Genomic DNA, 144,179 nt, shown 5'->3' on the forward strand with positions numbered 1-144,179 from the left:
AGTGGGAGTGGGCGTTTCCAACATAAATTGGTGTTCAGTGGTGGGATAGAGCTGTGCCTACATATACTCAACAATAACTGTGGGTAGTCCATAGGCCTACACCGGGAGTTTTCTCACAGCGGCCTTCCTAATTGTGGGTTTTTGTTTTTTCCAAATTTACTCTGGTGGTGGGAGGAGGTATTACTAAAGGTACCCCCCTGCATTGTTACTGCACAAAACCTGTCCTCTAACCTGAGTGGGCAAGATGGAGTTTGTACTAGAGAATCTAGAAACGTACACTGTGGCCCAACTCAGGGAGTTTTGCCAGCGGGAGGGGGTGTACTGTCCCCCAGGAGCAAAGAAGGGTGCACTCCAAACCAGCTTAAGGGCTTGGGGGGAGGCACGCCGAGAAAGCAAGGCTGAGGAGGAAGACAGGGATGGAGAGCCTGACCCCGAGGGGGCTGAGATGTACCAACCTGAGGTGGGGAACCTGTCAGCAGGGCCCAGGACACTTTCTAGGAAGGGCAGCACTGTCTCTAGCGGGGGCTTATCCAGCGTGGAGTTAGCAGATCGGAGAGAGAAAAGACAGCTCACATGGGATTTAGCAAAGCTGGAGAAGGAGAAGGAGGAACAGAGGTTGGCTCATGAGACGGAGAAAGAGAGGATGGCTCATGAGATAAGACTGAAAGAGATAGAGCTTCAGATCTTAAGAATTGGGGCACCAACTGTTCCTAATGGTGGCAGCAAAGACCAAGAAATCACCAGGGAATCCAAACCTTACCTGCCAAAGGACATAGTAGCTAGCTATGGGGCGGGTGACGACATCGCCAAGTGGCTAGCAGCCTATGAGGTCTCGTTGAGGGCCCATGGGGTTCCAGTGAAGTATTGGGGAGGAGGATTGTATAGGTACATGCCTCCAGCTGGTAGGGATGCTTTATTGGGCCTCGAAGAGGATGAGCAGACCCACTACCCCACCATGAAACTGGCGCTCATCAGAAAGTTTGGACTAACACCTGAAAAGTACAGACAGAAGTTCAGGGGTAGTCACAAACTGGGCACACAGAATTGGGTGGACTTCCTGGACTATGCAAAGAAGGCACTGGAAGGTTGGATTCAGGGCAGTGAAGTAAGGAACTACGAGGAGCTGTTTGACCTAGTACTGAAGGAACACCTACTCGAGAAATGTTTCCCTGAACTGCGGCAACACCTGGTGGATAGCAAGCTGACCAGTCCCCGGAAGCTTGCTGAGGAGGCGGACATTTGGGCTAGTACCCGGGTGTCCACAAGGGGGACTGGAGGGGATACTCAAAAGGCCGGACAGGGCGCCCCCCAGAAGAAAGAGGGAGGGGAAAAGAAAAAGGAGTTCTCCAAAGGCCCCCAAAATAACTTCCAAGGGAAGGGAACAGGATTCACCTCTAAGGCTAACCCACCCAGAAACCCTAATCCTGGCCAGAGTCAGCAGCCAAGGGTTGTCCATTGCTACGAGTGCGGTGGCGTTGGACACTATAAAGGAGACCCGAAGTGTCAGAAACGATCACCCCCTCCCACTGGAGGAAAGCCCCCCGGAGTAGCTAGTGTAGTGCTCGGGGAGGAGATGCCCTTAACTAAGGGAAGGGAGTGGGCGGGTGTCACTTTAGTGTCCCTGGGAGAACGGGAGATGGTTCCTAAGATCCAGGTGCCCGCAAATACCGCAAAGTATGGGCAGTGGATCACCATCAACGGCCAAAGAGGGGAGGCTCTGAGAGACACAGGAGCCAGTATGACTATGGTGCGTAGCCAACTGGTGTCTCCAGAGCAGGTAATTCCCGATGTACTCCACCCAGCCGCGATGGCTGACGGCAGAACAGGTCACTATCCAGTGGCCGAGGTTCCCTTTGAATGGGGGGGGGTTGCAGGTTCACTTCGAGTTGCCGTAAGCCCTGCCGTGCCAGTCGATTGTCTGCTGGGGAATGACATGGAGCACAACGCTTGGAAGGAGGTGGAATACCGGACTCACACCGAGATGCTGGGTACACCTGACTGGGCCTGTGTTAGCACAAGGTCCGCGACTACCCGAAGAGGGAGTTCATTCCGGCTGGAGCCTGGAACAAAGGCCCAGCCAGCTGCCAGTCAAGGGAAGAACCGAGGACAGGAGGAGCCTGCCTCGGCGTCTCCACCCCGTAGGACGGATAGGCCACCGGAGGTGGTGGACCAGGAGTCTGCGGAGGGGGACGTTACCAACCTGGAGGACCTACCCATCCCGGCCGAGTGGCACGTGGAGGGAGGCCCGTCCAGGGAGGAATTCTGCCAGGGCCAGAGGGAGTGCCCTACCCTTGAGGGGCTGAGGCGACAGGCCGAAGCCCAGGCAGCAGGGAACGTTGAAGGGAACTACAGTGTTTACTGGGAGGATGGCCTCCTCTACAGTGAACCCAAGGCACCCCTACATGGATCGTCACGAGCCTTGGTAGTTCCTCAACGTTATCGAGCCTTCCTTTTGGAGTTGGCTCACGAGATACCATTGGCAGGACACCTGGGGCAAGACAAGACCTTCGCCCGTCTTGTCCCACACTTTTATTGGCCTCAGATGAAAGTGTCGTCCGATACCTACTGCCGGACATGTGTGTCTTGCCAAGCCAGTGGGAAAACAGGGGTGAAGCTGAAAGCTCCCCTGGAACCACTTCCTGTCGTTAGCACCCCCTTTGAAAGGGTGGGCATCGACATTGTGGGTCCGTTAGATCCGCCAACATCAGCTGGTCACAGGTTTATCCTGGTCCTGGTGGATCATGCCACACGGTACCCAGAGGCAATACCTCTGAGGACCATAACAGCACCTGTTGTGGCTAGGGCCCTGATGGGAATCTTTACCCGAGTGGGTTTTCCCAAGGAAGTTGTGTCCGACAGGGGGACCAACTTCATGTCAGCGTATATGCGGGCAATGTGGAAGGAGTGTGGAGTGACCTACCGGTTCACCACTCCTTACCACCCCCAGACCAATGGTCTGGTGGAGAGGTTTAACAAAACCTTGAAGGGCATGATCAGAAGTCTGCCTGAAAGCCTGCGGAGGAAATGGGACGTCCTCCTACCCTGTTTACTTTTTTCATACAGGGAAGTGCCACAGAAGGGAGTGGGCTTCAGCCCCTTCGAGCTTCTGTATGGGCACCCTGTACGTGGACCTCTTAACCTGGTGAGAGACGGATGGGAAAGAACTCCCAGAAAGCTCCCCCAGGATGTGGTGAGCTACATGCTGGCCTTCCGGAGCCAAATGGCTAAGTTGTGGAAGCAAGCTTCTGACAACTTGGAAGCCAGCCAAGCAGTGATGAAGGCGTGGTATGACCACAACGCTCACCCGGTGGAGTTGGAGCCTGGCCAGAAGGTGTGGGTGATCGAACCAGGAGAGCTTAGTGCCCTTCAGGATCGCTGGTCAGGACCCTTTGAGGTGTTGGAGAAGAAGGGTAAGGCTACCTACTTGGTGGACCTGAAGACCCCTCGTCAGCCCCTGCGGGTGCTGCATGCCAACCGCCTCAAACCCCACCACGAGAGGCCCGAAGTCATCTTGATGATGGTGACTGACGGAGGAGAGGACGTGGAAAGCGAGCCTCTCCCTGATCTGTTTGCGTCTCAAGAAAAGGATGGGTCGGTGGAGGGAGTGATACTCTCCCCATCTCTAACTCCTGAACAGCAGGAGGACTGTCGCCAGGTCCTGGGGCAGTACTCTTCGTTGTTCTCCCTTGTCCCGGGTAGGACTCACCTGTGCGTCCATGACGTGGACACAGGAGACAGCCCACCTGTGAAGTCCAAGATCTACCGGATGTCAGACAAGGTGAAGGCCAGCATTCATAGTGAGGTCACTAAGATGCTGGAGCTAGGAGTGATTGAACCTTCTAGCAGCCCCTGGTCCAGTCCGGTGGTGTTAGTACCAAAAGCTGCACCACCGGGTGCCCAACCAGAACTGAGGTTCTGTGTGGACTACCGGGGACTGAATTCAGTGACAAAAACTGATGCTCATCCGATCCCTAGGGCGGATGAATTGATTGACCGGCTGGGAGCTGCCCAATATCTAAGTACCTTTGACCTTACTTCGGGGTACTGGCAGATCTCTTTGACTGATGGAGCAAGGGAAAGGTCAGCCTTCTCCACGCCCAATGGCCACTACCAGTTCTGTGTGATGCCCTTTGGGCTCAAGAACGCACCTGCCACGTTTCAGCGCCTGGTAAACCAGATCCTCACCGGAATGGAGAGTTTCTCTGCTGCTTATCTGGATGACATAGCCGTCTTCAGTAACAGCTGGGAGGATCACTTGCGTCACCTGCAAGCTGTTCTCCAGGCCCTGAGACAAGCTGGATTGACGATCAAGGCCAGCAAGTGCCAGATCGGGCAGGGGTCGGTAGTGTACCTTGGACACTTGGTGGGTAGGGGAACGGTGCAACCCCTCCAGGCGAAGATCGAGGCCATCATGGCCTGGGAACCCCCCAAGACACAGACTGAGGTCCGAGCATTTTTGGGCCTCACGGGATACTATCGCCGCTTCGTGAAGGGGTACGGTACCATCGTAGCCCCTCTCACGGAGCTCACGTCCAAGAAACAACCTCGACGGGTAGTCTGGACGGAGGCTTGTCAGCAAGCCTTTGAGAAATTGAAGAAAGCCATGTGCGAGGCCCCGGTCTTAAGGGCCCCAGACTTTTCCAAGAAGTTCATTGTCCAGACAGATGCATCAGAACATGGCATTGGGGCAGTGTTATCGCAACTCAACGAAGAGGGTCTGGATCAACCCGTGGTCTTCCTATCCCGGAGACTACTTCCCAGGGAACAGAAGTGGAGTGCAATAGAGCGTGAAGCCTTTGCAGTGGTATGGGCTCTGAAGAAGTTGCGGCCATACCTGTTTGGCTCGCACTTCCTAGTTCAGACCGACCACAGACCCCTTCGTTGGCTGATGCAAATGAAGGGGGAGAATCCCAAGTTGTTGAGGTGGTCTATTTCCCTACAGGGGATGGACTTTCAGGTGGAACATCGGCCTGGAGTGGACCACGCCAATGCAGACGGTCTCTCAAGGTATTTCCGCCTTAGTGATGAGAACTCCCAAGGGGTTGGGTAGCTCTCCCCACTTTCAGCTGGGGGGGACGCGTGTTAGACCTGTCAGCCCTTTGGGTGGTCCCTCCTCATCATTATTTATTTTGTCCCACTTTTGCCTCAAACCCTGTTTGAATTTTTCCTTTTTGGGAACCACCAGACTTTTTCGTGTTGCTACAGATTCAGGGAACCATTTTAGCTACCCCTGAAACTTCTGTCTGAGGGCCTGGAGCACAAAATGGTGGCCACCTGTGACATCACCAGCATCCACTGGAACCTACCAGCACCTTCCAGAACATTCCAGGAGATTCCAGAACTCTGTGACAGTTGGAGACCGTTTAGAATGTTGGGAGGATAAGAGAGGCAGTTGGCAGTTGGAGCTGGCAGTTGGCACCTGACTGGTGAAGAGAGAGGAGCACAACAGTGAAGGAGGAAGGAGTGAAGCAGCAGGGGTGGAAACTTGTGCCTGGAGTGGGGTCCATAAACCCACCCTTGATACTTGTCCCTACTGATGGATCCCAGCCTATAGCCCTGTGTGGGAAGAAGACAGAAAAACTCATCCTAAGGACCTGAACAGCAGGAACAGGCCTTAGAAGCAGAAAGCAGCAAGATCCTGACCTGAGAACTGGTTTCCCTGGAGTCCGGCGTCGAGTAGCCTGAAGACCTGGAGCCCGAGGTGGAGAAGCGGCGCTGACTGAAGTAGCAGACGTCGTACCCGGAGCCGCCTGAGGTCGTGAGAGGGCGCCGACGGAGGTCGTGAGGAATACCAGAGGTCGAGGAGGAAGTGAACCGAGGTCGAGCGAGCGGCGTCATCGGAGGAGTGAAGTCCGCCCTCCGGAGTCGTCGGAGACCGAGGTAGAGGAGCACCGGAGGTCGGGAGTGAGGATCGCACTCCGGAGTCGCCCGGAGCCTGTGAGGAGGAGCACCGGAGGTCGGGGGTGAGGATCGCACCCCGGAGTCGCCGGAAGTCGACATCGAGGCCAGGCCGGCCGACGTCATCGGAGCCGAGAGCGCCATCGGACCGGAGCCGCCCGAAGTCGACATCGTGAAGAGACTGCCCGACGCCGTCGAATCGGAGGTCGAGATCGAACCGAGGCCACCGACATCGGACCGGAACCGCCTGCCGGCGTCGTCAAAGAACTGACATTGTGCCGAGGCCGCCGAGACCGAACCGGAACCGCCTCACGGCGTCGACACGACTCCAGCGGCGTCGGAACATCAGAAAAAGGGCAGTAAGTGGAGTAGAGGGCGCCTAAGGCCCTGTGGAGACCTGAGAGACTGCTCTAAGGGGCTAGGGAGGTGCTGAAACCCACCTGACTGTGCCTGGGGTGAACTGGGACTAACCTAGAGAGGTTGTGTGGAGAGAGAAAGCCAGGGCACTGGTATTCCCCCCTTTGATCTACCTCAGCTTAGGCCTCAGCCTTGTCCCAGCCAGGGAGTAGCCCCCCTCAAGCCTTCCACAACCCTACAAGCTGTGCCTGGGCCAAATCAGCCCTTAAGAATTGAAGTGTCATCTGATTACATGAGGGTTGCTGTATACTTTTAATTATTTATTGGGGGTACTGTATTTATTGAATTTTGACCTATTTATTGCTGCACTATATTTATAGGTCCACAGGACCTGATGGTGTACAATATTTATTGGTACAGTATTTATTGCCTCAAAGTATTTAATTGTCTGTATATATTGCACTTGTATTTATGCCCTGTTATTTATGATCACCCCTATTTATTTCATCAAACAGCCAATATTTATTTGACCTGCTCTATTTAAGAATCTGTATATTGTGATTGACCTATTTATTTTTCCAATCAGCAACTAAGAGAAAAAGATAAAGAAAGAATATTTTCATAATTTTTACGGTGTAGAGTCGTTTTTGGAACGGATGCACGCATGGTTCTTGTATGGGTATATTGTATGCTTAGCACTGCGCCTGTTTCCTGACCACTCGAGCCAAGCTACCACAGTGTGTTCGGGGAGTCCACCACCACCCTGCGGAGTGGGAGTGGGCGTTTCCAACATAAATTGGTGTTCAGTGGTGGGATAGAGCTGTGCCTACATATACTCAACAATAACTGTGGGTAGTCCATAGGCCTACACCGGGAGTTTTCTCACAGCGGCCTTCCTAATTGTGGGTTTTTGTTTTTTCCAAATTTACTCTGGTGGTGGGAGGAGGTATTACTAAAGGTACCCCCCTGCATTGTTACTGCACAAAACCTGTCCTCTAACCTGAGTGGGCAAGATGGAGTTTGTACTAGAGAATCTAGAAACGTACACTGTGGCCCAACTCAGGGAGTTTTGCCAGCGGGAGGGGGTGTACTGTCCCCCAGGAGCAAAGAAGGGTGCACTCCAAACCAGCTTAAGGGCTTGGGGGGAGGCACGCCGAGAAAGCAAGGCTGAGGAGGAAGACAGGGATGGAGAGCCTGACCCCGAGGGGGCTGAGATGTACCAACCTGAGGTGGGGAACCTGTCAGCAGGGCCCAGGACACTTTCTAGGAAGGGCAGCACTGTCTCTAGCGGGGGCTTATCCAGCGTGGAGTTAGCAGATCGGAGAGAGAAAAGACAGCTCACATGGGATTTAGCAAAGCTGGAGAAGGAGAAGGAGGAACAGAGGTTGGCTCATGAGACGGAGAAAGAGAGGATGGCTCATGAGATAAGACTGAAAGAGATAGAGCTTCAGATCTTAAGAATTGGGGCACCAACTGTTCCTAATGGTGGCAGCAAAGACCAAGAAATCACCAGGGAATCCAAACCTTACCTGCCAAAGGACATAGTAGCTAGCTATGGGGCGGGTGACGACATCGCCAAGTGGCTAGCAGCCTATGAGGTCTCGTTGAGGGCCCATGGGGTTCCAGTGAAGTATTGGGGAGGAGGATTGTATAGGTACATGCCTCCAGCTGGTAGGGATGCTTTATTGGGCCTCGAAGAGGATGAGCAGACCCACTACCCCACCATGAAACTGGCGCTCATCAGAAAGTTTGGACTAACACCTGAAAAGTACAGACAGAAGTTCAGGGGTAGTCACAAACTGGGCACACAGAATTGGGTGGACTTCCTGGACTATGCAAAGAAGGCACTGGAAGGTTGGATTCAGGGCAGTGAAGTAAGGAACTACGAGGAGCTGTTTGACCTAGTACTGAAGGAACACCTACTCGAGAAATGTTTCCCTGAACTGCGGCAACACCTGGTGGATAGCAAGCTGACCAGTCCCCGGAAGCTTGCTGAGGAGGCGGACATTTGGGCTAGTACCCGGGTGTCCACAAGGGGGACTGGAGGGGATACTCAAAAGGCCGGACAGGGCGCCCCCCAGAAGAAAGAGGGAGGGGAAAAGAAAAAGGAGTTCTCCAAAGGCCCCCAAAATAACTTCCAAGGGAAGGGAACAGGATTCACCTCTAAGGCTAACCCACCCAGAAACCCTAATCCTGGCCAGAGTCAGCAGCCAAGGGTTGTCCATTGCTACGAGTGCGGTGGCGTTGGACACTATAAAGGAGACCCGAAGTGTCAGAAACGATCACCCCCTCCCACTGGAGGAAAGCCCCCCGGAGTAGCTAGTGTAGTGCTCGGGGAGGAGATGCCCTTAACTAAGGGAAGGGAGTGGGCGGGTGTCACTTTAGTGTCCCTGGGAGAACGGGAGATGGTTCCTAAGATCCAGGTGCCCGCAAATACCGCAAAGTATGGGCAGTGGATCACCATCAACGGCCAAAGAGGGGAGGCTCTGAGAGACACAGGAGCCAGTATGACTATGGTGCGTAGCCAACTGGTGTCTCCAGAGCAGGTAATTCCCGATGTACTCCACCCAGCCGCGATGGCTGACGGCAGAACAGGTCACTATCCAGTGGCCGAGGTTCCCTTTGAATGGGGGGGGGTTGCAGGTTCACTTCGAGTTGCCGTAAGCCCTGCCGTGCCAGTCGATTGTCTGCTGGGGAATGACATGGAGCACAACGCTTGGAAGGAGGTGGAATACCGGACTCACACCGAGATGCTGGGTACACCTGACTGGGCCTGTGTTAGCACAAGGTCCGCGACTACCCGAAGAGGGAGTTCATTCCGGCTGGAGCCTGGAACAAAGGCCCAGCCAGCTGCCAGTCAAGGGAAGAACCGAGGACAGGAGGAGCCTGCCTCGGCGTCTCCACCCCGTAGGACGGATAGGCCACCGGAGGTGGTGGACCAGGAGTCTGCGGAGGGGGACGTTACCAACCTGGAGGACCTACCCATCCCGGCCGAGTGGCACGTGGAGGGAGGCCCGTCCAGGGAGGAATTCTGCCAGGGCCAGAGGGAGTGCCCTACCCTTGAGGGGCTGAGGCGACAGGCCGAAGCCCAGGCAGCAGGGAACGTTGAAGGGAACTACAGTGTTTACTGGGAGGATGGCCTCCTCTACAGTGAACCCAAGGCACCCCTACATGGATCGTCACGAGCCTTGGTAGTTCCTCAACGTTATCGAGCCTTCCTTTTGGAGTTGGCTCACGAGATACCATTGGCAGGACACCTGGGGCAAGACAAGACCTTCGCCCGTCTTGTCCCACACTTTTATTGGCCTCAGATGAAAGTGTCGTCCGATACCTACTGCCGGACATGTGTGTCTTGCCAAGCCAGTGGGAAAACAGGGGTGAAGCTGAAAGCTCCCCTGGAACCACTTCCTGTCGTTAGCACCCCCTTTGAAAGGGTGGGCATCGACATTGTGGGTCCGTTAGATCCGCCAACATCAGCTGGTCACAGGTTTATCCTGGTCCTGGTGGATCATGCCACACGGTACCCAGAGGCAATACCTCTGAGGACCATAACAGCACCTGTTGTGGCTAGGGCCCTGATGGGAATCTTTACCCGAGTGGGTTTTCCCAAGGAAGTTGTGTCCGACAGGGGGACCAACTTCATGTCAGCGTATATGCGGGCAATGTGGAAGGAGTGTGGAGTGACCTACCGGTTCACCACTCCTTACCACCCCCAGACCAATGGTCTGGTGGAGAGGTTTAACAAAACCTTGAAGGGCATGATCAGAAGTCTGCCTGAAAGCCTGCGGAGGAAATGGGACGTCCTCCTACCCTGTTTACTTTTTTCATACAGGGAAGTGCCACAGAAGGGAGTGGGCTTCAGCCCCTTCGAGCTTCTGTATGGGCACCCTGTACGTGGACCTCTTAACCTGGTGAGAGACGGATGGGAAAGAACTCCCAGAAAGCTCCCCCAGGATGTGGTGAGCTACATGCTGGCCTTCCGGAGCCAAATGGCTAAGTTGTGGAAGCAAGCTTCTGACAACTTGGAAGCCAGCCAAGCAGTGATGAAGGCGTGGTATGACCACAACGCTCACCCGGTGGAGTTGGAGCCTGGCCAGAAGGTGTGGGTGATCGAACCAGGAGAGCTTAGTGCCCTTCAGGATCGCTGGTCAGGACCCTTTGAGGTGTTGGAGAAGAAGGGTAAGGCTACCTACTTGGTGGACCTGAAGACCCCTCGTCAGCCCCTGCGGGTGCTGCATGCCAACCGCCTCAAACCCCACCACGAGAGGCCCGAAGTCATCTTGATGATGGTGACTGACGGAGGAGAGGACGTGGAAAGCGAGCCTCTCCCTGATCTGTTTGCGTCTCAAGAAAAGGATGGGTCGGTGGAGGGAGTGATACTCTCCCCATCTCTAACTCCTGAACAGCAGGAGGACTGTCGCCAGGTCCTGGGGCAGTACTCTTCGTTGTTCTCCCTTGTCCCGGGTAGGACTCACCTGTGCGTCCATGACGTGGACACAGGAGACAGCCCACCTGTGAAGTCCAAGATCTACCGGATGTCAGACAAGGTGAAGGCCAGCATTCATAGTGAGGTCACTAAGATGCTGGAGCTAGGAGTGATTGAACCTTCTAGCAGCCCCTGGTCCAGTCCGGTGGTGTTAGTACCAAAAGCTGCACCACCGGGTGCCCAACCAGAACTGAGGTTCTGTGTGGACTACCGGGGACTGAATTCAGTGACAAAAACTGATGCTCATCCGATCCCTAGGGCGGATGAATTGATTGACCGGCTGGGAGCTGCCCAATATCTAAGTACCTTTGACCTTACTTCGGGGTACTGGCAGATCTCTTTGACTGATGGAGCAAGGGAAAGGTCAGCCTTCTCCACGCCCAATGGCCACTACCAGTTCTGTGTGATGCCCTTTGGGCTCAAGAACGCACCTGCCACGTTTCAGCGCCTGGTAAACCAGATCCTCACCGGAATGGAGAGTTTCTCTGCTGCTTATCTGGATGACATAGCCGTCTTCAGTAACAGCTGGGAGGATCACTTGCGTCACCTGCAAGCTGTTCTCCAGGCCCTGAGACAAGCTGGATTGACGATCAAGGCCAGCAAGTGCCAGATCGGGCAGGGGTCGGTAGTGTACCTTGGACACTTGGTGGGTAGGGGAACGGTGCAACCCCTCCAGGCGAAGATCGAGGCCATCATGGCCTGGGAACCCCCCAAGACACAGACTGAGGTCCGAGCATTTTTGGGCCTCACGGGATACTATCGCCGCTTCGTGAAGGGGTACGGTACCATCGTAGCCCCTCTCACGGAGCTCACGTCCAAGAAACAACCTCGACGGGTAGTCTGGACGGAGGCTTGTCAGCAAGCCTTTGAGAAATTGAAGAAAGCCATGTGCGAGGCCCCGGTCTTAAGGGCCCCAGACTTTTCCAAGAAGTTCATTGTCCAGACAGATGCATCAGAACATGGCATTGGGGCAGTGTTATCGCAACTCAACGAAGAGGGTCTGGATCAACCCGTGGTCTTCCTATCCCGGAGACTACTTCCCAGGGAACAGAAGTGGAGTGCAATAGAGCGTGAAGCCTTTGCAGTGGTATGGGCTCTGAAGAAGTTGCGGCCATACCTGTTTGGCTCGCACTTCCTAGTTCAGACCGACCACAGACCCCTTCGTTGGCTGATGCAAATGAAGGGGGAGAATCCCAAGTTGTTGAGGTGGTCTATTTCCCTACAGGGGATGGACTTTCAGGTGGAACATCGGCCTGGAGTGGACCACGCCAATGCAGACGGTCTCTCAAGGTATTTCCGCCTTAGTGATGAGAACTCCCAAGGGGTTGGGTAGCTCTCCCCACTTTCAGCTGGGGGGGACGCGTGTTAGACCTGTCAGCCCTTTGGGTGGTCCCTCCTCATCATTATTTATTTTGTCCCACTTTTGCCTCAAACCCTGTTTGAATTTTTCCTTTTTGGGAACCACCAGACTTTTTCGTGTTGCTACAGATTCAGGGAACCATTTTAGCTACCCCTGAAACTTCTGTCTGAGGGCCTGGAGCACAAAATGGTGGCCACCTGTGACATCACCAGCATCCACTGGAACCTACCAGCACCTTCCAGAACATTCCAGGAGATTCCAGAACTCTGTGACAGTTGGAGACCGTTTAGAATGTTGGGAGGATAAGAGAGGCAGTTGGCAGTTGGAGCTGGCAGTTGGCACCTGACTGGTGAAGAGAGAGGAGCACAACAGTGAAGGAGGAAGGAGTGAAGCAGCAGGGGTGGAAACTTGTGCCTGGAGTGGGGTCCATAAACCCACCCTTGATACTTGTCCCTACTGATGGATCCCAGCCTATAGCCCTGTGTGGGAAGAAGACAGAAAAACTCATCCTAAGGACCTGAACAGCAGGAACAGGCCTTAGAAGCAGAAAGCAGCAAGATCCTGACCTGAGAACTGGTTTCCCTGGAGTCCGGCGTCGAGTAGCCTGAAGACCTGGAGCCCGAGGTGGAGAAGCGGCGCTGACTGAAGTAGCAGACGTCGTACCCGGAGCCGCCTGAGGTCGTGAGAGGGCGCCGACGGAGGTCGTGAGGAATACCAGAGGTCGAGGAGGAAGTGAACCGAGGTCGAGCGAGCGGCGTCATCGGAGGAGTGAAGTCCGCCCTCCGGAGTCGTCGGAGACCGAGGTAGAGGAGCACCGGAGGTCGGGAGTGAGGATCGCACTCCGGAGTCGCCCGGAGCCTGTGAGGAGGAGCACCGGAGGTCGGGGGTGAGGATCGCACCCCGGAGTCGCCGGAAGTCGACATCGAGGCCAGGCCGGCCGACGTCATCGGAGCCGAGAGCGCCATCGGACCGGAGCCGCCCGAAGTCGACATCGTGAAGAGACTGCCCGACGCCGTCGAATCGGAGGTCGAGATCGAACCGAGGCCACCGACATCGGACCGGAACCGCCTGCCGGCGTCGTCAAAGAACTGACATTGTGCCGAGGCCGCCGAGACCGAACCGGAACCGCCTCACGGCGTCGACACGACTCCAGCGGCGTCGGAACATCAGAAAAAGGGCAGTAAGTGGAGTAGAGGGCGCCTAAGGCCCTGTGGAGACCTGAGAGACTGCTCTAAGGGGCTAGGGAGGTGCTGAAACCCACCTGACTGTGCCTGGGGTGAACTGGGACTAACCTAGAGAGGTTGTGTGGAGAGAGAAAGCCAGGGCACTGGTATTCCCCCCTTTGATCTACCTCAGCTTAGGCCTCAGCCTTGTCCCAGCCAGGGAGTAGCCCCCCTCAAGCCTTCCACAACCCTACAAGCTGTGCCTGGGCCAAATCAGCCCTTAAGAATTGAAGTGTCATCTGATTACATGAGGGTTGCTGTATACTTTTAATTATTTATTGGGGGTACTGTATTTATTGAATTTTGACCTATTTATTGCTGCACTATATTTATAGGTCCACAGGACCTGATGGTGTACAATATTTATTGGTACAGTATTTATTGCCTCAAAGTATTTAATTGTCTGTATATATTGCACTTGTATTTATGCCCTGTTATTTATGATCACCCCTATTTATTTCATCAAACAGCCAATATTTATTTGACCTGCTCTATTTAAGAATCTGTATATTGTGATTGACCTATTTATTTTTCCAATCAGCAACTAAGAGAAAAAGATAAAGAAAGAATATTTTCATAATTTTTACGGTGTAGAGTCGTTTTTGGAACGGATGCACGCATGGTTCTTGTATGGGTATATTGTATGCTTAGCACTGCGCCTGTTTCCTGACCACTCGAGCCAAGCTACCACAGTGTGTTCGGGGAGTCCACCACCACCCTGCGGAGTGGGAGTGGGCGTTTCCAACATAAATTGGTGTTCAGTGGTGGGATAGAGCTGTGCCTACATATACTCAACAATAACTGTGGGTAGTCCATAGGCCTACACCGGGAGTTTTCTCACAGCGGCCTTCCTAATTGTGGGTTTTTGTTTTTTCCAAATTTACTCTGGTGGTGGGAGGAGGTATTACTAAAGGTACCCCCCTGCATTGTTACTGCACAAAACCTGTCCTCTAACCTGAGTGGGCAAGATGGAGTTTGTACTAGAGAATCTAGAAACGTACACTGTGGCCCAACTCAGGGAGTTTTGCCAGCGGGAGGGGGTGTACTGTCCCCCAGGAGCAAAGAAGGGTGCACTCCAAACCAGCTTAAGGGCTTGGGGGGAGGCACGCCGAGAAAGCAAGGCTGAGGAGGAAGACAGGGATGGAGAGCCTGACCCCGAGGGGGCTGAGATGTACCAACCTGAGGTGGGGAACCTGTCAGCAGGGCCCAGGACACTTTCTAGGAAGGGCAGCACTGTCTCTAGCGGGGGCTTATCCAGCGTGGAGTTAGCAGATCGGAGAGAGAAAAGACAGCTCACATGGGATTTAGCAAAGCTGGAGAAGGAGAAGGAGGAACAGAGGTTGGCTCATGAGACGGAGAAAGAGAGGATGGCTCATGAGATAAGACTGAAAGAGATAGAGCTTCAGATCTTAAGAATTGGGGCACCAACTGTTCCTAATGGTGGCAGCAAAGACCAAGAAATCACCAGGGAATCCAAACCTTACCTGCCAAAGGACATAGTAGCTAGCTATGGGGCGGGTGACGACATCGCCAAGTGGCTAGCAGCCTATGAGGTCTCGTTGAGGGCCCTTGGGGTTCCAGTGAAGTATTGGGGAGGAGGATTGTATAGGTACATGCCTCCAGCTGGTAGGGATGCTTTATTGGGCCTCGAAGAGGATGAGCAGACCCACTACCCCACCATGAAACTGGCGCTCATCAGAAAGTTTGGACTAACACCTGAAAAGTACAGACAGAAGTTCAGGGGTAGTCACAAACTGGGCACACAGAATTGGGTGGACTTCCTGGACTATGCAAAGAAGGCACTGGAAGGTTGGATTCAGGGCAGTGAAGTAAGGAACTACGAGGAGCTGTTTGACCTAGTACTGAAGGAACACCTACTCGAGAAATGTTTCCCTGAACTGCGGCAACACCTGGTGGATAGCAAGCTGACCAGTCCCCGGAAGCTTGCTGAGGAGGCGGACATTTGGGCTAGTACCCGGGTGTCCACAAGGGGGACTGGAGGGGATACTCAAAAGGCCGGACAGGGCGCCCCCCAGAAGAAAGAGGGAGGGGAAAAGAAAAAGGAGTTCTCCAAAGGCCCCCAAAATAACTTCCAAGGGAAGGGAACAGGATTCACCTCTAAGGCTAACCCACCCAGAAACCCTAATCCTGGCCAGAGTCAGCAGCCAAGGGTTGTCCATTGCTACGAGTGCGGTGGCGTTGGACACTATAAAGGAGACCCGAAGTGTCAGAAACGATCACCCCCTCCCACTGGAGGAAAGCCCCCCGGAGTAGCTAGTGTAGTGCTCGGGGAGGAGATGCCCTTAACTAAGGGAAGGGAGTGGGCGGGTGTCACTTTAGTGTCCCTGGGAGAACGGGAGATGGTTCCTAAGATCCAGGTGCCCGCAAATACCGCAAAGTATGGGCAGTGGATCACCATCAACGGCCAAAGAGGGGAGGCTCTGAGAGACACAGGAGCCAGTATGACTATGGTGCGTAGCCAACTGGTGTCTCCAGAGCAGGTAATTCCCGATGTACTCCACCCAGCCGCGATGGCTGACGGCAGAACAGGTCACTATCCAGTGGCCGAGGTTCCCTTTGAATGGGGGGGGGTTGCAGGTTCACTTCGAGTTGCCGTAAGCCCTGCCGTGCCAGTCGATTGTCTGCTGGGGAATGACATGGAGCACAACGCTTGGAAGGAGGTGGAATACCGGACTCACACCGAGATGCTGGGTACACCTGACTGGGCCTGTGTTAGCACAAGGTCCGCGACTACCCGAAGAGGGAGTTCATTCCGGCTGGAGCCTGGAACAAAGGCCCAGCCAGCTGCCAGTCAAGGGAAGAACCGAGGACAGGAGGAGCCTGCCTCGGCGTCTCCACCCCGTAGGACGGATAGGCCACCGGAGGTGGTGGACCAGGAGTCTGCGGAGGGGGACGTTACCAACCTGGAGGACCTACCCATCCCGGCCGAGTGGCACGTGGAGGGAGGCCCGTCCAGGGAGGAATTCTGCCAGGGCCAGAGGGAGTGCCCTACCCTTGAGGGGCTGAGGCGACAGGCCGAAGCCCAGGCAGCAGGGAACGTTGAAGGGAACTACAGTGTTTACTGGGAGGATGGCCTCCTCTACAGTGAACCCAAGGCACCCCTACATGGATCGTCACGAGCCTTGGTAGTTCCTCAACGTTATCGAGCCTTCCTTTTGGAGTTGGCTCACGAGATACCATTGGCAGGACACCTGGGGCAAGACAAGACCTTCGCCCGTCTTGTCCCACACTTTTATTGGCCTCAGATGAAAGTGTCGTCCGATACCTACTGCCGGACATGTGTGTCTTGCCAAGCCAGTGGGAAAACAGGGGTGAAGCTGAAAGCTCCCCTGGAACCACTTCCTGTCGTTAGCACCCCCTTTGAAAGGGTGGGCATCGACATTGTGGGTCCGTTAGATCCGCCAACATCAGCTGGTCACAGGTTTATCCTGGTCCTGGTGGATCATGCCACACGGTACCCAGAGGCAATACCTCTGAGGACCATAACAGCACCTGTTGTGGCTAGGGCCCTGATGGGAATCTTTACCCGAGTGGGTTTTCCCAAGGAAGTTGTGTCCGACAGGGGGACCAACTTCATGTCAGCGTATATGCGGGCAATGTGGAAGGAGTGTGGAGTGACCTACCGGTTCACCACTCCTTACCACCCCCAGACCAATGGTCTGGTGGAGAGGTTTAACAAAACCTTGAAGGGCATGATCAGAAGTCTGCCTGAAAGCCTGCGGAGGAAATGGGACGTCCTCCTACCCTGTTTACTTTTTTCATACAGGGAAGTGCCACAGAAGGGAGTGGGCTTCAGCCCCTTCGAGCTTCTGTATGGGCACCCTGTACGTGGACCTCTTAACCTGGTGAGAGACGGATGGGAAAGAACTCCCAGAAAGCTCCCCCAGGATGTGGTGAGCTACATGCTGGCCTTCCGGAGCCAAATGGCTAAGTTGTGGAAGCAAGCTTCTGACAACTTGGAAGCCAGCCAAGCAGTGATGAAGGCGTGGTATGACCACAACGCTCACCCGGTGGAGTTGGAGCCTGGCCAGAAGGTGTGGGTGATCGAACCAGGAGAGCTTAGTGCCCTTCAGGATCGCTGGTCAGGACCCTTTGAGGTGTTGGAGAAGAAGGGTAAGGCTACCTACTTGGTGGACCTGAAGACCCCTCGTCAGCCCCTGCGGGTGCTGCATGCCAACCGCCTCAAACCCCACCACGAGAGGCCCGAAGTCATCTTGATGATGGTGACTGACGGAGGAGAGGACGTGGAAAGCGAGCCTCTCCCTGATCTGTTTGCGTCTCAAGAAAAGGATGGGTCGGTGGAGGGAGTGATACTCTCCCCATCTCTAACTCCTGAACAGCAGGAGGACTGTCGCCAGGTCCTGGGGCAGTACTCTTCGTTGTTCTCCCTTGTCCCGGGTAGGACTCACCTGTGCGTCCATGACGTGGACACAGGAGACAGCCCACCTGTGAAGTCCAAGATCTACCGGATGTCAGACAAGGTGAAGGCCAGCATTCATAGTGAGGTCACTAAGATGCTGGAGCTAGGAGTGATTGAACCTTCTAGCAGCCCCTGGTCCAGTCCGGTGGTGTTAGTACCAAAAGCTGCACCACCGGGTGCCCAACCAGAACTGAGGTTCTGTGTGGACTACCGGGGACTGAATTCAGTGACAAAAACTGATGCTCATCCGATCCCTAGGGCGGATGAATTGATTGACCGGCTGGGAGCTGCCCAATATCTAAGTACCTTTGACCTTACTTCGGGGTACTGGCAGATCTCTTTGACTGATGGAGCAAGGGAAAGGTCAGCCTTCTCCACGCCCAATGGCCACTACCAGTTCTGTGTGATGCCCTTTGGGCTCAAGAACGCACCTGCCACGTTTCAGCGCCTGGTAAACCAGATCCTCACCGGAATGGAGAGTTTCTCTGCTGCTTATCTGGATGACATAGCCGTCTTCAGTAACAGCTGGGAGGATCACTTGCGTCACCTGCAAGCTGTTCTCCAGGCCCTGAGACAAGCTGGATTGACGATCAAGGCCAGCAAGTGCCAGATCGGGCAGGGGTCGGTAGTGTACCTTGGACACTTGGTGGGTAGGGGAACGGTGCAACCCCTCCAGGCGAAGATCGAGGCCATCATGGCCTGGGAACCCCCCAAGACACAGACTGAGGTCCGAGCATTTTTGGGCCTCACGGGATACTATCGCCGCTTCGTGAAGGGGTACGGTACCATCGTAGCCCCTCTCACGGAGCTCACGTCCAAGAAACAACCTCGACGGGTAGTCTGGACGGAGGCTTGTCAGCAAGCCTTTGAGAAATTGAAGAAAGCCATGTGCGAGGCCCCGGTCTTAAGGGCCCCAGACTTTTCCAAGAAGTTCATTGTCCAGACAGATGCATCAGAACATGGCATTGGGGCAGTGTTATCGCAACTCAACGAAGAGGGTCTGGATCAACCCGTGGTCTTCCTATCCCGGAGACTACTTCCCAGGGAACAGAAGTGGAGTGCAATAGAGCGTGAAGCCTTTGCAGTGGTATGGGCTCTGAAGAAGTTGCGGCCATACCTGTTTGGCTCGCACTTCCTAGTTCAGACCGACCACAGACCCCTTCGTTGGCTGATGCAAATGAAGGGGGAGAATCCCAAGTTGTTGAGGTGGTCTATTTCCCTACAGGGGATGGACTTTCAGGTGGAACATCGGCCTGGAGTGGACCACGCCAATGCAGACGGTCTCTCAAGGTATTTCCGCCTTAGTGATGAGAACTCCCAAGGGGTTGGGTAGCTCTCCCCACTTTCAGCTGGGGGGGACGCGTGTTAGACCTGTCAGCCCTTTGGGTGGTCCCTCCTCATCATTATTTATTTTGTCCCACTTTTGCCTCAAACCCTGTTTGAATTTTTCCTTTTTGGGAACCACCAGACTTTTTCGTGTTGCTACAGATTCAGGGAACCATTTTAGCTACCCCTGAAACTTCTGTCTGAGGGCCTGGAGCACAAAATGGTGGCCACCTGTGACATCACCAGCATCCACTGGAACCTACCAGCACCTTCCAGAACATTCCAGGAGATTCCAGAACTCTGTGACAGTTGGAGACCGTTTAGAATGTTGGGAGGATAAGAGAGGCAGTTGGCAGTTGGAGCTGGCAGTTGGCACCTGACTGGTGAAGAGAGAGGAGCACAACAGTGAAGGAGGAAGGAGTGAAGCAGCAGGGGTGGAAACTTGTGCCTGGAGTGGGGTCCATAAACCCACCCTTGATACTTGTCCCTACTGATGGATCCCAGCCTATAGCCCTGTGTGGGAAGAAGACAGAAAAACTCATCCTAAGGACCTGAACAGCAGGAACAGGCCTTAGAAGCAGAAAGCAGCAAGATCCTGACCTGAGAACTGGTTTCCCTGGAGTCCGGCGTCGAGTAGCCTGAAGACCTGGAGCCCGAGGTGGAGAAGCGGCGCTGACTGAAGTAGCAGACGTCGTACCCGGAGCCGCCTGAGGTCGTGAGAGGGCGCCGACGGAGGTCGTGAGGAATACCAGAGGTCGAGGAGGAAGTGAACCGAGGTCGAGCGAGCGGCGTCATCGGAGGAGTGAAGTCCGCCCTCCGGAGTCGTCGGAGACTGAGGTAGAGGAGCACCGGAGGTCGGGAGTGAGGATCGCACTCCGGAGTCGCCCGGAGCCTGTGAGGAGGAGCACCGGAGGTCGGGGGTGAGGATCGCACCCCGGAGTCGCCGGAAGTCGACATCGAGGCCAGGCCGGCCGACGTCATCGGAGCCGAGAGCGCCATCGGACCGGAGCCGCCCGAAGTCGACATCGTGAAGAGACTGCCCGACGCCGTCGAATCGGAGGTCGAGATCGAACCGAGGCCACCGACATCGGACCGGAACCGCCTGCCGGCGTCGTCAAAGAACTGACATTGTGCCGAGGCCGCCGAGACCGAACCGGAACCGCCTCACGGCGTCGACACGACTCCAGCGGCGTCGGAACATCAGAAAAAGGGCAGTAAGTGGAGTAGAGGGCGCCTAAGGCCCTGTGGAGACCTGAGAGACTGCTCTAAGGGGCTAGGGAGGTGCTGAAACCCACCTGACTGTGCCTGGGGTGAACTGGGACTAACCTAGAGAGGTTGTGTGGAGAGAGAAAGCCAGGGCACTGGTATTCCCCCCTTTGATCTACCTCAGCTTAGGCCTCAGCCTTGTCCCAGCCAGGGAGTAGCCCCCCTCAAGCCTTCCACAACCCTACAAGCTGTGCCTGGGCCAAATCAGCCCTTAAGAATTGAAGTGTCATCTGATTACATGAGGGTTGCTGTATACTTTTAATTATTTATTGGGGGTACTGTATTTATTGAATTTTGACCTATTTATTGCTGCACTATATTTATAGGTCCACAGGACCTGATGGTGTACAATATTTATTGGTACAGTATTTATTGCCTCAAAGTATTTAATTGTCTGTATATATTGCACTTGTATTTATGCCCTGTTATTTATGATCACCCCTATTTATTTCATCAAACAGCCAATATTTATTTGACCTGCTCTATTTAAGAATCTGTATATTGTGATTGACCTATTTATTTTTCCAATCAGCAACTAAGAGAAAAAGATAAAGAAAGAATATTTTCATAATTTTTACGGTGTAGAGTCGTTTTTGGAACGGATGCACGCATGGTTCTTGTATGGGTATATTGTATGCTTAGCACTGCGCCTGTTTCCTGACCACTCGAGCCAAGCTACCACAGTGTGTTCGGGGAGTCCACCACCACCCTGCGGAGTGGGAGTGGGCGTTTCCAACACATTGCTTGTGAATTTCTATGTGGGAAGATTGCAGAATGCTTGAGCGCATTGTGGAGTGTGACTGAGCTTGGCTCCCGCTCCGGCCAGGGTCGGTGTTTGTCACGAGTTTGCTACGCGTGGGAAATAAACAGTGTGCAGCAGGGAGGGAGACATGACGGGTACAGGCCACGAGCTTAGGGGTCGCCGCGCGCATGAGTAACACTCACACACAAGGGAGGTCCTCAATGAAGAGGAAAGGGGGAAGCGAGAGGGTGAAAGAAGGGGTGACAGGTTTAGAGGCGGGGATGAAAAAACAGAACTAGGGGATGGAGATGTGAAAGCGGTAAAGGAACAAAGAAGATGAATGGTAGTGAGGAGAGGAGAAGTGGTAGGGCGGTGAGAAAACCAGCGCTCGCCATTGCGAGAAGGCAGGGGGCCATCTGTTTTTACTCAGCCGCTGTTTATATTTGCATCGTGTTTTCAATTTTACTTTGAGTGAAAGAGCGATGCAAAAACAAACACACGGCTGAGTGAAAACAGATGGCCCCCTATTAAAGATAAGAAATTGCTTTGCGACAGCCGCAAAGCAGACGAGCCAGTCCAAATGGGCCGGATGAAAAGGCGAAAGGGCGGCAACAAAAATACCCCATTTCCAATGGCAGGCCACTATTTAGCATAAATGGTGACGCAAGCCAATGAAAATGAGTGGCGGGGCTTCGAGTTCGCTTCTGAAAACCCCTCATAAACAATATCTTTCGGCCAGCGAGCAGCGCTTTGCACTGCAACGCTAGACGAGTCCTCAAAACGGTTGGAGAATTACAGCAAGTCTCTAGTCTACCTCTGGCTAATAGATTTCATGTCCTAGAGGTGGAGGTCCCACCCATGGAGACTTTACTTGGTAATAAGAAGGAAAATCTACCTTTACCATCTGTACCACCTACATCATTGGTGTCATCTGAGTCCTTAATGGTAGAGGAAGCAACTGCACTACCTCCAAGGCAGGAAAACATTGAGGCATTATTGCAGACATTATCAGAGGAAATTAAAAACAGATTTGCTATGTCAGAAGCGAACCAAGTAAAGATTTGCAATGCCTGTGAGAATCTCGAGAAGAAACTCACAGACTTGACTGATAGGATTAAAAATTTGGAAACGTCCTCAGAAGGTATGAGAAGGGAAGTTACAGACAACCGTAAGGAGATTTAGCATTGCAAGGAAAAGGAAAAAGCCCTCCAAGAAATTTTTTTTACTTTAGAGAATAATTCGAGACTAAATAATTTAAGGCTGCTGAATGTCCCAGAGGGGAAAGAGGGTGAGGATTTGAAGTTTTTTTTTTATAAATCTGATCCAAGAAATAATACCAGAAGCCGGGGAATTAGATCTACTCCATGATATCCAGCAAATCCATAGAGATCCCTTTAGGTGGAATCTTAATAGAGACAAACCCAGAAAAATACAAATTAACTTTAATACTTACTCTATTAAGGAAAAGATACTTTCAGATGCATTAAAAGCAGGGTCATACACTTGAGACGGATGGTCATTTCGTATTCGCTCGGTTCTATCAAAGGAAACCCAATCGCTTCGGTGGGAATTGGGCCGGTATATACAGGAGCTCAAATCTCATGGGGCCACTGCGCAAATTAAGTTTCCTGCCACATTAAAAATAATGTGGAATAATAAAATGCACATTTTTAGAGATCCAGAGGAAGTGGAAATCTTTATCAAGCAGATAAAAATCTAAACACTTAAAACAGGTTGAGTGCACACACACACACATATAGTATAAGGCTGGAGAGATGAAGGCTGCTGGGCAGCTTTTATGCTCATGTTGGTCAAAGGGAGGGTGGGTGGGGCTCTATGAGAACGGGGTAAGAATGCACTGTACATATTTTACAACTTGCACACGGGGTTGGGGGCATTGGGAAAAATGTTTTTTTTTAAATAAAAAGTCCTCATATGCGAAAACCCTTTAGATAACAGGAAATTTCGCCAGAACATGGTTAACACAGATAACAAGCACACTTTGAGGATACTTAGTTGGAACATAAATGGGTGTAGAGTAGCAGATAGAAGACGAATTTTACAATTTCTTAGACAATCCAAGAGTGACATTATAATACTGCAAGAAACTCATCTGCAACAAAAAGAATGGGAGCCAATACTTAAAGGGCATAAGTGGATACACCAGTTAGCATGTACTAATCAGAACTGCAGTGTTAAAAGGGTCGCTATCCTGTTGAAAAATTCAGCTCATGCTAAAATAATTCAAGTAGTTTCAGACCCTGAAGGAAGATGGGTTATTGCGACAGTGAGGATATACAGTCAGAACTACTCTATGATAAGCTTCTATGGCCCGAATATAGACGACCCATCACCACATGACCTATTTCAACAGATATTGAATGATGATCATCCTATCATATTGGCGGGGGATTTTAATACTCTGTTGGATCCTGAATTGGCTAAATCAATCACTAGGCCAACAGTTAATGCTCCAAAAATGCAAGACTTTATACAAAACATTATGAAGAATTTAGGACTAATAGACCCGTGGAGGCTAGGAGCTGGTAGAAAGAAGGAATCTTCACATCAAAATAAAAAATATGGTCATGCTTCCCGTATAGATTACTATCTCATTGACTCAAGATTATGTAATAAGGTTAAAGCAGTTTTTCATCACCCTGCCCATTTATCTGACCATTCAGCATTTAGTTTAGAGATGTCTATGGAACAAAAGGGGCCTGAAATTAGATGGACAATGGACAGGTCCTTATTAAGAGAATTGGAAATACAAAAAAAATGAAACAAGATATGCTAGACTACGTTGAACTGAATGCTGGTACCACTTCATTACAGGTTATATGGGATGCATACAAAGCCTATATCAGAGGGAAAATAATTAGTTATGCCACGCATAGGAAGAAAGAAATCAACAAAAAAACTGAAATGATAGAGAAGAAAATAATCTCTTGGCAAAAAGATCTCCATGTAGCGCGAGACTCAGCAGCAGGGAATGAGATTCAGGCACAAATTGATGAGGGGAAGAAAGAACTTGAGGAACATCTGGAAGGTATAGTTAAGAAAAAGTGGTTCGCTAGTAAGTTGGCGCATTACGAGTATTGTGATGGATGTGGGAGGTTATTGGCATGGAAAACTAGGGGAGACCTAGATAGGAACTCAATAAAAGATAATTTCGGAGGGGTCAGATACAAGCTGCACTGATGATAATGACATTGGGGCCGCTTTCACCGATTTCTTCCAGAATGTATACAAGGAAGAGATTTCATTGTCGAATGAACAGTTAACTACTTGGCTTTCAGGTGACCCTCTTCCAAAACTTTCATCAGATAAGGAATCTCTACTCAATAACCCCATTACATCTGAAGAGGTATCCTTAGCAATAAGAAACTTGAAGAATGAGAAAGCACCTGGACCTGATGGGATTCCCAGCGAACTCTATAAGGTCTTAGCGGAGGAAATTACTCATTAATTAACCTAATTATTTAACTCTGTCTACATAAATAAGGAAGACATTCCAGAATCCTGGAATGCGGCCACAATAACCCCTATATTAAAACCACACAAGAATCCTGAAAATTGTGAGTCCTATCGCCCAATATCTTCACTTAACAATGACTATAAAATATTCACGAGTATATTGGCAAAAAGGCTAGATAAAGTATTGGAAGATCTAATAGCAATTTCGCAAAAAGGGTTTATGAAAAACAGACAGTTAATTGATCTTACACACGACCTGGTATGTGCTATAGATTTGGCCACAGACAGAAATCTTCCCTTACCTATCCTTACTGTTGATGCCGCTAAGGCATTTGACAGGGTTAGCTGGCCCTTTCTTCACACTGTCTTATCCCATAATGGGCTGAGGAGCAACTTTGTTAATGCTATAAAACATTTACACATGCCCTTTCGCAAGAATCTTAATAAACGGCTCACTTACTCAGCAATTAAGAATAGGTAGAGGTACACGGCAGGGTTGTCCCCTATCCCCCTTGCTGTTTAACCTATACATCGAGCCCTTAGCAAGGAGGATTAGGCAGGAACAGCTGATCCAGCCTTTCCAACATCAAGGTTGGGTTAAGAAAGAGGCTCTTTACACTGATGACCTAATAATAAACACGCAAAACCCCACATAATCATTTTCAATTATAATGGGTTTATTAAAAGACTTTGGTAAGATAGCTGGGTACCAGGTAAACAATGGAAAACTGAGATAATGACCTGGAATGCACAACTTGATTCTACTCTTATGATAAACGTGAAGAAAGAGATAAGATATCTAGGAGTGCAGGTAGTTAAACCCCTGGAAGAAATGGGACAGATAAACTTTCTAAAACATATGAAAGAAACTGAAAGGCTGTTGCAAACCTGGTCTACCTTACCATTATCGATCATCGGCAGGGTGAGCCTGATAAAAATGATGATTTTGCCAAAGTACACTTTTGTATTTAATGCCTTACCATTATATTTCGTGTTACAATGGTTTAAGAAATTGCAAGGCGATTTGACAAGCTTTATATGGGCTAATAAAAACCCAAGTATTGCCTAGAAAAAACTCCGCAAAAAAAAGAGACGGGGGCTTGCTTTACCCGACTTTTAGCTATACTGCTGGACTTTCCAGTTAAAAAACAGAGCACTTTTAACTAAACGCGTCCAGCTACTCCGACCTTGCTTTGAAGCATTAGTCAATGATCTAGCAGAAAAAGGTAACTATTTTTTGTTTAAATATGGGCTTCCCAAATTCTTCAAGAAAATTCATTTGAAGGTCCTGAACGCGCCATGTAGACTTTGGATTCAGGTTAGGAGAATATTGAAGTTACCCTACTATCGTGAAATGGCCCCTATTTGGAAATATGTTTACAAGACTCCTTATCTATACCACTAATGGATGCTGAAATGGAAAAATGGGGCCAACTAATGAACAAGCAGAATCAAATCTCGTGGGACTATTTATCAGAAGAAACAAACAATTTATTATCTAGATTTAAATACTTGCAACTAACAAGTTGGGCCCAAAGTCAATCATCTGTAGGTGCCTTGAATGAGTAGGAAACAGTTTTATACGGCAATCCTGTACAGAAAAAAGAAACTGCTAAATGGTACTGGATGTTAGTCCAAGAGGAAGACTCCTATACGATGCCACTGGAGGAAAAGTGGAAAGGGGCCCTTCCGGATACCGACTTAACAACTCTGTGCAAGTGTCTATGAACACACTTTGCTTGTTTGTCAAATACGCACGTTTAAGGAAGAACCATTTATTTACCTTGCACAGGCTCTATTGGTCCCCAAAGAAGCTGTCTAGAATAGGAGGAGAAATAAGATACTGTCCGAAATCTGGACTCCAAAAAGCAGATGATGTGCATATGTTCTGGCAATGTCCTGGCCTGAATGCATATTGGCTAGAAGTGGGTAAGATATTAACAGATATATTGAAAAAGAAAATAGAGGTAAGCTTATCTTTGATTATTTTTGGGATTCTAGACAACTATAGTTTTACTGGGAAGAACAAGAAATCGTTTGAGCAGTTGTTATTAATTCTAATTATAATTGCTCGCAGGGAAATCTGTATTAATTGGATTCTTAGCAGTCCACCATCTTGTGTGGCTTGGTTAAAGACCACTAGACGATTTGGTAGGTTAGACTGTCTAAATGCTTCTGAGAAGAGAGCCAGTATTTCGGAACCTCTTGTTAGTCATGATTCAAATTCAGATAGGCAATAGAGGAATTAAAACGGTCCAAGGATTAAGACATTCTAATCCAATGGGAGGTATGCAGGGGAATCTATGACACCTCGAGATAAAGGTTGAATGTAGGTGTATCAGGGCAAAGGAACATCCGACAGGTATCGTGTGTATATTCTGTTCTCTAAAACCCAGTATGCACCATAACAAACCCCTTTTTGGATTGTCGCATATGAGGACCAAAAAAATATATATCTATATTCTTTTAGGGGCATGGCCAAGATGGCGGCGAGGTAGGACGCTCCTCGCTGTCTCTCCCACCTGCCGCCGAAATATAGCACTTGCCTCAGCATTCTGCAACCCCTGAAACACCGGGAAAGGCTGACAAGCTCTGGTGCACATATGCCTGAGACTGGAGCACCTGGAGATGGCGGCCAGCGGTGCTGCGATCGTTAGCAGCGGGCCGTGGGCTGCGAGGCCGCAGGAATAGCCCCATTGGCGGCCGTGCCCAACCCCGGCGAATTCAGCAGCCGCTGGGGTGCTTCATGGAGGAGCCTACGATCGGGCGAGAGAGTTGGGCGACCCCACACGGTGAGCTACGCCTAGAGAGCCCGAAGGGCAGGGAGGCCTGCAGGAAACGCCACCTCTGGCAGACAGAGTGGGTCCCAGCCACAGGTCTGAGAGGCCGCCCGGCCGGCGCTGGACTCGAGAGAGGCAATTAAGGCCCCAGAGGGAGAAAAACAGCGTTGGACCGCAACAGAGGTAAGCAGAGGTTTGGGGGGCCTCTGGACGGCTGTAGTGGCCTATTACGGTGCAGTAAGTGGTGCTAAGGGGCAGAGGAAGCAGAAGTTGAGTACGGCCTAGAGCACTGGGAATCCTTTGGGAGTCCAAGGGATTTAGGCCCCACCCAGTGTGAAGCAACCGGGGGTGAACCGAAGATGGGGCAGCGCGAGCCCAAACACCACCTTGTGGAGAGATCGGGAGGCGCCCTGCTAAGTTCAGAAACTATGCCATAACCGGGCACACCTAGCCCTCGATTGCGGGTGAGACTTGGGCTCACCGGGTGGAACCGGGGCGGCCCAGTAGAGAGGAACAGGACCTCAGGAAGCTGCAGTGAATCCATGCAGGAGACTGGGAGTCACAGCAAAGGCGGACCGGTGTTGGGAGGAGAGCGACTGACGCACATGGCAGGGCTAATAGAGTGGGCTCGAACATAAGATAAAAGGCCTAGCTGACTCACCTCGCCAGTTCTTTATCACCAATGTGAAAACTGAGGCCGGAACAGGAGTCCTCGTCGAGATTCAGTCGCTGGAGGTGTCAGAGACAGCACAACTGCGGCACAGGAGGTGAAGGACAAGACCCTGACTCGATCTAAAGCGGGTGAAATTGCATAACAATGTCTACCAGCAGGGTAAAGAAAGACCACTCCCTGAAGGATATGTTGACGCGGCCCACTGGAGGTGCAATGGAAGAACAGCAGCCCACAGGAGAAGCACCACACACCTCAGTGTCAAACACGATGGAAGAGCCGGTGACGAGGGTGTTTCTGGAATCCCTCTTTCTGACGCTAAAGAAGGGTCTCCAGACGGTTAAGAAGGATCTATCATCAGAAATTAAGGATCTCAGACAAGACACGGACGTACTCGGAGACAGGGTGGCAGAACTGGAAGATAAAGGAGACAACCGGGAGGAAGAGGCAGAGGCCATGAGACAAGAGATCATCCGTCTCCAAGAACAACACATTGATCTACAAACCCATCTGAAGGATCTTGAGAACCGTTCCCGGAGGTACAACATTCGGATCCGAGGAGTAGCATTGAAAGCAGAGGGAAATTACCTCTTTGGCTTTGTGAGAGACCTCTTCAATCACATACTTGGTAATCCCCAGGACACTATTCTCAAAATGGACAGAGCACATAGAGTTGGAGCCCCCCGATCGGACGAAGCTCCTCCTGCAGACATCCTAGTCTGCATGCATGATTTTCAAACTAAGGAAGAAATATTACATAAAGCGAGGTCGATGCACCCCATTTCCTTCCGAGACCAAACCCCTACACTATTTCAGGACTTGGCCTTGCTCACACTGCAAAAGCGAAGAGATTTTCGCCCAGTGACTACCTGTTTGCAGAACCAGAACAGTGAGTATTCTTGGCGCCACCCCTTTAGAATTATCTTCCATTGGGAGGGTAGGCTCACCAGCTGCGTTCACTGACGGAGGCATGCAGGCTGTTGGGGCTGGAACCACCTGGAGAACATGGAGATAGAGATCTGAGTTCCCCAACCCATGAGGGGCAGCAACTGCGCTGGCTGAGACGGGGACGCCGTCGGAGCCAGAATAAACCAGATCCGGCTGAAATCGCGAAGGGGCAGCAGGAGGCCCTAGAATCTATACTATCCGCACTGGCAAAGGCCGAGAATAACTTAACGCATCCATTGGAGTTTTCCCTCATGGAGTCTTTCTTAGCGGGTGGGGGAGGAGCGGCGAGAACTTGGCCACAACATGGACCCCAAACTCTCTTCCGAGTGGCTCTGCAAGGTCATTGGACTGACATCGAACTTCGAGCTGGGTAAATCAGTTCATGTTTTTGGGGATTTATTATGTTTTGTCTTCCTGTTATTTCTTCTTTCTGGGGACAATGTCGGGGTCCTCCATTCACCCTACAATCTAACTATAAGGCATATTGTACATACATTCGAGACCATTAGAGTCACAGTGGTAGCCTAGTTGAACCCTGGGGGAGGAGAAGGCGCAGGTCAGGAGAAAGCCTGAACGCGAAGTATGCAATTCTCTAAACTGAAGATACTCTCACTTAATGGGAGATGTCTCAACAACCCGATTAAGCGTCGCGCAGTGCTTTCATATTTGGAACAGATTAAGGCAGACATTTGCCTGTTACAGGAAACCCACCTGCTAGCCAGGGACTGTTATAGGCTTAAAGCACGGGCATTCCCCACCCAGCTGTTCTCCTCTAGCCTACCTAAAACGGCGGGAGTTGCTATATTGGTGGCGCAGGCTTTTAAGGGTAGGGTGGTTCAGAAAGAAGCTGAGATTAAAGGCAGACTACTTTCTTACTGCTTTATAGTTGGAGGCCAGGGACTAAAAGTAGGCTCGATCTACACTCCTAATGAGGGTCAAGAGGGTTTTTTTCCACACTGCACTCTAAGAGGTTTTTGCCACGGACGAATGTAATATAATGCTAGGCGGGGACCTTGACTTAGTATTTAATAACACAGCTGATAGGACAGCAAAAAGACAGGGACAAGTTGGCACACTGTCTAAGGAGGGGCACGCTCATTTTCAGGAATTGGGGCTACTTGATCTCTGGAGGGAGGCTCACCCCCCAAGTAAGGGAATACTCCAACGCCCAAAAAACATACGCCTGGTTGGATTATTTACTGGGTACCAGAGAAATACACACTTTAGCAGTTCACACTGTAATCCATTCCGCCACTCTTTCAGATCATGCGGTGGTGGTGACGGAGGTGACACTTCCACCCCAGACTCATACACGTAGACAGTGGCAACTGAGAGACACCTTACCACAGCACAAAGAGGTAGTGGATCAAATTAAGCACACAATAGAGGACTATTTTGCCCATAATGACACGCCAGACATCAACACATCTATCCTATTGGGGGCACTCAAAACAGTGGTGCAAGGCGAATTTATAGCGATTTCGACAGCAGACAATAAGGTGAGGAGGGAGAAAAGAGAGAGCCTATCCCAACAGGTCAGGGAACTGGAATGTATACATCAGAGAGCTGGGGCCCCCAGGGTGTCGCGACAACTCACAGCGGCACTCGCTCAACTAGCAGCATTAGATTTAGACAGAATGAAGTTCGCAGCCCTTCAACTGCGCCACTTCTTTTATGTGTGGGGGGGACAAATGCGGAAGGAGACTGGCAAACAGGCTCCGGGAAAGCCAGCAGCAGCAGGGTATCCATGCGATTGGCAATAAGAAGGGAGACCTGGTGACATACGACACTGCAATAGCGGAGATATTCAGAGCATTTTTTGAGCAGCTCTATGAGGCACCAACGCTTGACAACACAGAATGCACCAGATACCTCCAAGATGTACAAACACCCAAACTGACCTCTGATCAAGCCGCAATATTGGAGGAGGACATCCACATCGAGGAAGTGATTGCGGCAATATTCCGGTTAAAGCTGGCCAAATCCCCAGGCTCGGATGGCTTCTCAGTGGCCTTTTACAAAACTTTTTGCCTAGAAATTGCTCCTCTATTGACTAGGTTTTTTTATTCTTTCTCCACACCAGGTGCAATCCCGGCCTCCATGCTAGAGGCTGTTATAATGGTTATTCTCAAACCACGTAATGATGGAATGCACTGTGGCTCGTACTGACCCATCTCATTCCTCAATATAGATGTAAAGCTATACACAAGTATACTGGCCCATAGACTGAGTCGATATATGCCAGCCCTAGTCAACCCCGATCAGGCCGGCTTTATCTCCCAGAGACAGACCAGTGATAACACCAGGAGGGTTCTACATATAGTGGACAAGGCTTCTAGATTCCCAGGCAGTTATATGATGATGACAATAGATGCTGAAAAAGCATTCGACAGAATACATTGGCCCTATCTGGAGCACGTTCTGTCTCATTTTGTCCTCTGGGAACGATTACTTCACTCAGATCTTAAATTGTTACCGCTTTCCTACAGCAACTGTGAGAGTCAATGGTCACAGCTCAGCCCAATGACGGATTGCCCAAGGCAAGGATGCCCTCTGTCACCCCTGATATTTTCACTACATATGGAGCTGTTTGTGCATAGAGTGAGGACACATCCACAGATACTTGGGAGTCCCATTTGGGTGAGACACACACACTATCAACTTATACGCAGACGATGTTTTAGTGACTCTTAACGAACCAGACACATCCCTAGAGGCATTCCTCACAGAGTTGGAAACGTTCGTTAGAGCAGCTGGTTTCAAAGTAAATGTGGGGAAATCTGTGACCCTCAACCTCTCTCTCCCACCTCAGACGGTGGAACAACTTAAAGGAAAACACCCATTTCAGTGGTCCCTCGACAATTCCTTATCTTGGAATTCAAATAGCTGCGTCCACCCACACTACGGCCACCGCCAACTACTCTATTCTGCTCAGACTAGTCTATGCCGATATATGTAGATGGAAGCACTGCCTGACCTCTTGGTTGGGCAGAATAGTGGCTATTAAGATGATGACCTTACCCAAAATATTATACTTGTTTCAGACACTACCACTGCATCCACTGCTGGGCATGATTCCCAAACTGTAAACAGAAATCATGCAATTCATATGGCAGGGTCGTAAACCCAGGATGATAAAGAGCCTCAGCTTTCTACCACCTAGTGAGGGCGCACTGGGAATTCCCGAACTACAGCTGTATTATCAAGCAGCTCAGTTAAGGCATTTAGTGGAATGGAATTGAACAGAGTTAGAAAAGCACTGGCTATTCCAGGATAGGGCGGTAGCGGGCACATCAGTGATGAAAATTCCCTTTTTAAAGAAGACCCACAGACCGCTGAGACTTTACGTGTCCGAATCACACAGACAACAATGACAACATGGGACCAGAGCAATGTTAAACATAATCTCACAACATTCCCATCGCCCTGACCCCACTATTTGACAACCCGGACTTTGAGCCAAGAGTGGGGGAGACAACGTTTATGTGATGGCATCACTCTGAGTGTCGTGCCATGGGTCATTTATTTATTGTTGAGGGGGTACTATCATTCCAACTAATCAAAGCAGATTACAGCATCCCAGAAACAGAGGGCCCGATTCACAGAACTAACTTAAGACAAAATCCTAAACTTACTACCATTTTGGTATTCACAGAAGGCACTTACTCATTTTGGTATTCACAGAAGACACTTACTCACTTCGGTATTCACAGAAGTTAGGAGTCCTAACTTTAGGACTCCTAAACGTCTTCTGTGAATACCGAAAGTCTTAAAATTAGGATTTTTCTCAGTTTAGGAGTCCTAAGGTTAGGACTCCTAACTTTACAACTACTAAACTGAGAAAAAACCTAATTTTAAGGCTTTCGGTATTCACAGAAGGCATTTAGGAGTCCTAAAGTTAGGAGTCCTAAACTTAGGACAACTAAATTGAGAAAAATCCTAATTTTAAGACTTTCGGTATTCACAGAAGGCATTTAGGAGTCCTAAAGTTAGGAGTCCTAACTATACTACTACTAAACTGAGAAAAATTCTAATTTTAAGACTTTCGGTATTCACAGAAGGCATTTAGGAGTCCTAAAGTTAGGAGTCCTAAACTTAGGACTACTAAATTGAGAAAAATCCTAATTTTAAGACTTTCGGTATTCACAGAAGGCATTTAGGAGCCCTAAAGTTAGGACTCCTAACTTCTGTGAATACCAAAATGAGTAAGTGCCTTCTGTGAATACCAAAATGAGTAAGTGCCTTCTGTGAATACCAAAATGGTAGTAAGTTTAGGATTTTGTCTTAAGTTAGTTCTGTGAATCGGGCCCAGAGCATTTAAGGTACCTACAACTTGTACATTGGCTTATGCAGCCACAAAATAGAGAGGCTGCACAGCGACACCTCACTCACTATGAGAGATGGCTATTGTCAAAGTCCTCGGACAAGGGAATGATCTCCGATCTATACAAGCTACTAAATACACGAAACACATCTACATACAATGCAGGGAGAGGTAGATGGGAAAAAAGATATAGGGAGACCCCCTAAGGAATAAGGAGTGGAAAGGTATCTGTTACAGAGCACAACACACTGCTAGTAAAATGGCCCTGACTGACACGCTTACGAAAGTGGCAACTTATTGGTACTACACACCGGAGAGAGTACACAAGATCAACCCATCAGCTAGCGCAGATTGTTGGAGGAACTGTGGGAGGGATGGTACACTGCTGCATCTACTATGGGATTGTCCCCAAATTCAAGACTACTGTACCCAGGTCTTGGATGAAATTGACAAACACCTTAAGACTCCACTACTTCGTTTTCATGCACGCATTCTGTTGGAAGTTCCAGATCCGTTGGCCTACCCACTGAAGTCAAGGAGGGGGCGTTTGATAGGTATAGCTTTGGTTTCTGCTATGCACCATATCCTTTCAAATTGGGGTACCCATCAAATACCCATACACACGGGCTGGCTAACTCAGTTATGGCGCATTCTGGGAATGGAAAATATAACTCTTACACATGCTGGGAAAGGCGCAGACTTCATTAAGGTCTGGCTCCCCTTTCTGTCCCTACTGACGCACGAGTTTCATAAGCTCACGTGCCCCAAATATTTGCGCTTGCTACAGTTACCAGAAGACAGGGTGCCACCGGCTCCGGAGGAGCAATGATAAACAGCAATTCAAACTATCTAAGATTGAACAGATTGACTGGAGGAAGGGGGGGTAGGGTTGGTTTAGGGCGGGCAAGGGGTTTGTTTCTTTTCTGCCACAGGCTGCATGCTTTGATGTTACAGTAGGGCTCTGCGTAACCCGGATTTGTCCCAGATGGTCTGTTGGCAGTCCTTTTGTTCTTCCCTTTTTTTGTTTTGGTTGAAAACTGCAATAAGAAGAAATAAACCATAGCTATCCTTTTACAGTTTCCAACACCCAGGAATCCCCTGTTATCGCCTTCCATTTTTCCAGAATTTTTTTTAATCTCCCTCATGTGCTTTTCTGGGTAAAACCAATTAGACTCTTCATACTCCCCTTGACCTGATAGATTTCCTACCTGGAAACCAGCTCTCCTGTGCCCTGGTCTGCTCCTGCCTCCTCTACCTCACTGTGGATACAGACTTCCTGAATATGAGGTTTCTCTATATCCACCTCTATCTTGAAATTTCCTCCTCCTTGATAAAATGGGCCTCAGCCATATGGACTGCCGAAAGTCTGACCCCCACCTTGTGGCCCTGCCATATAAACCTCGATTACCAAAAAACTTTCCTCATGGAAACATGCGCTTTATAAATGTAAAAGTTTGTACATGCTTGCCCAAATAGAAGCCCTTTATACTACTCACTCGACTCTTTTTTAGCAAAATCAACCAATTTAGGACTTATTCTGAATAATGCTTTAAGTATCAACATTGCATTGGCATTACCAATAAAGCAAAGAGCACTCTGTTTCCAACCAATAAGTAAATTAATATCCAGTTCAGTTCCATTCAGGTAGGATTCCTCTACCATATCAAACATTCTAGCAACTGGCCCGAGTACATAAAGAAGCGTGTCCTCACATTGCTTCAATGGTGTTTCTAACCTTTTCCTTGGGTCACGCCCTAACTTAAACAAATAAGTTATTAGGTCAGGATCCAGAGTCATAGACTTATTGACATCTATCACTGGGCGTGAGCACTCTGCTTTCATAAGGTTACGCTCATTTCTTTCCAGTGGGTGTCTAATCCAAAACGGAATACAATCCACAACATTACTCAAAGGCCACCACTCAGAACTTCTTGGGTGCCTTATTTGTGCTGGATTAAACAAAGATTGCCCCAAAGGATCTTTTACCTCTCTTTTATAAACCTTATTTGAGCTCCCCAAATCTGAAAATTCATCTGTAACATCATTATAATCAAGATCCAATATATATTCATCTATTTCTTCATTCTCCCTATGCTCTGATCAGGTAGGCTGTTCACCTCTTTCTTTTCCAGGGTCAACCTGCATCTCCTTCCTGGCGCTGTGGATACCAGTCAGAGAGCTCCCGCTTGTGGAAACACCTGCTTTCTTATTCAAAGAGACAGAGTACCATTCTTGGCAATTTTCTGTTTTTGTTTCTTAAAACATTTTCCCCTTGGTCCTCTATTCTGTGATTCCTCTTCCTCAGAAAGAATCCAAAATTCTGATTCTTCCACATTATCAACACCTCTCTTTCCTTCCTTTACCAACCTCTCTATAGTTTGCTTCCTATTTACTTCTCTATTAATCTTCTAATAATCTTTTCTTGCGCCTCTTTGGAGCTCATCTCTTCTCCTTCACTCAATATAGTATTCAAGTATGTATCGTACTAAACTTGCTCCAAATTAAGTTGTTCAAAAACTGTCCCCCGTTTCTGCGTGGCTCAGTAATGCAAAAAAAACAAAAAACTCCCGATCGTCAATGGTAATTAGTTAATGAACCTGATGCCGGTTGGAGACGCGTTGCCTAGCTACCTTTTTACACGGCAACCCATATCTTGCAGTGAATCAAAGAAGCACCATCACCCTTCAAAAGATTCGCGTCGGAATTGACATATTCAGAACGTGCTCAATTTCTTTTTTTAAAAAGAATTTGCAATGCAATAGGTCTCGCATTACTAAAAGTTTGAGCCAATAGCTCTACCTTTCAGTAATGCAAGACTTATTGCATTGCAAATGCTTTACCTTTGGTATAATCGCGGCACCTGCGCTTTACTTTTAACATCAAAAGTAAGGCGCAGGTGCCGCGCTTATACCAAAAGTAAAGAAACACAAGTGGCGCGCGCGTCACGCCTGTGTCTGGGCACGATCATAGCTCCTCCCATGGCCTATTGGTGTCTATTACGCGCTTGGTGCGCGTAATAGACACCAATAGGCCATGGGAGGAGCTATGCGCACGCCTCGGGCCAATTGCGTGCAGTCTTTTAGAATAAGACGCACGCAAAGGCCAATGGGGGAGCTGAAAAGGAAACGCACACGCACGAGTAGGTGCGATTGCTAGGTCAGCTTGATTTCACCATTTTTCACCTACTAAAGGTCTCGCGACCTGCGCGAGCACTGCTGTGCAGTGCAACGCAGGTCGCGAGACCTAAAATCCAACAATACCGCAATTTGCAACCTCCCTGAAATTGGAGCCTCGCCAAGACTCAAGCTCCAGTTTAAATGCTGGCTTGCCGCGCTTTGCTTTTCAAAAACTAACATTCTCCGGTTATCGATTAAAAGTATTGTCGGTCCGATATAGCCAAAAAATAAATGTTGTTGCTATGATCACGACCTATGCTCCTGAGAAACTATATTTAATTAATAATTAACTCCCTCGTTTAAAACTAACAAAATACCCGAAACTTTCACAGACTATACCCAAGCAAATCATTTTTTAGATCTACTAGTATACCAGCATACATTACTTAATCACTATAAATAGAACATCAATCGTGCCAACACAGCCAACCATGTCCCAAAAGTATACTTATCTGCTCAGAAGCAGCAAATAAAAGAGGATGAGACTGGAATGTTAGGGACTTTTGATATGTTAATTTTTCTAACGTTTTGTGACTTCATATTATTCTATTGGAAGCTTTTAGATGCTGCTCAGAAATTGTGAATATAAGGTCATGCATAATGCCAGCCTTCTATCTTGACATCAAATCAAGGGTTTCTTCAGATGTTGTGACATAATGACCAGATTTACCCCAGTACATATAAACTTTGCACACATCTTTTTTCCTTTTCGTCCTTTGACAGAGGACCCTTCACCATACCTAAATGCATGGGTTCAGGACTGTCTAAGCTTTTACGATCTTTTACGTTTGGTCAATCTATTTAAACCTTGGTCATGATATTTTTTGCTGAGTGTCTCACAGCTAAATGATGATCAAACTGTACCACTAAATCCTTGAACACCACATATTTAATGGGGGGGTTCACAACCTGTGTTTACATTTGGTAACCCTTGATAAAAGAGAGTACAACTGCTGGACAGGTAGAGGACTTGATGCTGCTTATTAAATCTTAATTACCTTGTTTTAAATGAAGGGATTGTCTATTTAAAGAAAGAGCATGCATTTTTCTATTCAATAACATTTGCATTTGCTCACAGAAAGTCAAACGTGTATACAGCAGTGGATCATTGTGAACAGTTTGTTCGGTACTCCAGTTGGCAGCATTCCCACTCAAACAAGAGAACAAAAGTTAATGTAGTTTGATTTTCAATGAAATGCCATGGGTTTTTATAGGAAATGTAACTGACAATGATTGGGAAATAAAGCAACCTTTTTAGGATCACCAGAAATACTCCATTGGAGTGCTAACAGTATTACAGGTTGTACTTGTGGGCATCAAGATATACAAGACTTAGAGTCCCTCACAGGAACTAGTCATTTCCAAGATCTGCAGGGATTTGTTTCAGTAGAAAATTAAATCTGACTTGTGGCTTTACTCTCTGGCTTCAGTAGGGGACCTAATTATTTTATTTGAAGTAACTCAAAATGTAAAATCTTATTCTCTGATTTCATTACACTAACTTACTGTTGTGACTTGGTAATCAAGTTAAGGGTTTGAGGCAGAGTAACTTTTGGATCCATCGCTCAGGTGTGGGCTAGACAATCTGTCACGGTTGCACTAACCTGAAAATCCAGATCCAATAAGTGCTATGCTAGCATCCAGACTTCCATGAACCTATTGAGGGCAATGCAAAGAATATATGTTCCAGTTGGCAGTGATCGAGGCAAAGTGGAATGGGAAAAGATAGAGCAAAACGGACACACGGAATATCTTCACCTGGTCTTTTCTTACTGCTAGGCTCAATCTCCACTGCAGAGGAATGGATATGAATGACAAGAAATAGTTATTTTTGTGTCTGGACAATGATATTACGATTCACTATTTCTACTATGGCATGGCATGTGATACTATGGCTTATGACTCTGAGTGGTAGCTGATAACTATGACTTCCGGTAGCTGAAAAATAAATAACCTTTGTAAATGTTGCATGGAATATCATTCGTATATCTATAATTACCTTCAGCAAGTTAGAAATAAAGTCAGTCATCTAAATGATCCCAATGCAATTAGTTCATCATCTATAGAATAATGAATACTCATTCATACTGCGTCTTTACTTCTGGCTATATACATTTACTTCCCAGCGTCTGGTAGTACCTTAATACCATGCATGATTCAAGTGATACAAAGTGTGGACAACTTAAAGGGTTCTCTAGATCTTCCTTTGAGCAGATGCAATAGAGTTTGTAATCCTTTAAATGATGACTCCAATCAATGTCTAAATCCTTGGTCTCTAACGTTTATTCAGAATACTTCTCTGAGAACAAGGTACAACTTTCAATGAAAACGTGTAAATTCCAAATTCCTGCAGGAATTAGGTATCATGATTGCCTACAAAGGAACGTTTTGAAGCATGAGGTACTCATACTTAATGGTTCTAAGATGCTCACCACCTTTGTAAGTTTTGAATTTCACTTGGCACTCTGAGAGATGTAGTTTATCTTGATGCTACTTGCATTGTTTTCTGAGTGATGGTTACAGGTGCAAAGCCTCACACCAAGTTGTGCATATACTGTGATTGTAACAGTGACCTCTTCAGCGGAAGACTTGAGCCCCACTGAAATTCGGAGGATCCCATCCCTGTATCTGCTCGGCATACACCGGCATAGGCAATGGACCATGATAGTGTAAAAGCTTGTGATCAATTTAGCTAAGTTTAAAATAGTGAAGGTGTGACAGAAGGCATTAACCTATGTTGAAAGGTTTGCCCAATTATGATGGTGAGGACTTTGGATTTCTATGCATATGACAGTTGTGGCACCACCAGATCACAGAAAGCATGCCATCTTGGAACAGTCCACAAGGAGTAGACATAGTTTTATCTAGCAGTTTGGGGAATTTGCAGTCAAATTCTGGAATCTTATCATTGGCTGGATTTGCCAGCTGAGTGTATTGGACCAAACTCTGGGGGATACTGAAAAATCAGTCTTTTACTCACTGCCAAAACCTTTCCCCTGTAAACGGTTAGGATTTTTGCCTGCGTGCCATATCGGAGAGACTGGTTAAGAGTGTTTAATACCAGGTCAAAGTGTAGCTAACCCCATGCAATGAAACACAGGGTTTGATGTAGTTTCCAATATGAGGTTACATTTAATCCTCAAACGTTATTCAGAGAGCAAGTTGATTTGGGTTTTGAAAATTGTCTTTCGATTATGCAGCCACCTACTCACAGTCAAATCCTACCCAAATCCTGCACGAGTCCACTCTCATTGGAGGCAAAAGTGACCAACCACTCCATAGGCACTTCTTAAGGCTTAATAAGTTTGGCACAAAGCATTCTAGGGTAACCTTCAAATCAATAACCTTTCATCCCCTTGTCCGCAAAAAAAAAAAAGTTGATTCCAGGTGTCCCTATTTTCTTTACAATTTATTTGAAACCCCTACCGTGAATAATGTCAATGGTGTGTGTTGGAAAAGTTATGCTCTTTGGCAAAACCTACCCTGCTTCAATACAGGTTATATCACTGCTTTTTCATGCGCTTGTGTGGACAAGTATCCCTGAAAATTGAGGTGTGCCTAGCCAGCACACACAAAAAAACAAAAAAAAAAAAAAATAAATATCACGATTTCTTCCTCAAAGAGGTGGATATGTATAGCCCTAGCCATTGTGGGAAGATTGGTTTCTGCACTGGAAGGTCCTCTACTATCGTAGAACCCTGAGCCTGCAACCATTTTCACTGTTAATAGGGAAATAGAAAGTGTGAGTCAACCAGGAAAGGCCAGCATGGCCCCCAGCAGCCTCTACAGTGAGAGAAACCAGCTAAGTGAGAGAGAGTTCAGCCATATTACTTGGATTGGCGTGCACCCAGAGCATGACCTCAGCATGACAGGACTATGCAATGAATGGAAGTCTGGGTTTTATAAATCGCCTCATTTGAACATCCATAATACACAGTGTCAAGAACTAACTTTTGTGCAAGCCCACTCTGTGCATTTTCTTTTCCTCTCCTTCAGGTTTCCTCCTTGATGTATTTTTTTACCAGTTCTGACAGCCTTTTTTCTTCGGTCTCCACTAGTCCGGCCGCATTACGGAAGACTCAAGGGACAGACTTTTCTCTTACTCCACCCATGGACTGACCATTCCTTGAAGTGACACTCAATTTCTAGGTGCTATTTAGTGGTAATACTTAGCTTTAGCTTTTTCAAAACCATCGGAGGTCCTTTTATATATTTTATTTATTAAGGTTTTGGTTTGTGCATCAAACTATTGTTTACTTTTCTTATTTCTTAATATACTTCCTCGATTGTTGACCTACACTATGGTGTACATGGATTATATGGCATAACGATGTGCACATAACCAGTGCTTAACTTGCAAAAAAAAGGTCAGGGCTTCAAGCTTTTCTTATGACCCTGCCATGGTGCTGCCGAATTACTGGGCCTACCCTTGATTTCCACCTCCTTTCCCTTTCCTACAGCACGCTACACATCCTGTCTCTTTAGCTCAACTTTTTAGGGTTTTTTGTCCCTTCTTTTTCCTCTGGTCACTGTTTTCCTATTTTTCTCATCATCCTTCTTTCTCCATTTTCTGCCTTTCTCTCTCTTGCTCTGTGTCAAAGTCCAACGATATATGGACTGATCCCCTAAAAATGTGTGCAGTGCCCACCACTTGAAACCACAACACAAATCGAATACGGCATCTAAGGGAGAGCTCTTCAGCTCAAAAAGAGTGCAGACCATTGAAGAGTTACCCTGAGCCCGCTCCGGTAGTGTATGTTACACCACTGTGGTAGGGCGCCTCACAACAGACATTTGCGGCACCATTAGTTCAGCCTAACAAGCATGTGTGTCTCAAATGCAAGTCTGAAACACCTTTGAGAGATCTAGTCTGTGGAGCCAGTCTTCCTGTGTATGAGCAATTAGACCAACAGCACAAAGCCACAAACTGCAGAGGTTAGAAAAATAATAAATATCTTTATTTGTAAAAAAAAATAACGTTTGAACAAATTCAGCAGCAGTGTCACACAAAGTGTACATTCACTGTGACAGCTTTGGAAAGGCAACTGTTTTTTAAAAAGTCAATCGTCATAAAAACACATTGGAATAAAATAACATTCAAGTAACATTTTTGGTCGAGGTTCCTAAAAAATAAATACGAGTGCATTTTAGTAAAAAATGTCAATAAGTACAAGAAAATAAATATAATCTTCAAAATATTTACACCTTTTAAAAATAACAGTTTAAAGCACATGTAAACTGCTTCCTTCATAAATTAGACACTTATTAAATATGTTATTCGCATGTACAGGACACATGTTTAAGTGAGTGATTTGTGGTGTGATTGGGTAATATGCAGTGCCCACTGTTTACCGGTGTTACAGGAAAAAACAGCATTTCCCTTGAATTCAGATTTGCTTCCTGTGTATCCGAGTTTGGTTGTAGGAAACAGAAAGGGCACGGTCTATTAAACATGTTCCTTTTCACACTCTGGAATGGATCTTGTGAGGGAGATACAGGGGTGGATGGATGAGCAGGGACACTAATGTCCCTGTTACCTGCTACAGAGGACACAAAAAACAAATGTACATAGAATCGAGGATGAAGCCAGTGAACAGTGGCAATAGGTTTGTGAAGAAGAAAATAGAAAAGGTCCTTCATAACTGAACAACTTCATCTAACCTCACATTCCTCTAGGGATGTGATCTTCATATCAAGCATAATAATATTAATTTCCTAATATACTTTTAAGACATGTATTGCTTACTTGAATTTGGATAACTAGCAAACACACATTGTATAGAGGTGGTAAAACAATAACTGTCTCAAGGACTGTGGCGGCAAAGCTCCTTCACACTGTGGGGGACGTGTCATGCCTTGAACTGGAGACATGTCGTGATACTGATATCTGCTTCTACATGGGATATGTAAGAAGGCCACAAGGCTACAAATAACTGAAATAAAAATAATGGGTATCCTAACACAAAGCTATTACTTTTTAAAGTACGGCACTAGATAGTTTGTTGATTTTGTTTAAATAATTTGCAAAGTTCAACTAATCCGGGGGAGCCTCCGAGTCACTAATTCATTACTGTGGACAATATTGGCATGAAAGATCTAAAATTGTGAATTATAGAAAGTATCAATGAATAAACAGTCTATTACATAACAGTTGGATTCTATTAAGGCGCAGTTTATAATTTTCATCCATTAATATGGATTTTAGCATTGTGCTGAGATACGATTCTTGAGTCTGGACAGTGGGTTGTGCAAGAAAGTTATAACATTTAAAGTTACAGAAAAATAATGCTAATTAACAAAAAACTTAGTTACAAAAAAAACCAAAGATTTTTATATCTTAGTTATTTTCCCAAGTTTAAACGTTGAGGATTTTAAAGTGATTAAGAAAGACTGCTGGGCAAAGGCTGAAACCGGTTTTACAAAGTCTGTAATTTCAGACTGCCTTACATTAGACTATGCTCTTGAGATTCCATGGTTGCCGTATATAAATGACTCTTATTTATTGTTTGATCTACCTGTGCCGAGAGACCCCGAAAGCAGCCTCTCCATTGAGAATAGTGTAATCCAGGCCTCCTTATGAATTATAGCTCGGAGTGAAGGATGCAGGAAGAACGAGGAAGGAAACAGTTATGATATTTATCGAGCGATTTGCCAGTTCTGTGCCAATCATATCTTATCTGGGTAACCAAAGCAACGCTGTTTTGTCCTAACTAGATTGCGGTTGGGCACCGCTCATCACCTGGCTGCCTTTCCTGATATGAATAAATACCTTACAAGTGTGACCCTCTGACCCTGTGATTGTGTATCGACACAGAGCACACAGCACTTTAGCTTATTCTATGGTTTTTATGTAGGTTTGAGAAAACGTTAATTAAAACCAATTTATCTCGATCAAAATATCAGCGATTTTAAAACTGCGGCACCTCATATATTTGCACTTAAGAATCCTTTTTTATGTTTTAGTACTGCACTTTCTATTAGGAGCGCTATACATCTTAGGAAACGCATTGTATATTGTAACGCATACTTTTAGAAATGATTTGACTGTTTTAATCTTTATTGCTTTTAGATGTTACATTTGAGATATATTTTATTATCTTTTATGGTACCAGTATTCGTGCTGAGTAAAGAATTTGATTGACTGCTGGGGGCTAATTTCAGATTCTGGGTAATGTATTAAATAAAGTCACAGTATTTGAAATCTGTGAAAATTAATATTGATTTAATTATATTTAGGGTTATGTACAGTGCTCGAGACCACATTTAAGCTGGTGCAGATTTTTTCAAATCCAAGGACGAGCAAGGAGGCCTCTACACGTGCAAAAGGATGTGATGGTCTATGCTTGTCCAGCATCACTGAGGAGGAGGGAGAATCCATGTTTGATTTGCAGTGCTTCTGTCTGGGTATCCTTAAAAGGTTAAATATACATTTGCATTTATCATATTTGTTAATTTTATATCATTAAAGGCTCCAAAGGTTTGAGGGGCGACTGAAATACTAATTGCTGGACAGTGTGTGCAAGAAAGCCATATTTTGACAAATTCTAAACGGTTATTTTTAAACTGTAAATAATTTCTCAGTCCATTATATAATTTACAGTGGTTGAAATATGAGCAAATGTTCTGCATTTAGGCACATTGTAAACATTATAGGAAAATCAATCATTAAAAAACCTTTTGGGTGAGGAAATGAAGGTTTGTAACAAGTGAAATACAAAATAAATACATTGCTAACTTAAATACCTTACTAATAAATTACTAGAGGCACAGTGGCTTTCTTGAACAATATCTATTAGAGTGAACAGGTATCCTTCATATCTTGACACGGCTACCATTTACGGTACCCATCTGGTGACTGGCTCCTTGCGAATTCTGTGGGTCTTATATTTTTATTCCTTTGGTACCTTTCATGTAATGCCTTGAGAAACCTCATGATCTCAAACTAAAACGGCCAGTCAAGTTACAATATGACTGCAAGACTGGAATGCCAGCCAATCGTTGGTTTCTCATCTAAATCCCTGCATCCCGTGGTGAATAAGGTGTTTTTCTTAACCAAACTTGGTGATTTGTCAACGTTCTTCAGATGCACCTCCACATCCTGCTTCGGAACCGACTAGCATGAGCTTCCAGCCCATTTGGAATAGCTGTGTCTGCACCCACCTTGGCTTCTTGTTGCTTCATCTGCACCCCGAAAGAGGGCTGGGCAAAAAGATAATGCCACAATATCTTAATGCATAAATCCACTGGGCAACAATATAAAGCTCCTTCCAGAAGGGCAGGCGATGAGCCCACAGGCCCTCCTTTCACTGCATGATGATTCATTATGGAGTGTTTGACCCTGCTGAAGATAGCAGAGCCTTACTCCGATCAGTGATCCCGTTCTGTGAACTGGATCCTAAGCTGGATACTTGTCCTTGAGGAACGAGAAGTCCCGCACAGACCGGTCGATCCAGTTCTTGTACTCTCGGCAGGCCACATAGCCCCTCACCTTTTTCTGGAACGTGGAGATGCTGAGGGAGGCTGCCATAAGGGGGTCGGTTACGGGAGGCTCAGCGATGCCCATTCGTTTCATGATAGTGACCAGGTTGCTGAGGATCCCATCAATGTTGGCCTGAGCCGTCGTCAGGAGGGCCAGCAGGGAGGGCTTGTCGGGGTTCAAGCTACGCTGGTCATCCTGGACAAGCTGCAGAAACTCAGAGAGGGTGGTGTAGGCACTGAGGCTCTTCGTCAGCCGGTCCGCGTCGCTCAGGGTACGCCATGCCTTGTAGGGGATTGCAGCAATGGGCAGGCCGTTGATCTGTAACTCAGGGGCGCTGAATCCTGGGTCACTGAAAGGGCTTCCTTGGAAGGTCAGCTGCAGAAAGACAAATGCAGAAATGTGTTAAATTGTATTCTCATCAAAGTAGAATTCAAGTGGCCTGTGGCCTAGCTGTGAGTGAGGCTAGAAAGAGTTGGTTACGCTGGACACTGACTGAGGCGGATAGCAAAGGGTGAGGCTGAAAACATTGGCCGTAAGTGAGGCTGGAGGCTGTGTGTAAGTCTGGAGCATATGAATTAAGCAGACGGCTGGAGGGCTGTGACTGAGACCGGTCACCGCCAGGCAGACCATAGGTTGTGAGTCAGAGGCCGTATGCCAATGCTGGAGAGTATTCGTAAGGTGAAGAAGGTTGGGGTGAAGCTGCCAGCTGTGTGTTAGATTGAGGGAGTGAAAACCCTGGATACTTTCTCAAACACTCAGACCTGGAAGCAGTCGACACCCCGTGAGGGAGTGACACTCGGGCTCCTGGAGAGCCTTGCACCCAGGAGCTGGGGTATGCAGAAGTTCTTGGTGATGCAAGTTACGCCAAAAAAACAGAAAATAGAGAAGGGGCGATAGGCGTTTGTTGGTTTGATGGCAGAGAAGCGGGAGTGGAGGGTGCGAGTGTGGATGTGGGAAGAATGAAGGCTAAGAGGGTGCAAGAGGTTGAAAGTAGGGACAGAGTCTTTGAGGGAGGCGGTGGATAACGTTTATTGCTGTGAGATTGGAGGCTATGAGAGTGGTGTGAAGGGACAGGTAAAGGGCGACAAAAAGCGTGCCAGGCAGAGGCATGGGGGGTTGAGAGGAAGGGGGCAAAATGCGCGCAAACCAGTGCGCAAAGTGGTGTGCTCACAATTGGCACAAATGGGTGACCGTCACACTATCCAATCCCTGGGGAAGGGGGGGGGGGCATATAAAAGAACGTTGCCGTGAGGGGCGGTGAAAAAGCCGCCCCCAACACCCACAAACAACTCCTGTGTCGGTGTTGTGATGGAGTCTTTTAAACCCACCCTAAAAGGCAGAGACCTACGGCAGGTCTTAAGTCACAGGGATCTGACGGCCAGGAGGAGAGGGTTAGGGCAGTGAGCAAGAGACAAAGAGGGAAAGAGGACAGCAAAAGGCAGGACCCCGGGGCCCAGGAGCCGCGAAGGGGGACGGGTAATACTCTGCAGGAAAGGTAGGGCATAGGGGGGTGTTTGGGTACCAAGTAACACAGACTTGGCACTCGAAATCCTGGCCAAGGGGACAGACACATGAAGCAAACGGACCAATGGTAGTTGAAGCCAGGACTCTGCAAGGTACCATAAACAGTTTAAAAAACACCCCAACTGGTAAAGTGGAGAATGCAAAGAGACTATGCTAAGTTTGAAATTATGTCAGCGCCTGTGAGCGGCTACCTGATATGGTGTGCTGTATGACTAAAACTGAGCCAAAGTCACCCCACGATATGTCGCCCTTCCAGTGCAGTTCCGAGACCAAGAACGTTAAGATGCGCAAAAGGTTGCGATGTCGAGGTGGGTGCGCCTCCTGGGGTAAGAGGGAGGCCTCTGATTGTTGCTAGTGGTTGTATATGTCACCCGGTGACCACAAGGCTGTGAACAGACGGGGGTCAGGAGGGGAGCCGAAGGCATAGTGCCAATATCGGCCACACTCACCAGCCCTCCCGCAGCAGCATATAGGTAAGCATAAATAAGCAGACAAGACAACTTTTGGTGGAGAAAATTGCTGCAGGTTTATTATGCCATCCTGTGGCACTAAAGGGGCCGCCCACTTAGGAGGGTCCCCTGCGGTGACGTCGTCGGTCAGCCCGCAGAGATGGAGGCCGAAGGCTAGGGCGCGTTTGGGGCAATGAATGAGAGGCAGCGACCGGTGCGAGGCTGGGTGGGTCCTAATGGTCCGATCGCAGACTGAGAGCCAGGTGGCGGTGGCTGACAGTAATGGATGGAGCTCCTCCGTCAGTCATGGGCATGAGCATGATTTGTTTTGTTCTCACACGGGTTGAGACGGCGAGTGAGAAACGACATTGTAGATCAAGTAGGGGGCGGAGATGGAAGGCTTGGGTAAACCAATCCTTCTAATCAACCGGGGCCGAGAGTGGGTTCGGAGTCTGCGAGTCATGCTACAGGCCGTGACTGAAGTCAAAGGATGAAAATGCTGAGATGGACCCGGGTTGGGGTCAGTCTGAAGGCTCGGAGGCTGTGACTGACTGGAGGCTAAGGGTGCGCTTGGAGGCGGGCAGTGAGTGAATGAGTCTAGGCGGCGAATAATGCTGGGGGGTGGGGCTCGAGGCTGTAGGTGTGAGTCCAGGACCGCGACTGGGGAATATGGTGCCTGTGAGGAAGGTTTGATGTGAGTCAGTCTGGATGTTGTGAAACCGGAGGCTGTGAGCTAAGAAAAAGGGAGACCGCCCTGCTGGCTTTCACAATCACCCACTGAGAGGTGGATCCAGGCCAGACTCCCTGGGTGCGAGCGGGCTGGGAGGGGGCGTCTCCGAGGAGCCTCCTGTCCGGGAGTCAGCAGACACCTTGCCACATCAGACAGGCCCCCGGTCAACTATGCTTAGGGGGAGGGCCCTCTGGGCGAGACGTTTATGAGGTTGGCGTGCTCACGGCCGCTGTGTGAAGGTGAGATGTCCATGCCCGCAGTGGGTGGGCGAAGTTCTCAGGGTCTCTCCAGGGTGAGACGCTGCTCCCTGTGTTAGGCTGCTCTGCTCAGCCCTGCTATGTAGGAGTGAAGCGCCGCATTTGCGGTTTTGGCACTAATCGCTCACATGACAACACTGGAAAGATGTCATAGGGAGTTTCTGCAGCAGAAAAAAGCGAAACCTAGTTGCTCGAGGGCTTCCCTACATCACCCCACGTACGAAGGCTGAGGAAGCCTTCACTCGCATCAAATTGAGTAATGGTAACACCAGGGCTTTAAGTAGGATGAAAAAACGGGGAGGGCTCGGTCCAAAGGGGCGGGCAGATGTATTCAAGGCCGTGGCTTAAAACACATAAGCTAAAAACCTTTGCTTAGCATAGTGTGCCTCCAGAGTGGTATTTGGCGGTTTCTGTCACTGCATCCAGAAATGAGATACAACAACTACAAAAAGACAGGACTATTGCCTTTGCCAATGGTTGCTACTTGCATAAAATAAATAAGCTAAAACTATGGCTTTGTTGTATATGATATTGAAAATGCTTCAGTTCTGAAATGATGAGATTGTGAAAGAAGTAAAACGAGCCTCTTTGAAGTTACATCAAAGGCTTTAAGCAGTCGTTCCCTGCAAAGTTAAGATTTTTTTTCACCCTGAGTGTAAGGGCAAAAACTGAGAGCCCGTCTCAACACCTGCTTTTAAGAAGTGCCGGTGATTAGCATCGGCAGGACCCGGCACACTTAAAGCCCTGGTTACCACATTATTTACAGAATTTACGAAGAGATGGCAAAACCTTTGGCACAAAGAGCTATTTAGAAATAGTTACTTGTTACTGTCCTGTTAGCATCATATAGCTATTTCTTATTCTACCTCTCTCCTAAATGCCCCTCACTAGAATGATAGCCCCGGGGCAAGTGAAGTTAGCATCAGCTGTCTTCTGTCGTATTCGCAAATACCTGGCGCGAAGCGACCCTGGAGTTGCCCGGAGCACCCCAAAGATGCTGCAGACATCCTCGTATTTGGTCAGTCTTTGTGAAACCTTTATAATACTGTTTGCAAATACAGGTGATAGTATTTCCTAAGCTAGTGGTTCCATTGCATGGACCATGAAAGGATAAAAAGCTGAGTTTGCCCTGTTGGGATCCTAATAAGTGACCTACAGGACATACACATTGGCCATCAGCAGCTGTTCAGCTGGATTACATTGCCAACAAACAGCAGAAATACTCCCTTGCATCGCCTCATCAGACAGGACACTTCTGATTGGGTCCTTGGCTCCGGGTGGGATACCCGGATGTCAAGGCGATGTCACTCAACTTGTTCGTGATCTGTATCTAGGACCTTTTGTGCTCAACCCTCATTGGTGAAGATGCTGACCACTACCTCAGCCATGCCAGGTCTACGGGCATGGGCGGGTTGTAAAGGGGAGCGTCTTCAAACCGGGCTGGAGCTCTAGGCATGTTATCGGGATGTCAATGCCTTAGTCATGGTGCCAAAAGGATTTGAAGGTCCTAGATGGGGTGTTAATGGATTTCTAGGAGCCCTAGACAGGGTGTTTACAGGGTCTGGAGACTGTGCATTGTGGTATGAGATGCTTAGGCCCTGGATGTGATTCAAAGACCCTCAAGACAGAGTACTGGATGCAGAGACACTGGAAAGAATGCTAACAGGATTTGAAGACTCCCAAGTACTGAACTATAGGATATGAAGCCCCTAGATCTGGGATTAATGGTTATGAAGGCCTCAGTTTGGTAAGAGTTTTACAACCCTAGTCACATTGCTAATAAGCTACAAAGGCCCTACGTGTGGTGTTTGCAAAATTGCAACGTTTGAAGGCACTTGACATACTGTTAAAGTTATTCACAGACCCTAGGCAATGTGCTACGTGAAACAGAGGCCCTAGACATGGAGTTAAATGCATTGAAAGGACTTGATTTTTGGTGCTGACCGGATTGGAATACTGTGGATGTGATGTTAAGAGTTCCCTAGATCCCAGCTACAGTATAAATGGAATGTGAAGGCTGAGGGGGCGGATTTAAAGGGATGCGAAGATCCCACCCATTCTCTTAAGATTTGTAGGCCGGTGATGTAGCGTAAATAGCATGAGAAGGCCCTGGTCATGGTGTGAAGACCCAGACGTGACTAGGACTTAGGCGTGTTTTTAATGGGAAGTAGTGATCGTGCAACTGGTGTTAAAAGGTTTAAACTATCATAGATATTAGCTAAAGAGATTTAAGGACCCTAGAAATGATTTAAAAGGTTTTGAAGGCTTTAGATGTGGTGGTATCAATGGAACGTGAAGGCCCCAGATGAGGTGTTAATAACATTTTTAAAACTCTGAAAGTGGTATGAATTGGATATGAAAACCCTTGGCATGGGACTATCAGGGTCTCAAGGCCCTAGATATGGTGTGAGCAGGATTTAAAGACCACAGTTGTAGTGTTTACAGGATGGACCCATGATTTTAAAAGGCCAAATAAGTGCTGATAAATTAACGCAGCGCACCATCCCTCCCACTGGTGCACCCTTTCTTTCTTTTTTATACTTACATAGGTGCTTAGGAGAAGTGGCGTGCCCCCCTGCAGTCGCGACACCTGGTTGAAAGTCTGAGCAATGACCGCGGCCGCCCCTTCAGGTACTGGTGCTGTCTGGGCCATGGAAAGGAAGCTTCCAGACACAAGAATGCAGAAGGCTGTGGAGTGAAAAAAGACAGGCATATAAATAAGAAAACTATTTTTGACTGAAATTCTTTTTTATCTTATACTTTTTATTGAAGATATTCGTCGAGAAATAATGCAATCCGGTGTAAATTACAATTTATTCGAAAAGTAATTCACAGAAAAGCTCTCGGCTTGGTGTTTGGTTTTTAAGACCCATTATTTCACTACCAATCACGGATGTCCTTTTATATTTTTTCCATTCTTCTGAACTGTAGAGATAGGGCATCATTCTTCCTCCATTTGAAACTAAAACCCTACTTAGCACAATAAAGTCAATGGACGTGCACGCTTTACTTTTTAAAAGAGTCCTTTTTCCCATCTGAATGTTCTTTTTAGCCGCGGGGGTCTACGGCGCTCCCCACCTGTGCTGTTTGCACCTTCCTTCGCCTTTGGAGCCTGGCCAGTACTAGAAAATGTTACTCCCAAAGTGTCTATGACCCGCGGCCCACTTTCATTCACAACTCTCTCTTCTGTACCTCTTCCCTTTCACTTCTTCAAAAAGACTTTCACTTGAGTTATCTCTGAGGCACTCCAAAGCCGGAGGCTGGTAGCATGCGTCATCAGAGGAGATCCCTAGTCTGTAACAGCATGCCAGGGCAGAGCACACCGCCGGATGGACACACAACATTATGTCACGCCATCCTCGAGGTGCATTTTGAACACTGGGAGCGGCAATCTTTATAAACCCCAGCACATGACATAGTATACCATATACAGCACATACTAGTGACAAAATAACATTACAAATATAACTAAACATAACAGACTATAACTGGAGCCAACACAAATGGAATGGAATATTACATACTTAACCAAAACACAAAAATCCGGCAAAAAGTCATAGCACTTCTCCCTCCTATACTCGCATTTTATCAGCCACCACAGAGGTTGTCTGCTCGAACACATGAATATGCACACAGCCCAGAAGTTCCCTGGCCCAGCCTCTGGGCTGCCCTCTCTCCAGACATCAGAACGCAGACTACTGCCTGACGACCCAAACATAAAGAAACTTATAAAAACCAAGGCAGCTTGTGAGCAACGACTGAGCGCCTTACAGAAAGCGACTGAGAAACCCGGACTCTGCTTGCGGGCCACAACGTGTTTTATCTGTATCCAGCAGGTGTTTACTGCTACAAGCGCCTTGAATATCAAGCCATTCTTAGTGTGCGCTGGACTACCTACCCCACGAGGCATTGTAATCACCGAACTGTCTAAAGACTCGTGCAATATTTATCTGTACAGAGAAGTGTTCTGGTATGGGCAGTAAGGAGAATTCCTCTAATAATTGATGTCCTGCAAAGCACATACACCAACCAACTAAATCACTAGTAAGAATATCTTGTTTTCTATGACACTTAGAGTAACACTTGTTGAAGTCTGTTGGAGCTTTCAAGAACAGGTGTTAGTAGTATATGCATTAACCACGCCAGCTTGTCTGAACTCTGTATGGTGTATACCTATGTACACAGTTCGGTATATACTTATAGCCCTATATGCATAACGTATGTCACAGCATACCATAAAGCATAATCTACACTAGTTTTAACATGCCACAGGGCAGAAAGGAGGCGTAGAAAAAAATGTAGCGCACAGGTGGTGAAAAAGTCTTAACGGTTATTATTTAAGTGCTACTTAGTTGCCAGACTGACTGCGGTTGCTCCGTAAAACTAAGACACTCTAACTGAACCGCACACCTCTCACTCGTCCTCACTGCCCCACAGCAGCGCATACTCACTGAGAGGTGCACCCAGGACAGCGCTAGCGTGCTGCCGCATGTCCGCCTCAGGGCGCTGGCTGGGCTGTCAGGGGACTGGCAAGAGGCTGAGATGGGGAGCGCTGGCCGGGCTTGGACTGTCTGATTGTCTCCCCATGCTTCTTGGGGGCCCTTTATACCCCTGCCATCCGTGACCCACTCCATGTTTCCGAATTCCCCTGAACACGCCTTCACCACCCTGCACCGCGCCGTGTCCGGGCACACACCTGAGGGGGGGCACCCGCCGTCTTTTAAGTTCCTGCTTCCTCGAGGAGGGCGGCCGGTGACCTCACACTCCCCAGGGGCCGCCTTTAGGGGTGGAAAGAGGAATTAAAATAACAAAAGGAGAACAGCATCAATGGCTGCGACTCACCCTGCACGCGCGTGCGAGTGAGTGCGTGTCTGAGTGTGCGCGCGTGGGCAGCGCTCGCGGCCCGGCTTGATCATTGCGGATTCCTGAGCGATGAAGCAGGCCGCCTGGGCGGGGCCGGGGACATTCCCGAAGTCCTCGTGCGCCACTCGGAGCCGGCCCACCAGCGCCACCGCGTGGCACGGGCGCGCCACGGCACTCCACGCGGACCCTGCTCTGTGCGTTCGCTCTGGGGCTGTAAAGCGCGGTGGCCCGCTGGGTGGTGAACGCCTGTAAGCATGAGTACAGCGGCTCTGGCCCGCGCCAGAACAACCTGTCTCCCAGCCCGCAGCACCAACTGGTCCAGCAAAACGTTACAAAACACTAATAACAAAGGGCAACATAACTTACTGTAAGATGGCATAGCATTACACATCACCCAGAGCGGCCCGACTAAACTCACATAATAGCATTCTAAATCACCACACGGTATTACATTTTAACATATATGCATATGTTTCAAATTCTTTTCGTCAGTAATACGTGGAACAATAACAAAACTGATCTGTATTCCATCTACACCGTTGAGTGTGTAAAGACGTATTTTCGACGCTTTAAAAATGCCCCCTCACTATGCGCTATATAAAAAATATAGCAAGAGACACTTAAACCAAGTTGACCCATATCCCGGTGCCTGTCGTTGGCACTGCCGACCCTACCTGGGCTCCAGCTCTATCGTTGCGCTGTCTGTAGTTCTGTCCTGTGCAGGCCGGGGCACACTGCCGCCGCGAGGGAGCGGTGGGAGGCACAGGTGAGGAGAAGAGGGAAAGGAACTGAGTAAAGAGGGAGTGAAGTACGAAATGGGGAGACGGCGACAGAAAAGAGGCGCGGGAAGGGGGCTTTGAAAAACCGGAGCGTGGCGTGGACGTCTGTGCTGTGATACGGGTCCTGCCACTGCGGGTTGAAGCTCATAGCTGTTGGGAGAAGGCAGCAAGAGAGTGAAGTAAACATCACTGTGTACTCAGAATAAGAAGGAATGGGAGGGATATATTTATCTACATGAGTCTGCTGGTGAAGAGGGAGGGGGCAGGCTGACAAGGATGCATTGGAAGAGAGGGAACCAGGGGGAAATGCGAGAGAAAGAAAAGGAAAGCAGAAACACGAAATGACAGATAGATACAAGAAAGCACGAGAGACAGGAAGAAAGATATGACTCAAGAAAAATGAGAGAGGAAAGGATAGGGAGGAAAAATACATGATTGAAAACGTAGGTGTGATACTAGGGGATAAAGCAAAAAAGAAAAAAAAACAGAGCAGAGAAAACGTATGAGTGAGTGATATAGAAATGAAGAAAATGATCAATAAGATGGAAGAAACATGATTCACGGGAATAAAGCGAGGAAATTAACAGAGATCAAAAAGATGAAAAGATTGTGAAAGAATGAGCGTCGGAACAAGGAAGAGAAACAGTGGAGAGAACTGAAGAAAGGAGGGCACTAAAATACAAAGACATTAAGGAAGAAGGAAGAAAAATCATAAAAGTCAATAAATAATGAAGAGAATAAATAGGGTCAAAAACAAGGGAAAGAGTAAGATAGTCAATGAGGAAGAATGAACAAAAAATCGATAAAAACAATTAAGTAACAGATACAGAAATAGATTAAGAGCAATCCCAAACATACAAAAAAGATAGAAAAGGAAAAATTAAAGGGACAAAGGTTGAACAGATGTCTTATAGACTAAAAGTTCACCAAACCTGGTTCCATGATCAACGTAATACGATTTATTTTAAGTGGACTCATAAATTGTCAATTCATTACATGTGCTTGCTGTGATTTTTATACTGATGGTCAATCTTTTATTATGATTTAAATTAATCTTATAAAATTAAAGTTTACTTCCTTACCTTACTTAAAAGTTCATCAAAGGAAGAGAATAAATGAATAAGCTTTACTGTGCCACAAAAAGAGAACAAGCATTGGCAAAGCCAGTAGGTCTTGGCAGTGAAATCTATTGGATTTTGTTAGATAACAAGGGCAGTTCTCAGAATGGAAAATAAATGCACAGGGTATCTTAAATGAGGGTCAAGCTGTTGTAGCAGATATGGGATGGAGTCACACAGGGTGGAGTGATGCACAGCATTTTCTGACAGTCAACTTAACATATTTATTTTTAAGAACTCTTCTCAAAAGACATTGACAATAAGGCCATATTTAATAGTTAATCATTTGTGGCTTGCTTGATTGGCCACAGACTGCATTTTAAAATGATTATGGGTTAAGTCCCCTGCTGCTGAGATCCCTGTTCAATCCGTTGCTTCTAGGGTATAATAACAATAAAATAACTCTGAAAGTTTATGCAATCACCATCAAAAATACTTTATTTGGCCCAAAGCAGACCATAAAAGTCACAGCAAAGATAAAATACCATGAAAAAAGTTTTTGCAAAGGAGATGGCATAAAATCTTTCTGTCAAGAGGACATTCTCATACAGAAGAACACACTAGTGCAACGATACATTGGGTACAGCTTTGCGTTAACTGCCCATGTCCACCCTTATATTAAGAAACGGGGCTACAAAAATACATCCAGAATCTAAGGTGTAAAAAATCACACAAAAAATGTAAAGGGGGTATGACTGACCTCTCTCAATTATCTTTCAGATATGAAAATTATTCTGGATAAAGTGCAAACAGTGCTAAGATACATATCTTACAGGTAACTATTCATAATCACAGGGAATTGGAAAGATTATATCTAGTTTTTCCCTAAAGGCTCTTCCTTAGAAACTCTACTTCACAAAAGTGCAAATCATGCTAAAGTGTTTTTTTTTAAAGGAATTTCACGAGGGCGTGGCAAGCGCACGGAGAAGATGGCGGCAGGTTCCTGACACTGCGGGGACAGCGGTGTCTATCGGCGGACCCAATGCGGTATTCAGCTCCCAGGTGAACTTCTAACTTGGGCATTATCTGCATAAAGAAACGCGGCATATATTGAAGCGACTTGCATTCTCCTGAATTCCCTGTAAGCTGCATTTTTCCTCGTTGTGCGATGCGAGGTGGCTCCGTCATTCCTGCGGCCGCCATTTTGTTTTATTCGCGCTGAAGAAAGTCTCTGCATGATGCCTCAAGAAACGCGCATCTGCAGTTTTTTTATTGCCGTTTTTCACTCCGCTTTGCATTATGAATTATTAAAGGCTCCATTCTCTAGCCACTTTCTGCTGGTTTATAAAGACATCATGGTTGGTGTCTTTTTGCATTGACTTTATTCTCTTTTTGCTTCTTCAACTAAGAAAGTCATTTTAGCTGCCAACTTTAAGCCGCTCCTTTTTATGAATGCTTTGAACTTTCCTATTTTAACATTGGAGCATAAATATGAAACCAATTCCTATTTCTGTACCATATAATTGACGACAACATACTTTACACTTTCTCTATGAGATGATTCTTATTAACTCCATGGTAGTTTATCCTGGTTTGTCGTCTCATGCTATGTATTACTGAAGGACTCTTTTGGACTTTTACCACTTGCAACTACCGCTATCTAGCTTACTGATAAGATTGATTGCTAATGAGATTTACGGTTGTCATATAAAGCTCACAAGTGTTTTCAGGACATTCACTGAGTTTGACCACGCCTTTTATGGAGAAGTTAAGGAATCTTAAACTTACGGCGTCCTCTAGGGTTTCTAAGATTTCTGCGTGTTCAGACTCAAACTCAAATCCTAACAGCACTGAAATGGAAGACCTTCCTTCTCAAAAACCTGATAATTCATCAGGCGCCATTTAAAAAATGCAGTTCTCTAGTAAACTACCTGCAATCTCTACCAAAAGACCCAAAAAAGATCCTCCTTCCACTGAAAAATCTTTTACATCAGACATGGCAGTTATTCTTGAAGAGATCTGAGCTCTAACACCCATCATAGAGGAAACCAATAAAACTTTGCAAATCTTAAACGATAAATGGTCCGCTTTGGAGTCACAAGTCCTCATTGTGGAACAACGTACAGAATCTTTCAACTCTTCATGCTCACGCATCTCATCTCTGGAATCTGAGGTGTCCCTTCTTAAAAAACAGGCAGAAGATTTGGAAAACAGGAATCGTAGAAACAACCTCAGGCTCTATGGACTTCCTGAAAATATTGAAGGCTCCAATCCCACCACCTTTTTTCAAGCCTTCTTGCCCAAACTCCTGGATTTACCTGCTACCACTTCGCTCAATATTCAAAGGGCTCACAGACTTGGTCCGAAAATCTCAGCGAAACCTTGTGGTGTCATTATGCTTTTTCTACAATATACTGATCTTCTTCAAGTCCTTTCAACGGTCAAGACTAAGAAACAGGTTTTTGGGGAAAACCACCGTATCTTCTTTTCCCAGGATGTAGCCAAGATCACAGCAGACTGACGGAAAGCATTTCTTGATCTACGTCTTCAACTACGTTCACTCAACGCAAAAAATGGCCTCCTACATCCTTGTCTCTTCAAAGTTACGTATAAAGACAAGACTACAACATTTGAGGACCCCACAGCACTACAAAAGTTTCTTACTCTTCACGAAGCCGATACTATGGACACTTTGAGACCTACTTGAATATTATATATGTTTCTCGTTACTCTGATGTTCTCTTTTTACTTGTTCTCAAATTGTTTCAGTGTCTGTTAGTTCTGTTTATACATTTGTAATGCAGCTATAAAGTTATGATGTTATTTCTCTTCATTTTTGTTTCTTCATAATTTTCTTACATTCCTTGCTTTGTTTATATTTCTTTCCATAAATTCTTTTTCTCTCTCACATGTGTTTTTTCTTCAACAATTTGTTCCCTCCTGGTCTTCCTGTAATGTTGACATCTTTGGTTGTGGTCCTTTCTGGATTCAATGGATCTTCAAAGCTGTCGTTGTTTTCTCCTGGTGTAGTCTACCCCCAGTCATGCTGTTTTGTAGGTATGATGTTCAGTCGTCTTTGTAAGACATGTACTGTCTCTTTGTTCCCTATTCTATTCTTTTTTGTCTTTCCCTTTTCACCTGCTCCGACTTTCCTTCTTTCATTTCCTCTCTATCTTTTTTACTTAGATCTTCACCCTCCTCTGCTCTTCTCTTCAATTTCAATACCCTATATATTTTTTACACTTTACATATTTCTAAATTCTCTTTCACCTTGCAATTACGTTTTCGCCTTCCATTTATTCTCCTCTACGCTCATAAAGCTAATTTAATTGTTTTTCTTGTAAGCATAATGTTTTTTCATACTTCTCTCAGTAAATTACATTTCAAGTTACGACCTCGAACATTAAAGGATTGAATAATCCTATTAAAAGGCAACGGGTGCTATCTCACCTCGCTAAACTGAAAACTGACATTGCTGGGTAGGTCATCTGTTCAATTCCCCAGCCCTGGGTAAGAAAAATGGTGTTTTAATTTTATGTCACAAGAAGTTGAATGTTTCTGTAGTTCATCAAGAAGTTGATGCCGAAGGTCGTTGGGTTATTGTTAAGTTGCTTATAGATAAGATTCCTATCATTATATTTAATGTATATGGCCCTACTTCGATTGAAAAACTTTTTTGGTCTAACCTATCAGACAAATTACTTACATTTGATGATGATTATGTTATACTTGGTGGAGATTGCAACCAAATTCTAGACACCATTTTAGACCAACACTCTACTGTTAAGTTTACTCCTTCTAAATTGTACGCTCAATTTGTTTCCTCAATTCGACGTAAAGTATTAGTTGATATTTGGAGATTATGCCATCCTGACCTTAGAGAATACAGTTTTTATTCGGCTGCTCACCACTCACAATCCTGTATTGACTACCTTTTCTTAAGTAAATCCCTGTCCCAACATGCCATTCATTCAGAGATTGGTTCAATCCTAATATCTGACCATGCCCCAGTTTATGGTGATATTGACTTGGTCCCCTTTTCCCCTCACCCCGGTAGATGGCGTTTTAATAATTCCCTCTTACTCGACCCTCATTTTTGTCAAAAGTTTAATTCCTTTGCCTTGGAGTTCTTTGCCATCAACAACACTCCGGAATCTCCCTTTGTGATGGTATGGGATTCCTTTAAAGCAGCTGCCAGTTGTTTTATTATGAGTTTTGTATCACAAAAGAAGAAATCTTTTGAAACTCAGTCTTCTCAATTACTTAGTAAATTTAAACGATTGGAATACTTGTATTATCATTCTAACAATGAGTCTGATCTGAAAAACCTTCTCAACGCTAAAATTACTTTAAATAAAATGTCTACTGATGCAGCTTCCAATTACCTCCTGAAAAGTAGGTCTCGCTATTATGGTGGCCAAAACAAGATGGGTAAACTATTGGCTAATTATCTAAAGGTAAGGAAAGATAGAACTAAAGTAGAATCCTTACAAGGCCCTGCTGGTACTCCTATTTATAAAGATAAGGACATCTTAAATTAATTTGTTTCTTTTTATAAAACTCTTTACACTCCTGAATCTTCACCAGATAATTTTGATCTTCTTTCCTACTTTCGGTCCATTCCTTCTCCACCATCTAACCACATTGATTTTGATTTGTTAGGAGCTGACATTTCCCTAGCAGATATAACTCAGGCTGTATCAATACTTCGTCGTAGGAAAGCACCTGGACCTGATGGTTTTACCATCAAATTCTATTCTCATTTTGCTAATATTCTTTTACCTAAGATTTATGTCTCTTTCAATCCTTTGGGATAACTGGTACCTCCAGTGGTACGTTTCAGGAAGCATTGATCTGTTTAATTCCCAAAGAGGATAAAGACCACTCTTTTTGTAAAAATTACCGACCTATTTCATTAGATAACACTGATTACAACATTTTTGCGAAGATTCTGGCTTTACGTATTGATCCTATTTTACCTGACCTCATTGGTCCTGAGCAAGCAAGCTTTGTCAAAGGGCGACTTGCTTCTGATAATTCTTGCGTCTTTTTTAATATTCTAAGCAGAGCCTCTTTCTTGGATCATCCGATTGCGGCAATTTCTCTAGATGCTAAGAAAGCTTTTGACAGGATTGGTTGGAACTTTATGTTTCAAGCTTTAACGTGGGCCGGTTTTCCTCCTTAACTAATAACTTTAATTTCTTTATTATACTCTGACCCCCGTGCTTCCATATTCGCTAATGGCAATACTTCTGATTTCTTCTCACTTCAGAGGGGGGTGAGATAAGGTTGCCCCCTGTCTCCTTTATTATTTGTCATGGCCCTAGAACCTTTCCTAACTAAAATTAGACAGGATGATCATATTACAGGTTTACAATCTGGTTCTCATCAAGGCAAGTTGTCAGTTTATGCTGATGCTATTTTTCTCCATTGTTCCAATCCTGATACATCCTTAATCCCTTTCTTCAACAGGTATCCTCTTTTTCTAAACTCTCAAGTTATCGTCTAAATGTTGATAAATGCGAAATTTTACCTTTAAATTTTCTTTGTCAAAAACATCTCTTTGATTCTTCTGGTTTTTCCTGGCAGCCCATTAAAATAAAATACCTTGGATTATGGTTCACACCTTCATTGGCCAATATGCTTAAAGTAAATTTTGATTACATTGTTAAAAAATTAAATGATAATATTAACAGATGGCATCCTCTATTTCTTTCTTGGTGGGGTCGGCTAGACTTTATTAAGATGATGCTTTCCCCTCTGGTATTATGTACTATTTCAATGATTCCTATTCATATCCCTCAATATTACTTCAAAATAATTGATTCCATTTTGATAAAGTTTTTATGGAAGGGTAAATCTTCGCGTATAGCTTTATCTTCTCTTAAAAAGGATCGACCTAGTGGCGGCCTTAAGTTCCCTGACTTTAAGACTTATTCTGCTTTCTCACTAAAACAAGCTGTCTGATGGATTTCTACGGATGTCCCCTTATATCCTCCTCTTTGGCTACAGTTAGAAAAAGATCTTATTACTCCTTTTGGATTTCAAGAAATGTTAACTTTTACTGCCAAAACTGCCTCTTTACGCTTCCCGGTCATCTCTCACTCTTGTACACTTTTATCTCTTCTGTTATCTTCGTCAAATCCCTCGATTACCTCCCTCCATAATCAACCTATTTGGCATAATAAATCTTTTCGGATTCGTAATCGCTCTATGTATTGGAAAACATGGCATTTTAAAGGCTCATGCTGGATTTCACAACTTTTATCTGACAATAAGTCCCTTTTCTTTTCTGATCTTCAATCTAAATTTTCTTTACCATCATCCTTTAGATCACAATATAATGCTCTACGTCTTTCCCTCATCCATTTCCTCCAAAATCTACCTGCTCCTCCTAACTCTCTTACATCTTCTGAATCTCTTCTCTCAACTCTAGAAGGTTATCCTTCAGCATCTACAATTTACACATTTTTACTATTCTCCTCAGGAACGCCTAAATCAAAAACTGAAAAAGTGTGGGAAAAGGGCTTCTCTCAAGAATGGGCAATTGCTACTTGGGATAAAATTTGGTTTAAACTCCATAAAACCTCTCGTGCTGCAAACATCACACAAACCCTTTTTTCATTTATCACAGATTGTTATTCTCTCCTATGTCCTTAGCTTCTTTTTCATCAGACTCATCCTCTGTATGCTGGTCCTGTCCTTACCCCATTGCAGATTTAAAACATATGTTATTTGAGTGTCCTTCAATCCATCAGTTTTGGCAATTAGTTTGGTACCAAATGTTGAACATTTTTAAGTTCCAAATCCCATTTTCCTTTACTAATATATTTCTAGGTACTCTATCTCCCCATTGGCCTCAAACACCACTAAGTTTTAAACTTTTGGATTTATTAATAGCTATTGCCTTTTATTTAATTACTTCCAACTGGAATCAGGCCGATAAGGTCACTTTTAGAGCATGGTGGAATGCTGTTTGTTTTCATCATAGATTAGATATGTCTCCTCCATTTCTCTTGCAATTAAAAGAGATCTTTCATGGCTCCCCTTAACAACGTATTTATCTCATTCTGCCTCCTCTTTTGCTGCCCTTAAAAACGTCTCTGCTGAAGTACGGAAACCACCTTAATTTTGCTCGTTTTGCCTTTTTATACTTATCTGTTTGAATGATTCCTATCAATTATTGAAAGTTTATTACAGTATTCTTTTCACTTTTTCATTCACTGTTATGCTTACAATGTTATATTATCTGTATAATTATATAATGCTCTGACTATTTTATATTGATTCTTACGTTTCCCTCCCCCTTTGTCCCCTCTCCCCCCCCCTTTTTTGCTCTCAACAAAATATTTTACTCTTCCTTATATTTAGGTATGCAGCTAATTCCTATTTTGTCCTCCTATAATTTACTTAATTATTTTATTGTTCAATAGGATGGATTTTGTTACTTTTATTGAAGTTTGTTTCTTTTGTTATCCTTTAATAAATCAAACTTAAAGGAATTTCACAGTGAGATCATATCCTAATCAAGCCAACACGTTGTATTCTCCCCTTAAAGACATAGAAGTGTCTGGGAATCTTTGGCCATTTACAGGTCACAATGCATACTTTTTTCTCAACTTTAACGCTTGTGTGATGAAATTCAAGTCAGACCAACATATTGAGGGGGGCTCGAGACACTGTAGGAACGGCATTCCCTCCTGGTGGTTCACAAAAATCTTCCCATGAGTATTGGGAGGAGAAACCGTTTTCTGAAGGCAGTATACAGGGTTCAAAATAACATGAAATGTTTGGTTAACTGATGTGACCTCCTATCACATGGAAAGAAACCAGGTGACTGTGACCAGAAAGGCCACTAAATGATGCGTACTGTTTAATCTCAGCAGGGTAAGGTAAAATCTATGCTCCGCTGTCTTTACCCAGGTTAAATAAGGCTCTATACCATGAACGGTTGAGAGTGGAACATAAGCTTGAACTTTTAGTCAAGCACTTTCGTAAGCCTGGCCTCCTCTTTCTTTACAGAATACTTTTCCTTTACCTGGCCATTAGAATATGACTTTATCTTTCTTGACTGATCAAAAAGATCTCGCTTTTCTAGGCATTCAGTGCGAGTGCCACCACAGCCACGGCTCCTTATCCTTAAGTTGGCTTGTTAAGTACGGTTACCACTCCAGCCTGCTTGGAGCTACAAGGATAACAGCGCACTCCTGTTGAAAACCGGTTTCGCCTCTTTGTTTCATTGAGAAATTCTTATTCAGGAGACAGAGCCATGTGCAGTGCAGTTGGGGTCGTGGGTGCACTGATGACTGAGGACAAGAGACTCACAGCATCCCCCCCTCCTCACGGCTTTACAGTGCCACTGTGCCCGCTGCCTGGTATATATGGACCAACACCCCAGCCCCTGAGTGTCCCTAGATACTCTCTGCCCCCAGATACTCTCTGCCCCCTGGTGGCAGAATGCAATAGTTACTTTTTATACAGAACTTGCTACCAGGCTTCCTGCTCCAGAGCACAGTAATAGCATCGGAGAGTGGAGACAGGAGCAGAGACCAGGGAGGAACTTATCAGATTTCAGCAGGCGGCAGCTTTCCCCCGTCAGCCGCCCTCCAGCCTTTGGGTTCACACCGGCGAGCTGTGAATCGTGCCTCAGCGCATTTTCCAGTAAGTGCATTCCCAGCTGTGGCGAGTGCGGCCGCAGTCAGACGGCAGCCGCTGAGAGCGTGCCTCAGGTGAGTGCGGAGGCGGCCCAGTCAGTTCCAGGTGCAGCCTGTATCCACCTGTAGTGCCTCACTCGGCCTCACTCTGCTTTTTCTCCCTGCAATCTCTCCTAGGCCTCAGGCCAGAACTACCCCTCGCTAGTCTTTGCCACCCCATTTGCCGCCTCTGTCCCTCTTGTCACCAGAGTGACAGAGTGTCATTAGATCCTCACCGCCAAGCAGTCAGCCAAGCCCAGCAGCCAGCTTTGAAGGCCACCCTCAGGCTGACCCCACAGACTTCAGGAGCAATAAAGCCACAAAGCAACAAAGAGCTACAAACAAACAAACAACAAAGGGCTCATTACTAAGCGTGAGGAATAAAGACCAAGCATGGTCAAAAAGAGGCCTGGGCAAAAGCATCCCCAAAAAAAGTCAACTAGAGTACATGTGTGAAAGTTTGGACGCGGCAATGGGGCCGGCAGATGGGGGGCAGGAAAGCCCACTACCAAAATCTTCAGTCACCAGTCATACCCAGCTACATTGCTGCCCCACAATGGAACCGATAACAGGAACTGACAATCTACAGTACCAGAGCCCACGTAAGGAAACACCACCAAACACTCCAGGCTTACCATCAGGTTCCCTCCTACGGGGGAAATCCAAAGTTACTTCCAAAGAATCATACCCCCGATGACCCCAATCCCAAACCTACTTCACTTGGAACCCATGCGAAGAGTAAAAAGTTCAAGTCTAGGCGCTCCTGATCTTGAAGTGGGTCAGTTTCACTGAGCCGAAAGCCGTTCCAAATCATGGAGGGAGCCCTTAGGCGTCTAAATTCCCACCAAACTCTCAATCAAACCTGCGACCCACACAGATCAGTAGGTAGTACTAATTGCATTATCGTAACAGTGCAAGTCCACACAAACCTCCAAGCACAGGGTTCCGACAGTCAAGTAAGCCCGGCAGTGTCTCCCTGGGCACATTCCTCAAAAGAGGAGATACGTTTCTGGAACACACTAAATATTGCCCAGGGACACCATCACAGGGATTCTTAACCACACTAGAAGCCCAAATAGATGCACAATTGGAAGCGCCCCTTGCTCAAACGCCATTGTCATCAAGCACACGAGCCATAAACAGCGAGCGCTATCGGATACCCCAACAGCACGACGAGAGCTACAAACAAGCTTCCCAATCTAGTGAATCAGCCGATTTACAGGGGGGTCTCTCCTCTTTTCACAAACAAGACATAATAGCCAAAGCCCTACTGTGGCAGTCGCAAAAAATGGAGTTTCTGATTGACCTCATACAATCGACAGCAACAAGCATAGTGGACATACGGAATAGGCTAATCACACTAGAATCCAAATTTGACCAGACAGAAGTAGGCCTATCTTGCTCGTGTACCCAATTAATAGACAAACTGATTTCACTCCCAGAAATCCTATGGGCCTTACTAGACAATGTTAAGAATAATAATTTAACAGCAAGGAACCAAAAAGAAATGGGAGCGGCTGCGACTCGACCCTCAACAGCATTCAAGTGGACAAACTCATGCCCGGCTCAAGATATCACTTTCAAGGAAAACGTAACAGCCTCTACAAATTCACAGTCATCCGTGAGCACTACTCAGCCAGCCTTCATTGCTCATGCCAATGAAGAGCCTGCTCTCAGTCCCCAGAAAGTAACTAATGATCCTGTCGTTGGGGCGCCTTCTCTCTCCAGAAGAGCTAAAAGGAAACTAAAAAAACTCTCCAAAAAGCTGCGCCTACAAAAGAGACACCAGGGGGCCATAGGCCCCAGCCGAGGCCTAAGACAAAACGTTACCAAAGATCAAGAAAAGCTGGTCAACCTCTTTCCAATCTTTAACAAGAGATTCAAACCAGGCATCAGATCTAACTTAATCAACTCAGAAGAAAAGGAAACAACAGCGGGCAACCAGGGAAAGGAACCACCTCCTACTCTAGGAGTCACTCAGAGCCAGCAAAGAACATCAAACAACAACGACTCAGCTCACGGCATGCCACGTGATACATCATCGCCTCCAACCTTAACAACAGCCATGTCTGGAGGCATGGCAGAATATTTGTCGTTACCCCGGGCAGGCTCTGGATATCTCTCATCCAAGGACCACACACGCTCCCTCTCTAGTCTGGAACAAAGCACAGGCCTCACAACAATCACTGGCCACCTCTCTAGAGCTGACGCTTCAAATGGGCCCCCACCACCCCTGCTCAGCCTCCCGCATCTGTAGGGAAATTGCAGACGTCCACTCAAATCGAACCGCCCCGGGGCACTCAACTGCTCGCCATGGCCGACTCCACAAGGGACGACAATCACCCCAGGACCTCACATGAAATCCCAGCTGACTCGCCAGAACTTGAAATCTGTGTACTTCAAAAACTGCAACCCAGAGATTCCTCCTACCCCCGTGCCAACAGGGATTTGCAAAAAATAGGGCAGAAAACAACAAGGCTGGACTAATATTTATTCCTCATTATCCTTCCAGTGGCCCCGTGGACATTCTGATTAGAGGGAACCTGCTAAAACTACTTCACCATATCCTGTCGCTGTCTCACCTAACCACAGTGGAACTACACTCAGTAAAAGTTGCTCCATCCCCGTTACAAGGGCCCCCGAATCCACCATCACAGAATGGTACTCAACAGCAACAACGGATGCCATACTGAAAGAGGCCTCAACCTTTGACGAATAGGGCAAAGAACTAACATTCACCCGCCCAAAGAAATACCCACACATCTTAATTGAGGACCATAGATCCCCCCCAGACGATGTACACTGAAGGGAGCTTGGGTTGCAACCCACGACTAGTTGGTAAGCTCATCGCTGACTACTAACCCCGTAACGGTCCTCTGTGGTGTAAAGGAGCGGATTGTCAGATTACAAGCAGTAGCCAAGAACTACGAGGGGACACCCTCGCATTTAATTCCTAGGGGAAAAAGCCCCAGTATGACCCCTAGCCCACGGGAACCCCAAGTCAGGCTGATCACCTTACCCACCCAGTTGGGAATCTGGCTTCGAAGATCGTCTCCCCATCGTCTCCTGGAACGTCGCCGGGCTTGCTGCAACACTTCGCTCCAATCAGGGGCGTAAATTTTTAAACAGGCATGACTTTGCCTGCCTGCAGGAGACATGGGCACTGACTCCCACAATAATCTATGGGTTCTACGAAGTCTTCCAAGCAGCAATGCAAACAAGTCTATTTGGACGGGCCTCAGGGGGCCTCTCTACCTTTCTGAATCAAACAGTTAAAGCAAAGATCTCTTTACCCACGCAGGTTCGGAAGAACGTACAAGCGCTATCCATCGAAGGCCTGAAAAGTGGCCAGAAGTCCTTCTCCTTGATTCTTATAAACTGCTATTTAAACCCACGCAAAATATCAAAAGCCCGTGCTATGGGGGCTCTGTGCTCTACATAAAGGCAATTATTGAAACCTATCCCTCACATGAAATTGTGCTGGTAGGGGACTTCAACACCAAACATTTGGGCCTTCGGCACAACCTCGCCCAAAGGAATAACGAACAAAGGCAATTCTACAACCTACTTACCATATTCGACCTAAAATCAGCAGACCCTACTCCATCGGTCGCCTGCCCCACGTTCAAGAATATCTCGACAATTGATTATTTTTTTATGTTAAGCGGCTTAATTAACGATCTACAGAGCTTCGACATCATAAATTGCACAGATAGTGATCACAACCCTCTGGTTGTAGGCTTGAATTTAAATAATCAGGTAACAGATCCAGGCCAAGACCTTGGCCACTCGATTGGGAGACAAACTCATGTCCCTGGTAAAAAGAATTAGGAGGCACCCGTTCAACTCGCCACAGGTCGCCGACTGGCTGGATGACCCGAGAAGCCGTCTTCAGGACCACGGGGGGAACTTCCTTTTAACAAACTGGGACCAGCTGACCAGAGAGTTGGGCACCTCGCTCCCTATGACCAGAGAAGGGTAACTGTCATGCCAGGACCAAAGTGGCCCTGTAAAGGGGATTCAACGCCTAAAACGTTTTCCAAACAAACCACTGGCACCACAGCACATCTCACTAACGCGAAGGATTCTGAGGAAGAAAACCCACCAGCTCAAATGAAAGGCAACATCTGGAAATCTTTTTGCAGTAAAAGAAGCGAGAAAGGCTCACAAAAAAAACGTTCGGGCCTTGCAACAAGATAAGAAATGGAACAAGATCTTCTTCATGCTAAAAGAAGGATCCCTAGCCAGATTCTGGCAATATGTGAACTCTTTAAAATCCCTTGAAAATCCGAGATCTACTGAAGTTCCAGTGGCAGCATGTAAGAACCATGTGCGAAGCCAGTTTTCGGCCTACCAACAAACAGTTACTATGTCTCCCGTCTCATTGGACACAGAAGATTTACAAACATCGTTCCAACCAAGGGAAATGACAAGACTAATAAAGTCTATGAAACCAAGCGGGGGGCCGGACCAAATGGACTGCCTGCTGGGATCTTCCAAACTGCCCCAGAGGCTAGGGCAGCGATTCTGACCCCACTATTTAACACCGTCTACACCCTCTGAAGGACACCGAATGCATGGCGGAGCTCAATATTATGCCCGATTCACAAAAAGGGAGACTGTCTATACCCTAGCAACTATCGCCTAATAACCCTATTAGACTTGGAAGCCAAAGCATACGCCTGAATCCTTCTTGAAAAACTGGAAACTTGGACCGAAGACAACGAGTTGCTCCCCTTTTTCCAAAGTGGCTTTCGTGGAGGAGCCGCCACAACGGAGAACATAATCACTCTATCGGTCCTCTGTCATCAAGCCAGTCATCCGCTACAGCCTCCTCTTTTGGTGCTGCTTTGTCGATCTAACTGCAGCCTTCGATAAGGTTGACAGACCTTCGCTATGGAAAAAACTTGCAAACTGGGGCATCCCACCCTCACTTCTAATGGCCATAATATCACTGTATTCAGAAACCTGGGTTTGGGTAAGAACAGGTCCCACATCTGTCGGCGAAAATCGAGACCCCAGGAGGTCTGAAACAAGGGAGGGTGCTTGCCCCCCTCCTATTTAATATGTCAACTGCTGACCTGGGAACCGCGCTAGCTAATAGCAGCCTGGCGCCTCCTCGACTAAATAACCGACCTTTACATATTATGCAGTACGCGGATGACATTCTCATCATGGACCACACCAAAGTGGGCCTCCAACGTGCGTTGACCAGCTTACTCAGATATAGCACACTGAACCATCTCGTTATCAATTCGAATAAGACCAAGATCCTAGTAGTAGGCCAGCAAAAGTATGAAAAACACATCACATGCACCATTGGACCTAGGAAAATTAAATGTGTGCAGAAATACAAGTGCTTCCCAGGTTCACGCTGATCTCCATCATATGCTTTTCACATGTCCACATGTTTTTATATTTTGGAAACAGGTCTGGCACCAAATCAACACTATATTTCACACCACAATTCCACTCTCCCCTACAAACATTTTCCTAGGTAGTTTAACATCGGACCGGAAAACAAGTCAATCTCAGTTACTACTTATTGATTTGTTAATAGCTGTAGCTTTTCAGCAAATATAAAAAAACTGGAAAGATTCCTCTAAATTGTCATATTTAGCTTGGTGGTATGCTGTATGTCACAATCATCGCCTTGATACAGCACTCGTTCATCCTATCTCTCTTGCTACTAAACGTTCTCACCTTTGGGGCCCACTCACACAATTTCTAGACGATATTGTGAAGAAAACTCCTTTACCTGCTCCCTCCCAAACAAGAAGTGACCAAGCCTCCGTGACCTCCTATTGTTTATTTATAATTATGTTTAATTTATCATTTTCTATTATATAAATCTATATATATATATTTTTTTAAATTTTAATTGTGTATTTTTTGACATGTACTGTTATTTACGATTTCTGTGAACCTTTGCTTGTATTCATATCATCTTCTATATTATCCTTTTACTTTTTTTATGGATATTATATATCGTTATTGTTCTTTATTACACCTTCATGTATTTATGTATTAACAAATAACTGCATATATGAAGTATTGTTTTTATAACCATAATAATCTTTCCAATAAACCTTTTCTTGAACTTAAAAAAAAAAGAAATACAAGTACTTGGGGGTCTGTTTTACAGAAACCGCAAGTCCAACCGCTCACAAGAAAGATCTGACCAAAAAATCGGCGGCAATTGTAGGAAGGTGGAATCTGACTGCACGGTTACCCCCACTTTTTGCCGGGTGTGTTGCTGGTTTTCAACTTAGTTTGACTGGGATCCTGCTAATCAGGACTCCAGCCTATCTGCTTTCTCCCTAAATTAATTGCATGTACTTTAAGTACACTCCAGATTGGATTCTGGATTACCCTTATAAGTCCCTAGTATATGGTATACTATGTACCCAGGGCATAGGTCTACAGCAGCCTGTGTAAGGTGGTGCATGCACCCCTTACTTAGATATAGGTTCACTATACCTACTCCATATCACTGCACATATAAACCTATCAGTCACCCCTATGGCAGGCCTTATCAATCCTGAAGCCAGGGTGCTGGGTTTTATGTGAGAGGGTGCACCTGCATGAGCAGAGCCCCTCTGCAGCCTTTGGAACCACTATTCGGGGTTGTTTGTGATGCAGCCAACCATATACTCTTAAGTGCATTATAACCTCACGGTAAAGGCTAACTTTAAAACTGCTGCATGGAAACATGTCGTGTTTGGTGTCAAACACCTTGGAATCATACCTTCACACGAGAGGTATGATTCCACCCTCCTAGAGGGAGAAATATGACAACACCAGTACACCCGGTACCAGTTTTCTCGACCCTGGCATCACAAGATGGATGCTGCCAGCCACAAACACAAGTCTGCACTCCTGCTGCTGGAGGAAACTCCGGCAGGGGAAGGTTAGACAATAGGTTTCCTATCACAGGGAGGTGTGATCACCTCCCAGACAGGCTTTAGTGTATTGGGGCTGGGTGGGTGCACTCCAAGAGTGCTTTGATGTCTACCCTGGGGGCACATTTGGTGTCCCTGTGCATAGTCCAGCTCAAACCGGTTGCAGGAGCCATTTGCTCCTGCTCTGGTGCGAAACTGGACAAAGAACATGGGTGTAGCCACCCCTCTGTCCTGATCCTCCCATAGGTGGGTCCCCAGAGTTTGTCCCACCCCTTCCTTGGGTATAAAGTAGGAACACCTTACTACAGGACTTTAGATATTACCTGGACTAAACTCTGCTACAGAAACCAAGTACTTCAACGATCTGCACGACACTGGACTACTGAAGAATCTCCCTTGGAGTAAAGGAGTTACTCCCCTGCTGAGCAGGCACCTAAACTCATCTGACCGGTTTGCATCTACGCAGCTCCTGAAGGACTCCGAAGATTTCTACAACACAGGAGGTGGGTTCCCGTGGTCTCTGAGGTTGAGCTGTACTCTCAGTAATTCTGAGACGCGCATCCCTCGTGGAGACCATGCAACCCGAACCCCTGGGCACCGTGTACATTTGTAGCAGCATATGCTTTTTGGTGACCCCTGAGGCTGTGCTTTGGGCTACTTGTAGTCCTGACCCGAGCAGTGTTTCCACAGAAGATTTCCTGCCTACACTCAACAAGTGTTCCATGGGCTGCTATTTTGTGATTCCTCTCGAGGTCCCTTCACGATCCCTGGTCCGTCAACCTGTGGGTCCCTGGGAAGTTATACTTGACTTTCCATGGGCTTTCCTGGTTGCACCAGATGTGCCCTGACTCTCCATAGCTTGGGGAGTCCCCAGGACCTTGCTGGTCCTCACAAAAGCATCTTTCCTCTGACTGCGTGGGTTGCAGCTGCCACGGCTTGTTGGTGTTCAATCCGGACACTGACCCCCCAGCACTCGACATCCTTCATGGGACAGCTCACCTGCAGACTTTGGTTGTCGTCAACGTCTCCTGGTCCCTGTGGCTGCAGAGTCAAGCTCCACCTCTTCTCACCTGAAACACCCGACATCGATGGGCATTCGTCTACCAAGCCCCTGGTCATCTTGAAGTGACTCAGACTCTGTCTCCTCTGCTTTCAGGTTCTTGGATCACACCGGACACTTCTCATCTTCTCGGCAGCAGCACTTCTTCGCATCACGCCATTGAAATCAACGAGCGTTTCCGAAACCAATTGACCCCTATGCACCTGGCTCTCCTGGGATAGGTAACACGGGTATCTCAGTACTCCCAAGGGTACTGGCCTTAGAACCTTCTATGTTCCAAAGGGTTTGCTTGAAGTCTTCTCCTAGGTGTCCTTAATCTTTAAAATTCCAACCGTGACTTTCCCATAGAGTTGTACGGAACTCGCGGCTGTGTTCTCACACTGCACCCGGCCTCCGTGGGTCCCCTGTGTCACTACCTTGGGTGGTTCCTTGAAATCCCAGCGATGCTACGTGCTCTAGGCACTGTGTCTAGTCAAGTCATGGTTGTTATACCACTTTCTTAGTATATGGTTTGGTCTCCCCCTGGAGCCCACTGTGAATTGTGCTATTTACTGTTGTTCTAGTGCTTTAATATTGTGTACATTGTTCTCTAAGCTCATAAAAAGGTTAGTAGAGAGTGTTTAGTGATAAATACATACATTTTATATATACCTTGTGTGGTTCACCTTTTATTTGGTCATTCAGGAGGTCCTAATCTGGTAAACCAAGCTGCTTTACATTCCTTCGAGACTTAGCCTGAAGGCTGCTCTCCATAGCTTCCACTAGGATAGCTTTCAATAAAGGTTGTCTTTAACCTAATCATCAATAAGGGTTGTTTGGACTGGTGCAAGGTGCCCACTATAACTAATGGACAGAATATACCAGGCGAACTTCTCACAGCAATCACAATCGGTCTAATAAAATTGAACAACAAGCTCATAAGTCCCTCAGCAGAGAGTATCAGGAAAGTTACCCAAGCTGTGCTCCTTCCAGCTCTTGCGTATGGGTATCAAGCATTTCCAGGCGCTTTTCAGAATCCCTGGAGCGGGCCCAATGCATGGCCTATAAAAAATCTTTCAATTGCCAAAACACTTCTCCAGGGCAAGACTTAAGTGGGAGCTTGGGCTAATTAAACCCTCAATTACCCTTGAGGCCAAATATTTGAAATACTATATCCGAATCCTAAAAACGCAGGGAGAATTGCTAAAAAGCCGCCTCAGAGATACATTCGAAAAATTTGTCTCACCATGGAACACTCAACTCAGGAAAGCCCTGGCTTCCATAGATATAAATGAATCAGCTCTCGCCCTGACCCATATCTCATATGCCGCATGGAAAACCCAAATACACAAACAAGTCCAGCTGGTCTCATTTCAGCAAGACCTGGCAACACTAAAGACTTCAGCTTTCCTCGTCCCGCTGAATGACTCATGCACAGTAAACAAACCATAGGTTTACCTTGCCGCCGCACTACACTCCAAAGTTAGAAGAAGGATCATATACATACGGCTCTTGGCATTGCCAATCACGGACTTTAGCCATGTTTGGTCATACCAAAGCACAGTACGGGCATGCTGTCTGTGCAACTACAAGCAAGAACCCTGGCTACACCTATTGTGCTGCTGCCCGGCCCTAACTACTGAAAGGAGGATCCTCTTAAAACAAGTATGCCTAGGTGAGAAAGCAAAAACAACAGTTGATGGACAGAAATCAGAACAATGTCATACATTCACCCCAGTACAGAGATCTGGGCCTAAATGCATAGTTTTTTTGCTCACCATGCCATTCCTGTTTGAACCCAGCCATATGCAAATCAGTCTTGACCCTGTGCCTCATGGGAACAGTCCAGCCCGAACTGCCAAGTCAGGTCCTCCCTGGACTGGAACCAAGCATCCTAGGACCGGTTTCGGGGTTTCACCCCTCTTCAGCCAGGATAGCTTGATTCCAGTGGCATGGAGAGCACGGGACTCACGTCTGAGCATACCCGTCCCACTCGGGGTGACAAATGCAAAAACAACAGTTGATGGACAGAATGCAGAACAATGTCATACATTCACCCCAGTACAGAGATCTGGGCCTAAATCGATCGTTATTTTTGCTCACCATGCCATTACTGTTTGAACCCAGCCATATGCAAATCCAAATCCATGCAATTTTCGGTCCAGGGAAGACATGGCTTGGCAGGTCGGGCTGGACTGTTCCCATGAGGCACAGGGTCAGACTGATTTGCATATGGACATGTCTGAACTGGGGTGGTGGAGTGAGCTAAAGAATGATGATGGATTAAACCCAGATCAGTTGACTGGGGGTGAGTGTTTGATTTGCTCAAACGCTCCGTCCATCATCCCCTTTGGTATCGCTTTGTTCGCCCTAAGTTGGCAGGGTATGCCCAGACGTGGGTCCCTTGCTCACTTTGCCACTGGATTCAAGATAGCCTGGCTGATGAGGGTTATGAACCCGAAACCGGTCCCAGGATGCTTGTTTCCGGTCCAGGGAAGACATGGCTTGGCAGTTCAGGCTGGACTGTTCCCATGAGGCACAGGGTCAGCTTGATTTGCATATGGACATGTCTGAACTAGGGTGGTGGAGTGAGCTAAAGAATAATGATGAATTAAACCCAGATCAGTTGACTGGGGGTGAGGGTTTGATTTGCTCAAAAGCTCCGTCCATCATCCCCTTTGGTATCGCTAGGTGAGAAAGCAAACACTTGCCTCGAGGCCTCTGCCATATGCTTCTCACAAAGAGAACCAAACATTTTGGCCCGGTGTGGAAGATTCGCACAAACAATTAGGCAAGCCATATACCCCTGTCCTGCAACTGTACCCTGCCCTTGTACAGTCCAAACGCTGATCCCGGATTACTTCAAACATAGTTCATCGAACGAGAACGGACCAAGCCTAGGAAGCTGCAATCGAGTTTAAAGCTCCCTCACACCACACTGGCGGCACTCTCTGGAAAATCAAAACGAGGAGTCCAAGGGGCTGCGTCCCTAGTTGGCTTGTACGGGTCATGTGTGATCATACACAAATCTGGCTTACCAGGTCATGAATTGCCAATGTAATAGGATTATACACAAGAAATACTTCAAAATGAGAGGTCTGGCATTAAAAGCAGCCTTGGAGACCCGAACACTCTGGCGGGCGATAATCTCCTTCGGGAGGGTCCACAGTGCAACGGTGAAATCCAAATTTGAACATAAGATCTGAGTCAATTGCTGGCACTTAACTTTTTGTTTTTTTCTTTCTTTTCCTTTTTAATTTGTATTGCAATGGTTTTAGTTAACTTATGCAAAGAAACTTATTCATTCATTCAGATCCCTCATTCCTAGACCGAAAAGAATATTTGTAACATATCTTAGCCAAGAATTAGCTCTCGAGTTACTTTGCACAAGTCAGTCCTCAACTATTTTTCGAGTAAAAACGAGCTCTGGAGTTAACCAAATCTTGATCCAAAACATAACAGGGGCCAAACCTACCTTATCTTCCAGATAGTTGATCCATAGTTCAGTATGAGTTATAAAACTTGGGGTAGATTTTGGAACCCCTAACATCCTGTTTAAAAATGTGTTCTCCGCCACCTGTAAAGCCTTTGCTGTCGCGTGCCCCCAAACTCCTGTGCCGTATGTGCTAGAATTGAGACTTTTACTTTTATAGAGTATAAACATTTATTTTAAGACCTTTTGTCCTAAATTCTTAGCAAACCGTAAGATTGCTTCACATGAGGCCTCCATCATTTGAGACCTCTGGGTAGTTAATCTATCCCAGAGCATATTTTCATTGAAAAGGATGCCCAAGTGACTGAAATTCTTTGTATTTAGGATTGGAGTCTCCCCAATAAAAATTTTTTCCCAGTGGGTGTTTTTTGGGCACAGGTCATACCATAAGATTTTGAAACATTCATCTTTAGCTTCAGCCCCTGCATACAATTATTAAAGTCATCTAAAAACAATTGCAACCCATTTGCTGTACGAGCTATTAAAACAGTGTCATCCACGTACAAAAGCACGGGGACAAAGCAGAAACCCCGTTTTCAGTGCGTTGGGTGTGCAAGAGGATAAAAAGGAGTTCAGTGTGTTAGTATAAGCTAAAAAAAGAAAGGGGACCAATGTACAGCCTTGTTTAATGCCTCGGGTAACTTGAATGGGAGAGGTAAGGTCTCCATGTTGAGAGTAATGTACCCTCATATGGGTATCTCTGTGAAGAGATTTTAAAATATACAATAATGGGGGTTCAATCACTGCCTGCCCCAAGATATCCCAGAGTATTTCTCTGTCTACTAAGTCAAAGGCACTGGAGAGGTCCATAAACCTCTCCAGTGCCTTTACAACAATTGAATAAGCCAAGTACCCCTGGTAAATTGGACTGTGCGCACAGCGTGTGAATATATAAAATGCAATAAAACATAATCATCAAATTGCTAATTCATATACATAAATCTCATTGGTTATTTATTCAAACACGTCCAAAGGTTAGTCTGCTGCTAATACACACTTCACTCCTTGTTGCTAATACACCAATACATGAATTTCAAAAGAATAAATCATGAGGATAACCAAGAACATAATTGACAATCAAGGCATAGATGCCCAATGCATTTAGGGACAACGACCCTTCTTCAGAGGCCGATCTAAAGAAAACAAGAACCAGTTGTAAAGGAATGGTATAATCACAAAACTTAATTTGGATGAATTTGCTTATATACAGTGAAATCACAAAACCGTGATAGCTGTGAACATGCACATTTATATGACCTTCACAGTGAGATGACTATCTCTACATAGATCAGCACAAAAGAAGTGAAACAGTAGAAAGAGAGCTATGCCAAAGAAAAGACCAACAATCCTAACCTCACAGATAAAGTAGTGAAACACCTGATGTTTTATCATACAGCTTCTACTAATATCTTAACTCCATGGCGTGCCAAACGTAAAAACATGAAGACTCACGCAAAACACTATCTATATACGAAAAAAATGTTTTTCCTCTTTTCCAAGTTCCCAATGACGAAAAGATAACGAACAATAAATGCTCATATTCATGTACACAGAAACGTTCGACAATTATATACATGAATAACCTTGGTGTACCGGGAAACATCGTTTACAACGCAGGCATTACAACGCAATGCCTTTATAACGCAACCATTACAATGCAGGTACACTTACATCGCATGATTTTACAACACATGCCATTACTACGCATATATAGGTACAACGCATGCTTTTACAACGCATTGGTAAGCATTATATGGTAAGTGTCTGTTATATTTTTAGATAATGCATGTTAAATACTTTAAGTAATATTTATTTATAAAATATAATAATTTATTTAGAGTTCATTAGTTTTTGTATATTTATAATGTCATTTAAGGGTTAATATGTTTGTTAATAATAATCCATAATTTATGGAATAGTTATGAGTTATGAGTAGATCAATACTCAGGTATTAACATTAATGCTACTGTTATAATTATTATGGAAACATTTATAGAAAATTCATTTTTAAATATAACATTAAAAAAATACTACTCATGTATTAATTTTGTTGGTAAATATTTAATTTTGATGATAATTATTTACTTCATTTTCAGCTTTAGGTTACATTTTCAAGTAAATTAATATTCAGGTATAAATAATGCTCATACGTATTTATTTGTTACGTAAAAACTTAAAGAAAGTATTATTAAAAACTATTTAAATATTATTCAATATTTTAAATAAAAAAGGACAGAGAAAAATAAAGTTAATGTTAGGTTTAAATACTATTACTGTTGATAGTAAATTGTTATTAATGATATATATATTTTAATGTAAAGTATATGAAATTAATTATTAATAAATGTAAAAAAATCATACATATATACATAAAAATGTTTAAATTAAAAAATAATTATTTGGTATTTTATAGTTTCATTAAAGGTAAATAAACATGTACAAAGAAATAGGAAACGGGTAATTTCTTTTTCTGAATTATTTATTGTTAATTTAACATTTTTAGAATCATTGTAATATATTCTGAAAAATATATAGAAAAATGGAGAATATTTTAACATATTTTATTAAAATAGTTTTGTACTTTATTATGTAGAGTAACATTTTATAATAACATTTTTAATAAGATTCTCATGCTTTTCTATTGTTTTAAATGAGAGAAAATGTCCTTTTTTCATTTTTACTAAAACATATGACGTAAACGCGTAGACGTAAGTTATATCATTACGGAGATCGTCACTGAAGAGAACAGAAGCAAGGAAGAGCTGCGTTAAGGTAAGATACATTTACATTCTTAAAATACATAGTGTAGTGGTAATGTTTATTGAAAGAAGAGATGAAGGAGGTATATCTATTTAGTAAATGTGTTTTACGTATGTTTCATGTGTTTTCACAAAATAATTTCTGCCATTACATGTTGCAGTAGTGGTTCCAAGCCGGGTCTTTTTGTTCTAAAACAACATTTGTTTTGTTAAGTGGTTAATGGTATATATATTAAACACTTAGGGGCTGATTCCGAACTCGCTGGGAGAAGGCTCCGTACGACTCGGATCCAGAAGGCTTTCCGACCGACTCTGGGGGTCCGAGCGCCCGAGTACGATGCAAACAAAAGCTGATGGACACGGGTCGCTCAGAGCCCCATTGAAATCAATGGGAGCCTGTTGTACGACGTGTACATAGGCTCCCATTGACGAAAAAGGTACGTCTTGGAAAAGTGCACCCCCCTGTCGCGTGTTCGCGTCGGACCCCCGAAGTACACTTCCCGGAGCTTTTTCGGGGCCGGAGGCTCCGACTCGCACCGGCTGCTCACAACACGCATCGTACTTGGCCGGCCGGAAACCGAACGCATTGCGCCGTACACGTGGGACATATTTGACTCGCTCGGGAGGCATCGCTGATGGGTACGTGTCTGCCGGAGCGCGAGGCGATTACCGTATCATACTTGATCGCTTGTACAGTTGTAAGAGTCGCACGGAAATCACGCGTACGACTCGGACTCGCTACTGGCGGATGCCGCTAGGAGCCCTTCCTAGGTAGATCGGAATCAGCCCCTTAATGAAACAAAAGTGTTTTGAAATGTGTAACTTTTTGGTTTAGCTGTGAGGTTTGGTCCTCGATGCGCCTACATTGCCTACAAGTCCCAGGATGCAGCAGGAGAGAAGGCGGAACAGAAGCCATTTATGGAAGCGACGCGCGTAATCCTGGATTCGAACCTGTCGAATCAGTTACCCGGCGAGTCAGACAGAGACACATGGTGTTTAGAGGCAGCAAGCTCTGGGGACTTCATTTGGATACCGAACGGAGCTGTTGAGCATATTCGTGTGCTCGTTCGTCATGTCAGGAGAGAGGAGGTAACCTTTCAATCGGCTCCCGTCGGTTGTGATTGACCTCTCAGATCGGGCACTCCCCGCGGCATTTCCTAGTCCGCAAGTGAAGGGGAACGTTCATTCGAAGACTTGCAATCCCTGCGCTACAAGGTGGGAGCAGCATTTTGTTTAGTAGATGGAAGCAGTTGCGCTCGGACTAATGTAGTGAGCCACAACCGCCATTGTTCGCTTTCTTTCTGATTATTACCCGAAAGACAACCACGTTCACACGGAGTGAACCGCTGGTCTTTCAGATTGCTTGCTGTGACTTTGTAGCCATCAGGATTTGGTGAATAACGAGAAGAACGACATTTAGACCTTTTTTGTTTCAAGTTCACGTTTTGAAATACGGAGCCTGGATTTATCATTTGAATATTCCTTTTGTTCTATATTGAAACAGCATTACCAAAGAGGGAGAATTAATCGAACCTGGCAATTCTACCGTTAAGGATTCTAGTATTTCTACTTATCGCTTTGTATGGTTACAAACAGGTGTGTAGGGAACCAGGTGTGTTTCTTAGTTTTAGTGATAAAGGAGGCCTCAGCTGGTTAACGCTGGTATGTTCCTTTTATCTTTTCTGATACCAGGTATGATGTAATACCAAGTGGTCTGAAGGAAGACAGAGTTGGCGTGTGTTGTTTTTACGTCCAAGGTAATTGGGAACACTTAATGAGACTCAACTGAGTGTAGTGTTGCATGCATTTTGTTATTAACGGTGTGTATTTGTAATACAGGTTCTACTCCCCACTGTTCCCTGCCTACCCTTCCCTCACTTGATCGTTCTAATACTCCGTGCATTCATTGTAAGAGTTTGGGGAGATCAGTGGGTGGAACCCTTGTTGCATCACTCGAACCCTGAGGAGCACCCGTCTTGGGACAGGAACGTCACATTAGCAGTACGTTGTTTAATAAATAACACATTTTTATCAGTTTCACAGTTAGATGTATTTAAATTTCGGTTAAACTGTAATACACTTTTGATGTGCTCATAAATTTTTTTCTACAGGATTTTGGCTCTAGATGGATTTAATTTTTGGAATTTGTTGCGTTTTTTTCTATGTAAAAGAAAAAATATATTTGGGATTTTTTTCTTGGGTTTCCTTATTTTGGATTTCTAGCGATATCAAAATGTTATTGGATTTTGATTAGAAGTGGATTTCAACATTGGAATTTGTTGCATTTTTTCAGAATTTTTTTATTTTTCAGGATTTTTTTATTGGGTGCGTATTTTCGCATATGCACTGATTTTAGTGTGCATATTAATATATTTTTAATCGGGTGATGATTTATTTATTATGGATTAAAGAAAAAAAGGACTCTTGGTGAAGTAATGGATGGAATGTAAGTCCAAGAGTTGAAGATGGAAAATTCTGAAGGTAAGAAAACCCGACTTTTAAAAAAAAATTTATAATCAATTCTTATTGAGTTTTGAATGTAACAAGGAAAACAGCACCATTCAGGACTACATCTTAAAAGGGTAAACCAAGGCAAAAACACATCACATTGGCATAAAAGGATAGACACACATAAGTCCAGCGTCGGCATATCTACTTTCAATCCAGAGATCATATCAATCCACATTAGTCTTCTATCACTCCAACCCATTTGACCCCACATTCGGCGAAATTTCTTAGGACATCCTCTGGCCACATAAAGAGGCCGTTCCTGCGTGGCACACCAGTCCACCCCCCTGCGCCAGCGCGCCAATGTGGGTGCGGTAGTGTTCAACCTGTGAGCTGTGATGTCCCTCTTAGCTACCATCAGTGCTGTATCAAGGAAGAGTTTCTCAGCCCTGTTACCATCCAGCCCCTCGTGATGCCTAGGAGAACACGTGTAGGATCAAGAGGAACCTCCCAGCCCAAGACCTCCGTGAGTTCTTCTGTTAAGGACTCCCAATACCCCTGTATCGCAGGGCAAAGCCATACCATATGATAGAAGTCTGCAAGGGAGTGGGGTCAGCGGGGACAGAGGGCATCAGGCCGAAGCCCCGCACGGTGGAGACGTAGCGGTGTAAGATAGGCAGCGTGCAGGAAGTATATTTGGACCAGCCGAAGCCTCGCTGAGACCCCAATTGTTTTAGGGGCCATCAGGGCGTCTCTCCAGTCAGCGTCCTCCAGAGCCCCGAGCCAGCCCTCCCATTTGTCCCGGAGTTGAGAGAGGGAGTTGGGAGTATTGTTGGTGAGTGAACGATAAATGCGGGAAATCCCTCCTCTTCCCAAATCACCAGTCATGACCAGCGCTTCGGGTGGACTGTACTCAGGCAAGGAAGTGCCATCTGGAATATAGGAGCAGAAGGCATGGCGCAGCTGCAAATATTCGCAAAATTGAGAGGAGTGGAGGGAGTGCCTGGCCTGCAAATCCTTAAAGGAGCGTAGATGGGTACCACTCCTGACATTGCCCAGCAGGGAGATCCCGATGAGGTCCCAGGGTCGGAACGCCGATAAGGAAGCAACACCTCGGAGCCTGGTACCGCACCACAAGGGGGTATATTGGGTCAACTTGCCCGACCAGCGGGTATGACGCAGTGAGGCCCACCAGGCCAGGAGTACTCTGCGTGTGACCTCAGGGAGAGCCTGGGGAACAACATCTCCATACAGCATCCCCTGGATAGAGGAGAAGCCCAGGGTGTGCAGTTCCAGGCAGTATGCCAGGTCGGACCAGCCGCCACTAAACCAGTTGTGAACCGTAAGGAGCTGAGTCGCTAAATAATAGAGATAGAAACTCGTCATCCCAAGACCTCCATCAAAAGGCAAGATTCGGCATTGGGCCAGGCCCAGCCTGGGCCTCCGCCCCCCCAAAAAACTTAGTGGCCAGACTGGCCATTTCACAGAACTAAGATCTAGCAAAGGAGAGATGTGTATTTTTAAGCATGTAAAGAAAGCGAGGTAAAATCATCATTTTAAAAAGGGCTATCCTGCCCAGAGGGTTTAGGGGCAGCGTACGCCATTTAAGGAGATCACCGCGGACCCACTTAACCAGTGGGGTGACGTTCAGTGACCATGCGAGGTCGGGGAGAAGGGCTACCCAGACACCCAAGTACTTGAAGAACTGCCGTCGGAGATGAATCGTCGACTGCAATCAAAGCACTCACGGGACAAGTGAAGGGAGCCCAAAACGGACTTGGCTGGGTTGAGCCGAAGGCCGGAGGTTCGCTCAAAGAGGTCCACTGCTCGGAGGCATCTGGGCCGCCGATTGGGCCGGGTCAGCCAGAAACAGCAGTACATCATCTGCATAGAGCACGATCTTATCTGCTTCAAAGCTGGGCCACCTCCATCCAGTGAGAGAGTGGTCAGATTGAATAAGGCAGGCAAGGGGCTCCACTGCCAGAGCAAATAGGATCGGTGAGAGGGCGCATCCCTGTCGTGTACCCCGTATAATGAGGAAGGGACAAGATAGAGCTCCATTGACAAGGACCTGCGCCCGAGGCTGATGATATAGCGTCTTCAGCAAGTTGCGGAAAGGGATTCCAAAGCCCATCTGCTCCAACACTGCCTCCAAATAACCCCAATCAACCGAATCAAATGCCTTCTCGAAATCTACAAGAAGGAGGGACAAGTTGGGGGACAGCAAGTGCCGGTTCGCAAGATCAAGATGAAGACGTCTAAGACAGTGTCTGGCCCCTCTAAGAGGCATGAAGCCGCATTGGTCTGTATGAACCAGATTAGCTAGATGTGGTCGTAGGCGGTTGGCCAGGACAGAGGCTAAGATCTTAAGCTCAGTATTGATAAGTGAGATGGGACAATAGTCCGAGCAGCAGCTCGAGGGGGGCTGAGGGAAGACCTGACTTTTATTTATAATTTTAATATTTTTTGAATGTGTTCAATTGAATTAGTAGGAGTTGGTTTAGGGTAAAACAAAGAAGTAAAATAAATGTGTTTTAAAAGTGTAGGATGTGTGCAAGATTATCAAGGTAGTCTGAAGCCACTGTCAAAGCAAAGTGTTGAATTACACCCAATAGTCTTTCTGACATTTCCTTAGTCCTGGTAGAAATACGTGGGTTCAGACTACCTGTTAATGATTGTGCCATTCTCATTTCTTTGAAACTTTGCTCCTTCTGAAAAATTTCCCAAAAATGATAGAAATGAGGGTGAGGTTTGCCAATTGCTTTGTTGAAAGAGTTGTGCCATCCCTCTATGGCATGGTTTGTTTTTGCTCCTCCTTCTAAGCAGGTCGAGTAACAGTTCCACCAGTCCACATGGAAACATGGTCTCCTTCTGTGACCCGACCTGCTTAGATGGCCAATCCATGTGTCTTCAAAATAATCTAGTATAGGTGCCAATTTATCTTCATTTGCTGTAAAATATTCAGATTCAGTAATTGAAGGGTAGTATTCGTCTACACTGTCAGGAGGAACAAAGGAAAGTCCGAGCAGTTTTTCTTGAGTTCAAACTGTAGTTTACTGTCTGATATATAATCCTCAATTAAGGATGTTTTTTGAAGTTTGCGCCAATATGCCTGAGAAAAGTGAAAGAAATATCATTAAATTTGGGTTTCTGGATAGGTTTTCTGTAATTGTATTAATCATAGATATTTCAAAACTGATAAAAAATCAGTGTATGTTGAGGATTGCTTATCAGGCAGTGAACTGTATACTAAGGGAATTACTGTATTGATAATGTATGCGTGAATAGTGTATATTTGGTTGAATGGATGGGGCGTGCTTTTAAACGTTCCAGCTATCATCCAAATATCATTGTTTGCTAACCGTATTAAATTTTGTGGTGTGCTGAATATTAGGATTCTCTTTTGAGGGTTTTCGTTATCATGCAATAGGAAAGGTTCATTTGAAGCAGTAACAGAGAGTTCAGGTGGAAAAATAATGTCAGAGTATGTTTGGGGTGTTACTCTTTGTGGGTTACTTGTCTGTTTTTGACGCTGAATAATTCTTATCAAATTAGGTATTGTGGGCATACTACTTGCAACATGTGGGAGAATTTGTTGTGATACCTCCATTAAAAGTGAACCACAGGGTTCATTGGAGGTGGATGCAATATCTCTAATTTCCTTTATTCTTTCACGAACTTCAATCTCCATTGCAGAGGCAGAGTGGTTATGGTCTGTGGTCCTTAAAATAGTGTCACCAAGAGAAACCGCTCTGCCTGTGCAATGGGTTGAGTAATATTGCACACACCTCCAATGACACCTGAGTTCAGATAGTCTCTCTTTACAATAAACATACCCACTATGGTTCAGCAGCCAGTTCTCTCTTTTGCTTTGGATGTATTTTGCTTCTTTGGATGGTGTTGCCATTTTTTTTCCTGTAAAGAGATGAAAGAAATAAACAATGTTATTTATTTAAAATTTAGTGATATATACCTGTTTAGAGGGAAAATGACAGTATGTTAATATTAGTTTTTTCACAGTTTACAATGTATGCATTTTCAATATCTGGTTATTGTTTTTATTTTGATGTATCACTATTGGTGTTGTATTTTAACATAAATAATCCTGCTTTATTGGGAGAAAGGAAATGTAATTAATTGTATAGGAAAACAAATCAATGTATCTTGCCTTTGAATTAGATGTTGCAATGTTCTTTTGTGTTGGAAAATTAGCTGTGGTTTTCTGTGTTTCTGAAAAAAAAATATATTTTGAGTTTTATTAGATATATGTAGTTTACTGGTGAAGTTTCCTAGCGAGAACAACATCGGGGTCGATTGCGATGGTGGGCAGACAAAGTCCGACCGCCACCGCAACGGCTAAAGGGACCTCCCACCATAGGTGCGGTGGTCCCGCAGTTGGCATTGGGGTGCGCCCGCCACACTGGCGGGCGCATCCCGCATTCTTTACATTGCGGCGGGCAGTGCTGCAAGCAGCCCCCGCCGCAAGGTAAAAAGTGAATGTTGTGCATTTGAATGTACAATGTGACAGGCACCGCACGGTGCCTGTCACCTTGTGCATGCAAATGCTGGGGAGTACCATAGGTACCCCCATGTGCACCCCCCACCCCCTCAACACCCTGGGGGCCCGCTACGGGCCCCCAACAGCAAAGACCGCTCGCCTTTCCATGGCGGCAATGCCGCCATGGACAGGCGATTCACCACCTGCTACATAATATGGACGGCGGTGTCTTGCAGACACCGCCTCCATGTTATGGGCTTTTTCTGCCCAGTCGACGAGTCGACCGGCGGAAAACCGGCTGACGGTCTTTCCGTCTGCCAGGGCCCCCCCGCCATCGTAATGAGGCGGGGGCGGATGGGAGGCGGGCAGTGTATTCTGGCGGGCGGATCGCCACCGCCATGCGGGCGGTGGCGATCCGCCCGCTATTATAATCGACCCCATAGATCTTTATATTTGTTGGCTTTTGTTTTTGTAATCTTACCTTTATAACATTGTTTAGATTGTTTCTTCCTTTTATTTAATATTTTGCATTGTTTTGTGGTCTGAAAAAGATTACAGAAAATTAATGTTAGTGTATTAAAAATTTGTTACATCATTTCTCTGAAATATAATAGCATATTTTTGGTTAAGGAACAATACCATCATGTTTTATAATTATATACAATGAATTTTTTTTGATGCCAAGACTTCCATTTGTGTTTATCTGTCAACATTTCTTATTCAAGCCTAATCAATTTACTTACCTGTTATATGTCTTTTTGTGTGGCAGATAAAATATTATTTTCTGGAAAATAAATTCAGTACAGTTTAAAATGTAAATAATTATTGATGTGGAAATTACCTTGCTTTGGTTTGTTTTTTTCTTATTGTTTGAAGGTTTGAAAGCTGGAAAATAAAAATGTAACATTGTTAATATTTTATGTTGATGATGTAGTTTGTGTTTGTATGTTTTATTTATTTGCTTCATCTTAGTTTGTTATATTTTGAGAGAATTACCTTGGTATATGATTTTGCTGCTGTCCAGTGGATTTTTTGATTTCTTTGTTGAGATGTTGTTTATTTTTGATGTTGTATTGTAGTAAACTGTTGATATAAACAATAAAATTAGAGTAGGAATAGTAATTTTAACGTTTTATTATTATGCATGTTTATTGAAAGAAGCAGCTTTTGGAGTAGGAATATTTCTTTTAATCTCATCAGTATCTAGCATTTTCTCTGAGTCAAGCATATTTTAGAGTAGGTATAGTAATATAACATACTAGTATCCTGCACATTTTCTGAATCAAACACATTTTGGAGATGGGATAGTTATTTTAACTTAACCACTATCCAGCATTTTCTCTTAGGACGCATTTTTTGGAGTAAGAATAGTAATTTTAATACATTATTATTATGCACATTTTCAGAATCAAGAATCTTTTGGAGTTGGAATAGTTATGTTAACCTAAACACTATCCAGCATTTTCAGTGAGGCATGCACCTTTTGGAGTTATAATAGTTATTTTAACCTAAACACTATTCAGCATTTTCTCTTAGGCAAGCATCTTTTGGAGTAGGAATAGTAATTTTAATACATTATTATTATGCACATTTTCTGAATCAAGCACCTTTTGGAGTTGGAATAGTTATTTTAACCTAAACACTATCCAGCATTTTCTGTGAGGCAAGCACCTTTTGGAGTTGAAATAGTTATTTTAACCTAAACACTATTCAGCATTTTCTCTTAGGCAAGCATCTTTTGGAGTAGGAATAGTAATTTTAACTTACTACTATCCTGCACATTTTCTGAATCAAGCACCTTTTGGAGCTGGAATAATTATTTTAACCTAAATACTATCAAGCATTTTCTCTTAGGAAAGCATCTTTTGGAGTTGGAATAGTAATTTTAACCTAAACACTATCCAGCATTTCCCGTGAGGCAAGCACCTTTTGGAGTTGGAATAGTTATTTTACCTAAACACTATCAAGCATTTTCTCTTAGGCAAGCATCTTTTGGAGTTGGAATAGTTATTTTAACCTAAACACTATCCAGCATTTTCTGCGAGGCAAGCATTCTTTGGAGTAGAAATAGTAATTTTAACATACTAGTATCCTGCACATTTTCAGAATCAAACACATTTTGGAGTTGGGATAGTTATTTTAACCTAAACACTATCCAGCATTTTCTGCGTGGCAAGCACCCTTTGGAGTAGAAATAGTAATGATAACATACTACTATTCTGCACATTTTCTGAATCAAGCACCTTTTGGAGTTGGAATAGTTATTTTAATCTAAACACTATCCAGCATTTTCTCTCAGGCAAGCACTTTTTGGAGTTGGAATAGTTATTGTAACCTAAACACTATCCAGCATTTTCTCTTAGGTAAGCATCTTTTGGAGTTGGAATAGTAATTTTAATCTAAACACTATCCAGCATTTTCTGTGAGGCAAGCATTCTTTGGAGAAAGAAATAGTAATTGTAATACATTATTGTCGTGCATATTTTCTGAGTCAAACACCTTTTGTAGTTGGAAAAGTAATTTTAATTTAAAGACTATCCAGTATTTTCTCTTAGGTAAGTATTTTTTGTAGTTGGAATAGTTATTTTAACCTAAACACTATACAGAATTTTCTCAGAGGGAAGCATACTTTGGAGTAGGAATAGTTGTTTTAACCTAAACACTATTCTGCACATTTTCTCACAGGCAAGCACCCTTTGGAGTAAGAATAGTCATTTTAATACATTATTATCCTGCAAATTTTCAGAATCAAGTGTAAAAAAATGTTTAAACGGAAACATTTTAACTTTGAATATATTTTGTAAAGTGAATAATTATAATCTTTTGGGTGAAGTCTCAGTCGTTTTATCATTATTTACTATAAAACAACTATTTTACATTTTGTTTTAAACGAGAAACTAAAATAAAATATATTGTGACTTACTTTAGATATATATTGTCCCATATAGAGTATTTAGTAAAGTTGGTTGGAGGTTGTGAGTTTTGTGACAAACCAAAATAATATGTTGGAATATAGTTTATTTGCGTCTTTAAAAATTGTTAAGTAGCTATACATTTCTATAGTTTGTACTTACTTCGAGTTTTAGCTGGCTTTCTTCGACGAGTAGAATTTGCAAAGTGCAATCCCGCGTGCAGTCTCTGGTAATAAGGTAACTACAATTTTAAAAATGGTGAATGGCTCCTTTTATACGTTTTGTTGTCTTGAACGTTATTTGAAAGTAAAATATGTTTTGCGTTTAATTTTTCTTTGTGTTTTTAATGGTGTGTGAGAATATAAATAATTATTTTGTTATGTTACTTTTCGTATCTTTTTATTTTAGTAGGTTTTAACATCCATTTTGGCTATTTCCAGGTCAAAGTAATGTCATTGAAAGAGTTGTAGGACTTTTTTTTCATATTTTTAAAACAGAACTTTTCTTTTTGGTGTTGGTATTAGTTGTGTGTTATACTGTTTTTGTTATGTGAAAATGTAAGATTTATTAATAGTAGTTTAATTTGTGTTATTAAGTAGTGTTTTCATGTTTGTGTATTTTTTTTGTGTTTACATAATAACATTTTGAAAATGTTGGTTAAATGTATGTTATGTTAAAATGTCGTAAATAAATTAGTTTATATTAATTTAAGTTTTATATTTATTTATATGTGTATTATGTATTCTGGTAATGTTTATTAAAAGGGAAAAAAACTGCAAAAGTACTCGAGTATTAATTGTGTTGCTCAAGTATTTTTTTCTTCCCATTGGGTAATTCAATTAAATATTGTGTTATCAAATAGTAAGTGTTGTAGCAATTATTTAAATACATTTATATACATTTTATGATCTAAAATATTAATTTAAACCTTGAGTATTAATTTTAGTACTCAAGTATTAATGTGAATGCTTGTGTATTAATGTACATTATTTACGTTTTAATACACTTTCCCACCCAAAACCCCTGTTTTCCCTGCATCCCGCTCCAGGGGTTTATTATACAAAAAAATATATATATATTGCGTTGTAAATGCGTGCGTTGTATTGGATCATTCAATTTAATATACTATATTTGTAATGTAATGGTATGCGTTGTAAAAACTTGCGATGTAATGGTAGTTGCGTTGTAAAAGTTGCGTTGTAAAAGCATGCGTTGTATTTGTTTGCGTTGTAACGTCATATATTCAGTGTACCTATCAGTGCATTACCGTACACACGTGTAACCTGTGTGTAGAGAGATTAGCTGGTCTCCAAAGGACAACGTAAACTGCCAAAAGTACAACGAAAAATGAAAGCACAAGGCCCATCTATGACAAACAATTACACAACCCAATTTCCAATAAACTCCACCCATCTCCTCACCGCAGTGAACATACTCGTGTTGATGCAATGCAGGCAATAATGCGGACATTCACATTTTGACAACTTCCAAACTTCCAAACTCAAGAAGTCGCGCAATGTTGAACTTATAAACCTTCTGCTCTCATATAGTGCTTGACGGAAAAAACACGTATCTTCTAAGGCAGAATAACCTGAAAGTAACTTTCAAACAACTACTGATATAAACTATAAACTATAACTATAACAAGCAAGGTACAAAAAAGTTACATTGGATTTTGTTCATGAATTAGAAGGTTTTTCTCTTTTTTGCTTTTGGTTGTTATAGGTATGGGTCTGGGTCGTTTTTTTGATATCAGTAGTTGTTTAAAAGTTACTTTCAGGTAATTATCACCCAATGACATTGGGCATCTGACTACCACATTAATCAAAATGCAATCATGGCTAAACAACAACCACCTAAAACTTAACCCCAGTAAAACTGAACTGCTACTCCTCTCCCCCCCAAAAAAGAAAAACCCCTACCAGTACAAGAATGGCCCAAGAATCTGGATGCTTTAAACTGTCCTCTAATACTTTCTAACTCGGTAAAGTCCATGGGTATCACCCTTAACAAAAACAGGTCAATGAAGGAGCACATCAATAACTCAGCTAAAGGAGCGTTTTTCACACTAAAACACCTCAAGAAAACCAAACCGTTCATTCCCCCTGACGATCTTAAAATAGTGGTGCAATCACTACTTCTATCAAAACTTGACTACAGTAACACCATCATCACAGGAACTCCAACAAGTCATCTTGCCCCCCCCCCCCCCCTAAACGTAGTCCTTAATGTGGCTGCGAGGCTCCTCACAGGAAGTAAATGGTTTGGTCACCTATCACCAGCCATCTTGTGTCTCAACTGGCTTCACATTGAACGAAGATGTATTTTCAAGACAGCCTGTATCACACACAAATCCCTTCAAACCAAAAAATACCAAATACCGAGAAAAAAAACATTTGAGAGCAGGAAGAAGCCAGGCTTTATGAAGCTCCAACTCTTTGCCTTATAACTCCAAAGAACAAATCCTCTCAGACGCGCTCTTTCTAGGGTAATGCCTTGAGGATTTGGAATTTTCTTTCCAAACATCTCCTCTGCAACCCCTCCTTCCCCAGTTTCGAGCGGGACCTGTTCATAGAAGGAAGTTAGTTCCACTAAAATATGGTCTAATTTATCAACAGCCCATATATGAGCTAGCATTTCCCTTTCAATGACCGAATACTGGCACACATGCTGTTTCAATATACGGGATGTGTGGTCATCGCTGTATCTGTCTTGCGACAACACCACCCCCACCCTCACACTGCTGGCATCAACATGGAGACACAGTATTTTGCCTGGAACAAAAGATTTCGAAATAGGAGCCTGCAATAAGAGTGACTTAATAGATTCAAAAGCCTGTTCCTGCTCCCTGCCCTACAATAATTCAGCATTATTTTGTAGCTTGTACATAGGTTCAAGAGTTACAAAATTTTGAAACAGCACAGAATTCACACAGTCCAGTAAAAGCTAGCAATTGATTCGATCTGTAGGTGTATGTATATTCTAAATTGCCACCAACAATCCTGATCTGGGTTTGAGCCCCTTTCCAGTGATCATGTTACCTAGATACTCAGCCACACCCACACCAATACACACTTATCCTTCCTAAGCTAAACACCTCTGTCCAGGAAGGCATTGCACACACATTTCAATCTTTCCAAATGTTCTTCCTTTGTTTTCTCCAAGAATCAAAACATCATCATCTCGAAACACCAAGACTCCCAAGAAAGAGAGGGGCGTTGCCAACTGCCGAGGGAAATGGCTGCACGGTAGCTGAGCTCCGCTGCGCCATTCCCGTATTATCCGTATAACTCCAGCTTGCCCCAGCCGCCTTCGCCCTATCGTGCGCCTGGCTGCCGACAATCCCTGGCCCAGCATCTGGGCAAAGTTTCATTGTCCTCGGTGGCGCTTATGTGGAGAGACAGGCCCTGAGCAGCTGTGGAGGCTCCTGAGACACGGTGCGCGCCCGACTCTTTCCTGGGAGCGCACGGAAATTGACGCCGGGGTCGCGGCATGGTGTGTGGGCTGCAAGTGTTGTCGGCTGGGGCTGGACCAAGATCTCTCACCCGCCAGTGCACGCTTCGACGTCGCGGCTGCCTCTGCACTACGCGACCGGGATCTGCACTCTTCATTACCGGCAACCCCCTGGAGGCTGCACTTCTCCGGTAAGCCAGTCTGAAGCGGCTGACGGTGTCCCGTGGCCTGCATTCAGGTACACTTGTCCCTTGGGCAGAGGGACGCCTCCAGGGGTAATAGCGACACTCTCCTAGCCACGGTGGGCTGGACCTACCTTTCTGTTCCTGGGCTCCTGTACATGCTGCAACGCCCCACGATTGTGCAGCTTACAGACAGCGTCGTTGTGGTGGACCCGGCTTTACTCTCTATCGGACACAGGGAGGCCCGCTGGGGTGGCGGTACTGTTCGGCTCCTGCAACTCCTGGTCTCCACAGTAAAGGTTGGAGCTTCACATATGTTATGCTTTACGGTGGGGTCTCTCCTACATGCTTGTGCTGCCCCTATTGGTCTTTGCTGTGCCACCTGAGCCCTGATACCAGTAGTTGGGTTGATACCTGCGGCAGGCGGTGGCGAGTAGCCAGCGGGGCTGGTCCCCCCTACCATCTCTTTTCCGTTACGGATTAGGGCCCACACCCAACAAGATGGTGACCGGCCGCAGCGGCCGCACCGCGGTCCTAGCCAAACTTGACAAATTCGCGTGGCAGAGGAACCAGGAAGGGGATCAATCTAATTCAAAGACTCCTGGGGAGCAACCAGAGCCCACACTACAGGACATTCTATCAGCAATAACGACAGTGAGCACCTCCCTTGAAGCCAGTATAGCCACTGTAGCCACAAAGGTATCCCTGATAAGAGCAGACATGCAGAAAATGTCAGAACGTGTTGGGGCTGTCGAGGTAACCACTAAAGAACTTAAAATTGATTCAGAGCTTCTAAAGCGCCAAGTGTCTGAGCTCCGTACTACGCAGGAAACACTAACGCTGCAACTTGATGACAGTGAAGGCTGCATGAGACGCAACAACGTCCGCATCCTGGGCGTACCGGAGCGGGTACAGGGGCCAGCGGACGACCTCTTTGTGGAAGAAATGATTCTTCAGAAGCTTCAGCCGCAGGGCCTATTTAAATATCTTTCAATTGAACGTGCCCACCGTGTACCCGGGGGCAGGCCTAGGCCTGGGGCGCCACCCACGCCATCCTCGCCTAGCAAGGGTGTTCAATTACCACGATAGGGATGCTATTTTATAGACAGCAAGGGCGGCCCCACCAATAGTCATTGATAACAGCAGGGTCACCTTCTTTCCCGACTTCACTCTGCGGGTCCAGAAACAGCGGCGCAGCCTCCTGGAAGTGAAGCGCGCCCTTAGGGATCAAGATATTAAGTGTGAAATTATGTTTCCAGCCAAGCTACGAATCGAGTTGGATGGAAAACTTGGGTTCTTCACCAGGCCGGAGGAGGCATGAGACTGGCTTGAGGGCTGGAGAACTGTTGGCAAGAGATCCCATAGGTCTACGGGAGGTGCTGGGGGCCCCAGCGGCCATGGATACCGACAGGGGTCGCCGATGTTGGAGGACTCAATGGCTCGGAGGCCGGAAGGGTGACTGACTCAGAACTGCAAGTATAACATCCACCGAGGGAGGTGGAAGTTCCTAACAGCTCTTCACCCGTGGCCATAGACTGTCCTTGACTGAACTTTTCCTTATTCTGTTTGCTCAGATATGGCTTCCCATCGAGCTTTTTAAACCCATGGCCACGCTGTTGGCTTCTCACTTGTTGAACCTTTATCAGGAGTGCTTCGAGTTGGGTCTCCTTCCGGCTGATGTCTGTAACGCTGCCATCGTGGTGATCCATAAACCCAACAAGCAGGTCGAAGATTGTAAATCATACTGCCCCATTTCTCTCCTGACAGTCGAGGCCAAAATCTTGGCTAAACTTTTGGCCAATCGTCTCCTTCCTCATATCACCGACTTAGTTCACCCGGATCAATCCGGATTCATGCCGGGCAGAAACACGGCCCGAAATCTATGGAGAGTGAACGGGCTCTCGGTAGGATTAACACTATCGAAGAAGACGTGGTCCTACTATCTTTAGATACCAGCATGGCGTTTGATACCATCTAATGGGACATCCTTTTCACTGTGTTGGCTCGCATGGGGTTCGGGCCCAAGATGATACGCTGGCTTAGGTTATTGTATACTCAACCCACCGCACACATAGTCATCAATAACCATTGTTCGGCCACTTTCACTCTACGCCGGGGCACGAGGCAGGGGTGCCCCTTGTCTCCTTTACTTTTCGTACTGGTATTGGAACCATTGGACATCTGGGTTATGGGGGATCCATACATTAGGGGGCTCAAATGGACAGTGGATCATGAAGACCGCATTTCCTTATACGCAGACGATATTCTCTTATATTTAACCTCTCCAGCGCGATCCATACGGCGGGTGCTGCACATTTTTCATATTTTTGGTTCCCACTCGGGATATAGGATAAATTGGTCCAAGTCCCAGATGCATGCGCTATGAGGTGCTACCCCCTCCAGTCCAAGGGGCTATGAGATACCGGTCGCAACTCGCGGCTTTCGCTATCTTGGCATTTTCATCACCCCAGATGTTGATCTCTTTTATGAACGAAACCTGCTTGGGCCTCTTCTGTGCCTCAAATCTGATGCCCTTCACTGGCGATCTCTCCCCCTCACCCTCCTGGGACGTGCATCCCTGTTTAAGATGCTTGCGCTTCCACGCTTTCTCTATGCGTTGCAAAACACTCCCTATCCTATCTCAGATTCCTATTTTGCCCAAATTGATGGCGCTGTACGGGGCCTATTGTGGGAAGACCGAGTCCCGCGCATTGCATTGTCCAAGCTCACGATGGGATGGTACGACGGGGCCATAGGGTTACCAGATCTACAACTCTACTATCAGGCTTCCCAGTTGACTGCGATCAACAGTTGGGTGTTCAGCCCCTATGATGATCCCAATTTCCGCACAGACCTCTGGCTCATGGGAACGGGTGGCTATAATAGGTCATTATACACAAATCCCCGCAAACTAAAGTTAACTGGCCCCACTGCCCGTACGGTTGAGACTTGGCACAGAGTCACAAGAAAACTGGGTTGGCATAATCGCCTGACTAAGGCAACACCGCTGTGGGAGCCTGAGATGCTGGGTCGACTTGGTCAATGCCCTGGGTTTGATAAATGGGACACAATTGGAATTTCTACAGTGGGAGACATGTGGGTGAAAGGGAGGATGGCCTCATTTAGTGACCTTCAGACAAAATACCAACTAGCATCCTCGGAGGCATCAGGTACCTACAGATCAGTCATGCTATTTCGGCAGCCTTGCCAAAGGGGCTCCCTCTCCCTGACTCGTCCCCCCTAGAGGACAGGTTGCGATTAGATCCCATGGACCACAAGGCAATATCACTCATGTATAAAAAGCTTGTCAACAATCGTGCAGATCCGTTGCAGAATCTAAAAGGGTGCTGGGAAACAGACTTGGGTAATATAGAGGACGAGGATTGGCGTGACGCATTGGCCTCCCCCAGGAAAGTAGCCATTCCCATGCGGCTACAGCTTATCCAGTTGAAAATCCTCCATAGAGTTTACTTTGATGCCAAACTCCTATTCAGACTGGATAGGTGCCCTGACCCGCTCTGTCTCCCACATTGTAACCAAGTAGGTACTTTTGTCCACATCTTATGGAAATGCCCACAAATACAGCAATACTGGGACGCAGTAACCCATCAACTCGAGAGAACATGTGATAATCCCCTGCAGCGATCTCCCCAGCTTTGCCTTCTTAATATTTGGAAGGCGACTGACCTCTCTCAGGCTGAACAGGCTTGGGTCTCGATGGGCTTTATTATCGCATTGCATTGTCCAAGCTCACGATGGGATGGTACGACGGGGCCATAGGGTTACCAGATCTACAACTCTACTATCAGGCTTCCCAGTTGACTGCGATCAACAGTTGGGTGTTCAGCCCCTATGATGATCCCAATTTCCGCACAGACCTCTGGCTCATGGGAACGGGTGGCTATAATAGGTCATTATACACAAATCCCCGCAAACTAAAGTTAACTGGCCCCACTGCCCGTACGGTTGAGACTTGGCACAGAGTCACAAGAAAACTGGGTTGGCATAATCGCCTGACTAAGGCAACACCGCTGTGGGAGCCTGAGATGCTGGGTCGACTTGGTCAATGCCCTGGGTTTGATAAATGGGACACAATTGGAATTTCTACAGTGGGAGACATGTGGGTGAAAGGGAGGATGGCCTCATTTAGTGACCTTCAGACAAAATACCAACTAGCATCCTCGGAGGCATCAGGTACCTACAGATCAGTCATGCTATTTCGGCAGCCTTGCCAAAGGGGCTCCCTCTCCCTGACTCGTCCCCCCTAGAGGACAGGTTGCGATTAGATCCCATGGACCACAAGGCAATATCACTCATGTATAAAAAGCTTGTCAACAATCGTGCAGATCCGTTGCAGAATCTAAAAGGGTGCTGGGAAACAGACTTGGGTAATATAGAGGACGAGGATTGGCGTGACGCATTGGCCTCCCCCAGGGAAGTAGCCATTCCCATGCGGCTACAGCTTATCCAGTTGAAAATCCTCCATAGAGTTTACTTTGATGCCAAACTCCTATTCAGACTGGATAGGTGCCCTGACCCGCTCTGTCTCCCACATTGTAACCAAGTAGGTACTTTTGTCCACATCTTATGGAAATGCCCACAAATACAGCAATACTGGGACGCAGTAACCCATCAACTCGAGAGAACATGTGATAATCCCCTGCAGCGATCTCCCCAGCTTTGCCTTCTTAATATTTGGAAGGCGACTGACCTCTCTCAGGCTGAACAGGCTTGGGTCTCGATGGGCTTTATTATCGCAAAGCGCAACATTGCACAGAAGTGGGGGGTGGACGGGGTCCCGTTGTTGAGACTGGGCTAAGGTTATGGACCCTGCAATGATCGCAGAAAAAACTGTATTTAAGGGACGGGGATGCCCTAGAAAAAGGGACCATAAATGGGGGAGGTGGAACAGATGCAGAGGGGTCATTTGTATCTCCGCTACGATAGAGCTGTGGCGCGAAAGACAAGCACTGATTGATCAGTTAAGATCTGAGGTTGTGTCCTCTCCCCTGCCCACTTAGAAAGTACACAGCTCCTAGACTTACATTATTCATTGTGTTTGTTAAAGTGTTCACTTGTAGCAATGTGCCCCGAGGAGGACTGGTCACTGGCCAGAAGCATCGAAGTGCTCAAGTTCGTGTTCGAAGGTGTGTGGATGTGAAGTTCTGGATACACTGTGGGGGGGTTGTAATCATTGCAATGATGCTTGATGTATACCGATACTATGTTGTTGAAAATAAAAATTGTTTTAAAAAAAGACTCCCAAGAAACCACGTAAAGTCTAACCCATCAATCTCTGGAACACCGCCATCATTGAAGCAAGACCAAACGTCATCCTGTGAAACTGGAAATCCCCATATGGGGTACCGAAAGCAGTTAGATGTTGTGATTCTTCAGCAAGCATCATCAGGTGATATGTGGACCGCAGATCGAGCTTTGAGAAAAGTTTGGTGCCTGTCAACGTGGTAACCATATCATCAATCCTAGGTAGAGTATGGTCATCAACCTAAATTGCTTTAAGACAATGTAAGTCAATGCACATCCTCTACTCATTTTTCCTATGTTCAACCACAATAGGCGGAAGCCACAGAGAAGAATCCACAGGTTCTATCTCACACTCTGCACACATTTTCGTATGCTTAACGATACTGATATAAGTTTCACTGGCTCATATCCTTCCTTAACTTTGATAACATGCTCAAAATCCTTTATTGCTCAGAACTCCTCAGAAAATGAGAACATATGTGTAAACAATCTGTCCTTATGGTTAGTGTTCCCAATCTCCCCCAACCACAAGACTTGTTAGGGACACCATGGTTTCAATATGATACCATAACACCCTTGGTGATGCCATCCTAGAATATCAGGTCCCATTACAGACACATACCCTTTGCCATGAACCCTCCCATTTCTGACCTCATTAGAAGTTTTAAAAAAACCCTTGAGATCAATCTTCGAACCATTATATCACCCAGGATTTATATCCGGAGGTAACAGGTCACGTTGTAAGCCCTTCATATCAATGGTGGCTCTTGAAATATGGTGATAGTAGATCCAGAATCTATCATCAAAGGATGCATGACACCCCCACACACAAATCATCAATGGGATCCTTGGCCAAAGGTACATATGTTTCATGTACACTCATGCACAACACCAAATTGTTCATGCTGTCACTTAAGCCTTGGTCATCACACCGCACATCAGCAACTTTGTTAACCTAAACAGATTTAGAAAAATTACAAACCCTTGCAAAGTGACCATGCATATCACATTTCATACATCTTTGCCTTTTATGATAGACACATTTTAAAGGATGCAATGTCACTTTTTGAATCACATCTAAAGCACATTCTCTCAGGACCATTACTCTTCTTTTTATACATGGAATCCTTGTCATTGTTAAGTTTCATGTTCTTAACTGTACAAACCGTGCCTTCAGAAGAATTATTTAAGACTTTGGTAAACTCTTTAGAGTTTTGTATCCTATCAGCAATATCCATAGCTACAACTGGTGATGGATCCTTGCACGTTAGAAGTCTTTTATTTTCTTATTGAAACATCTGGTGACTAATTGGTCTTTAATTTGTTGATTAGTGAAGCTTGAGAACTTACATTTGGAAGCCAGACCTCTCAAAGATGCTACTTATAAGTCTATGGTTTCATTAGCTTGTTGTTCTTGAGAGAAGAATTTATGTCTTCTGACTACCTCATTTGGTCATGATGTAAAGACATTTTTCTCTAGTCTTTTCACTGCTTCTTCATACTTATACAATTCATCTTTGATCTCATCTGACAAAAATAAAGGTAGGTGTTCAAAAACTCATTGTCCCTTCAAACCAAGGTGGTGCTCCAGAAGCCATCCTTTCCTGTCAGGTTTAAACTTAAAACCATGTTATGCTCCAAGGTTTGTATTAAAAGCTCTCTTTCCATCTGATGGGAGGTTCCCCTGGAAATTGAAGTAAGGATGGTGGGTGATTTAGGGATTGCATTTTGAAATGTTTGTTAAAAAAATAGCTTCCATAGTAAAATAATATACAACTTTAAACAGTTCAAAGGTGACTACCCAATCCAAAATGACCACCGTAAGTAAATATTAAAACAGTATCAGGAAATACCCAATCCAAAATGGCTACTGTGCAACATTCACTCGCTTGGCTGATGCCCCCCAAAAATTACAGGTTGAAAATCAAGCATGACATGAATGCTTAAGCCAGTGGGCCGTCTCCAAATGCAAAGAGGTTGTAGGAGTCAGTAAATGACTTGAAAATGCTGGGCAGATGCCCAATCCAAAATGGCTGTCTAAAATGCCCGGAAATGTCAGTAAGTAAATTGAAGATGCTGAGCAGATACCCAATCCAAAATGGCCATCAGTGTCTTGAACATGGATAAGAGGCTTGTTACAGGCTGGTGCCTCTTCTACTTTAATGAACTACCACCGCTGCCCCAAATAATCTAAGTTTACCTCAGCATGAGTTCCACGCTGTGTGTTTCAGTCAGAAACTTGCAACACATCACGACTCTGGCACGTCCACAGTTTAACAGGTGCAGGAGTAAATCACCATTCCTCAGGCACAACTCCAAAGCATCTCCAGACCTGCCAATGAATTAGTTTGCCACTGCTCATCGCCTGTCTCTCAGGGGGGAAAAGTAAAATTGGAGACCGAGGTGAGCGCCAACACGTAGTTCACTAGCAGAGTTAAGGGGCAACGGAAGCGTCCATTGAAAACTCACTACTGCCACAACATTCAACCAACCACCACCATGGCGTCCAGACCATTCTAGAACTCATCTACACCAACGGGTTCTGGAATGCTCAGCCCACAAGAGCACATGCAGGATAGAACACTTCTACACCAACTTTTTTCTCCTAAAGAAAACATCTGGGAAGTGGACGCAGGTATTAGATCTTAGACAGCTCAACAAAAACCTAAAAAAACAACTATTCAGAATGGTTACACTTCAGGATATCCTGCAATTGTTGAATCAAGGATATTATATGACAATTCTAGAGCTCCAGGACCCCTACCTTCGTATACCCATCCATGTCAAACACAGGAGGCATCTCGGATTCGAGGTGGCATGATGTCTCTACCAATTCAAATTTGTCCCATTTAGTTTGAAATCTGCACCAAGAATATTTACCAAATGCATGGCCCCAGTAGCAACTTGCCTGACAAGACACAGACTCCAGAGCTTTCCTTATTTGGACAACTGGCTAATAAGAACATCATCATCTCAGAAAGCAGTTTATTCAACAGAAGCATGCCTTCAAATCTTCGAGGACTTAGGCCTCAAATTGAACAGGGAAAAAACCTGCCTTCCGTTGAACAGATAGATTACATTTCTAGTAGTACTTCTGGATTCAAAGACAGGCAAGGCTTTTCCAGCAAAAGAAAGGATTACCAAGATGGTAACTATAGCTTCCGTACTTTCAAGAAACAATTCAATTTTAGTTAGACAGTACAAATTGTTTCTGGGAATTATGTTGTCTTTCATTCCACTAATTCCCATTTGTTGCGTGTTCATGCGAGGTGTGCAAGAACAACTTGACAAACAAAGGAAGCAGGCAACAGGATCCTTCAACTATGTAATTTAGGCAACCCGAGGGATGAAAACAGCCATGACCTGGTAGATGGAAAAAGACATTTCACTGGGGTCAACACTCCTCAACAAGCCACCACATTTATTTATGATTACAGGTGGATGTATACGGAGCTCATCTACAGGAACCTGAACTGAGAGAAACATGGTCGACTAAGGACAAGGAGAGGCACATACATTTCTTAGAGTTAAGGGCAGTGGCCATCAGGCAACACACTTTTCTTCCAAGAATAACAGGATCCACAGTCTTGGTTTGGACAGACTGTACAACCACAATGTTATACCTAAATAAGCAAGGCGGAACAAAATGGCACCTTTTATCCAAGGAAGGTTAGGATGGACGTTTGGAACTGGATCTTGCACAAAAAAAAAAAATTGAAGCTAGAACATGTGCATGGCACAGACATCCAGTGGAAGGACAATCTGAGCAGATCCTTAAAGGAATACCATGAATGGGAGCTGTCCCAAATACATATGTCCGCGATTTTCCACAAACGTCTATTCGCTACACCTCTCAATCAAAAATGTAGATGGTATGTAAGCAGATCTCACTAAAAGTGTTCTTGGCGAAATGCCTTTCAGACTGCATAGACAGGAATCTTATGCTATTCCTGCACTTCCTCTGGTTTCTCAGATCCTGCACAAAATGAAAAGAGAACCATGTCAAATCAGTCTGATAGCTCCGGCACGGCCAAGACAGTTTGATACACAGAACTTCTACTCTAGTCAGAACAGCAAAACATTCCACTCAAACCAGTCCCAGAAATGCTTTCGATGAACAATAGACAAGTGATTCACCCAAATCCAAAATCTCTCAAATTAGCCACTTGGCTCCCAAGCACCTGAGTTCCAACAATTAAATATCCTGAAAAGTGCAGAGACATCCCAGCTAAAGCAAGAGCTGACTCTACAAATAGATCATATAAAGCAAAATAGCTACGGTTCTGCAATTGATGTTCTTCAAATAACTGCCATCCTTTCTCTTCAACCGATGCACAGATATTGCCACATCTGCTCAGCTTAGCCCATTCTGGGTTTTCTCATAGCTGTATTTAAGTTTACCTGGAGGCGATATTTAGATTCAGGAGATTCTGGAATGGGAAATCACTTTGGTCTGACAGACTGATAAATTAATTCTAATGAGGGCTGTTTAGAGCTAAACTGATAGAAAGCTTCCAATTTCTTGGCAACTAAACACAGTTGTGGCCAAATCAATGTGAGGACCTTTTGAACCTATACACAAGGCAGACCTGAAGTATCTTTTATGGGAGATGGCTATCCTTTTAGCCTTGACATCGGCTAGAAGGATAAGTGAAATCCAGGCTTTTACAATACAACGACCATACCTGCAATTTAAAAAAGACAGTTTTTTTCTTTTAGAAATAACCCTTGTTTCATTCCTAAAGTTCCAATGTACTTTCACCTTAATGAACCAATATTCTTGAAGACCTACTCCCAGAATCCTTTGAATGACGCTGAAAGGGCACTTTATACTTTGGATGTTAAAATGCGTCTCAGATTATATATGGAGAGGTCCAAACCTTTTTGAAAGTCTGATCAACTTCTATTTGTTTTTGCACAGCCCCGAAAGTGCAAGCCTTATCTAGGAGAACCAAACCCAGATGGGTATCAGCAGCAATAGCCTTTTGCCACGAAAAAGAAGGAAGACCACTGACAACAAAAGTTCACTCTCATTCGACAAGAAGTGTGGCACTTTCAACCTCCTTTTCTTGCTGGGGTTTCATTGCCAGATATTTGCAGAGCTGCCACATGGACAAATCGGCATACGTTCACTGTCTAGATGCCACCAGAAATCAAGATGTGGCAGTGGTCCAAGCAGTCCTTCAGCACTTGTTTCAATGAGATGTAGTTACCTTTATTATGTTGTATATTATACATGGGACATTTACACTCTATACATTGTATGCTCTTTTTTCCCATCTCCGCGTGTTCTATTTTGTCAATTTTGTTACTGCTTACTATTCAGATTCAATCTTGTGAATCTTGGAAAGATTCTATACTGGAGAAAAAACAAGTTACTTACCTGTATACTGTAGTTCGCCAGTATTAATACCTTTCATGAATTCACAGGCGACCCTCATACCTCCACTTACAGGCTCACTGTAGGAAGGTGGAATCTGACTATATGGTTGCCCCCACTTTTTTCCTGGTGTTTGAATGGTTTTTGACTAGTCTGGCTGGGATCCTGCTATCCAGGACCCCAGCCTATCTGCTTACTCCCTTAAAAGATTGGTGTGCATATTAGATGCACTAGTGATTGGATACTGTGGTTCCTTATGAGCCCCTAGGGCATTGGTACTTCACAGACCTACCAGGGGCTGAAGCTTGTATTATGCCACCCCTGGGAAGCAGACTCAATCTGACACCACAGGCCTGCTACTGCAGCCTGTGTGAGGTAGTGTTAGCACTCCTCACTGAGATATAGGTTCCTATATCTCACCATACACACACATATAAACCTATCAGCCACCCCTATGGCAGGCCCTATCAATCCTGAGGGCAGGGTGCTTGGTTTACAATGTGAGGGGGTGCCTCTGCCTGAGCAGGGCCCCTCTGCAGCTACCAGAGTCTATTCTCTATGGCTGTTTGTGGATGCGGTTAAACCATATACTCTTAAGTGCATTAAAATGCTAACTTTGGAATGACTGCATCAAAACATGTCGTGTTTGGTGTCAAACAACTTGGAATCATACCCACACATCAGTCCATGATGTGGGAGCATGATCCCACCCTTCTAGAGGGGACGACATGTAAAACGATAGAAATCCTATAGAGCCCTGGCATCACAAAATGGATGCCACCAGCACAGACACTGGGCTGCCCTCCTGCTGCTGACTGAAACTCGCAGTGGAGGAGGCCCAAGAAAAGGTATCCTGTCACAGGGAGGTGTCACCACCTTCCAGACAGCATTTAGTGTATTGGAGCTGGGTGGGTGCACTCCTAGAGTGCTTTGAAGTCCTGCACTGGGGGAGCAGTAGGCTCCTCTGTGCATATGCCAGCTCAAACCGGTTCAGGGGCTACCTGTCCCTGCTCTGGCATGAAACTGGACAAAGGGAAGTGGGTGTAACCACCCCCTCCCCTGACCCTCCTAGAGGAGTGGTTCTAGAGCTAGTCCCTCCCCTACCCTCACTATAAGATAGCAAGCATTGCCCTTACAAATCAGATAACCCTGGATGACGCTCTACAAAGAAGAATCCTGGCCCTTCGATGTTCCACTACCTTTGGAAGACAGAAGAATCTCCCTTGGAGTCAAGGAGGGACTCCCCTGCTTGGTAGGCACCAAAACCCTTAAACAACGGTTGCAAACTTTCCCGCCGGAGTCCGAAGTCCCTGCGACCCCAGAAGCAGATTTCCTGACCTCTCGACTGCCATTTTGTGTCCCCAGCAAAGCTGTAGTGTCTGGACCCCACGAGTGACGAAGAACAGCAATACCTGGGGACCGTGCACTATTGTCAAGTGCAAACCCTAAACAACGTTCTACAAACTTGTGCATTGGACCATTTGTGGCCCCAGCCCCCAGCAGGTCTTGCACCAAAAATCAGTGGCCTACCCCATCCCGAGTGACCGTGGGCTCCTGTGAAGCATTTCCTGTGGCGGCGTCTTTGCCATCACTTGCCCGTTGGCTAGTGGGTCCCCCGAAGACTTTCTCCATGACTCAAAGGACTCTCCTGGTTGCTCCGGGTCTTCCCTCACTTACCCTTGCTGGGTGAGTCCATCAGATCTTGCTGGTCTACACCATCGACATTCTTCAGTCTACAGAAGACTTGCATTTGCCAAGGCTTGTTGGCTCCAATCCGGTTGCCGACACCACCATCATCTGCAGACGTTGTGGGACACTCCAAATCCAGCTGCTGGTCATCATCGATCTCTCCTGGACCTCATGAGCGAAGAGTCAAAACACCATTGACGACCTGAATCGACGCGACATCTGTGGTCATCCATCTTGCTGGCCACCGGTCACTGGCAAGTGACTTTGAACACTGTCCCCTCAATTTTCAGGTCTCATCCATCTTGAATCCACCTTCGGATTCCACCGGACACTTCTTCAGACGACGCAAGCAGCAAGTCTTCTTTGGTCTCCATAGAAAACAGCGACGCGACCCGACACCAAAAGACACCTATGCACCCGGCTTCCCTGGGTGAGGTAACTCGTGCACTCCGGTGCCCAAGTGTGTGTTGGCTCTCGAAATACTTACCTTGTAAGTGGCTTGCTTGTAGTCTTCCTAGAAGTACCCTAGAACTGTTAAACTCTAACCGCGACTTGCACCATTATAAGCAATAGGAAACCCGTGGCTGTGTTCACACACTGCACGCGTCTCCCGTGGGCCTGTTACTTACCTGCTAACACTGTAGTAGTGAAGCCCCAGCGATTCCCCAGGCCCTAGGCCTTGTTATTTTGCAAGTCAACATCCTTATACTACTTTCTTAGTATATGGTCTGGTACGCCCCTAGGGCTCCAGCCATATTTGTGCCTAATTTAATGTGAAACGTTGACATATTGAATGTGTACCTGGTTCTAATCTCATAAAGAGATTAGTAGAGTGTGTCTAGTAATAAATACATATATATTTGATATATATACCTGTGTGGTGTCCTTTCATTTGGTAATTCAAGAGATTATAAGGTAAAACAAGCTGCTTTACATTCCTCTGAGACTTAGCCTGAAGGCTGCTCTCCACAGCTACCACTAGGATAGCTTTCTTTAAAAGGCTGTCTTAAACCTATCTACCATAAGAGTCGAATTGGACTGGTGCAAGGTGGCCACTATAACTAGTGACCAGCATATGCCAGGCCAACTTCTCACACTCACCACATTGGATACCTCTTTTACATATCTTTTACTCTCGTGCTTCGAAATCTGATGTATGGTGGCCCTGGAGGGAAATAGTGATTCATGATTCAGGAGCAGTACTCTTATTGGCTAAAGTTTATGTCTTTCTAAAACGATGTGAATTGGCTAATAACGTCACTTGTTTAATTTCTGGAATGCCTGGAGCAGGTATGACATGAGGATGGTTCCATCTAACATTCTTAGTTCAGGGTTGCTGATGTGGTAGGACTGGCCAGACCTCTGTGGTTGGAGCTTCAAAAAACAAGTGTGTCTACACCAGTGGTTCATTGTGTGCCTCCGTACCGAAGTGCATACACAACATTCTCACGCAAGTGAGTACTGGAAAACTACAGTGTACGAATAAGTAATCTCTTTCGGCCTAGCGACTGTAGCTGCCATCTTTCTGTGATTAATGCACAAACTGTTCAGGAAGGAATGCGGAGTGATGTTTTTCCAGTACAATATTCTTGTGTGTGGTGGGGATCGAGAAAAGCATGATGAAAGATTGAAAAAAGTTTTGTGTGTTTTAGAGAGTGTGTGGCTAACAGTGGAATTGAGTAAATGTAAGTTTGCAGAGAGGAGTGTGACTTATGTAACTTTGCAGAGAGGAGTGTGGCTTATTTTGATCACGTGATCAGTGAGGAGGGAGTCAAACCCAAGCTTTCTTGGTGAATGCTATCACGGGGCATCTGCTCCAGCCAAGTTTATTCCCAATTTAATGGACAAGGTGTATAATATCCGTCAGTAGCTAAAAAAAAAAAGTAAAGTTTGTGTGGAGTTCACTGTTTAATGCCACCAATAAAGGTCTTGGAGCTGTGCTATTGCAAAGAGAATCCAAAGGAAAGGAAAAATAATTTTGTTTACATCTAGATCTCTATCACCAGCATAGGAAAAGTACCCCATTATAGAAAAGGAGGCCTTGGCCTGTGCCTGGGCTATAGAACATTTTTGAGCTTTTGCATGGGCAAGACAGTGACTATTCATTGTGACCATAAACCTTTGATTAAAGAATTGACTGCTGAAGGGAGTGTGTCTGCCTCTGCCAGAATTGCGAGGTTGTCTATTTGAATGAAAGACTATGTGTACAGTATGGCGTATGTTCTATGCAGAGAAAATGTGGTGGCAGACTGCCTTTCAAGAATGCCTTCTCCATTAGAGGAGTGTGTTGATGACCCATGGAATGACTTTAAAGTTGCGTTGGTACATGACTCAGGCACTCCTGCCAGGGCCGGCGCTAGGCATGGGCAGTGTGGGCAGCTGTTCAGGGCACTGAACCAGTTCAACACACCACCAGCCCTCTTGTACTCCTGCCGATTCAATTGAAAGAAAGGTGTCTCTTTGCAATTGGGCCCATGAGAGGGAGGGGAGAGGGCCCTCCCTGGGTGTCTTAGGGATGGTGTCCCAGTTGCAAGGAGACGCATTTTGCAGGTTTGTCCTGCAATTAGGCTTCCTGCCTGGCAGCCCATTCAGAGACACTGCTTGACGTCCATTGTCAGCACTTTAGCGCATGACAGGTTTAACTCGCAGCCCCCAAGCAATTCTCACACCTTCAGCCTAAAATAGGCTGTACAAGAGGTGCTTGTAGGTAGGTGAGAGGAGGAGCTGTGTGGTTCAGGAGAAGTTTGAACAAAGCAGCTTCTGGAGGTCTGAATATGTCACGCACATTCCCTTTCGGCCAAGGGCCCAAAAAATTCTTAAACTGGAGGCCCTGACTCTTGCCATTAAAAAAGAAGAGTGGGAAGCAGAACAGAGGAAGGATATGGTTTTACAAATAGTCTTGGAGTGTATGTATGAGAGTTGGCTAAAGAAGGAACAAGTGACGGAGCTGTTAAGACCTTTTGGGAAGTTAGGTTGGAATTATCTGTGGATAAATAGTTGATTTTTAGAGGCAACCACATTATTCCTCAAGGTGGGTTGCGAGACATGATTTTAGAGCTGTGCCATGAAGGACATTTTGGTGTAGTCAGAACCAATGTGGTAGTCAAGGAGGTGTTCTGGTGGGCAGGTATTGACAAGACTGTGGAGAGATTTGTGAGATTGTGAGGTGTGTGTTCTTCAGCTGACAAGTCTTTAAGTATATATTTAAACCACCCATTAGTGAATGTTTGATTCCGAAGCAACCATGGGAGTGTGTAGCGGTAGACTTGCTAGGTCTTTGGGGGAAATTACAGGAGCGTGCAATTGTGCTGATGGATCTTTTCTCTAAGGGGCAAGTGGTTGAGATTGTAGAGAAGGTTGATACTACTACTGTGTCGGAACTTTTAGATAGAACTTTTATGTCTGAAGGTATTCCAGCAGTTTTGTTGAGCGATAGCGGAGTAACATTCATGTCTAATGCAGCAGAGTTACTTTGAGAGGGTAGGGGTAAAACATAGGACAACGTCGCTCTATAATCCCGGTGGGAATTGCACATTGAACCACATGGTTAAAGGTGTGATTTGAGGTGCAGTAAGCAAACAGAAGGAATGGCGTTAGGAAGTCAAGAAGGTTGTTTGGGCAAATACAGTAATCTTTCATGACTAATGTGTTATCTCCATTTGTAATAATGAGAGGCAGAAGACCTAGGTGTAAATTCACCCGAGCGTGGTTACAGAAGTGTAAAGTGGTACAGTGGTCTCTCACGTCGGTTAAGGGAAAGTTGGAAGAGATGCACGAGAAGAGTAAATCATATTATGACAAGACTCAAAGTGTAAAGCTGGGTCAGGTAAATGTTGTTGACTGGGTGCGTGTGAGTAAACCCGTTAAAGTCCTGAAAGGGGAGAGTCAATTCTTTGCTCCTGAGGAAGTGGTGCAGGTTTTAAGGAATGCTATTCGATTGAAAAATGGTAAGGTGTGGAACCTTACGCATGTGGCCTTGGGGGTCAAAGAGAATGACTATGGGAAGGTGAGAAATGGCAAAGGGGAGAATGAGAACAAAAGTTCAATGTGGTTGGAGGACATTTTTGAAAGCTGTGGGGTTCAGGTTGCTTTGGCACTGATTGGTTGGAAAGTAATGTAGAAGGTAATGTCAGGTTGGATAAAAGCCTTAGTCAAGGAATTGTTCAGGAAGAGAATAAGGAAGATAATGTGGTGCAGAATAATAATATTAGTGAACAGAGTTTTCAGGTGCCTAACTTGACTTTAAAGAATTCCAAGGTATTGGATGATGGTAAGAGGAGAAGAGTTTTACCAGGGTGGCTGAAAGATGATGTGGTTGGTGGAGTGAGTATTTTTTTTATTATCTGGTCATTCTTAGGTGTTATTTATTATGTTTTCTTTTCTCTTTATCTGTTCCTGTTTCGGAGAGGGGTGTGTGTTATGGGATCACACTACTGTGTTCTTATCACTTTATTATTTTGCAGTTGTTTATCCTAAGAGGGGGGATGTGTTATAGTTTGTATTTACTTATATGACAGCTGGCATAGAATGCCTGGAGCAGGTGTGACATGGGCAAGGTTCCACTGCCCAGCATTCTGTGTTTAGAGTTGCTGATGCGGTGGGACCGAGCAGACCTTTTTTCTTGTATGGTTGGAGCTTCAATAAACAAGTGTGTCTACACCAGTGGCTCATCATGTGCTTCCGCACCGAAGTGCATACACAACATTTTCAAGCATGTGAATCTATTAAATATATCAGTCCTGGAAAACTACAGTGTACAAGTAACTAACTTGTTTTTTCCTTGTTTTTCTCTCAGTTTTATTGTAAGGCTGCTAAGAGGGTGCTTCTTAGTACTAATAACGGCTTATTTGTGAAGCATAAATGGTTATTAGTGTGATTACTCATATAGACAGACATACCTGATCTTGTTGTGAAGGCATATCTCTTCTATACTGAGTTTGGAAAATTCAAATCGTTGGTGCCAAATCGTAATTCAGCTCAAGCACATGCGTAGTTACAAGCTGAATAGCTTTGTTTCCTTGATAGGATTGGCACTAAGGTGTTAATCTCCAGCTAGCTCTCAGTCATAAGATTCGAACGAAAGAAGTGCTGATGGTCCTTTATATGAGGCATTTGTGTTGTATCAACTGAAACCGAAGATGAAGGACCTCCCTCACTTCCTATAGGTTGCAGCTCTGAACACATAGTATAGAGATAGTGGCTACTGCTGAATGTGTCCCCTTGTCGCGGTCAGCGCATTTTACTGCGGCTGGCCCAGAGCCCTGATTCAGCTCAATGATAGCCATTGGATCCAGGATCCGGATGGATCTTCCTCATTTCCAGCACTGGCGAGGGGAGATAAGTGCAAAGTGAAGGAGGAAGCAGCGCATGGAGGGGAAGAGACCTTGAAGGAAGAAATATTAATTCCCTGAATTGGAAGCAACATTTGAAGTGAATGATACAAGTCAGCCAATCAGAGCTGTCTGAAACAAAAATGCTCCTGGGCAGGACAAACACTATAATAGGGAAGAAAACTGTTTGTCTCAAGAAGATACAATTGCAGTGAACAACAACAAGATCAAATAATGAGCAATGGGCTGACCGAAAGCTCCCTCTACGCATATTGAACATAGCAGATCTGGCAACTGACTTCCAAAACTGACTGCAGGTGTGAGTTAAAAAGTCAAAAAGTCATAAAGATAATAGAAGGGTTAATCAAAAGAAAACAAATACTACACCTCAGTGTGATACAAAAGATGAAAAAATAGAAACCAAGCTGGGTGGAGAATAAATAAAAAATGAAGTACGTATTAGAACATCAGAAAGTGGCAAGGGTAGCAGTGGCCGTGATTGCTTGAAGAGAATCTATCTCCAACAGCTCACTGAATCTAATGCTCCAACTACGTCCCCTGAAACAGGGTCAGCTCTTGCTTGAATGTATTGTATTGTGTTGCATTTGTATAGCGCTTACTACCCCTGCCGAGGCATCGAAGCGCTTTTCGGCGAGTAGCATGCTACTCCGGGACCCATAGAGGATTAGTGTTGAATTAATATAGTGAAACATGCAAGTAAATTTTAAGTGGTGGATATGTTAGTCAGTTATTTGGATTCGGAAGGATAGAAGAGGAAAAAAGGTTTGTATTTATATAGCGCTTTCTACCCCTGATGGGGTGTTGAAGTGCTTTTTTTGGCGAGTAGCACGCTACCCTGGAAACACATAAAGGATTAGTGGTGAATAAGTATGGTGAAATATGAAAGTAATTTGAGTGGTGGATATTAGTCAGTTATTTGGAGTGAGAAGGATAGCGAAGGGATAGAAGGGAAAGAAAGGTTTGCATTCATGTAGCGCCTGTTACCCCTGATAGGGTGTTGAAGTGCTTTTCTGGTGAGTAGCAGGCTACTCCGGAACCCATAAAGGATTAGTGTTAAAATTATTATAGTGAAATATGAAGTAATTTGAGTGGTGGATATGTTAGTCAGTTACTTGGATTGAGAAGGGTTGAGGAGGGGTAAAAAAGGGAGAAAGGTTTGCATTTATAGAGTGATTGTAACCCTGATGAGGTGTTGAAACGCTTTGTTGGTGAGTAGCACGCTCATCTGGAACCCATAAAGTCTTACCTTCACAGCCTTTGATGAGGACCACCAGGCTCAGCTATGCACTCCACGCAACCAGCACCGCCAAGGCTCAACATCATCCCATCCCTGGGTATAGGGATGTCCAGAAGAAGACATATTTGGAACCAAGCAAAGAGTAGAATGAAGCAAGAACGGTGAGAAGAATATAGAAAAGTGTGAAAGAAAGAATGAGAGATACAACGAAAACAAGAACAATGATGACACAAGTACCAAAGGAAGAGAGAAACAGAAAATGAAGAGCAAGCACAACTGTAAAGTAAGTGGTTTGAGAAAGGAGAGAAGGAGAGAAGGACGTAAATATGAAAAGAATTAAGCACAAGAGGTATGAGAGAAGGAAGGAAAGAAAAAAGCGAAAAAAGTGAGAGAAAAAAACTAAAACTAAAGCAAGGAAATAAATGTAATAAGAGATGGAAACAATAAAAATGAGAAAATTAAGAAGGGTGTATGGTGAGAGAAAGTAAGAGCAAAAATAAAGATTTAATGAATTGAACAAAGGGACAGAGAGAGCAATAGGATTTGCAGGAAGAACACGAAAATTATGGGCAAATGGAAATCAATATATCAAGTTAAAAAAAGAGAAAGAAACAACAAAATGGCGAAATAAAGGACTGAAGACACTCGGTGGCACATGAAAACAAAGAAGAAAAAATGAAAGACGCAGAAAGGAATAGAGAAAGGTGTGAATGGAATACGTGAACAAATGACACTAGATATAGAGTAACAAAAGTACAGTAAAAAAAAAAGGAAGGATGGAGCATAAAAAGCAAGGGTAAATATAATGAGACAAGAGGAGAAAATAAAGGAAATACAGAGAAAAACTCAACGTATTGGTCCGGGCAGAGGGAGGCGTTGACCAAAGCCTTGGACCCGCACAGTTCATCTACATTGTTGCTCTTCAGGTAGATGCAGGAGTGTGGGTGGAATGAAAAAGTCCTATCACTGTACATCCCTTAGAGATTTCTGCCTCTCTGGATGAGCAACTCTGGGGAATTTATGAGGTCACCAGAACAATGGGCAGAGAAGCAGGAGGCAGGCCTGTGATGTCATAGGTGGTATTGCGGTCGTCATGGAGAGGGGAGAGCACTGCAGCTTCCTGTCTGGTTGAGAGGAGTGGCTTTTTCACACTTTTCTTTATATTCTGTTTAGCTTATCCACAGTTTCGACTTTTCATCACTGTAAAATCTAGTTTCGGATTTTAAAAGCGGGTCCAAAGTGAACTATCGAATTGTCCAGCCAAACAGTTTTTTTATTTGTTTGGCGAATCAGCACCATTGTTTACTTTGTCAAAGATACCAGGATATACTCTCTTCGAAACAGGCCTCACAAAGTTTTTAGAAGAAAATCCGATTTGCAGTAGGGTCTACTCCGATACGCTGAGAAAAATTGGCACTTTTTCTAAATAAACCGTGAAGCACTTCTATTTTTAGATGAAATGATTTGCACCAGGCCCTTATTTCCTCAAAGGCCCGAATCCCTCAATCAACAACTGAGGGGGGGGGGGGGGGGGGGGCGTTATTTGGAAAAGTGGTGAGAGCACAAATCCCTCAGTGCAACGGGTTTTCATGTCTCCTTCCAAAGAATCACGGAACGTGTCAGCTGAAGACCGGCAGCACATCTAAGTGACATTTTCTCTGCCGCTATCACCTCATCATTCAGAGCACGTGTGGTTTAAACTCTCCACTATCCTGGTCCCTCTTCTCTGGATAGCCTCTTGTTTATCTTTATAGGAAAGGAGTGTGGCCTTCTGCAGGGCTGCCCCGGTCCCACCTAAGAGGGCGGCCCCCCTTAGTGCCACAGGATGGCACACGAGTCAGCCGCCCAGTGTTTTGGGACCCGCGAGGGTCCCCATGCCATTTGGCTCATCAGGTGGGCAGGCGGCGAGGGGCTGCCTGCCCTGGGATCGGCCATAAGATAACCCACCATGTTGGCATATTTGTTAGGCAAATAAACCTGCAGCAATTTTCCCCACAAAGAAAGTGTCTTGTCTGATTATTTCTCCAGGATATTGCTGTGGGAGGGATGGGAAGTGTTGCCGATATTGGCACTAAGAACTAGCCACATTTCTACCTTTGTAGCTTCTGCAACTGGACACAGAACTCCAGTTGTGGGTGTGAAAACAGGGCACAGTACCTCAGGTGAGCGCTCAAGAACTTCAAGATGAACTCCTCAGAACAAGACACTGTGCTTCAGGTGTAGGTTAATGATCTCAACTCATTGCCTCCTAGGTAGCTTCTGTAAATGGGCACAAAGCTTTGGATGCGACCAATAGAACAGGACACAACGACACAACACTTCACATTGGATCAACAGAACAGGACACACTATTCGCGAGATAGCCTTCAGGGTAGGACCCCATGCTCTGGATGTGACCTCCAGAAAAAGAACACTAAGCTTCAGATGAGATCTCAGGAACTAAACCTGATATTCTACACGTAGTCTCCTGAACAGGTTAATGTTAAGAAATAACAACAGTTCAAATTGAGATACTGAGCTTATTTGCCACCTTCTGCACCGGTCTGCTTAAACACCACCAGGTGCTCCTCTCTCTGCCCTCTCATCGAATCCCGTGACATACCATGGAACCCCACGACACACAGAGCTTGCACGCTATTATGCCACAGACAACTTGGTCCAGGTGTGACTTCCAGAAGTGAGCAGGCTGCATCAGGTAAGAACCCCAGATATTGTCGAAAAATTACAGATGTCATCTCAAAAACCACTCACTATGCTTCAGATGTGGCCTTCAGGACTAGACCCGATGCTTTCTGTGCAACCTTTGCAATCAGACACTTAACTCCAGATGTGGCCTCTAAATCTGGACACAATGCTTCAGGGAGGCCACCAGGAGTCTACTCAATATTCCAAATGTAGTATCCAGAACAGAAAAACAAGCTCTTGAAGTTGTCTCCACACTGTATCGTTTCCGGTGCAGTCTCCATGAGTCAACAAAGTATTCCAGATGTAGACTACAGAATAGGACTCCATGCCCCAGAACTGTAAACTAAGCTTCTGGCAAGATTTTGAGAACTGAAAAGAATGTTCGAAATGTGGCCTCCAGAACTGGCCCAAGTACTCCAGAAGAGGCCATGCTTGTGGTCTAAAATGATTACCCTCTCCACAGTTGCTACTTATCTTTTGCTGTTGACTCCAACATTCACCTTTATTTTCCCATGGCCGGGTTATAATGTTTTTCACTTTAGGGTCATTTAGTATGACGACCCCGTGATGACTGTCCTGCCCAATTACTTTAGATACTTCACCTCACATTCTCCACAGCCCAAGCTTCCACATCTTGTACCACTCTATCAGCTGCTGATGCATTCAGTTGTCAAAGAGTCCAAAGAATACAGCATGATGCTCCCTCCTCATTTTGAGGTATCTGTGCTACACTTGTTTCACAGTTTCAGATTCTTTTCCTCCAACAATTAATTTAGGTGAAGTGTTATGGTAGTGAACTACATTAAAATCCTCCTAGGTGAGGATAGAATGTGTTGGGAAAGTTAAAGGTTGCAAGCCATGAACATAAATGTGGCCTCCTATGTGCAAAGGTTGAATCTGGGACTCCTATAAGTTACCCATACACATGATTTGAGACAAAGGACGTCTTCCTAAACAAAGTACTTTCATTTCCACTCCAACAATGGTGAAGAGGATGGAGTAGGAGTCCCAAGGAAGCATTGTCATGTTGTAATGCGTTAAGAGGGTTTCTGCTCCAAGGCTGAATAAAGGTGCAAATGTATGCACAGCTATTATTTTACGCAAAAGGAATATTTTCTTATTATGTGGTCATTGGGAGTGTTGGACTTCGATCCAATAGACAGTCACTGCTCGCTGCATTGCAGCCTGTGTCAGGCTCTGACTGGTGGAATTGTAGCAGCGAGTAACATCATCTTGCATCATGCTACGTGCCTCAATCTTGGGATAACAAGAAATGGCCATATATATAGCATGTGGATCAAAGTGCATCTATTGAGGTGGCATGTCAGAAACACTAAGGAAATAAATGTGATGGTCGCAGCCCGTCTTCGTAGTTGATGGAGGGAAAAGCTGAGACATCTTGGAAAAATTGTCTTGGCAAACGCTGGAGGTGAAGCACTGTTCTCAAAGTCTGAGAGTCTGAAGATCAAAGGGTTGGGACCAAAGAACCAGGTGAGGAACGGGTTGGTCCTGGTACCCAAACATCTGAATCCCATGGCAGAAGAAAAAATCTGCGGTATATTCCTTGCACTGGTACATTGTGGACCTAGGGAGCAGTAACAAAGGCCTTGTGATATGAGACAATCCCTAGAATGCCACCAGGTGGTTATAGTTAAAAGCATTTTTTGGTTTGTTTATAACTTCGGCAACTTTTCCATAACAAAAGTCTCATCCACCTCTGCTTGTTCCTGGAAAGTTTCAGAGTGATCAGTAAAGTGGGGTCTGAGAAAAATGCGTACCTCAAAATGCATTTTCCCCATTCATTTTTCCATAGGAAAATTGAACATCGATATTGCAAAAACTGCTGAACAAAATTGCAGCAAATTTGTCAAAAAGCGAATCCCCGGTACACTGTAGTTTCCTGCCAGGGTGGGTGCGGGTATACCCTGCTCACACTCCCTCGGGCAGGTAAAAGGACTTTTCCCCCGTCCGGGAGAAAAGTAATGAAGCCAGTTCCTGCCAGCACACAATATGGTCCTCGCCCAGGAGCTGGCAGGAGCTGGAGGGACCATGGGGCTTACCCCGCAGCCCCAAATGAAGCAGGCATTGTGGGTGTCCCACGTAGGAGCCAGGGCACCCACCAATAAAGAAAGTGCCCCACTCCTGCCAGGGGAAGCAACAGGTGCCACAAGGCCCGGGGCCCTCCTGTGACCCACAACAAAAGACACATTGTGGGCGCCCAGGGTGAGCACCGGAGCACCCACCAATAAAGTAATTGGATGGCTCCCTCGAGGGGAGCCAGCAGAAGCCCTGGAGCTCTCCCCACGGCTCCTGTTATTGTGCATGTGAAATTCCCAGAATAATAAATAAGTGCCAGGAGCTACTCAGTTATTATTCACAGCTCTGGCATGGAGAGCCCTATAAAGCCCTAGGGCTTCTTTAAAGAATATATTTTCTTGCTGGCGGTGCCCCTAGAAAGGGCAGGGACACCGCCAACCTTTGGTTCGGGTTACCTCAAGTAACTATAACTTGTTCCCTAAAGTAACTATAACTCATGCCCTCACCATGCACTGCTTATTATCTCATAATTACATCACTCATGACATGTTTTATGACATCATTGATAACATCACTGCAACATCTGAAATGATATCATTATTAGTTGTTAGTTAGGGAGTTGTAGTTAATTTCGGGCACCAGTTAAAGTTACTTGAGCTAACTATTACAGAGGTTTTGTTTGTTTTTGGGGTTTCTTTCTAGGGAATTTCGAAAGTTTTTTTTTTATTGTAAAGTAACATAATATTACAATGGGCAACTAAAGAGTCACTTTACCCTTTGTTTTCTTCAGTAGATATAGAGATATAGATTGATATAGATATCTATAAATAGACTGATCCATCCATCCATCCATCCATCCATCCATCCATCCATCCATCCATCCATCCATCCATCCATCCATACATACATACATACATACATACATACATACATACATACATACATGGAAGTGCCTATTTTTTATGATCACCCTCAGGTTTTCCAACTAATGCTGCTGGTTTTTCAACTCAGAGTGCACTGAGGACTGCTAACCAGACCTCAGTGCCAGTGCCCTGACCCCCAAAATGTGTGTGTTATTTGGGCTATATCCAATTGGCATAGGCTAACCTACCTGTAAGTCCCTAGTATATTGTACCCAGGGCCTGTAATTTAGAAAGTCACCCAGGGATTGCAGCACTTATTCTGCCACCCTGGGTGTCACAAAGGTAAAACAAGTTTCCCGGTCTGCCTTTGTAGACTGAAAGAGCAGTTTTGAACTGCTAGCCCGACTTTGCCATTTAAAGCCATTGCAAAGTCAAATGTGACCTCTAAAATATGCATATCACCCCTATGGCTGACCTACCAAGCCCTAAGGCAGAGTGAAGCATATTTCATGGTCAGAACATGTATTTTACATGTTGTGGCAGTAAAAACATTAAACTGTCGTTTTTACTGTGGAAAGACTTGGTTGCCCCATTGGTGAGTACAGGGTTACACGCTAACCCCTCAGTTGTGCTAACTCCTGAACGGTGTGACCAAAGTTGCTACTCTAAGGTATCAAACAACTCATTGCCTGACTTAATCTCAAAGTTAAAATTAATGTAAGAAGTGACAGTGTGCGACTTTTACCAAGTTGCCACTTTGTTGCCTTCAATCTCCTGTTCCGTTCATGGTTACACAAGGAGCTTGAACCTGAAACAGGTTTCTGCCCCCCCTAGAGAGACATGTGAATGCCTACCTGGAAAGGAGACAATAGGGGCCTGTGCTGGAGAGAGGTGCTACCTCCCACCTGCAGGAAGCCACACAGGTGTTGACCCAAAAGGCGAGATTCAAAGCTGAAGCCGCCTTTGAAGAACATTTGGGAGAGGGAGAGCTCCATTGTTTAGGCAGGCTAGCTGGCATCCAGGAAGGAGGGGTGCCCCCCCATTGATGCCACACTTCTGGATTGGGCCAAGAGAGGGGTTCTGCCATGTTGGGAGTGGGCAGAATGGTGCATCTTGGTATAGCCAGATGCCACACTTCCAAGGAAGTGGTCATCAGGAGGGTGGGAACCTGATAGCTCATTGGCTACAAACTGCATATTACCCTCAGGGCATTTTCTGAGCATAAATGTTGAAAGCATGGAACCCAGAAGTCAGCCCTTGACTGGACTGGAAGAAGGACCAAAGGATTGCCCTGCTGCACAGTGGAACCGCCAAAAAGAAGCTGCCTGATATAGACTGTACCTGCTGAACCTGTTGGCTAGCAAAGAAGAACGACTGCATGTTGTGTCCTGCTCGTGGAGAATGCAAAAAGAACAAGTGATGGACAGAATGTTGAACAATGTCAAACATTCACCACAGTACAGAGATATGGGCCTAAATCCATTGTTTTCTTTGCTCCCCATTCTATTCCAGTTTAAGCCCAGCCATATGCAAATCAGTCTTGACCCTGCTCATGGAGAAGTTATCTCCGGAGCCCAGCCAAAGCAAAAGAGATGCCAAGGGTCAGTTTGCTGACTTACTTTTCACAGCACAGGGCCACAATAGCTGAGAAGCTTGCTGGGGCAAGTTGGTAGCACAGAATCTTCAGACCACTATCACCATGCAGCACCAAAGACCAGGACTTGATGCTTAAGGTGACACCCGAGTTTACTGAGCCTGGGAGAGTCATTGGAGTGCAGCTTGGTCACCCAGAGGCTGAGGTATTGCCCAGAGAAGGATTTGTCTGTGACCGTAATACTGGGCGACTGGTAGTAAAGTGGCAACTGGACTTCTGCCAGCAATAAGAGGACTTCGAGGTACGTCGAGCCTGTGATGAGAATGCCTCACCCCTTTGTGGACCAAGGAGTAGCCGCAGGAAGACCCCCATTGACCGCATCACATCCACAGCATTCTTGAGCATCTTCAACGTCCTTCATCCCTTGCATCAGGACCACTTCCATAGGAATCCATTGAAAAGGTGTCCAGAGTTCTCTTGGAGACTCCTTTCTCAAGGCTAAAAAGAAGCAAGTATCATTTGTAATTGAAGTAACAGGTTTGTGCATATATCATAGTATTTGACCAAGTATGTTGCATCAAAAGTATCAGGGTAAACAATGATACTTTCAAATCAGAACACCACAGATGAAGGTGTAACGCTGGGTGCAGTGGGCCTCAATGCAGATGTCAAAAGGCATGCAATTTGAGTACGCCCTCACATTTGGAAATCAATTATTTTGCAGTATGAATAGGCAATACCACAAACTCTGCATATATAACCGAAACATGAGCAAAAGAGCTTGTTCTGTATTCACAGCTCTGTGCAGCCCTCAGTTGGCATTAAACAGAAATATTCTGCACTTGTGCTGCCGTACAGGACGTTTTATGAGATGCAAAATACCATGCATTACCTCTTTACAGTAAAACACTAGGGGCTTTATGTGGCCTTCTAGCTATGGGGCACCACACTGCAACTCCAGTGCGTCAAAAAAAGGGATGCACCAGCGGCACGTGGGGCTTGTAAATATGCCCCTAGAGGATTGAACTGCACAGGTAGCTAAAATTAAAGCCCTCCTTCTAGCCCTTCGGAAAGCTGATGGGTTGGTTTGCACACCAATAATATCGGATTTCTCTTTCAGAGTGGAAAGTTAAATGTAGCCTTGCCTTATTGGTACCTAAACAAATTCAGAGGTTTATAGAGAAAATGTATAAATACTAAACAGTTATGGTATTAGGTGGCCATCCCAAATTCTAAAGAAAAAAGTCTACCTGACCTAATGTTTTTACCACTCTATTGTAGGGTTAAAAAGGTACACAATAATTTATAAAACATGGGAACCAGAAAAAATGAATAATATTTTATGCATCCAAATGAAATTCATGTTTTTCCAATTCTTAGTCTCAATATTATTAATTTATGCAAAACAATATATAGAATATATGTGAAATGTTCACAAATCACAAAGCAGAAACAGACAAAAAGAATCATCTTCACATCACTAAATATATTCAAGGAAACTCCCTGAAGACCCCAAAAGAATTTAATAAAAATCTCTCACTCACTAACATGCATCCTTAGTCAAACGCACACAAACTACTTAGATAAAAACAGAACAAAATCACAGGATGTTATGACAACATCCATGTACTAGAAAAGTATAGTTGTCGCACTTTAGATCTCCGGTAAGTGGGCTCTGGCAACTCTGTTTGTGTCTATGATGCAAGTTTTGGTGTATACCAACCTACAACTGGCCACCTTCATCGGGACAAACAAATGTCTAAAATTTATGAAAAATCTCAAGAATAATGAGTGTAGGGGGTAAATCCTCAATATAATACCAAACTATCAGATGTCAGTTTCTATAAGGAATATTTCAAAAGACTACATAGGCCCAACTCGAAAGACATTAACCTTCAAATTGGTCTTCAGTAGTGATATCTTCACATGTAGTTCCTGCCACTAGGATGAAAACCAGACCCTTATTCCAATTTCTTGCAGCTGTCCAACCCTAAAAAATTTGTTTGTAAGGATGATATGGTTTCAGTAGAGCCAAAATCACATGAGACGTGGTTTTTCATTAATTAATTCAGGAAGTTGAAACTCTTAATTCAACAACACCACTGTACGCCATCCAGATCAATCATTTTGGGCTATTCATTCTAAAATTGACATTTGAGAGCTTCATGTTTTATTGAAGGTTTACCCATCTACACCCCTTATTCGTGGGATTTTTCAGATATATCAAATGCCTGTTTCTCCTGATGAAAATGACCAGTCGTAGATTGGTGTGCACTGAAACAAGCATTTCCAGGCAGAATTGGAAGAGCCCACTGACAAAAAATCATATTGGGACTTTCTATTTTTCTTGTACGGTGATGTATATTATAACATCCTGTGATTTTGTTTATTTTGTACCTATTTAGGTCCAAAATATTGTCATTGAAGAAATTGAGGTCAGGCAGGCTTTTTTTCTTTCGAATTCTGTATTTCCACTTTCCAGCGACCCGTTCTAGTTTATAATATGTATTTATTTATAAAGTTTTATATAGCGCGAACTTGACCCTAGAGGGTATCAGAGAGATTTACATTTAGGATCATTGCGTTAAAAGTTACATCAGTTACAAGAGTATAGTAAGGTACAGTAAACAAAAACAATGTTGGAAGCATTCATAGGAGGGAGGGGAGGAAGGAGTAATAGCAGGGAGACGAGGAAGAACTATGCGCAATGTCCGGCTGGGTAGGTGACGGTCGAGGGGGAAACCAGGGCCAATCTCCTCTATAGCTGTTTAGCAGCTCCACCGGGCATCAGCCATGTTGCTCAGGTCTCAGCATTCAGGAAAAACAGTTTTGATTTGATTTGATTTGAAAAGTTTTATATAGCGCTGGCTAGACCCGGAGGTATCAGAGCGCTTTACCAGAGGATCGTTGCGTTACAAGTTAAATCAGTTACAATAGCATAGTAAGGTACAGTAAACAAAAACGATGTTGTGAGAATTCGTAGGAAGGAGGGGAGGAAGGAGCCATAGCAGGGAGACGAGGAAGAACTGTGCCCAATGTCCGGCTGGGTAGGTGACGGTCGAGGGGGAAACCAGGGCCAATCTCCTCTATAGCTGTCTAGCGGCTCCACCGGGCATCAGCCATGTTGCTCAGGTCTCAGCGTTCAGGAAAAACAGTTTTGAACGGATACATAGGCAACAGTTACATAGTCAAGTAGTGGAAGTCATAATAGTAGAGGTTCCCTTTTGATTCTGTGTAATTGTCAGGTGGCGATGCTTCAGAATAAGCTGCCTTTGAATCACATATAGCATACAGTGGTCAATAAAAGCAAAGGGATGTGTGCAAAAGGGAACTGTGTGACTTATTTAGCTGCAATGACAATGGTGCAGTCCTGTAAGGTTGCTGAGATTTGATCTCATTCCAAGACTGATCCAGTCATCATGAAGACGATAAAGCCAACATTAAAAAGTGAGATCCCCTCGGGACGATTAACTGCCTAATATTCCTGCTGCCTTATTCACTGTAATGCCCCACTGTTTTTTATCTGCTTCCATTGACCCTCGACATTCCAGGTCGTATCTGTAAGAATGACTGTAGGGAAAGGGATCAAGCACACGCCTTTTCAATTCTGCCCATCCTACAATGCCAAGCACCCCTGATCTTACCAGCACGGTAAATGTAACCTTTTCCTGGCACCCCAGTTAGATGAAGTCTCCTTTGAAGCCTGTTGCTCCTTCTGGTGCAAGAAGGCACTCCTATACTGCAGGCATTTGATAAAATGTTGCCCATGCCTTCACCAAGACCCCTGACATATTTGAGTCTAATGACTTTCTTGAGCCAAAAGAGGAGCTGACAGACCCACCGGGCATTCCAGCTACCCAAAAGGGTGAGAGCACTGAGCTAACTCATTCAGAGACCTCTGACGTCAAAGAAGAAGCTGTGGAGCCGCTGCATCCGAAGCCTTATGGATCAAAAACAAATGACTCTCAGGGCGCTAGTGTTTTTGTAGTTGCAAAGGGCGAGTTAAAACCTCACACCAAAAAGTGCTCCTCGACCAAGGCAGAACATTGCTCCTGCAAGAGTCGGGCATTGTGCCCCGAGTCAAGTCTACATAGGCACCAACCTTCGAGTCCGGTGATGACAGTGGGTTCATTCAGCCTCAAGCATTATCCTCGACACCAAGCAAGATACCGCCCAAGGGTGTCAAACTGTGCCAGCCATCGATCTTCCTCAGCACTGAGGCACTACCTTTGGTACTGAGGTCGATGCCAAAAGCACACCCCCGGAAGGCTTTGAACTTGGCGACAGAGGACCCTCAATTCTGAGGCCAGACACCACAGAGGCATCCATAGTCCTGCAACTGTCCGAAGTCCTCTACGTGAGACAGAAGAAATTAATTCCTCCTGCTGAAGGGAAGATCCTTACCAAGCCTCCAAGGACTACAGATACACCCTTTTACAGCCCCAAAATGTAGGCTAGTTTTTGATGGTGAGGTGCGCTCAGTACCCTGTAACCCCTACCCTCAAAAGGTTATAGGCAATGTCCCACCACCACTCCCAGCTGTGCCTAGGTACTATTTCCCACCACCTCCTCTTGCTTCATGGCTTGATACACCGTCACAGTCTCCTCACTGAAGTCTGTGGACTCTGTCTGATTTGGCATACGAGTCACAGGACCCGTATGATGAGCCCTTGGCGTACGTGGATGAGGACCACCCTAGGAGGACTAGCAGGTCGATACTCCTTTAATCCAGATCTCAACTCCTACCATTCCAAAGCCTTAGCACCAAAATACTCCACTGCCTATTGCACAATAATTCAAAGGCCGTCCAAGCACCCCAATGGAAAAATGCATGTAATGCATGTGATCCAAGATGAAAACGATTTCCTGGTGGAAATTCTGTCTAAAACAGAAAAGGTGCTAAAATGTTTTTTCTTTGATACAGGGCATTCTAAGAACAGCAGCTGACAAGTAAGCTGGCAAAGGCCAAAGCTGTCACCCACAGGGTAGAAAAGAAGTTTGTCTTCATCTGACAACCCAGTTTAGATACGGGGGCAAGTGCCACCTGATTCTCTTGTGGTGCATATATTGCAACTGGGCCCCGATGCAGGTAACCGGGGAGGCCCCTCAACCAGAAAAGAACAGCAAGCAAATCAATGTGACTGACAAGCATGTGGAGGTGAGAGATTCCACTCGCTGGTATATCTCCTTGTATTTGCTTTGTTCGCCAACTCCATAGGCCTCCTCTTTTGATATGAAATGTAGTATTGAGAGGAGGTGGAGGAGCTGATCAGGCATTACTCAGAGGCCAACAGGAAGAGGGGACCAGAATTAGTGGCAGACTGCAAGGTTATTCGCAATGCTTTAGATGTGGCAGATACTGTGGCACAGGGCATCAAAATCAGCGTCCTGCTATGCCAGCATGCTTGGCTCTGGATTCCGTCCGAAGTGCAGCAGCACCTTCTTAACACGCCTTTTGATGGTGAGCATTTCTTAGTCCTAGATCCACCTTTCATAAGAACCTGTCCAGAAGTGTGACAAAAGCTGCACCCCAAGGACAAAGCCAATGTGATCAGCAGCAGCAATAGACCTTTTAGGACACCCAGTTGACAAAGGCTTTCACACTTGGTGACTACAGGTGTTGCAGGTGTAGTACAGGCAGGGGTAACTCCTATCAGGGTGGATCACTTTGCATGCCTGTTAGGTAAAGTGGCCAATGTTTGACCTCTACTGCATGGACACACACATAGACCTCCTCAACATCTTGGCGCAGTATATCATTCGCTCCCTGCTTCACCTTCAGAAGGCTATTTTAGCATACATTTCCATCCTTTTACATTTGACTGCAGTCACAGCAAGAATGCATAATAGATAACAATGACCTTCGTTAAAACCTTTGTGGTTAAAGCTTTCATGTAGTGATTTAAGAGGGTTTTACCTCCCAGAATGTCTCCATCCCCTGTCTGGAACTTAAATGTAGTTCTCTCATGCCTCTTGGGTCCACCCTTTCAGCCAGTGCAATCCTGTGCTCTCCAGTTCTTTTCGTGGAATGTGGCCTTCTTAATAGCAATCACTTCTCTCGGATGCATCAGCGAACTACAAGCTTTAACCATAGAGGAACCTTTCATTCAGATCCACAAGTAAAAAGTGGTTCTTTGAACCAGTCCCAAGTTCTTGCCAAGCGTAGTTTCACATTTTCACATGCATCAAGGCATTGAGATGCCTGATTCTACCTGCACCCTTACTCTGCAGTGGAAGTGCTTTACGAACACAGACTTGTTATTAAATGGGCCCTCAGGTACGGTTTCAACCAGGTCAATTCCTTCTGAACAACAAAACAACTCTTCATAGCCTTGGCCAAGCCTCAAATGCAGTACCCCATCTCCAAGTCCAACATTGATAGATGAATTGTCAAGTGCATACTAACCTGGTATGCCCTAACCACATGTTTGCAGTGCCCCCTAGAGCACATTTTACACACCACCAAAAAATGGTGCCACCATGGCTTTTTAAGGCAACAACCCGTTAGTAGACATCTACAAAGCCGCTACCTGGTCACATCCACAAAGTTTGCAAAACTCTACTGTGTGAATTTCCAAGCCCATCAGCAGCCTTTAGTTGATTATACTGTAATAAGGACCCTGTTTCACACATCTGCATCATCTGTTCACTAACGAACACTTTGGGAAGATACAGCTTTACAGTCTATGCAGAGCATGTATATCTACAGCCACACATGAAACGAATTGATAATATTACTTTCCCTGTAATTATCAGTTTTCAGCGTGTAATGCTGTAGATTCACATGCACTTAGCTTCTGCCTCAGAAAATAGTGATGGCCACAGATGTTTTTACTCTTTTCTATGACCTGGCTTTTTCACAAAGCACAGTATACTTGGCCTCGATGCTAGACTCCAATTAGACTATTCAACTGCTAGACGGAAAAACAATCTGAGGTCGAGCTATTGTACTGGTGCAATGTTGACCAAGAGAGAAGTCACAACAGGTCTTGTGACTCAAGACGTCTTTAACACTAAATAGCTGGAGTATGAAGAACATGTGAATCTACAGTACTGTAAGCTAAAAACAGATAGTTACAGGGTAAGTAACATTTTCCATATGTGAAAATTGTGTGTAGATCTCTCTCTTTCTCTGTGTGTGCATATATATATATATATTATCTATGGCGGTCGCCAGTAGATAGTTATAGTTAGGACCTATTTTCCATAGGAAATCCGCAACATTCTATTCCCAATAAGTCTGGCGCCGGTTGATGAATCCTCGCAAAATTTTCCAAACTTTTGGCCAGCTCCGCTCCGCCCCACCCTGAAAGTTTTGTGGTGATTCGTCAAGCGGGGGCTGAGAAAGAAGGGGGGTCCCAAAACGCGTTTTCCCCATGCAATTTCCCATAGGATCTGTTGTCGCAGCTACAGCCCGAACCGCTGAACGGAATTACACCACATTTGGCAAAAAGGTAGTCCTCAGTTCAGACTTGTGCCTTTTGCATAAATGGTGTGAATCTGTTCAGTAGTTCCTGAAAAAATTAGGGTAAAAAAGTTAGTGATATCTATGGCCGGGGAGGATCCGCGCACCCTACCCGCACCGTAAGCGCACCCTCCCCGAACCGAGCGCACACCCTGACGATCACGCGCTGAATGCTAATTGGCTGTCGAGTGTCTGTCTACATTCGAAACCAGGAACTGTTGGCGGCCATTTTCTGCCTCGGTAGAAGCGAGGCTGAAGAAGCAAGGGGAATAAGTGTGTAAAACATATAAAGGGGGCAGTGTGGAAATACTCTGACTCTCTAGATCTGCTTAGGGGGTCCCCTTTTTTTTTTTTTTTTAAACGGCGAAATGCGCGCAAGGTGTGCGCATCCTATCGCGTTGGGTGCACGGATTCTCTCGCGTTGGGTGCGCGGATCCAAGGGAAAAAAAATAGACATTTTTGGGAGATAAACATCAAGCTTAAGTGTTTTGTTCTTGACTATAGAATGGGGTCCATTTACAATAACAATCTGCGCTTTCAAATGCTAGAGATGTATAGGAGAGATGAGTACACTTTACTGATGAAGGAAACAGAGTCTTCCTCAACAATTTTAGACTCTGTATAGGTACTTACTTATAAGTATCAAAAACTCTCAATGAACACAACGGCTCTTTTTAGAGCCACTCAAGAAAATTAGCTCTTTTTTTAAACCAGGAAAGTTAGTTCTTAGAAGAACTTTTTCTTTCTTCTTTTTTGTTTTTTAATTTTTTTGTACTTTTGTTATTTTTTTGGTTTTTTCAACAGGAAAAAAAGACAACAGGAGGATCAAAACAGTCAACTTCTGCAAAAAATAAAAAATAAACACAAGTTTAGCACTTGTGGTTTTGCTGCGCTCAGCAGATTAGTTCAATTGACTGCTCGTCGTAACATAGCAGTTTGTTGCATTTAATGCAACTAATTTTTAGTTTTCCAAATTCTGGACGTATGTCCGGGTGAGTGCTCGATGGTGATGCTGCAGAACTGCTTGCCACTGCTGGCTGAGGCTGCTGTCGGAGTCTTCTGCATTCCTGCTTGGCCAGGCTCACGGGATGCAGAGTCTTCAGGTGTTTTAACATACTCGCAGTCCCACAAGAGTATTTTTTTATGGATCTCCTCTGGAAAGCACTCTTTGACATGTTTTACATGTCACTTTTGTAGAATTAGTTTTATTTTGTCCTTCTGGGAAGGTAAAAAATGACCACACCACAGAGGTGTATCTTTCTGTGCGTGGATGTTCCACAACAAATTCCTCATCGGACGAATGGTCTGATTCTGATGGTGGCTGCTGTGCAGAAGCCATTGTCTTCAGAAAAATTGCTGCTGTGGAAATCTTCCCCAAAAAGTTTCTTCTAGTTCTAAGGTGTGAGATGTTCCTCCAAAGAAGCTCAAAGAAGAATGATTGAAATGGGTGGGGTCTTTCAATAGTTAGAATAGGAAGTGTAATGAACCAATCAAATCTCTTTTTTTGCAGGTCACATGGGATCCGCGCACCGTGCGTTTACGCAGCACGCACCCAGCACGCATCCGCGAAATTGAATTTAAAAAGAACATAGGATTAGATGTAAAAATATATTACTTTCATGAGTAGTTTACAGTTTGTGTACAATTAATATTCACATGAAATACATATATATATGTTTTTTTAAATGTTAAATATTTCGCCGGATCCGCGCACCCATCGCGTCATACATACATATGACGCATCGCGGAAGCGCTTACGTACATCGTACGTGTCGCATATAGGCTTGGAGGCGCGTACCGGTCGCATTGCAAACAAGTACCCAACGCATACCGTGCGGAGATGCTTTCGCGTAGGGATCGAGAACGGTGCGCATAGGGTGCAAGATTCCCCAAAAAATGGAAAAAAAAATAAAACATAAAGTTTTGAAAATATAGTTTAAAAAATAGTGTTAAAAATTAAAAAAAATATTTTTTAAAAACCCAATAAAAACAAATAATATTTTTTAATTTTTAAAAGAATTAATTGAAAATATAAGTAAAAATAATGGTGATAAAATAGTTTTTAAAAAAAACATAATTAATTAAATTGACACACGGAAATTGAAAAATATAGAAATCCAATAAAAATCATTAAACATGTATAAGTTATTGATAGGAATTAGCATGAAAAAACTATAGGTTTCATGCACGTTATAGTTAGGAATTGGCATTTAAAAAACCTTTAAAATTCACTGAAAAAACCATATATTTCAGGGGCGTTATAGTTAGGTATTGCCATTTAAAAAACCTTAGAAATTCACTGAAAAAACCATAGGTTTCAGGGGCGTTATAGTTAGCTGGACATTTCCCTCGTACAAAACCCTAGAAATTCCCCTGTTATAGTTAGTTCAGCTAACTATAACTCGTGCCCCTGCAATACACTGCTGATGCCATCACATATTACAATACTCATGACATGGTCAGTGACATCACTGATGACATCACTGATGACATCTCAAATGACATCACTGATGACATCACTGATGACGTCATCCAGTGAGTGTGTGTTTCTGTAAATTTTAAATATGTTTAATATATATATAGGGAAAAACCTATGGAAGAATGAGTGGGTGTATAAGTGTGTGAATGGATGATTTAGTAGGTGCGTGACTGACTCTATAAGTGAGTCTTTAAACGTATCTTACTGCAGACTAGTGACTAAACTGTGTGAATGTCTGTATCTGTCTGTCTGTTGGTGTATAAGCGGCTGCATGGTTTTGTGAATAGCTATATGAGTGTCTCTATGGGTTATTGATTGGTTGTCTGAGTATCTGTATGGGTGCCTGAGTGTTTGTGTGGGTGGGGTGTGTGTGACTCTGTGCATACATGTGTGAGTGTGTGATTCTATGGGTGCATGGTTTTAAGAGTGCATCTGTGATGGACTGTATGGTTGGGTGAGTGTATGTATGGGTGTGTTAGTGATTGAATGTATATCTCAGTGGTACATGTGTGACTAACTACATATGTGAAAGGCAGTATATATGTGTGTAAGAGTATATAAGTGGGTATATGTGAGAGTGTGTGATTGTGAGAGTGGCTGTATGGATGAGTGTGTGCTTGTATCAGTGATTGTATAAGAGCGTAAGAATGTGGTGCTATTTTTATGAGCAAGTGAACTTGTGTGTGTATAACTGCATAGGTGAGTAAATGGGAGTGTGATTAATTATTTGCATGACTGACTAGGTGTGAGAGTACCTCTATGGATGATTGGTGGTATGTGAGTGTCTATGTAGGTGTATAAATGTATATGATAGTCCTGTACTGAGTGACTGCAAGTATGAGTGACTGTACAGGTGAGTGAGTGGATGTGTGTGTAGATCTAAGAGTCAATGAGTGGGTATGTAGTTATTGGTATTGGAGTATCTATGGTGTCGAGAATGGACGTCTGAAAGTTTGATTGAGTATATCAAAGGGTGTGAGAAGATGCACTAATTTATCACATGGATGACGTCATCAGTGATGTCATCAGTGATGTCATTTCAGATGTCATCAGTGATGTCACCAGTGATGTCACTGACCATGTCATGAGTGATGTAATATGTGACGTCATCAGCAGTGCATTGCGGGGGCGTGAGTTATAGTTAGCTGAACTAACTATAACGGGGGAATTTATAGGGTTTTGTACGAGGGAAATGTCCAGCTAACTATAACGCCCCTGAAACGTATGGTTTGTTCAGTGAATATATATATATTTATGTATATTCTATATGGAGACCGAATACAAATCCTCAATAAAGTTCTCTCCTTCTGTCCAGATTCTGAAATGGACTTAGCAAACTGAAAATTGATCTACATATATTTTCAAGAAAAATTAAGTTGTAAAAATATTTCCAAACACCCCCCAAAAACTCAATTGCGGACCGCTGAAAATCCCTCCCCTTTGACGTGCAAAGACCTATAATGCTTAAGTGCATTGACATACTTAAGGAATGAGTCAGCCGGTGAAACACCTACAATCCAAATAAGTGAAATGACAAACGTACAACTGTGTTCAGAACAATGTATTGACACTGGAGAAGGAGGAGCCAGCAGATTAAATTCACGTTCAAAATTCTGTCCACAGTTACCACCGGGAAACAAGATAGATCTGGTACAAGAACTTGTAATTGAAGACCTGAAAAAAATAGCTTGAAGAAACTCAAGACAGAACAGAGGTAACATCACTTTTAAAGAAAGATTGGCACTTAAAGAGCTGAAGAGGTTGCTGGAATCATAATAAAGCCATCAGACAAGGGTGGCAATATTGTAATACAGGACCGGGAGAAGTATCAAATGGAAGACGATAAACAACTAAGAAATAGACAACACTATACTAAATTGAAGATAGATCCTTTACAGAAAATCAAAATTGAATACCATGAAAAATTAAAAACATGGAACCTACAAGAACTGATTGAAGAAGAAGAATATAATTATCTGAAAACCACAAACTTACTTCCTCCTAAAAATTCACAAAAACGTAACAAATCCACTGGGACGTCCTATAGTTAGTTCGATATACTCACTCTTAGAAAACACCCGAAGATGCATTGACCTCTTTTTAGCACTATATGTGATGGCTCTTCCCTCCTGCCCAAGAGACTGAATGGCTTTTTCAGATAACAATCTGAACATACCATGGAAGGCCTCATATTTGATGGCCACAATTGATGTTGTCTCACTGTATACCTCCATCAGGCATCTGGATAGAATAAAAGCAGTCCAACACTTTTTGCAAGATAGATCAACCAATCATCTTGAACATTCGAACTGACTAATTGAGATGTTGCATTTTTGTCTTACACATAATGTTTTAATGTTTAATGGCAGTCGCTACCTACAACAACACGGTACTGCAATGGGGGCCTCATTTGCCCCAACTTATGTAAACCTCCTCATGTGCTACTGGGAAAAAGAAATCATTTTGACTCAAAAAAATTTAACAAAACTGGAAAATGTTAAATTATGGCTACCTTTATTGATGACCTCTTTATCATTTGGGTAGGTGAAAGAAAAGAATCGCAGCTATTCATTGCATCCTTAAATCAAAATGTGGCTTTCACTCCTACAATAAGCTCAGAAAGAATCATGTTCTTAGATATAGAGGTCATGATAAAAGACGTGCGTATTTGCACAAAGATACACAGAAAGAAAACATCATGCAACCTTATTTTACATGGAAATAGTGGGCATCCTGAAAAACTACGGTGGAGTATCCCCTATGGGTAAATGCTGAGAGGTAGAAGAAACTGCTCAGAGGACAAGGACTTTAAAGATTAAATAACTGAATTGAAAATAGATTCCTTGAGAGGGGATACCCACCTGCAGTAATGGATGAAGCCATGAAACAAGCATCTATGAAATCAAGAAGTTAATTATTGGTACCAAAGAAAGCAACAACGAATAGTGAAGAAGAGAAAACTCGACTGTTTATCCAACTCGACTGTTTATCGATTACAAGCAAAACAAGGAGATAAAACAAATAATGCAAAAACATTGGAGAATTTTAACCCCTTCGACGCTCATGACGGAACGGTTCCGTCATGAGCGTCGGTTGAGCTGTGCTCATGACGGAACCGTTCCGTCATGAGCCCGCCCGCGCAAGCAGCAGTCAGCACAGCGGGGGAATCCGCCCCGCATGGAAGGGGTTAAGATCTGATAAATCCTTGACTGAAAATCTGATGGTTTATCCAAACATAACCTGTAGAAAAATTGTCTCGCTGGGAGATATTCTACCACGAGTCATTTCTCCATTGAAACAGGTAATAAAATGAGCTTGCTCAATTAACCAGGCTTCTGGAAATGCGCTCAGTGCGAAGCCTGTGAACATGGAATAAACCAAAAGGAATATAAATTGCACAATGGAAAAAAGGAAGGATAAAAGAACACATTACCTGTAATACTGATTTTGTGATTCATGTCCTAAAATGCCCTTGTAAAAATAAATATGTGGGAAGTACTGTTAACAAAGTTAAATTAAGAATCCTGCAACATCTATGGGCCATTAGAAACAGAGACTACTCATACCCAATTGCAAAACACTTCAGGGAAGAACATGAAGGGGAGATGAGAAATCTTCAGTACTTTGGAATCAAACACATAAAGAAAAATGAGAGAGGAGGTGACTGAGAACTATTACTGAGAAAATGGAATCTAGATTGATAATTCTAATGGGAACAAATACCAATGGGACACAACTTGGATGCGGAATTAAATGTACATCTGTAAGACACAAAAAACAGTAATTCCTACAGTGACTTTTGAAATTTGGGATTCGTCTAATGTATTTATATATTTTATATATTTTTTGTACAATATATATTTTTGCAGAGTTAATCTTTTGTACAATATATTTTTTTGCAGAGTTAATCCAATACAATGATTGCAAATGGAATACGAAAGAGATCATACACGTTATGAAATGAATGCTGATAATTATTGATGCATCAGCACTTTATCAAGTGGTGAACACAGTTTACACTTTACTGTCTTTGAAACTGTGAATTTGTGCACTTTATAATATGTCACTGGCAAAAGCCAGTTTAATAATGGCACTTTGAATTATAATTTACTGTTGATAATTAAATGGATGGCTACTAAAGCATCTCAATTTTTATAAAACAATTTTATGGAAAGAATTTTTGGAAAATGGTTTTTATAAAATGATTTTACAAAATGCAATTTGCAAACATAAACCACGAGATAAGAATTAGTAGCTTGAACATTGAATTGTAACATCTGGGAGCTGTTTAATGTATGTCTATTTATATGGAAAGGTTACTCTACTAGAATAATCGCACATAAAATCTGAGATAGATCATGCATCTTTGAATCAAACATTGATGATCATGTATTCATTAGCACTTCATGAGGTGGTAAATACAGTCCAAACCTTACCATCCATGAAAGGACACACCTTTGCACTTTATAAGATTTTGACACTTTTGATGAACAACTCATTGCTGCTAACTTAAAACCTAACCATAAATGGAGTACTACTTTAGCATCTCCAACCGTATAATGCAAAAATCATGTTATAAATTGCAATTTGCACAAACACACTGATGCTACATATGCACCTTATAAAAAAAAATTAAACATTATTCTAACAAGAGAATTCTCAATTAGCACCTTAATAACAACAGTGCATTTGCGCTTTACAAGAGTTCATATGATCTATGTGATCTGCAACAGAATTATTAATGTTAAATAGCCTCCAAACCTCCATCTCCACCAAGATTTGAATGTCTTTTCTCACAATGTCTTTCCACAAAAAATGTTCCACCTCGATGGATTCCTCATCTTCCCCCCTATCCTATCTTACGGTCATCTCATCCCCCACCAGCTCCACTATACCCTTAGTGTTTCGTACTTACTTTCTTGCACCTAAATGGATAGGAGAGGCTCCTCCATCTGTTGACTGCTACTTAATCCTTGCACTGTATATAAAGAATAATTTCATGATTCTGAGTACTTCAATGTGGTAATGAAATTAAATGTCTTACTTCTGCATGAATTGCAAAAAAAAGAATTAAGCTACATGTCAAATTAATGTACTTTACATAAATTTAATGTGAATCATTGTGGTTAATTGCTTAATAGGAGAAACAAAATGTGAGGTCTAGTTATGACCCAAATAGTAAACACTATTGATGGACTATGGTCACAAATATGTTAAAAGGATTAGCTAGACACCAGGATTTTGTGGTCCTGTGGAAAGCATTCGCCGAAACGCGTAGGCTGTCCCTTGTTGCACTCGTCTTAAAATATAAGTCTTCAGAAAAAATACCCTCGAAGTGCTGCCTTTGATTCAGTTGGATCTTAAGAAGAATAATGGAATTGTGAGAAATAAATAAATATATATATATATATATATATATACATATATATATATATATATGTATATACACATACATATCCATATGTACATACCATTTGTCCTTACCATGACGGGCCAGTGCGTGTCTCTGTGGATCGGGTTAGTAGCTCACACCTACTAACAGGAATAACATTTTAATTGGCAAAACACCGAACTGACTGCATTTCATTTCCCCATGGAGGTTTTTCACAGTTATTTAAAAACAAACTTCCCATTATTACCGAAAAAACATACATAGGTACCGATTCCGATCCGTTAAAAAAAATATCCGTATGACTCGTATCCGTAATATTTTCCGTATGAATCGTACAAGTCACGTCCGACCCCTGAAGTACGATTCGTACGGGAAAAAGTACATACGGATCGGCCCGATCCGTACGAATCGTAGCGGGAAAAGTTGTACGAGACGTACCAGGACACTTTTCCGTACAATTCGTAAAAATACAGTCCGAGCGGAAAAGTACGATCCGGACCGGCTATCCGATTTACGAATCATCAGAAAACGTCCCGTACATGGGGAATGACTCTACCAACTACGAAGCGAAGTTTGTACGACTCGTAGCCCGGGAAAAGTTGTTCCCGGGGTATGAGTCGTACAGGCCTCCCCCACCCCACCCACGTATGTACGCACCGTACCCCCGTATGTACGCACCGTACCCCCCGTATGTACGCACCGTACCCCCCCGTGTGTATGCACCGTACCCCCCCGTATGTACACACCGTACCCCCGTATGAACGCACTGTAGCCCCCCGTATGTACGCACCGGTGCGTACATACGGGGGGTACAGTGCGTACATACGGGGGGTACGGTGCGTACATACGGGGGGTACGGTGTGTACATACGGGGGGTACGGTGCGTACATACGAGGGGTACGGTGCGTACATACGCGGGTGGGGGGGTGCCTGTACGACTCGTACCCCTGGGGACTCAGCTTTTACGGCTGTTATTGGCTCCCGTAAAAAAAGAGCCGTACGGAGTGCCGTAGGGACGGATCGTACTTGCTGGGTCATAAAATGCTGCTTACGTACCTACGGACGTCGCGTACAGGCTGTTCCGGATCAGATTCGTAGGTTTTTTTTACCCGTACGGTCTTTTGTACGATTCGTACGGAAATAGGCTTTCTGTACGAATCGACTTCCTAGGTTGTACGGACAGTTTACCGGGTACGAGTCGTACGGAGAAAACGCTCCGTACGACGATTCGTAGGGCCTTTTAACAGGATCGGAATCGGCACCATAGTGTTCGCATACTTCTCTTCACAATTTGAATGACATTCACAATAATATACTATGTGTGAAGTTATTGCACAATATTCTTGTTTGGAATAGTCACTCAATTGTGGAAATCGCATTGGAAGTCTAAATCATGATGATTTCCCCTGGATTGAAAATGAAGATGATTTAAGATGATATGGGAGCAGTAACTTGATTTTGAACTAATGAATAATCATGACTACTCAGTGTATTACAGAGTAGAGTTTAATATTGGTTACATGATCTACAATGCATTGCATGTCGTTATATTTTGATGTCGATATATTTTGAACTAAAATTGATATAATGTGCTGGTGAAGGAAATAGCGAATCTGAGACCCATTTCATTATACTTACCGCTACTCTCTTTTGACCGAGATCCCGGAGTCCTTGTCCATTCCTGATGACCAGAAAACCTGAAGGAAGAAAGAAGAAGACGAGGAAGCAATTAATACTATTGTTTCAACACAAATACTCTCCTATATACCTGTGCCTAATGCAAACCAATCGGAATAAAAACAACATTGTGAACTAAAATTAAACCTCCTCATGTATATATCCGTCATAGTCTCCCACAGAGACACATGAGACTGAAGCCTACCTTAGATTCCGGCCACAATGGGGTTGCTGAGCATTGTGGTGAAGTAGCAACAGCACATGAAAGACCAGGACAATGGGGTTCAAGGCGGAAACAGAAGTGGGAACCCGAAAAAATAAGTTTTACCTCTTCCTCTTTCATTCCGCCAACTCAAGCTTGGAGGTTTCCCCGCCACAGTTGCCTCCACTGAAAGGCACATCTTAATCGACACAGCGGTATTCTTGGAGAGACTCCCTCCAACAGCTGCTTCTGCCTCTAACGCCGTCGACACAGGAGCAAGACCTTGGTGGAGGCGGCAGAACTCCAGCCGTCTTCCCTCCAGACACCCGCGAACATCTAAATATAGCAGGTGGACCACCAAATCGATGTGCAGGAAAACTGTCGGAAAAGCGTCAGAGGGACCGGATCTGTCACCACATAAATAAGGCCCTTACTCTTGTGGGTGGTGGCATATCCTTCCCTAAATCCCTCACTAGCCCGCCCCTAACCATTCTTTACCTCTCCCAACCCACCCTCAGTTGTAAATATTCCTATTTTGCAACTGCTCCCCCATCTCTACCAAATTTACTACAAAACCATATGTCTACGTGTGAGGAAAGTGGTGTATTATATGGTGTGGTTGTGTGACCTCACTGTGCAATGCACTCAAATGCCGTCATGGGTCCATTCAGGCTTGTTTGCTAAACTTTACCTCAACCATGGGTACCTCTGGTGTCGAGCAATGAGGCTCAAACAAAGGAACAAGTATAAAGCATTTAGAAGTTCCAAAACAATGAAATAAGGAAGTCACAGAACACAAGAGAAATCCGACACCAATTTCTTAAAAACAGATCTTATTTTTAAGATTTTTTAGACGTCAAAATGAACAAAATCCACTGGAGGGTTCTGGAGATATAGATGTTTTAAGAAAAGCGTAAATCACTGCTTTTCATTTAAAAAGTCAACAAGCATTGGTAACTTCCTGAGTTACTGGAAACTTTGGAAACCTTGTAAAACTTTTAAAGAGTTGTGTTTGGGCACCCAGGGGTCGATATCCCTCGAAGTCTTCTTGGGTCTAGCAAAATTCCAAGTGCCACTGGGCTACTGGTGTTCGGTTACAGCAAAACCAGCGTTTTCCTACGGTGATGACTAGTGTTCTTCTTGAGCAACCAAATGGCTCTCTGACGACTTGCTCAGGTCCAGCAGGCTCGGGTGCAATTGTTGAATGTCAGAACTTGGTCGTCCAGGCTACATGTCAGTAGTCAGAGGCAATCAAGTGAATGTGACTACGGACTAGCAAGAATGTGGTTCTTCAGCTTTTGTGGCCCTGGTGCTGTAATAGGAAGTCAGCCAACTGACTCTTCGAGTTCACCTCTTCTGTCTGTGGCTCGGGACCGACTTTTGCAGAATCCAGGCACCACAGGCACAGTTCTCTCTTTGCTAACCCAATGGCAGGTGCAGTCCAGCGATTGGCGCAGCCTCTGCTGCCAGGTACGGGGAACAGCAGTGCACTCCTTCTTCCTTCCCGTATCCAGTGCAGATGTGATATGAGGTCTAGGTGCCATATTTATGCCCAGAAGGTGCCCTTTGGGAATGTTGCAGTTAATATCCAATGGGCTACCAGGTCCTTTCCCGTCTGATGATGACTTCCTGCAATGTGTCATCTAGCTATACCAAAGTGCACTATTACACCAACTCCTAAGGTGGCTAAACCCCTCTGATGGTGTATGGAGCTTGGTAGCCCACCCTAGAGGTGTGGCTACCTGAGGGCTACACACCCACAGAAAAAACAGTTTGGCAATTGGTTTCCCCTGTCTGTCCCTGATTTCAAACCGTCAGCCTGAACCAAAAAGCAGACCCTCTCATGTGTGTCTATCATTAGTCCTTCAATGGCGGGCTCTCTTTTTGGGCTCACACCCTTTGTGTCTTCCTACTTGAGAGAGTTGACCCTCCTCCAAAGGCCTCGATTTTTCCCTCTCCTGGAAGTTGTGCACATCTCTCCCCAGGAGGGCAGATGGATGTCTTGTGGCCAGCATCTGCGAGAGACCACTGAAAAAATTGGACAATAGAGCGGCAACTTTTCTAAATGTTGCATATACTCAAAAGTTACATTTAATCCAATTTGGGCATCGAGTCGTGTTTAATGTGACCATTATTTTGATACTTTAAAGTACCAACTTTAGGAGTCCCATTCAGAGGTTAGCACAACTGAGTTGTCCGTGCATAACCTTGCACTCACCAATTGGGCTACTAGCCTGTCTGCAGTAAAAACAACCCTTTGGGGTTTTTACTGCAAGGACATACCAAAATATTTGCTTTACCTTTTAATATATGGTACCCTGGAGGGAGGTCTGGACTTTGCCATTAGTTTAAATGACAAAGTCAAGTTAGCAGTTAAAACTGCTCTACCCGTCTGCAGTGCCAGGCTGGGAGACATGTTTTACTGTGTCATTCTCAGGGTGGAATATGAAGTGCTGCCTTCATGAGGGACAACTTAAAATAGAGGCCTGGGGTACCCCTGGTACCATATTCTAGGTATTTATAAGTACGTTAAGGTAAGCTATTTGTGTATAAACCAAACATCACACCCTTTAAGGGTCAGAGCAATGGCACTGAGGGCTAGTTAGCAGGCCTCAGTGCACTCTCAGTCGAAAACCAGCAGCATCAGTCCAAAACTTTGGGGGTGAGCATACATAAAGAGGCATTTCTTTACACTACATGTGCAAAGATTTTGCAGTCAGGGCGGAGATCTCTGCACGTAAAGTTAGGAGAGGCAGAGACCTCAAGACATAGGTCTGTGAATAGCATTTTGCAGCATGTTAGTACTATTATCGTAGTACTGCTAACTATACAACAAAATGCTGTTTGTGAGTAGGCCATCTTGATAGTTGAAGGGTGGGTGTGTGTATGTATGTTTGTGAGTGAGAGTGAGAATCTGTCACTGTGAGTACATTTGTGTGTGAGTGACAGTGAGTGTGAGTTAGCACGAGTGAGTATGAGTAAGAGAGAGTGCGTCAGGGAGAGTGATAGAGTGAGTTAGAGAGTGAGTATGAGTGAGAGAGTGATTAAGAGTGTGTTTGTAAGTGTGTTTTTGCTTGTACGCTGCTGTTGGCCAAGGCGTAATCAAGATCATTCTTGGCTTATAGTAACACCCAAGGTAACATGCTGTTGCTGGTATATTGGAGGTAATTCTAGGCATAAGGTAGAGCATCAAAGGAAAAGTGCTGGCCCTCACATACTGGAAGTTATTCCTTGAATAAGGGCATCTGTTGAAAACAATTATGGCACTGGCATAATGGAGGATATTCTTGGATTGGGGCGCCTATACAAAATACTGCCTTTGGGACTTTGGAGGTAATTTATGGCATATGGGAGGGCAACCATGGCAAAATGCAGACCCTAAAATACTAGAAGTAATACTTAGAATATTGGGACACCTAATTGTCAAAAAGCTTGTGCTTGCATACTGGAGGTAATTCTTGGCCTCAGAGAGGGCAGCCATGGCATATTGGGGCTGAAGGAGGGTTGAGGGGAGCAAACCATGAAACAATTATGGCTCCAACATACTGGAGATAATGTTTAACATGTTTCATCCATGATATATGAGACGTATCAATGGCAAGTTTCTAGCACTGGTATGTTGTATGTAATTCTTGGCATAAGGGGGCACACATCACAAAATGCTGGCCTTACTATGCAAGAAGTAATTCTTAACTTACAGGGAACATCCAAGGCAAATATTTTAAAAGATGAGGTGAACTTGTGGGAAGATTTATGCCTCACCACTTTCAAATGATCACTAGCCGCCACAGCCTCATAGGGAATGATCTCACAAGAGATCTTATCTTAAAAAAACACAAAACGTCTTAGGAAACACAAGTACTATTCATTGAGGAAACTGTTCTGCTGTCAGAACTGTTTGGAGATTTGAACACAGTCCCCTAGTGCTGGTCTTCATCGGAGCCGGTCTTGTTTTGGAAAAAACAAGGCTTCAATTCCCAACCCTGCTGAAGTCTTGGCTTTCAGGCAGTCCATGCTGGCTATTTCTCACATGAGCCTGTTACCTTTTGCTGGGCCACTCCCCGAGCATGGGCACTCTCCTGTGGGTTTGAAGACTCCAGCAGATCCAACACCACCTGACTCCACAGGATCACTTCCAAAGAAGTCTATGCCTTTCAGAGAGCCAGTTCCCATAGATCTGGTGACATCCTCAAGCCACCCTCGCATAGGATTTTGGCTTCGCTTACACCCTCAAATTCAGCTGAAATCTGATTAGCCAGAGAAAAGATCTTTGGCTGTTTTATCAATGAATCCTTAGCTGTGCACCACTCTGTGATGTGAAGATTTGCACAAAAGGAATCTTCTCAGATCTGACTCAGGCTCTCTTACCATACCTGATAAAAGCTATGGACCTGATTTAGGGATTGCAGATGGTACTCCGTCCATCAAGGTAACAGAGGACACTTGATCTGCCATCCTGAGGGACTTCCGTCCGCTAAATATAGAAATGACGGCCAGCCCAGCAGTCATCTCTTCATTCAAAGGAACCTCTGTCACAGTGGTTCCTTTCAGTGTACAAAATTCGGTGATTGCTGCCGTCACTTTTGACAGCTGTCCACCAAACTTTTCAATTTTTTATTTATTTTTCAGAAAGAACCACCCAAAGGGGGAGTTTATTTGCAGAAAACAAATATTGAGCCCCCCCCCCAACCCTCCATCCCCTACACACGGTCCTCTGCAGTTTCAAAGCCTCTGCTACCTTTAAATAGGGCACAATTAGAACCCATGTTGGCAGCATTAAAGAAAACCTACCAGGGCCCAGCAGTACGTAGACAAATTGTTCAATAGCGCAGGCCGTCACCTGATGATCGCAACTTCTTGTTGTTGCACCATTATCTAGAGAGTCACAAGAGTCCTGGTTGTTTTCCACTAAGCTAAACCTAAATGCTTTTGCTAAGGCCCATACCGATTGAGAAGCAGGACTCTGTGGGCCTAAATGTTTGGGCCTCCAGCTGCCTAGTCCAAGTGTCTTCTGCGATGCTGTGTCTGCGCTTTTTGGGAGCCGGCAAAAATGACCATCCTCGGTCTCCCTGATCACATGTAAAAGTAATTTTCTGGCATGGTTAATGGCAATTTTGATGGCTCCAAACAAATTCAGAAGTGAGGCATGATTCTGTAGATACAGTTGCCTGATTAATTTACACAGCAGTCACCTTTTGTTGGTTTGCTTGGATGTGTTCCACTGGTTTCTCGTGAGATGTTCAAGCTACCCTCATGGACTTGTCCTTTGATGGTAAGCAGCTATTCGGGGAGAAGTTCCCAGAGTGCTTCATTAGCAGCATGGCAATGTCTCTGCGATGGCTGTGTTACCCGCCAACTCCCAGGGAGTTATCACTTTGGAAATCATTCATAAGGTGCGGAATTTGTTGAAAGAAGTATCTGGAAAAACACGTTAAATAACTTGGGAAGCAATATTTCTTGTGGCTACTATATCTTCCCACAAATTCCATACTGCCCTCGGGCCTTTCCTGATGACTTAGTGCCATTATTAATATTATCTCAAGGTATGCAAATGTATCATGAGATGTTTTTGTTGCTGTTGTTAAACCTCTCTCACTTACTTTCCTTATGCCTCTTTGGAGCATTACAAAAGTAACAGGAACTGATGCCAGCACCCCATTTGGGGCATTATATGTATGCTTGGTGAGGTAGATGCTGATGCCGTGAGTTGCTATCTGGCTGGAGAGCTATTTCTGGGGAAACATTTTTGGGGATTCAGTCAGGTACCTAGAGGACATTCATGGGATAAGGAGCCTGTGGGAAAATTTAATATCCACCAGAAATATTACAATGCCTATTTTACTGCCCCATCGAAGAAGCTGTGGAGCTCTTTAGCTTTGTACTCCCTTGAAAGAGTTCGCTGACAGAAGAGTTCACCCAGTAAGGCAACTTAGCTCTCAGGCACTGTTGCTGAATGCATAAGACGATGTATAGTCGTGAAGAGTGAATGAGTCGACACCAAAGAGAACAAGTGAAGCCATGTCATTGCGGGACATAGCGATGTTGCAGAAACAATGAAGTACCGTGGGAGCAAAACACCAGCTGGTGGGTGAATGACGTGGCATTCTATGAGCTGCCGCAATAACCAGACTGATTCCGGTATTTCGAGCGCTCGCACCGCGGATCTCCGCTCCGCCTTAAATTACCTGTGACACCGCGCATTCAACACGCAACCTTCCTCTGGACTCCCGCCTCGTTCGGGACTTGAGGATCCTCCGTTGCTCCTCCCCTGAGCTTCCATCCCCACGGCCGCCTACTACCCGCCGTACCCGCACCTCCGGCATCCGCCACCTCCCCCTTGACCCTGTGTGGTCACTACACCCTTTGGATTTCGCCGGGTTGTCAATTTTGGCGCCTCCGGCTACCGTTACTGCTAACTTCCCAGGCATTTCTGTCATCTACCTGTCCTGAAGAGATGCCACTATTGCCACAGGGATCGAAACGTCGTCGACAACCATCTCTAAACTCTTTTAAAACTGTTATCCAACTGTTGGAGTATGAGATGCTTACTTGACTTTTTGTTACTGCCTATTTCTCTGCACTAAAAAAGTCACCTTTTAAAGTCACTTGCCTGGGTTTTGGAAATTGGCTGATTTATCTTTTACCCTGTCACAGTTAAACTCACTCACTGTTTTGTTATTTTTGCTGTTTTACAATTGTTTCGCATTGACCAATATTCCTTGCATTGACTTTAAACATAAACCTGATTTCTCATTGTATTAATTGCGGTATTTTATTTATTCCTTGTGAATGGGACCGTTGTTCCTTATAAATATGTGGCACCACTGAAAGGCATATCAGGGTCGAGCTTACACACCTCCATGTGGCTGCTGGGAAACACTGCTGGGAGCGTCACATGCTTCCCCTCCCAGCAATTCAAACGCCAAGTACCCCAAGCCCAGCTCAGGGTGAAACTCTCCCTTCCGCTATTTAGAAGTGCATATTGGGGAAATGGCCTACAGTCCCTTTACCTCGAATACATCAGCCCCTGCTTAAACTGTTTATACTATCATTCTTCTAATGTAGATAATGTATATACGGTTTCACTCTGAAGGCCATTGTGTGTCCTGTTTATTATATCCTAATCACGAAAGTCACATAGGTTGTTTTACAACGTTTTTTTTATAAACTTGTATTTCCTGCATTGGAACAAATTACAAATAATAATTGGGCTGGATACATCGCAAAGATGATTCAAGTGACATATCTCAGTGCACAGTCCCCCCCAGTGAGGCATCAACCTCCGTGCACGAGCACAATAACAGCACACAAATTAACCCAACAGTGCAAGAAAAACAGCCCCTCCGCCTCACCTGTCTCCTTTCCAATGGGCCCCAAAAGCCCTAGGCCGACTCTGTGGGGGGAGAAGTGCACTATAAACGTCTGACCTTATGCAGTGTATCACGCCTTTATGCCAGGCTTCCAGAGACGGAGGCGGGCTGCCGGCCCATCGCATAGCTACCTTGCGTTTAGCCAAAAGAAGCCCAAATGCCACCATTTTCCATAATCATAATCAATATGAGGGCGGTTGTCATGCACTGCAGAGTAGTGTGTGAATCCTGCTCTCTCTGAAGCACAGTGTCTCCACATATCAACAAGGCCCAAGTGTTCCGTTGAGCCGATGATCTCTCTGGCGGCTGCAGAATGGCGATGCGGAGGACCCCTTGAACGGTCTCCGACTGGGTCAAGGACACAGTTAAATTTGCCAGCCCATATCTGCGGCAAGTCTCCCCATTGATGTAGATGGGCACTTGGTGTAATGTTAAACTGTGGATCATCATGGTTGAGTCCATAGACCCCAACTAATAAGAACGGCTCTCCGACCCTATGGCAGTGGACAATGACAAACCTCCCCTCTTTATCTATACAGAGATCCTGTAATGTAATGCCAGACCTATTGTTGGCCCATATAAGCACACCCCAGGCATGAGAGGTAAATCCCGCCCCACTAAAGTACCCCTGTAGTCTTCGCTGTGTTAAGAGCCCACTATTTGTAGGTAAGTGCGTCTCTTGCAAAATCGCGACAGCAATGAAATGTCTTTTCAGATACGCTAGTATCTTCTGGAATTTCCTATGATTGTTCAGGCCTCTCACATTCCAAGTGAAGAATCTGATGCAAGGAGGAACTGGTCGGGTTGCGGCACTGTTTTCTAGGCCAGCCATGCCTCCCCACCTTCGCCTGGGCCTCTTGTGCGTTTAGCCAGCCATTGCACCAAAACATTTCAGTAATAACAAGAAAAGCATTTACCCCATAGTCAAAACCACCCACTGTATGCACACCCCAACTCTGCATAGCAGATTGTAGACCCGTCAGACCCTTCCGGACAAGATCCCTGAAAACATAACAGAAACGAATCCCTACATAATGTGGGACACACATGGCGGTGGATGTTACTGGCTAATGGGTCCCGTGTATGGCCCGATATAGATGATGTCCCATGTGACAGATCTAGCACCCCCTTATCCGCTGCAGAGGCCCCAGCAATTAACAATTAAATACCAATCCGATTGGATCTTGAAGGAAAGAGAGAAGCACCACAAACAGAATACCACTCCTTACAGTAAGGGGACTGACCACCTCGCCCCCCCGAGCATGCGATAGGTCACTCTCCCACCACTGTTGAAGAAACAGAGTATGAACAGTCCTACCCAGTTCACGAATGGCGCAGATAGGGAATAGCGAACATTGTCAGAGCTCTTCATATTGCTGAGGCAGCTGGAGATAACTAGGCGACAAGGGGCTGGGGCACAGAGATTTCCCATGGCAATCACCACTCTGGAGGTAAAAACAATTCCCACCAAACACCCAGCCAATTGCTCCCCTCTCATGGCTGCTAAAAGTGACAGTCTTACTTAAGCTTCTCTCAGTTTGGTGTGTCAGTGTCCACATTGGATGCCCCCCTGGGGGAACCCCGCAGGAACCTGCCCTATTTTGTCATTTAAGGAACTGTAGAACTTGTTTAAGATCCGTAAAATGTATGGTTTCACCTCACAAACAATTCATAGCTTTGCAGAATAGACCATGCTGTATTCTAAATTCAGTCCACAAAGTTTTCTCTTAACGTGATAAATTGATGGTGGGCCTCTTGTAACTGTAAAGTCTGGCTAGAGAGATAGCTCCATACACTTGTGCCGCAGCATTTTAAGTTTTCTTGCTTTTCGGAGGGCAGCATCAGGGTCCCTGTAATTCATAAGGCATGCTATAATTGGGCGTGGATTACTTCCTGGGATCGGCTTGGTCATCAAGGCGTGATGGGCACGCTCAACGATGAAAAACTCAGAGAAGGATTCTCTGCCCAATAGCGCCACAAGCATTTTTTCTACGTATCGCTCCATATTTTCAATGTTCGTTGATTCCACCACTCCTATGATCGGCATGTTGTTCCGCCTCAAGCGTGCTTCCAAATCTTCATGCTTGGCGTGTAGAGTGCACAATATTTTGTCCATTTTAGTGTGAGCAGTGGCTAACGCAGTGATTATATCCGCGGCATCTGCAGCTCTCTTTTCTACAATGTCCAGCCTGTCCGTATGTTTGTCCAGCCTCTCTGTCATACGGTCCATTCTATAGGAGACAGCATCAATTGTTCCATCAATCTTTGTTAAACTGCACTGCATCGCGGCCAGAATCTGTTTCAAGTCTTGTTCTGTTGGTAGATCATTGGACTCCAAGCCGGACTCTGTGGCGCCTGAGTCAACCTCTCTGTGTATGGGTGTCTTGCATGGCTCAAACTGGAGCTTGGGCTGCGATTTATCTGTTCTGCCCATGGCGATCAAGTCCACCAACACACAGTGTGTGTGACCAACCAGCACTATAGGGGCAATCGAGTGAGTA

At 44.9% G+C, this 144,179-nt stretch overlaps 1 protein-coding gene across 3 annotated transcripts; it reads right to left on the minus strand.

Moving 5' to 3' along the window:
* Positions 1-41,410: 41,410 nt before the first annotated feature.
* Positions 41,411-110,866, minus strand: LOC146811755 (cardiotrophin-2-like). 3 transcript variants are annotated; one of them, XM_085618749.1, is made up of 4 exons: positions 110,766-110,866; positions 109,924-110,007; positions 50,459-50,601; positions 41,419-45,328 (listed from the first exon to the last, which is right to left on the minus strand). In XM_085618749.1, exons 3-4 carry the CDS (start codon positions 50,564-50,566, stop codon positions 44,870-44,872), a joined length of 567 nt encoding a protein of 188 aa, XP_085474875.1. In that variant the 5' UTR covers positions 50,567-50,601; positions 109,924-110,007; positions 110,766-110,866; the 3' UTR covers positions 41,419-44,869. The 3 variants fall into 3 exon arrangements, with proteins under 3 accessions (XP_085474874.1, XP_085474875.1, XP_085474876.1); XM_085618748.1 differs by lacking the exons at positions 109,924-110,007; positions 110,766-110,866 and adding an exon at positions 52,365-52,774 and having other exon boundaries at positions 41,411-45,328; XM_085618750.1 differs by lacking the exons at positions 109,924-110,007; positions 110,766-110,866 and adding an exon at positions 52,610-52,747.
* Between the last annotated feature and the right edge of the window lie 33,313 nt (positions 110,867-144,179).

The sequence above is a fragment of the Triturus cristatus genome, chromosome 7, assembly GCF_964204655.1.
Source record: "Triturus cristatus chromosome 7, aTriCri1.1, whole genome shotgun sequence".
NCBI classification, from domain to species: domain Eukaryota; kingdom Metazoa; phylum Chordata; class Amphibia; order Caudata; family Salamandridae; genus Triturus; species Triturus cristatus.

Coding starts and splice junctions, on each gene's coding strand:
- LOC146811755 (XM_085618748.1), bottom strand. CDS start 52,404: ATGCGGCAGCACGCTAGCGCTGTCCTGGGTGCACCTCTCA. Junction 50,602..52,364: donor TGTCCTGGGTGCACCTCTCA/GTGAGTATGCGC, acceptor TTCACTCCACAG/CCTTCTGCATTCTTGTGTCT. Junction 45,329..50,458: donor CACTTCTCCTAAGCACCTAT/GTAAGTATAAAA, acceptor GTCTTTCTGCAG/CTGACCTTCCAAGGAAGCCC.